The sequence below is a fragment of the Salvelinus namaycush genome, chromosome 38 (genome assembly GCF_016432855.1).
Source record: "Salvelinus namaycush isolate Seneca chromosome 38, SaNama_1.0, whole genome shotgun sequence".
Classification (NCBI taxonomy): domain Eukaryota; kingdom Metazoa; phylum Chordata; class Actinopteri; order Salmoniformes; family Salmonidae; genus Salvelinus; species Salvelinus namaycush.
In genome coordinates this window covers 6,089,186-6,233,364 of record NC_052344.1, presented here as the reverse complement: position 1 = coordinate 6,233,364, position 144,179 = coordinate 6,089,186, and the positions used below count along the sequence as shown (strand labels likewise).

The following is a 144,179-nucleotide window of genomic DNA, read 5'->3' as shown; positions in this document are numbered from 1 at the left end:
CGCTCACTGAATCAGCGTATAAATCAATATTATTCTCTGAGGCTACACGGAACATGTCCCAGTCCACGTGAACAAAACAATCTTGAAGCGTGGATTCCAATTGGTCAGACCAGCGTTGAATAGTCCTTGTCACGGGTACATCCTGTTTGAGTTTCTGCCTGTAGGAAGGGAGGAGTAAAATGGAGTCGAGGTCAGATTTGCCAAAAGGAGGGCGGGGGAAGGCATTTTAGGCATTATTGAAGTTAGAGTAGCAGTGATCCAGTGTATTGCCAGCGCGAGTGCTACAATCAATGGGCTGACAGAATTTAGGCAGTCTTGTTCTCAAATTTGCTTTGTTAAAATCCCCTGCTACAATAAATGCAGCCTCAGGATATATGGTTTCCAGTTTGCATAAAGTCCAGTGAAGGTCCTTGAGGGCCGTAGTGGTATCGGCGTGAGTGGAGATATACACAGCTGTGACAATAACCAACGAGAATTCTCTTGGGAGATAATACGGTCGGCATTTGATTGTGAGTAATTCTAGGTCAGGTGAACAAAAGGACTTGAGTTATTGTATGTTGGTACAATTACACCATGAGTCGTTAATCATGAAACATACATTCTTCTTCCTGGAGAGATGTTTATTTATGTCGGCGCGACGCACAAAGAATCCCGTTGGCTGTATCGCCTCCAACAGCATATCCCGAGAGAGCCATGTTTCCATGAAACAGAGTACGTTACAATCCCTGATGTCTCTCTGGAAAATATTTTTGTCTACCTTGTTATCTCGAGACTGGACATTTGCGAGTAATATACTCGGAAGTGGTGGGTGGTGTGCGTGCCTCCAAAGTCTGACCAGAAGGACGCTCTGTCTTCCTCTCCTGCGGCGACGTCAGCCTCTGGAATCAGTTCAAATGCCTTGGGTGGTTCGGGAAAGTCGTATTCCCGGTCGAAGTGCTGGTAAGATGACATCGCTCTGATATCCAATAGTTCTTCCCGGCTGTATGTAATAACACTTAAGATTTTCTGGGCTAACAACGTAAGAAATGATACATAGAAAAACGAAATACTGCAAAGTTTCCTAAGGACTAGAAGCGAGGCGACCCTCTCTGTCGGCGCCATCTGCATGGGCTGACTGCCTCAGACTAGGAGTAACTCACAATGTCATTTAAGTGGTATACATCTGGCCTTACATTCTTATATATGACTGAATTCTAAATGTCCTAAATGTCCTTCTCTTCCTAAGAAGTATTCGGACTCTCCTTTACAATGCTAATACTCCCCCAACATGCATTTTGTGAGGCATCACTCCCTAGCTATTTTTAGAAAACAACAGAGCCTGCTATCCTTCTTAGAGGGAGAAAACATTTTGTTAATGGAAAGGTCCTTGAGGGGGCGAGAGGGAGGGAAGAAGAGAGAGAGAATGAGGTAGAGAGAGCACTGAGATGCATTCATCTCCACTGTCTGAGAAAAGACATTTAGAAGTTCATTATGTACATATATTAGGAATCACGTAATATGGAGAGAACAGAGAGAGAGAGATAGAGAGAGAGAGAGAGAAAGAGAGAGAGAGAGAGGGAGAGAGATAGAGAGAGCTCTCTGTGGGTGCCTGTGGGCGAACGGCAGGACGAGATATACTTCCACACACATCTGCATAGCACACATACCCCCCCCCCCCCCCCCCACCACACACACACACACACACACAAAACACACACAAACTCTGCATCACAACAGAGCGGCAAAAATGTGAAAATAGCGTTGCATCTCTTTTTCTCTCTCCGGATATAGACACTTACATCTGAGTGAGTGTCTCCAGACCCATAGTACCGTGTCCCGAGAGAGAGCCATAGCCCCAGAATGTCCTCCTGATAATCTCACTATAAGAGCCTCTCACACCTCGCAAAGGGAGAAGTTGCACAGTGACACGACAGCAAGCAGCCCATCTCCTCATAGACAGGCTACACACTACACTCAGTGACAATGTGGTTCACTTCAAGGAAGCAGCATCCCTGTTCTCCCATCCCATCCCTGCTGTTATCTTGTCAGGATCCAGGATCCACTGTGTGGGGCAGAGAAAGGAGAGAGGCGATGTACAACAAAGGAGCCTGGAGAGACGGGAGATGACTAGTAGTTTACATGGTGAGAGGGGAGAGAGGACAGAAAGAGAGAGAGATGGAAAGAGAAGCGAGGTCTGAGGTTATAGTGGCAGGCTGCAGGCTGCAGACAGAGAGAAGGAGAGGGTTTGGTGTTACACCATCCTCCAAGTTGCCTCGGAGACCCTCAGTCCTGTCAGACCCCATTACTTCAGCATGCGTGGAGTACAACACCACACAACAACACAAATCCCTGAGACAAAATGCACCAACACACAAATGCAACCATGCAGCACCCCTGGGAATGAAGTAAAACACCTTTTAAAATACCAAACAACAATCGTACAGATACATCACAGAGACTGCTCTGTGGGTTTCCGTTTTTACCTGACACAATCCTGAGTAAAAGGATGAGGGCCTGAGGGCGAGGGGGGATGAGAGGGGTTCTGTAACCCCTTATGACCAAAACTCCTGGATCGATATACTACTAGATGGAAGTGTTGTGTTCAACCACACTGCAGTCTGGAGAAGACGGGTGTGGTCATTAATGTGAGGAATGAGGAGGTGGTTGACGGTCGAACATGCTCAGAACAGAAATATGAGAGGGGGGAAAGAGAGAGAGCGCGAGAAAGAGAGCGCGAGAAAGAGAGCGTGCGCGCGCGCGCGCGAGAGAGAGAGAGAGAGAGAGAGAGAGAGAGAGAGAGAGAGAGAGAGAGAGAGAGAGAGAGAGAGAGAGAGAGAGAGAGAGAGAGAGAGAGAGAGAGAGAGAGAGAGAGAGAGAGAGAGAGAGAGAGAGAGACGGTAAAGAATGATAGGGAGAGTGAAACATAGCTTTTAACTTAGAGGTAGATAAGTAGTAGAGAGGCTTTCATTGATATATTGTGTAACACTCCAGGATCCCCACAGAGATGGAAACGTGTGGTATTTACTTCTTAGATTCTTGAATTGGAATGTCAATTTCCTCCCCGAAAGGGTTGAATGACTGAAATGGAATCGACCTCAACACAACAAACTACAAAACACGGTCATTACCACAACATAAGTGGTTTTGATAGCTTAGTTTGTCAAATAATGTTGCTGGTAACACCAGGGTCTGATGTTATGTTATAAACACATAACACATGAATCTGAGTTGATACTGCTGGTAATAGAAGCCATAATACTCTCTGCTAACAAAGATGTTAACAGAAGAAGAGGGGCTAAGAGGGCAAATCCCAAGTGGCCTTAATCACTATGCAGTACACTATTTTTGACTTGAGTCATATGCTCTTTTGAGAAGAGCTCGTGGCTGATTTGAGACGTAGGCAGAGGAGTCTGTTGTTCCGGTCAGGGGTCGGCGACAAGTGTAGGAGATAGATGGTGGTCCCCCTGTTTCATGGCTGAGAGTTTAAGTTCTCCTAGAGACACAAACACGCCTCAGTCCTTCACACCCACACAGTCCAGGCTCGTACACTGAAGCTTGCCGCATGCGTCCCGGTCGAAACAGATTGCGCATATATTATGACGACATTGTGTTCGTTTTAATGAGCGTCCGTCACGTTTATGTCCCGGCACACGTTGCTTTTCTTGAGGCTTGCCGAAGTTCGGTAGCCGGACGTCTTAGTTAAATGTAATATTACACGACTAAGAAAGAAAAAAACGTCAAAATGAATAACAGTTATCTTAGACTAATTCTGACTATTTTGGGGAAGTGTGCTGGCTACAGCGTATGAAGAGGGACTAACAGCAATATTGTAAGGGGATGCTCGAGCACAGACGTTTAGTTCGCCGTGTTCTGCTAGGAGCAAACCAAACCTACCTATGGGGGCGCCTTAACTCACTCATCCCCAGCTGTGGCATGTGCTGATGCTGGCGGTGCGTACCAGAAAAGCACATTCTCTATCTTACTGCTGCCGTGTCAGGGATATTAGGAGGCGCACCAGCCACTGTCTGCTCCAAGGGTACCTTCATCATCAGATTCCATTTCCTGTAGACAGACTGAGCGCCCAGGCAGACATACACACACAGAGTGATTTGTGTCCAAGGTGGGCATTATGGCTCCCAGAGCTCGCTTTATTTCTTTGTTTTTCTCCACCACTCAACCGATTCCCTTTTTACAACGAAAGCACTTCGCATTTAAAACCCATAGGGTGGCTGTGTGTGTGTTGTGTGTGTGTGTGTGTGTGTGTGTGTGTGTGTGTGTGTGTGTGTGTGTGTGTGTGTGTGTGTGGGTGTGTGTGTGTGTGTGTGTGTGTGTGTGTGTGTGTGTGTGTGTGTGTGTGTGTGTGTGTGTGTGTGTGTGTGTGTGTGTGTGTGTGTTCAGAGGACATTATGTAGGCGGATGTGAGTGATTCGAAGCAGATAGCCTGGTTGTTCAGTCTGTCAGCCCATCATACGCTCTCATTATGGAACAGGACTGACGAGCCAACCTACAAAAGACACAGACACACAAACACACAGTGCCAGATACCTGTGTCACACAGAGTGGAGGCCTGCTGTTGCCTGCCTGTCAAGGTACAGTATACATACGGCAGAGACAGACTGCAGGCAGCTGCTGGAGGAGGATGGATGAGGAGGGCCTGTATGAGCGTCGTACGGTGCCCTGGGCACGTTCATCACTTAGATCTGTGTTTGAACAGATTAAGGTGATAAAGGTACTGTAGCAGCACGCACACACACACACACGCACACACACACACACACACACACACACACACACACACACACACACACACACACACACACACACACACACACACACACACACACACACACACACACACACACACACACACACACACAGCCTTCTAACAGCAGGCCTGATAAAGGCATTAGTGCCTTGTAATGAACCAACCAAGGATGATTAATCCCTCTCTCTCCGCTCTCTCTCTAGCTCTTCTCTCTCTCTCTCCCCCTCTTTCCTGTGATGGGATGAGAGCCTGGTGTTAACACTTAATCAAGCTGGACAAAGGCTGCCATTACACAGAGACACGGAAGGCGGCGGTCAAACGACGGGGCTCTGTATCAAAGCTTAAGAAACAAGACTCTTTCTCTGAGAGACATTCAACAAGATTGTCTATCTGATCAGAGGCACACAGTGGTGAGTCTGTGATCGAACCACTCTGTAGTTCCACTCTGAGAGAATAGGGCTAGGCCCTGCCTGAGAAAGACAGTAGCTGACAGTAGCAGACAGGAAGTCCGATGTTGGGGAGGGTCTCTATAACACTTTGTAGTAGAATGGATCTGAGCAGCTTTCTGAGAGGCTAGGACCAATCACAGACAGAGAAAGTAGCAGACTGTCTTGGGATGAGATGGTGATCAGGTCACTCTGCAGCAGTATGGATCTCTAGCTTCTGATGTGGAGGGTATCTATGCAGTAGTATGGATCTGTGTGTGTGTGTGTGTGTGTGTGTGTGTGTGTGTGTGTGTGTGTGTGTGTGTGTGTGTGTGTGTGTGTGTGTGTGTGTGTGTGTGTGTGTGTGTGTGTGTGTGTGTGTGTGTGTGCGTGCCTGCCTGCCTGCCTGCCTGCCTGCCTGCCTGCCTGCATCCGAGTGTGTGTTTGTGCAGTCCTTCCTGTGTGTGGCTGGAAAGAGAGCTCTCCTATCACGTAACGGTATTAAGATGCCAATATTGGTTGGAGGACCTCCCTCTCTGGCCTATCAGGAGCTAATTGAAGTGAAGCCATTGATTGGCTGGTTATCTGAGATGGTTGAGGAGGGATCCATAGCGTGTGTCTGCAGAAATGGAAGCCAGGCTGATTGTGGAGTGGGCAGAGAGCGATTGACCGGACCACCAGCAGCAGCACATAGATTAAAGCCTTGTATTGGTAATAACCACCTGGCTGCGATACGGACAGACAATCATTCCTGTTTGCCGGTGTGGAACAATGCTCCTAACAATGGCTTTTTTTACTGTCCAGTTACATGGCCTTTAGATCCTATGTTCACTGCTGCACTCTCTACTTTTGTTAAATAGAATAGTGTGTGTGTGTGTGTGTGTGTGTGTGTGTGTGTGTGTGTGTGTGTGTGTGTGTGTGTGTGTGTGTGTGTGTGTGTGTGTGTGTGTGTGTGTGTGTGTGTGTGTGTGTGTGTATGTGTGTATAGAATAGCTCATCAGGGATCAACGCCTGCCTGTCGCCATTAAAACACCCACCACTGCATAAAGAGAATGAAGGAATTCACAGCAGCCAGATCAATGGTTGCTCCTCTTTCTTTCTTTCTGGTTCCTTTCTCCTTGTTGTCGCTCTGACGTCAAGCCAAGAGCCCACCGAGGGGACTTCCTGCTTACTGACTGCTATTAAAGATTCACGGCAGGAGACACACACACTTCCTGCCCCGACAGAACACAGCATTCACACACACATACACACTTCCCTGCCTGCCGGGACTAAACACAGCATCACATCCCCCCAGAAGACGACAGGAGACAGACAGAGACGGACAGAAAGAGAAATGAGCATCTCTTTGGCCAACAGCGTTGACCGAGACGGACTACTGCTGATGGGAACACTTGAGACCAGTTGGTGGGAAAGGAACTGCTCTGCGAGAGGGTTCTATGGCGTTCTGTAGTTGTTCCATTATGAAAGAACATTCCCCTCTTTCAGACGGACTCTCCCTGGGATACAGAATCAGTGTCTCTGTGAGGGTCTACACGGGGAATGGAGGCAGTCTGAAAGAAGTGTGACACAGAGGGCCCCAGTGGCCCCATAGGGAGATGACTAGGAGCCTCCATAGATAGATGGGAAATAGAGAGGAAAGCAACGCTCCACACCAACACAGACAGGGTTGGTCTTTGAGAGTTTACGTCCAGGACACTGTTACATATTTTATGACAAACATAATTTGATTGATTGATTTAATAAACCAAGCTTCCACTGGCTATTATTGCATACTGCTGTTGCGTTGGAGTGTGTCGTTTGTCTAATAAATTAAATCAATCAATCAATTGAGAATGGCGTGGTTATAAATGGCCCTAGTCTCACTCATATCATATCTTTCACGCATATCCTGGCTGCTCATATTACACATACACATACAGGGTTGGGGAGTAATGGATTACATGTAACTGATTACCAAAAAAACTGTAACTGTAATCCGTTACCAGCAAAAATATTGTAATCAGATTACAGATACTTTTGAAAAAGTTGATGATTACTTCTAGGATTACTTTTAAATGGAGAAAAAAATTACCAAAAAATTACACCTTTTCTGTTTTCTCAATGACTTTCAAATCAGCATTGAAAAAATATGCAAGTTTAAGTTCGTTCCACTATTATGACACACCAAATGTGTTTGATGGATCGCGGGAACAGAGCAGGAATAGGCTTTTGAAGGCTACAGTCCAAGATATGTCTTCCAATGGTGCGGCTGCTGTCGGCATCCAAAGATAATCCAATTTGAATAAATGCTTGGAGGTCAACGAAAGCAGTGGTGTAGCCTACAGGCGATAGAGATATCACTTATTACTGATATCTACATAGTGCATTGATGTGAATCACACTGCTGCTCTCTCATTTAGCTATTTGTGCCTTACGGATTGTGGTTGTTGTGGATGGCTGTTAACAAATGTATATGTATATCTTAAGCTGCCTATCGATCATTGTTTTTGTGACTAGTGGACAGCGATTGAAAAATGAGCTCTTGCAACAGCTGCATAGTGCGGATCCCAGCCTATGGAATAAAAGTCCCTTCTAAACTCCTCCATGCTATTGTGCTCCGTAATGTCAAAAACAAGTTGAATTTAAGAAGGCCACGAGTAGGGCTTTTATTGCTCAATGGAAAACATGCTGATTCCCAAAATATCATAGGCCTATTGAACACATGCTCAAACTTGTGCAGTTTTGATAGACTTAAACAGCTGCAAATGATCAAGATATCAAAGTGTCACCAACAGAAACATAAACAATAGGCCTATAGCAAATGCAGCATATGGCATACATTTTTCACATGCAAATAGCATTTTTCAGTATTGTACACAGCATGCCATTCCATGAGAGCAGGATTTATTTTTCAACTAGAAGCAATGAGTCCAATCAGTCCTCCATGACAACAAAATCCTAAACAGAGTAGGCTAATAAATCCTTCGCTTTGGGGTTATGCTCAGGGAAAACAATTTGGCCCGCATCTACACTTCCATACTTCCAAGTCCCATTCTTGAAGATCAAGAGGTATTAAATTAATTAAAATGAATCAGACAGGTTTTTAATGTAAATACATAGCCTAATCGTGTTATCTGTATTAAATTAGAAAGCAATGGGTTAGAAGAATCCTACATAACCAACCCATAAATTGAAATGCAATATCCATTTAAGGCCAGCTATGTAAACTCTAACATTGATTTATCCTGCAATAGATGTCGTTCAATTGGTAATATTCATTTTTGTCTTCTTCTAATGACTCTCAAAGGGAAAGTAATCTAAAGTAACTGAAAGTAATCCGATTACATAACTGAGTTTGGGTACTCAAAATGTACTGATTGCACATTTTGGACAGGTAACTAGTAACTGTAATGGATTACATTTACAAAGTAAGCTACCCAACCCTGTACACATATCATGCTATCAAACATCTCCATATCCCTCCCCGGATAGAGACAGACCAACAGCATCTAACCATCTCTGGCCCTGCCATATGTTCTCTAGGGGCCCTGCATTCATTGGCTCCTTGGCTTAGTATTCAGGAAGTGATCCTGAGCGTTAATCTATGCGGTGGTCTTGGAGTCTTTGATTATAGTCTCTGTTTACAGGGATGTGCTGAGGGTCACCGATACATGATCACCTGTCTAGAGGCCTGGGGGCAGGAGAGGGAGGGGGGAGTGTTGGTGATCAATGACGGAGACGAGGGGAGTGTTGCTGTGTGCGTGTGCAGTGGGACATGTGGCAGTGCTAAGCGCCAGGGGATCAGTGTGAGGCATGCTAACCCTCCTTAGAGGGGAGTCATGTACGCACACTCACAAACACACACACTCTGCCCGAGGAAGCCCAGCATCAGACTTTTACTTCCTGTGTTAGTGAGTGATGCCAGGAGAGGCACACACACACACCAGGGCCAGCCAGGGCATGGTGCCAGGGAAAGAGCCAGTTTGTGCCAGCTTCAGTGACCAGTGCCCTCCACAGGGCTGTCCTGATAAACCACAATAGAACATACACACTTACACATATAGACACACACACACACACACACTAAGTATAGGAGTCAACAGGTGCGCAACATATTAAACCACACACACACAGTAGCACAGTATAACTCGACAGGGACACAGAAAAAAGAGGTGATATGTCAGCATTAGCGACTTTACCACTGTATTACAGTATTTAGGAAAAAGGATCCTCTCCATTAACACAGAGCTCCAAATGTGTGGCAACAGCCACCTTTAAATCTGTCATTTCTCACGTGCTTCCATCCAAGCATCATCCATCGTCACATTAAAAATAACTTCTCCATCTACCAGCTGCTTCTCTCCCGACTGATGCGTCCAATTAGAGCCCTGGGAAACGTAACGGGATTCAAAGCCAACGCGTTATTTATAACTTCAATGCTACAATGCTATTACTGACTGGCTGGCTAGCTCTGTCTACTACACCGTTCCTATTCTGAGGATGGAGAAAGGGACTGGGCATATTCACAGAGATATATACACTATATACACTATAGATATTTATGTATTTTATATACAGTACCAGTCAAAATATTTGGACACACCTACTTATTCAATGTTTTTTCTTTCTTTTTACTATTTTCTACATTGTAGAATAATAGTGAAGACATCAAAACTATAAAATAACACATATGGAATCATGTAGTAACCAAATGTTATATTTGAGACTTTTCAAAGCAGCCACCCTTTGCCTTGATGACAGTTTAGCAGAGTCTTGGCATTCTCTCAACCAGCTTCATGAATAATGCTTTTCCAACAGTCTTGAAGGAGGTCGCACATATGCTGAGCACCTCACTCTGCAATCCTTCACCTTGCGGTCCAACTCATCCCAAACCATCTTAATTGGGTTGATGTCGGGTGATTGTGGAAACCAGGTCATCTGATGCAACTCCATCACTTCCCTTCTTAGTCAAATAGCCCTTACACAGCCTGGAGGTGTGTTTTGGGTCATTGTCCTGTTGAAAAACTAATCATAGTCCCACTAAGCGCAAACCAGATGGGATGGAGTATCGCTGCAGAATGCTGTGGTAGCCATGCTGGTTAAGTGTGCCTTGAAATCTAAATAAATCCTTGACAGTGTCACCAGAAAAGCACCCCCACACCATCACACCTCCTCCTCCATGCTTCACGGTAGGAACCACACATGCAGAGATCATCCGTTCACCCACTCTGTGTCTCACAAAGACATGACAGTTGGAACCAAAAATCTCAAATTTGAATTCAGACCAAAGGACAGATTTCCACCGGTCTAATGTTGCTCAAGTTTCTTGGCCCAAGCAGCCTCTTATTATTATTGGTGTCCTTTAGTAGTGGTTTCTTTGCAGCAATTCGACCATGAAGGCCTGATTCACGCAGTCTCCTCTGAACAGTTGATGTTGAGATGTGTCTGTTACTTGAACTCTGTGAAGCATTTATTTGGGCTGCAATTTCTGAGGCTGGCAACTCTAATGAACGTATCCTCTGCAGCAGAGGTAACTCTGGGTCTTCCTTTCCTGTGGCGTTCCTCATGAGAGCCAGTTTCATCATAACACTTGATGGTTTTTGCGACTGCACTTGAAGAAACTTTCAAAGTTCTTGACATTTCCGGATTGACTGACCTTCATGTCTTAAAGTAATGATGGACTGTCGTTTCTCTTTACTTATTTGCGCTGTACTGCCATAATATGGACTTGGTCTTTTACTAAATAGGGCTGTCTTCTGTATACCACCCCTACCTTGTCACAACACAACTGATTAACGCATTAATTAACTTTTAACAAGGCACATTAATTGAAATGCATTCCAGGTGACTACCTCCTGAAGCTGGTTGAGAGAATGCCAAGAGTGTGGAACGCTGTAATCAAGGCAAAGGGTGGTGTTATTTCATAGTTTTGATGTCTTTATTATTATTCTACAATGTAGAAAATAGTAAAAAATAAAGAAAACCTCTTGAGTGAGTAGGTGTGTCCAAACTTTTGACTGGTACTGTATATACAGCTCTGGAGAAAAATAAGAGACCACTGCAAAATGATCAGTTTCTCTGGGTTTCTCTGTTTCTCTCTGTCTCTCTGTTTCACCTGTCATTGTGCTTGTCTCCACCCCCCTCCAGGTGTCGCCCATCTTCCCATCCCCTGTGTTTTCTGTCTGTCTGTGGCCAGTTTACTCAAGCCTACCAGTGGTTTGGTTCAGCGCCTGGTTGTCCCTAGTCACACTTTTCCTCGTCCTCCTGGTTTTTGCCTGTCCTGACCCTGTACCTGCCCGCCTGTCCCTGAGCCTGCCTGCCGTCCTGTACCTTTGCGCCACCTCTGGATTACTGACCCCTGACCCTGAGCCTGCCTGCCGTCCTGTACCTTGGCCTCTGCTCTGGATAATCAACCCCTGCCTGCCTTGACCTGTCATTTGCCTGCCCCTGTGGTTACAATAAACATTGTTACTTCACACAGTCTGCACTTGGGTCTTACCTTGGTTCCTGATAGGTGTCTTCATTTTTTCCAGATTTCTGGCTCTCACAGACCTGTAACTTCTTCTTTAAGAAGGCTCCTCTGTCCTCCACTCGTTACCTGTATTAATGGCACCTGTTTGAACTTGTTATCAGTATAAAAGACACCTGTCCACAACCTCAAACAGTCACACTCCAAACTCCACTATGGCCAAGACCAAAGAGCTGTCAAAGGACACCAGAAACAAAATTGTAGACCTGCACCAGGCTGGGAAGACTGAATCTGCAATAGGTAAGCAGCTTGGTTTGAAGAAATCAACTGTGGGAGCAATTGTTAGGAAATGGAAGACATACAAGACCACTGATAATCTCCCTCAATCTGGGGCTCCACGCACGATCTCACCCCGTGGGGTCAAAATGATCACAAGAACGGTGAGCAAAAATCCCAGAACCACACGGGGGGACCTAGTGAATGACCTGCAGAGAGCTGGGACCAAAGTAACAAAGCCTACCATCAGTAACACACTACGCCGCCAGGGACTCAAATCCTGCAGTGCCAGACGTGTCCCCCTGCTTAAGCCAGTACATGTCCAGGCCCGTCTGAAGTTTACTAGAGAGCATTTGGATGATCCAGAAGAAGATTGGGAGAATGTCATATGGTCAGATGAAACCAAAATATAACGTTTTGGTAAAAACTCAACTCGTCGTGTTTGGAGGACAAAGAATGCTGAGTTGCAAAGAACACCATACCTACTGTGAAGCATGGGGGTGGAAACATCATGCTTTGGGGCTGTTTTTCTGCAAAGGGACCAGGACGACTGATCCGTGTAAAGAAAAGAATGAATGGGGCCATGTATCGTGAGATTTTGAGTGAAAACCTCCTTCCATCAGCAAGGGCATTGAAGATGAAACGTGGCTGGGTCTTTCAGCATGACAATGATCCCAAACACACCGCCCGGGCAACGAAGGAGTGGCTTCGTAAGAAGTATTTCAAGGTCCTGGAGTGGCCTAGCCAGTCTCCAGATCTCAACCCCATAGAAAATCTTTGGAGGGAGTTGAAAGTCCGTGTTGCCCAGCAACAGCCCCAAAACATCACTGCTCTAGAGGACATCTGCATGGAGGAATGGGCCAAAATACCAGCAACAGTGTGTGAAAACCTTGTGAAGACAACAAAGGGTATATAACAAAGTATTGAGATAAACTTTTGTTATTGACCAAATACTTATTTTCCACCATCATTTGCAAATAAATTCATTAAAAATCCTACAATGTGATTTTCTGGAAAAAAAATTCTCATTTTGTCTGTCATAGTTGAAGTGTACCTATGATGCAAATTACAGGCCTCTCTCATATTTTTAAGTGGGAGAACTTGCACAATTGGTGGCTGACTAAATACATTTTTGCCCCACTGTATAGTGAGCTCCAAAAGTATTGGAAAGTGACACATGTTTTGTTATTTAGGCTCTGTGCACCAACACTTCGGATTTGAGATGATACAATGACAAGGATATTAAAGTGCAGACTGTCAGCTTTAATTTGAGAGTATTTTCATCCATATCGGGTGAACTGTTTAGAAATTGCAGCGCTTCTTGTACATAGTCCCCCATTTTAAGGGACCAATTGTATTGGGACAGATTCACTTTTATGTGTATTAAAGTAGTCAAAAGTTTAATATTTGGTGCCATATTCCTTACACACAATGATTACATCAAGCTTGTTGGATGCATTTGCTATTTGTTTTGGTTGTTTCAGATTATTTGGTGCCCAATAGAAATGTATGGTAAATAATATATTGTGTCATTTTGGAGTCACTTTTATTGTAAATAAGAATATGTTTCTAAACACTTCTACAATCACTAATTTCATTTTTCAAAACTCTAGACCCAAAACTCAAAACGGTCATCACTTGTAACACAGGCTGTCCCATGTTTAAAACATTGCATTGTGCATTCAGATCTTTAAAGAATCCTTCCAGTTGCAGAATCATTGGTTCAAATAACTAATTTATCATGATATACCAATGGAACATTCATTTAGATCACACAAGATACCGATAGTGTCACTGTGTAGTTGTTCGTACAATCATTAAATATTGTCGTACAAAATATGTGATACATGTTTCATTATGGTACTACACGTAAATATATCACCGTAAAAGGACTAGTAGAGAGAATACTACAGACACAGTTGGATCATTGAACAGAATCTGAAATTTATAGATGAAATACAATAAAATCACAACATTGGTTTCTTTGAAACAAATCAAAAAGAATTAGCTACACAAAAAAAAAAAAACTGCAGTGTTCCTCACCTGGCTTACTGTAAAAAGCAAAACAAAGGATTGATTACTGTACTTCTATATTTCCCTTAACCCTGTCTTGTGGATTTGGCCACAGGTTCTCATCCACATCACACTGGATGTTTTCATTAGCCAAACATCTTGGGAAGAATCTTCAGGCAGGGCGAATCCAGGCCTGACACTGGTCTGCCGTGATGTCATTGCATGCGTCGTCCATGGCCTGGAGAAGGGTGGCTTGTTCGTGAGGGCGCCTATCATATACCTTCCACCTCCATGTGGAGAAGAAATCCTCAATTGGGTTAAGGAAAGGAGAGTACGGGGGTAAGTAGAGCGGTGGTAAATTGTGGATGGGCCTGAAACCATGCTTGCACCATTTGAGCATGGTGGAACCTGACATTATCCCGCACAATGACATAGGTCACGCCATCAGCTCTACAGATCTGATTTAGCTCGTCAAGGAAGGTTACAAGGAGAGCTGCATTATATGATCCAATACGAGGTCTGCGTCCCACCACACCGTCTTCCGATATAGCCACACACGGTGATGTTTCCCGCTGGCCAATGAAATTCCGACCTCTCCTAATTGTCTTGGCAAGGTTGAAGGCTGCCTCATCCAAAAAGAGGAATTTGTGATGGTTTTTTTCAGCATCTGGCTCCATCACCCTCTGAAAATACATTTTGGAAAGAGAATTACTGATTACAATGATGTAGAATTTTGGGGGAATTTTTCACAACAGGCATCTTGAAACTGAACATACCTGAACATACTCAGTCCTCAGTTGCTTCACTCTGTCTGCATTTCTTTCAAAAGGCACACGGTATAGCTGTTTTAGAGACACCTGGTGCCTTTTCAGCGTGCGTGCAATAGTTGGCAAACTTATGGCTTCCACATTGTTGAACGTGTCCTCATTGTCCAAGATGTGCTGCAGAATTTCTATATGTCGAATATTATTTCTGGCCCGAACCAAATTGACCACGGCCCGCTTTTGTTGGTCAGTCAGAATTTTGCCTCTGCCTCCCCTATTTGGCCTTGTCTCAATTCTGCAGAGAAAATTACAGTAAGAACACATTTAGTCACCCAGACACAGACCCAGACCCAGACCCAGACACAGACACAGAGTGTGTGTGTGTGTGTGTGTGTGTGTGTGTGTGTGTGTGTGTGTGTGTGTGTGTGTGTGTGTGTGTGTGTGTGTGTGTGTGTGTGTGTGTGTGTGTGTGTGTGTGCGTGTATGTGCATATGTGTATGTGTGTGTGCCCCATTAGTTGAGAGCAGTGGGAGTAGGAGGGTGCAGTGCCCTCAGGCGGAAGGAGAGAGTTCCTATGATGAGTCTGACAGTACTGCTCTACGCTGCCTAAATCCTCTATTCTCCCTCTTCTCTCTTCTTCTCAATCCCTCTCTCTTTCTTCAACCTTTTAAGCCAGGAGTGCTTTTAGAACATCCCCCCTCTCTCTCGCTCAACATCAAAATCCTTTCCTCTCTTTCCCCCTCTCCATCGCTCTCTCTTTCACTCTCTTCATCCCTCTCTCTCTCTGAGCTGGTGATTAGCAGTGTAGAGGTCAGAGCGTGTGAACTCTGGGTGAGCGCTCTGAAATGGAGCTACTTTGGCTCTCTCCCAGCCTTGTAAAACACACAAACACACTTCCATCAGCCTGAAAGCACTGCAGCAACGGAGTTTCTGACATGCTTCTTTCAAGAGGTTCGAAATTCGTTCTCAAGCAAACGACTTCAGCGTAAACTAAAGCTTCCTTGAAGGGTTTGTCTCCAATCTCCAAGCCACTCTACATTTACACTCTCTCTCCCATTATCTAGAATTACAGCTAGGCTGAGACCACGCTCTCTCACACACACACACAGAGAGAGAGAGAGAGAGAGAGAGAGAGACGGAGAGAGAGAGACGGAGAGAGACGGACAGAGAGAGAGAGAGAGAGAGAGAGAGAGAGAGAGAGAGAGAGAGAGAGAGACGGAGAGAGAGAGACGGAGAGAGAGAGACGGAGAGAGAGACGGAGAGAGACGGAGAGAGACGGAGAGAGAGACAGAGAGAGAGACGGAGAGAGAGACGGAGAGAGACAGAGAGAGAGACGGAGAGAGACAGAGAGAGAGACGGAGAGAGACAGAGAGAGAGACGGAGAGAGACAGAGAGAAAGACAGGGAGAGAGACAGAGAGAGAGACGGAGAGAGAGACAGAGAGAGACAGAGAGAGACAGAGAGAGAGACAGGGAGAGAGAAAGGGGGAGAGAGAAAGGGGGAGAGGGAGAGAGAGAGAGAAAGGGGGAGAGAGAAAGGGGGAGAGGGAGAGAGATAAATGTCCTGATAGTTAGCCACCCACACAAACATATGTTTCATGCTCTCAGGAAACTAGTCTTGCAGACACTCCCGCACACGCACGCACACACACAGCACTGACGATCTGTGAACAGCTGTCAGTCAGCAGTAGGTCCTTGCAGTGCAGCTGTGGCTCCTCTCCTCCAACTAGAAGGACTAGGAACGTGCTGACTTGCACAGCTAATTCTCCAGTGATAAATCAACATTGAGTGTTCATTTTAGCAGTGGTTCAGTGTCTATACTGGTCCACACTTTTCAGTGTTAAACTAACACACTACTTAGTGTACAGCTTATTTGCATATTTCTCAGAGTGCCTTGCGTTTCGATTGAATTGTAGAGTTACCACCCATGACTGTATTTGTTAGTGACAGAGACATGGTTGTTGCATTCATCCATTTTCTGTTTGGTGGCTTTCACCAAGTGTGATCCCAAGCAAATGTTATAATAAAAATGTATTATTTACGGCATTACAACACACATCCCCAACCATCATCCAAAAACAATAAGCCACGAAACCACCACTTTTTGCCTAAAATTGTAAGGATTACAAATGAGAGAGAAGTTAATGGATTTATATAGAAATTAAGGACCAATGTGCCAGCAGGCCTGTTGCAGCTTTGAACACAGCAGTTGTTTTCTTGTGGGTGAAATATTTTGTGTGATATGATTTGCACGGGCAACACGCAGTTACTCCCGCTACTACTGAGCACTTCTACTTACACCAGCTATGCCCCGTGCGGCCCATGAACTCTCTGGTCTCGGCGTTCCATAGATATGTCTTCACATCGAACGCTTTCTCGTGGAGCGTCCTCACACACACACACACACACACACACACACACACACACACACACACACACACACACACACACACACACACACACACACACACACACACACACACACACACACACACACACACACACACACACACACACACACACACACACACAGCATCTCATTACATAAGATTAGATGACAGAGACACGACATCTCCCCTTTAGGAATAGACCAGGTGCCAAACACATCTGAGACACATACTCAGACCAAGAAAGATGCAAATGGCACAGACAGACTCAATGTGTCCACTATCACAGAGTTATGGTTCCAGTCTCATTCGCTCTCTCTCCCAGCCCCCCTCCCACCTCTCTCCCTCTCAGCAGGTTGGAGGATTACGTGGACCAGCATTCCTCTGTGTGATGGACCCATTCATCATGTGACCCACCTGCTGGCTGCACCTGTCTTGTTGCGGGCTTTGGTTGCAGTGCAGCGTGGTTAATCTATCAGGGCCTGAGGGCGCACGTCAATTGCGCATCCATTTCTCTCTCTTCCTCACTCCCACTCCATCCCTCCATCCCTCCCTCCCTGCACCCTTTCTTTCTTTCTTTCTCTCTCCCTCTCTCCCTCCACCCTCTCTCTCCTTCCCTCTTTCTATCTCCGTCTATCTGATTTATTAGCCGTAGCGCCTGGGGAGCAGGAGGTAGCTGTTTCTGTCACAGGATTTCATGCTTGCAGGAACACAAGTGTCATTTAACCAGGCATGGGGGGAAAACTTTCCTTGTTGTTCAAAAATGAATTTCAAGCCTCATCTGCTCTTCCTGAATTCCCCCGTTCACGGGCTAACACCCCTGAGAAAACACTTTCACACAAACAGCACCCTGTCTGGCCATATGAGGGTTGGGTGTCGTGATCATCATTGAGACAGAGGCCGGGGGGGGGGGGGGGGGGGGGGGGGGGGGTAAGAGATAGACAGAGAGAGAGAGAGAGAGAGAGAGAGGGAGAGAGGGAGAGAGGGAGAGAGAGGGAGAGAGATAGAGAGAGGGCGAGAGAGAGAGAGAGAGAGAGAGTGAGAGTGAGAGAGATAGAGTGAGAGATGGAGAGAGGAATCAGGAGGTTCCCCATCAGTGCACCCCAATGTCCTCGTCTCTCCCTGATCACCTCGTAAAGGCAGACATTACTGTGCCAACGGCCCCAAACTGAGACACAACTTAAGCTTTATCACTCAATCTACTGACTCCCCTCAAGCTTTACTACTGTGGCTGGAACATGATAAACACCATAGAGAATGAATGAGCTTCAGCTACAACTCATCCATCTAGTCTGGTGAGACAGTGCCAGAGTACCGCAATCAGTGACAATCCAACTCCGCACACAGGTGTGTCCGTGTTTGTGTGTGTATGTGCGTGTGTGTGTGTGTGTGTGTATGAGCGTGTGTTTGTTTGAGTGTGTGTTTGTGTGTGTTTGGGTGTGTGTTTGGGTGTGTGTGTGTGTGTGTGTGTGTGTGTGTGTGTGTGTGTGTGTGTGTGTGTGTGTGTGTGTGTGTGTGTGTGTGTGTGTGTGTGTGTGTGTGTGTGTGTGCGCGCGTGTGCACGTGTGCGTGCATATGTGTGTGTGTGTGTGTGTGTGTGTGTGTGTGCGTGCGTGCGTGCGTGCGTGTGTGTGCGCGCGTATGCGTGCATGTGCGTGTGTGTGTGTGTGTGTGTGTGTGTGTGTGTGTGTGTGTGTGTGTGTGTGTGTGTGTGTGTGTGTGTGTGTGTGTGTGCGTGACCTGCGTGCTAGGTGATAAAGTGAGGTTTGGGGGGACCTAGGGCTGTTTAAAACATCATCAAACCATGACTCATCCCATAGTTTTTTCACAACCCCACCTCTTGAGGGCTGCTCCACGCTCCATGACTTTACTACGGTCACCATCATTGAATGGTCATAAATGAAGGGCAAGTGAAGGCCAGACATGTGAGTTTTTGCTCTGCTTCCAGAGTGCTTTTCAAGAGGCTCAAAGTACTTTGTAATGGGTAAACTCACCTCATCCACCACCGATGTGGAGACTGAGTCGTGCTCTCTGTGTCTGTCCATGGAGGACGGGGAGAGTTTTGTATGCACTCCCAGACATGGGTGTAGAGATGTAAAGTAGAGCAGGCCTGGAAAGCTACAGTAGGATGAATATTTTAGTGGATTAAAGGCTAAAGGAGCATCGCTTCCATATCTTCCTCTTTCCCTCTCTTTCTCTCACTACCTGATTAATATTACATGAGAAGCCTGGCATCTTTCTGAGTGGAGATTTGTGCCGTTTATTGTACACTAACACTCTCTGGTTCTCGGACACACCACCAAAGACACACACACACACACCATTGAACCAATTAGCGATTCGTAATTACTGGCACATGGGAAATGTTTGGGGGAAAATAAAGATTCCGTGACTAATTCCCCAGGAGCCACTTTGAACCAGAAACCACATCTTTCATAACTCTGCCTGCCATCCACAGGGAGGAGAGGTGCTGTGTGCCATTCTGACGGCTGGTAATGGTTGTGGCTCACGCTCTGAGGAACACCGCAGAAAGAAGGAGGGAGGGAAGAGAGGAGAAAGACGACAGGAGAACCGCACCGTACTACTCAAGGATAGAGGGAGCAGTTGCACTTTGGGATAGCGGGATGGAGGGATAGAGAGAAGGAGAGAACCGTGACGCATTTAGGGAGAGATGAAGGGAGGAAAGGAGGAGTGCAGACAGCGGAGGAGGAGAGAACCGTGACACGCAGTGGGATGGAGAGGACAGTTACACTCAGGGAGGAAGGAAGGTGGATGGGTTTGTGGTGAGCAGCGGAGGATGTAAACTTGACGTTGACGTCGCCAAGAAGCACTTCCTGTGAAGAGATAGAAGGATGCACCCAAGAAGATGTGTGTGTGTGTGTGTGTGTGTGTGTGTGTGTGTGTGTGTGTGTGTGTGTGTGTGTGTGTGTGTGTGTGTGTGTGTGTGTGTGTGTGTGTGTGTGTGTGTGTGTGTGTGTGTGTGTGTGTGTGTGTGTGTGTGTGCAGTGCTGGTTTGTGGTGAAAAGTACAGTACTATATATAAAGAATTCATCCACCCATTCTCTTAATGTGTACGGGTAGCAATATGGGAATACTACACATCTCTGAAAGTGACACAGCTGATGGCTGACACAGATTACCACAACTACAGGCCATACCAGCTATGACACTGACACAGATTACCACAACTACAGGCCATACCAGCTATGACACTGACACAGATTACCACAACTACAGGCCATATCAACTATGACACTGACACAGATTACCACAACTACAGGCCATATCAGCTATGACACTGACACAGATTACCACAACTACAGGCCATACCAGCTATGACACTGACACAGATTACCACAACTACAGGCCATACCAGCTATGACACTGACACAGATTACCACAACTACAGGCCATACCAGCTATGACACTGACACAGATTACAACAACTACAGGCCATACCAGCTATGACACTGACACAGATTACCACAACTACAGGCCATACCAGCTATGACACTGACACAGCAGTGATAAGATCAGAGCAGCACCATTCTATCCACTGTCGGCTACTACTGAGTGATCTGATGGCTGCAGGCACCCTTCAAAAGGCTGCGGCGCAATACCACTATCACCACTACTACCACCACCACTATTATAACCAGTACCACTACCACCACCACTACTACCACCACCACTATTATAACCAGTACCACTACCACCACCACTACTACCACCACCACTATTATAACCAGTACCACTACCACCACCACTACTACCACCACCACTATTATAACCAGTACCACTACCACTATCACCACTACTACCACCACCACTATTATAACCAGTACCACTACCACCACCACTACTACCACCACCACTATTATAACCAGTACCACTACCACTATCACCACAACTACCACCACCACTATTATAACCAGTACCACTACCACCACCACTACTACCACCACCACTATTATAACCAGTACCACTACCACCACCACTACTACCACCACCACTATTATAACCAGTACCACTACCACCACCACTACTACCACCACCACTATTATAACCAGTACCACTACCACCACCACTATTATAACCAGTACCACTAACACTATCACCACTACTACCACCACCACTATTATAACCAGTACCACTACCACCACCACTACTACCACCACCACTATTATAACCAGTACCACTACCACTATCACCACTACTACCACCACCACTATTATAACCAGTACCACTACCACCACCACTACTACCACCACCACTATTATAACCAGTACCACTACCACCACCACTATTATAACCACTACCACTACCACTACCACCACCACCACCACCACTATTATAACCAGTACCCCTACCACCACCACTACTACCACCACCACTATTATAACCAGTACCACTACCACCACCACTACTACCACCACCACTATTATAACCACTACCACTACCAACACCACCACTACTACTACCACCACCACTATTATAACCACTACCACTACCAACACCACCACCACCACTAACACTACCACCACCACCACTACTACCACCACCACTATTATAACCACTACCACTACCAACACCACCACTACTACTACCACCACCACTATTATAACCAGTACCACTACCAACACCACCAACACCACCACTACCACTACCACCACTACTACCACCACCACTATTATAACCACTACCACTACCACAACCAACACCACCAACACCACCACCACCACCACCACTACTACCACCACCACTATTATAACCAGTACCTCTACCACTACTACCACCACCACCACCACCACTACCACCACTACTACCACCACCACTATTTTAACCACTACCCCTACCACTACCACTACCAACACCACCAACACCACTACCACTACTACCACCACCACTATTATAACCACTACCCCTCCCACTACCACAACCAACACCACCAACACCACCACCACCACTACCACCACCACTACTACCACCACCACTATTATAACCAGTACCTCTACCACTACTACCACCACCACCACCACCACTACCAATACCACCACCACTACCACTATTATAACCAGTACCACTACCACTACCACTACCAACACCACCACTACCACCAACACCACCACCACCACCACCACCACTATTATAACCAGTACCACTACCACTACCAACACCACCACCACCACCACTACCATTACCACCACCACCACTACCACTACCACCACTACTACCACTACCACCACCACTATTATAACCAGTACCCCTACCACTACCACCACTACTACCACCACCACTATTATAACCAGTACCACTACCACTATCACCACTACTACCACTACCATTATTATAACCAGTACAACTACCACTATCACCACTACTACCACCACCACTATTATAACCAGTACCACTACCACTATCACCACTACTACCACCACCACTATTATAACCAGTACCCCTACCACTATCACCACTACTACCACTACCACCACCACTATTATAACCAGTACCCCTACCAGTACCACCACTACTACCACTACCACCACCACTATTATAACCAGTACCCCTACCACTATCACCACTACTACCACTATCACCACCACTATTATAACCAGTACCCCTACCAGTACCACCACTACTACCACTACCACCACCACTATTATAACCAGTACCCCTACCACTATCACCACTACTACCACTACCACCACCACTATTATAACCAGTACCACTACCACTATCACCACTACTACCACCACCACTATTATAACCAGTACCCCTACCACTATCACCACTACTACCACTACCACCACCACTATTATAACCAGTACCCCTACCAGTACCACCACTACTACCACTACCACCACCACTATTATAACCAGTACCCCTACCACTATCACCACTACTACCACTACCACCACCACTATTATAACCAGTACCCCTACCAGTACCACCACTACTACCACTACCACCACCACTATTATAACCAGTACCCCTACCACTATCACCACTACTACCACTACCACCACCACTATTATAACCAGTACCACTACCACTATCACCACTACTACCACCACCACTATTATAACCAGTACCCCTACCACTATCACCACTACTACCACTACCACCACCACTATTATAACCAGTACCCCTACCAGTACCACCACTACTACCACTACCACCACCACTATTATAACCAGTACCCCTACCACTACCACCACTACTACCACCACCACTATTATAACCAGTACCACTACCACCACCACTACTACCACCACCACTATTATAACCAGTACCACTACCACTATCACCACTACTATCACCACTACTACCACCACTACTACCACTACCACCACTTCCAACACCACCTCGCGGCAAAACAGTTCACTGGCCCCCCTCTTGACAGTAAAGAGGAAAATGTTCAGTTCATTTCTTCCAATTCTACACGTTGCCATGGGGTATAGACAAGATGTTTCCGTTTTAAAGATCATTTGATGCAATTCGACACATTTCGTAATGACTTCTTATGCCATGTTAATATGATATCTGAGTGAGAATGACTATCAAAATCCATGGGAGCCCCTTAGAGGTCAGGGCCCCTGGGCACGTGCTCTGCGTGCCAGTTGGTGTTCGGCCATGATTACTACAAGTTTAGATAGCTGGCTAGACTAAGTACCAATCAAAAAATTGTTAGCTGACATGGCTAATTGAGTGACTGTCAGTAACTGACATAATAAGGAGAAAACCTGCCAATTCACAACCAAATTTCAAAACTGCATCTGGTGTATTCTACTATTCTTACTCTCCAGGGTAATTTGAGACCCCGACTGAGTTCCAAATAAAATATGACCGCTTATGCCCGGAACCGGCCCTGCATCCACTGTCCATATAGTGCACTACTTTTGTCCAAACCCCAACCTCATGAGACTGTGTTGCAACCACCCTATTTGTTTGAAAAGCTAATATCCATCCCAATAACTCTGAGGGAACAGTCACTGATGAGATGACGTTTTTCCTTCCCTCAGACTAAGTCTACTCCTCCAGCTTTACATATATGAACAGGATGAAAGAGGCTTTCTGTAGGACTGGTTCTCTACACCCTGCAGTGTCAACAGAGCAGAGCAGAGACAGCAGTACGGATCTCAGATCAGCCGTCCGTGTCTGCTCTGCTCTAATTAGAGCTCTGACAGCAGTTGGTCACTGATCCAGAGACATTTGTTAAACCCCTGAAGAGCTGAATCACATTGACAGTAGCTGTATGTAATAACATGTGTAATAACAAGTATTACCATGTAATAACGGAACAGAACATAGACGTGAGCTCTGACGTGGTCTACACCTCATTCTACCACCTCTGAGTGGAGGAGAGGGAGAAAATGAAAGTGGCAGACAGAGAGAGAGAGAGAGACAGAGAGATATATAGCCTAATCGTGTTATCTGTATTAAAGTAGAAAGCAATGGGTTAGAAGAAGCCTACATAACCAACCCATAAATTAAAATGCAATATCCATTTAAGGCCAGCTATGTAAACTCTAACATTGATTTATCCTGCAATAGATGTCGTTCAATTGGTAAAATTAATTTTAATCTAATCAAGGGGAAAGTAATCTCTCAAGTGGAAAGTAATCTAAAAGTAACTGAAAGTAATCCTATTACATAACTGAGTTTGGGTACTCAAAGGGTACTGATTGCACATTTTGGACAGGTAACTAGTAACTGTAATTTATCCTGCAATAGATGTCGTTCAATTGGTAAAATTAATTTTAATCTAATCAAGGGGAAAGTAATCTCTCAAGTGGAAAGTAATCTAAAAGTAACTGAAAGTAATCCTATTACATAACTGAGTTTGGGTACTCAACGGGTACTGATTGCACATTTTGGACAGGTAACTAGTAACTGTAATAGATTACATTTACAAAGTAAGCTACCCAACCCTGTACACATATCATGCTATCAAACATCTCCATATCCCTCCCCGGATAGAGACCGGCCAACAGAACCTAACCATCTCTGGCCCTGCCCACTATATGTTCTTGGAGTCTTTGATTATAGTCTCTGTTTACAGGGATGTGCTGAGGGTCACCGATACATGATCACCTGCCTAGAGGCCTGGGGGCAGGAGAGGGAGGGGGGAGTGTTGGTGATCAATGACGGAGACGAGGGGAGTGTTGCTGTGTGCGTGTGCAGTGGGACATGTGGCAGTGCTAAGCGCCAGGGGATCAGTGTGAGGCATGCTAACCCTCCTTAGAGGGGAGTCATGTACGCACACTCACAAACACACACACTCTGCCCGAGGAAGCCCAGCATCAGACTTTTACTCCCTGTGTTAGTGAGAAATGCCAGAAGAAACAAACACACACACACACACACAGGGCCAGCCAGGGCATGGTGCCAGGGAAAGAGCCAGTCTGTGATGATGGGCCAATTTTGGTTATTTGGTGACCCAGCGTTGGTTAAATAGTGGACAGAACACATGTTGGATTATTTTGACCTAGCCAGTTGGGTTGATTTTTGGGATTACCCAAACATAGGTTAATTTAACCATAAATTGGGTATTTGTTATTCTCATGCTGGGTTGTCCTAGCAATTGGGTCTTTTTTTATGCAATCCTTAGGTTATTTTCAGGAGGTGTGGCTAATTAGGGGCGTGTCTTTCAACTACATCTTATTGGCTACCCATGAGAGTAAATCTCATTCCTGTTCATGATGTTCAATTTACATACTTTAAGCTAGTGAAAACATCATTTTTTGGGGGGGCAGATTCTTCTGTAATATTAAGACTATATATTATAGTAAAATATTCCAACAACTGGATTAGGGAATTAGGGAATTCATACACTTATGTAAGTGTATTGAATCAACAAAAATAGCAATGTTAAATCTTAACATGTCATAACACTGCAACATAACAGTTTAATACATTTTACAGGGATTTTTTTGTAGACATTTGGAAAGAAAATAGGTAAATAGTGGACAGAACAGCGGGTCAGATCAGAAGACTAGAGGCATGGCTTAGCATGGGTGTGGCTTTTAGATAGTTTGTTGTGGCCACCTGTGAGAGTTGCATTGTCAACACATGTTGAGACTTACACAAGTTCCGTTCCTGAAGTGCCTATGTGTATCCTAATGTTGAGATAGTTACCACTTTACAGTATTTTAACTAATAATAATATGAATTGTGTGTTTAAATATGTACGGTGCCAAAATATTGAAGAAATGTTCAACCGTTTAGTGTACAAACATAATAGAATTACTCTCATGGGCAGCCAAAAATACAGAACTGAAAGCCACGGACCCAACATGCCATGCCTCCTGAAAATAACCTATGGATTACATTAAAAAAACATCTTCTGGGTCAACCCAGTACGAAAGTGAATAAAAACCCAACTGATGGTTAAATTGACCACTGTTTGGGTAATCAAAAGGTGTGGCCTATTAGGGGCATGGCTTTCAGATAGTTACATGTTTTCACATAAAATTAATAACATGATTATTTAAAAAATTATTAAAAAGTGCTAACTAGCTCAACATTGGGATATGCATAGGCACTTTAGGAACTCATACAGTTGTGTAAACCTTATTAACGCTACAAAAGTATCAGTGTTCAACCTTAACTGTGCTGACAACACGACAGAACAGATTAACTGGAATGACATGTACTCTCGGGTGGCCAAAAATAACTATCTGAAAGCCACGCCCCTACTAAGCCACACTTAAATGCATGATGACTTCGGATCCGCAATGCGATTGGTCAATAATCTAACACGTCTAGGGTGTGTTGTATGGTTTTCAGCTTTTTGTCACGGCAGTCTACGTCGTCCTCCTCCTCAGACGAGGAGAGGCGAGAAGGATCAGAGGACCAATGTGCAGCGTGGTAATTAGACATAATGAATTTAATCAAACAAAACAAGACACTATACAAACTGACAAAACACACTAACTGTCACAGTCCCGTGTAGCACCAACACTGACACAGGAACAATCACCCACAAACAAACAGTGAGAACAGCCTACCTTAATATGGTTCTCAATCAGAGGAAACGTCAAACACCTGCCTCTAATTGAGAACCATATCAGGCAACACATTAACCCAACATAGAAACACATCACATAGACTACCCACCCCAACTCACGCCCTGACCAACTAAACACATACAAAAACAACAGAAAACAGGTCAGGAACGTGACACTTTTAACACATTAATTGCAGGAAATGACACAACATGTGTTAAAATATTTATACAAATCATGTTGTTCCAACACAGTGATTGTGTTAAAAGTAACACACATGTGTTCTCTTAACTAGACACACGGATGTGTTAAAAAAATAACACATTTTCTAAGAGTGTGTATGCCCTCCCACTTATCTGTTTCATGTCTCAGGTATCCTGTGAAGGCCAGCATGGATAGAATGCAAGAATGTACTAATATTTGCAATATTCTGACAATTCTCATGTGCCAACGTATCGCACGTATCCGTGCCATGGTGATACTTGCACTCCTGTATATCTGAAATAATTGGATGGTGAAACTTGCATCCAGCCAGACAGAAAAGCAAAGTGGTAAGTCAAACATTCTTGAAAGTCAGCGAAATTGTTGTCCTTTATAATAGTTGAACAAAAATGTATTTAGAATTATTCGTCATCTATCATTTTCGAATAAACGCAGTTTCCATCATAATTTGTCGCAATAAAGAAAGTTAAAATAAAAATCCTCCCTGTCGAAGAAATACAAATGTTCTCGATCTTTAGAACATTTCTCCTATATCTGCCATGTCCAATACATGTCACAATGTTTTCTTTTGTTGCAACATTGCTTTTGTCGAATAAACCTGTGTCAATGGAAACCTGCCTATGGAGCGGTTGAGAGCGATGTTTTTCTGCTGGGGCAGCAGGATTTTTGCAGAGATGTGTGTGAACAGTGTGAGAGAGCAGGAGAGGTGCGTCGGTAGATGGGTAGCAGACATATACACATCAATTATAATTTGTTTTTCATTTCTCCACAAGCTACCACTTCAGCTGAGACCCCAGTCAGAGACATCAGCATATCTAACCTAGCAGTATGAGAATTTTCATATCCACAGAACAACTCGTCTCTCTCGCTTTCTCTCTCTCTCTCGGTTTCTCTCGGTCTCGGTTTCTCTCGCTCTGTTTCTCTTTCTCTCTCCATTTCTCTCCCTCCCTCTCGCTCCCTCCCACCACTCTCTCTTTTTCTCTGTCTCTCTCTTTCTATCCTCCTCTAGTGGGGACTGCACACACACATAGCCAGAGACACTGGGATTCCTGTTGACATATGTATGCCTTTGCTCAGTCCCATCCAGGTGCCATGGAGCAGAGAGAAATGATGCGTGGGGCATGATAGGCATGCGTGGCCTATCTGGAGGTCTACACAGCCGTGTGTGTATGCACTAAATCCCAGTCATGATCTGTGTAGCAGCACTCAGGAGACTGCTGAGGGGAGGAACGGAGTGAACGGAACGGCATCAAACACCTGGAAACCATGTGTTTGATACCATTCCACTAATACTGCCCCAGCCATTACCACAAGCCCGTCCTCCCCAATTAAGGTGCCACCAACCCCCTGCGGTGTAGCGATATGGAGTCAACACTCCAATCATTACCACACAGTAGGGTCGACAAAACATCACCCCATGGAGAAATACTGAAAGAGGGAGGGAGGGCGGGAGTGTGTGTGATCATAACCCCAGAAAAACAACACAGGGAGGTCACACTAGACGCCACTCACCCAGAGCTACAATCATCACACACCCAGACACCACTGACCTATGGTGTGCGTGCATGTGTGAGAGAGGACAGTTTCTCAGCAGGGAGGTGCCATTATGGAAATGGGGAAGATTTACACCGCTGCGGCATCTCGCCGAATCACCCGCGCGACCAGACACACACAAAGAGACCGCCCTCTCTCACACAGACACACTGCTCACACTGCTCACACACACACAGTGCTCACTGGTGGTTGACATTAGTCCCTGCAACGTCTCAATGTGCATAATTACCATGTGCATCAAACTATTCCAACTATTCAAGCGAAGGCACTCAGAGTAATGTGTGTCCATTAGCACCAGGTGGTTGCATACGGCACCAGGTGGTTGCATACGGCACCAGGTGGTTGCATACGGCACCAGGTGGTTGCATACGGCACCAGGTGGTTGCATACGGCACCAGGTGGTTGCATACGGCACCAGGTGGGTGCATACGGCACCAGGTGGTTGCATACGGCACCAGGTGGTTGCTTACAGCCCTGAGACTGGCATAGCTTCTCTTAACAGTTACAGCAGTTATACACATATTAGTTACACACACACAGCAACATGCTGAAGCATCAGTGGAATGGTATCAAATCCATCAAACACATGGTTTCCATGTGTTTGATGCCATTCCATTTCATCCTTTCCGGCCATTATTATGAGCCGTTCTCCCTTCAGCAGTCTCCCCTGGCAGACTCCTTGTGACCTACTATGACCTTCAGCAGCCAGTCATCAGACAACAGTAAGTGACAGTAAAACATTTTACACCTGCCCAAAGAGCTGTAGAGTTAGACGCAACTCATTAGACCTAACTCTCTCCTAATAACTATTTAACCACATCATCAAAAGTTCTGAATATTGTTTTAATGGTGTTTAATTCAATTACAAGCTAGCTAGCACAACAAATAAAGTCAATCTGTAAGGAAATAAGGAAATAGGCTCTGCCCTTGGGAGTGTGACAGGGCGCCGGGGAACCAACCACCGGAGAAGCAGAAAAAATAGGAAGATGGCGGAGGGGAAATGCAGCTAGCTAATGTAGCTAACGTGGGTCTGTTGGCTAAGAGAAGGATACGGTCGATTCAAGAAGAACACAGAAAGTTCCAAGAGAAATGGACGGGGCAAGTATTTTTTTTGTACTGCATGAAGGGACTAACTCACTTTGTCTTATTTGCCAGAAGGCAGTCAATTGTTTTAAACCAGCAAATTTAGAGCGACATGTCCAGCCACACCATGTCCACTATTGACAAAACATATCCACCTCAAAGCAACCTCAGAAACAACTAAATAGCTCAACTCAAAGGACAACAACAAATGATGGACAGATCTAGCAGTGTTGCAGAGAAAACCACAGAGGCAACATATGAGATTGCTTGGATACTCGCGAGAAACAAGAAGGCCTTCACAGACGTGGAGATTGTCAAATAATGTTTTTTGGCCTCAGCCGAAATATTGTATGCCGATTTCACAAACAAGGAAGGTATTTTAAAGCAAATGAAGGAACTGCAACTCTCAGACTCAACCATAACAAGACGCATAGAAGACATTGGCGAGGACATCGGTAAGCAACAGATTACTGACATATCCGTGACACCGTGTTTTAGTATTGCGCTTTGACGAAAGCACTGATGTAAGTGACATTGCCCAATTATGTGTTTGGGTCCGCTTCCCTCAAAACGTTTCGTTCAGAGAGGAACGTTAATGTTTTCTGCCCCTTCAGGGACAAACACGAAGAGAATAAATCCTGAAAGCCCTTGTTAAATGTTTTGCTGATGATAATACTGACTGGTCAAACCTGGCACCTGTGTGCACTGACTGACGGTGCCCCAAACATACGAGGGAAGGAGAAGGGACTCATAGGCCTGATTAGAAAGAGAGAGGATATTCCCAAATTTGTTGAGCTTCATTGTATCATTCATCAGGAAGCACTTGTGGCTAAACTCAAAGACTGTGACTAACAGAATGTGATGCAGCAAGTCGTGCGCCTGGTGAACATTATTATTGTGAGGGCACTGAATCACCGGCAATTCCGCGAGTTGCTGGAGGAATACCAGACAGAATACGACGACGTGATTGTCTCGTGGCAGAGTTTTGGAAAGTTTTCTCTCTCTCCTCCCTCAAATTCGTGAATTTGTTGCAAGCAAGGGGAGAGAGGAGCCAGAGCTGGATGATCCACAGTGGATATTAAAGCTGGCTTTTTTAACTGGCATCATCAGCCACCTGAACATGCTGAATCTCCAGCTCCAAGGGAAAGCTAAAACTCTGGGCAAAATGCTGTGTGTGGTCACAGCATTTCAAAATAAAATCACCACATACCTCACGGACAGTTTGTACATTTCCCAAAACTCAGAGCAGCCGCCACATCCAACCCAGACATACTGCAACATTTTAGCTATGATGCAAACTGGGAGTTTGAGTCAAGATTCAAGGAGTACAAGGAGTTTTTCAACTTCATTGAGAACCCCTTTCATGTGCCAGTGTCATCTCTGACCCCAGTCATCACAGCCCTCTACTTACCGTGCTGGAATAGAGAGTGAGATAGTGGAGCTGCAGGCAAATGACACATTGCAAGGTGAACTAAGATCAGGTGTTACCCATTTCTGGAGCCTTGTGTCAGACACAGAGTATCCACTTCTGAATCAGTGTGTGCAAAAGGTGACATCATTTTTTGTCAGCACTTATTCATGTGAAGCAACGTTTTCAACAATGACCATTGTGAAACAAAAACAGAGAAACAGACTGACCAATGCACACCTGGATTGCCTCACAAGGATAGCAACAACAGACTATACATTTAGAATGAATTCAGTCAAGGAGCAGAAGGGACATTTTCGCTCATCCAACTACTGAGGTAACCCTTAATATGGGTCTTATACATGTGATGCAGCCTATTTGATGTGTGTATGTATATATTTGTGATGTGCTGTACAGTCGTGGCCAAAAGTTTTGAGAATGACACAAATATAAATTTTCACAAAGTCTGCTGCCTCAGTTTGTATGATGGCAATTTGCATATACTTCCAGAATGTTATGAAGAGTGATCAGATGAATTGCAATTAATTGCAAAGACCCTCTTTGCCATGCAAATGAACTGAATGCCCCAAAAACTTTTCCACTGCATTTCAGCCCTGCCAGAAAAGGACCAGCTGACATCATGTCAGTGATTCTCTCGTTAACACAGGTGTGAGTGTTGACAAGAACAAGGCTGGAGATCACTCTGTCATGCTGATTGAGTTCGAGTAACAGACTGGAAGCTTCAAAAGGAGGGTGGTGCACGGAATCATTGTTCTTCCTCTGTTAATCATGGTTACCTGCAATGAAACATGTGCCATCATCATTGCTTTGCACAAAAAGGGCTTCACAGGCAAGGATATTGCTGCCAGTAAGATTGCACATAAATCAACCATTTATTGGATCATCAAGAACTTCAAGGAGAGCGGTTCAATTGTTGTGAAGAAGGCTTCAGGGCGCCCAAGAAAGTCCAGCAAGCGCCAGGACCGTCTCCTAAAGTTGATTCAGCTGCGGGATCGGGGCACCACCAGTACAGAGCTTGCTCAGGAATGGCAGCAGGCAGGTGTGAGTGCATCTGCACGCACAGTGAGGCGAAGACTTTTGGAGGATGGCCTGGTGTCATTTTTAAATTAAATATACCTTCCGGCAACCCGCCTCACCCAATGTGATACGGCTCTGCTATTTTTTAGACCTTATAGCTAGAACCTCCATCAGAAGCTAGCCATCAGATGCTAACCAGCTAATTAGCTACTAGCTATTTAGTCATTGTTAGCCACTGCTAGCGGCCTTTACCTCTAGCTTAGACACCAGCTGCTTTTATCCTGGACAAGACCCGCCAGTCTGCACAGCGCGAAATCAACTCTGAGAATATCGGTCAATATGGTCAATGTCAATATGCCTTGTATAATGTTGTTTAGAGTAGGTATCATTGTTTTATTTTACTGCAGATCCCCTAGCCCCGCTCAACATGCCTCAGAAACCTCTTTTGTCCCACCTCCCACACATGAGGTGACCTCACCTAGCATAACCAGTGCCTCCAGAGATGCAACCTCTCTTATCATCACTCAATGCCTAGGTTTACCTCCACTGTACCCACACACGACCATACCCCCTGTCTGTACATTATGCCCTAAATCTATTCGACCACGCCCAGAAATCTGCTCCTTTTATAATCTGTCCCCAACGCACTAGACGACCAGTTTTGATAGCCTTTAGCCGTACCCTACTCCTCCTCTGTTCCTCGGGTCATGTGGAGGTTAACCCCTGTGTGTCCCCAGGCGCTCTCATTTGTTGACTTCTGTAACCGTAAAACCCTTGGTATCATGCATGTTAACATCAGAAGCCTCCTCCCTAAGTTTGTTTTACTCACTGCTTTAGCACACTCCGCCAACCCTGAAGTCCTTGCCGTGTCTGAATCCTGGCTTAGGAAGGCCACCAAAAATTCTTAGATTTCCATTCCCAACAACAACATTTTCTGACAAGATAGAACTGCCAAAAGGGGAGGAGTTGCAATCTACTGCACAGATAGCCTGCAAAGTTGTGTCATAATTTCCAGGTCTATGCCCAAACAGTTCGAGCTTCTAATTTTAAACATTAATCTCTCCAGAAATAAGTCTCTCACTGTTGTCGCCTGTTGTAGACCCCCCTCAGCTCCCAGCTGTGCCCTGGACACCATATCTGAAATGATTGCCCCCCATCTATCTTCAGAGTTCGTTCTGTTAGGTGACCTAAACTGGGATATGCTTAACACCCCAGCTGTCCTACAATCTAAGCTAGATGCCCTCAATCTCACACAAATCATCAAGAAACCCACCAGGTACAACCCTAAAATCCGTAAACATGGGCACCCTCAAAGATATTATCCTGACCAACTTGCCCTCCAAATACACCTCTGCTGTTTTCAATCAGGATCTCAGCGATCACTGCCTCATTGCCTGCATCCGTCATGGGTTCGCGGTCAAACGACCACCCCTCATCACTGTCAAACACTCCCTAAAACACTTCTGCGAGCAGGCCTTTCTAATCGACCTGGCCCGGGGATCCTGGGAGGATATTGACCTCATCCCGTCAGTAGAGGATGCCTGGTTGCTCTTTAAAATGAATTTCCTCACCATCTTAAATAAGCATGCCCCTTTCACAAAATGTAGAGCTAAGAACAGATATAGCCCTTGGTTCACTCCAGACCTGACTGCCCTCGACCAGCACAAAAACATCCTGTGGCGTACTGCACTAGCATCGAATAGTCCCCGCGATATGCAACTTTTCAGGGAAGTCAGGAACCAATACACATAGTCAGTCAGGAAAGCAAAGGCTAGCTTTTTCAAACAGAAATTTGCATCCTGTAGCTCTAACTCCAAAAAGTTCTGGGACACTGTAAAGTCCATGGAGAATAAGAGCACCTCCTCCCAGCTGCCCGCTGCACTGAGGCTAGGTAACACTGTCAACACCGATAAATCCACTATAATCGAGAATTTCACTAAGCATTTCTCTACGGCTGGCCATGCTTTCCTCCTGGCTACTCCAACCCCGGCCAACAGCTCCGCACCCCCCGCAGCTACTTGCCCAAGCCTCCCCAGCTTTTCCAGATAGCAGGCGTTCTGAAAGAGCTGCAAAACCTGGACCCGTACAAATCAGCTGGGCTAGATAATCTGGACCCTCTCTTTATAAAGTTATCTGCTGCCATTGTTGCAACCCCTATTACTAGTCTGTTCAACCTCTCTTTCGTATCGTCTGTCGTATTGTCCGAGATTCCTAAAGATTGGAAAGCGGCCGCGGTCATCCACCTCTTCAAAGGGGGTGACACTCTAGACTGAAACTGTTACAGACCTATGTCATCCTGCCCTGCCTTTCTAAAGTCTTCAAAAGCCAAGTTAACAAACAGATCACTGACCATTTCGAATCCCACCGTACCTTCTCCACTGTGCAATCCGGTTTCCGAGCTGGTCACGGGTGCACCTCAGCCACGCTCAAGGTACTAAATGATATCATAACCGCCATCGATAAAAGACAGTACTGTGCAGCCGTCTTCATCGACCTGGCCAAGGCTTTCAACTCTGTCAATCACCATATTCTTATCGGCAGACTCAACAGCCTTGGTTTCTCAAATGACTGCCTCGCCTGGTTCAGCAACTACTTCTCTGACAGAGTTCAGTGTTTCAAATCGGAGGGCCTGTTGTCTGGACCTCTGGCAGTCTCTATGGGGGTACCACAGGGTTCAATTCTTGGGCCGACTCTTTTCTCTGTATATATCAATGATGTCGCTCTTGCTGCGGGTGATTCCTTGATCCACCTCTACGCAGACGACACCATTCTGTATACATCTGGCCCTTCTTTGGACACTGTGTTAACAAACCTCAAAACGAGCTTCAATACCATACAACACTCCTTCCGTGGCCTCCAATTTCTCTTAAACGCTAGTTAAACTAAATTCATGCTCTTCAACAGATCGCTGCCCGCACCCGCCCGCCCGACCAGCATCACTACTCTGGACGGTTCTGACTTAGAATATGTGGACAACTACAAATACCTAGGTGTCTGGTTAGACTGTAAACTCTCCTTCCAGACTCACATTAAGCATCTCCAATCCAAAATTAAACCTAGAATCCGCTTCCTATTTCGCAACAAAGCCTCCTTCACTCATGCTGCCAAACATACCCTCGCAAAACCGACTATCCTACCGATCCTCGACTTCGGCAATGTCATTTACAAAATAGCCTCCAACACTCTACTCAGCAAACTGGATGTAGTCTATCACAGTGCCATCCATTTTGTCACCAAAGCCCCATATACCACCCACCACTGCAACCTGTATGCTGTTGTTGTCTGGCCCTCGCTGCTATTCGTCGCCAGACCCACCGGTCTCCAGGTCATCTACAAGTCTCTGCTAGGTAAAGCGCCGCCTTATCTCAGCTCACTGGTCACCATAACAACACCCATCCGTAGCACGCGCTCCAGCAGGTATATCTCACTGGTCATCCCCAAAGCCAACACCTACTTTGGCCGCCTTTCCTTCCAGTTCTCTGCTGCCAATGACTGGAACGAATTGCAAAAAAATCACTGAAGTTGGAGACTTATATCTCCCTCACTAACTTTAAGCATCAGCTATCTGAGCAGCTAACCGATCGCTGCAGCTTTATATAGCCCATCTGTAAATAGCCCATCCAACTACCTACCTCATCCCCATATAGTTTTTATTAACTTTTTTGCTCTTTTGCACACCAGTATTTCTACTTGCACATCATCATCTGCACATCTATCACTCCAGTGTTAATTTGATAAATTGTAATTACTTCGCCACTATGGCCTATTTAATGCCTTACCATTTGCACACACTGTATATATATTTTTCTATTGTGTTATTGACTGTACTTTTGTTTATCCCATGTGTTGTTGTTTTTTGTTGCACTGCTTTGCTTTATCTTGGCCAGGTCGCAGTTGTAAATGAGAACTTGTTCTCAACTGGCCTGCCTGGTTAAATAAAGGTGAAATTTAAAAAAATGGAATGCACAGGTATTATGGTCACTGTCCTTTCAGCACCATGAGCCTGTCACCTTTGATGTGACACTGTTGTTGTCGCTATTGGTGATAGTGGTGTTAGGCTATCATAGGTTGTGGTAACAGGGTGCTTTTTGTTTTGCTGGTCGCATTATTTGATGCTGTATGTCCATGCCGGTTCTGTCTCTGTGTGCTGCAGCCCAAAGCACAGCCAGGCTTGTTTGATTCATTCTTGATGACATCAAAAAGCATTGCTCCTCCTTCACTACAACTACAACGGTCCGACTACAGAGGATATAATGTCGGGCGCATTAAGTGATGCTATATGTTCTGTTATTTTCTGGATTTTTACAATACAATCTATTGGAAGATTTTTGGTCCCTCTGAAGGCCTAGATCCTATAGTCACGGTTCACCACTGATCATTGTCATGTTTGGCTTAACAATGAGCAATAGAGTTGGCAAGAGCAGAAACAGATCTGGGACCAGGCTAACAGTATGTAGCTAATGAGATGGCGATTTGGTGGTGGTATGTACATTAGTTAATTACATGGGCGAGGTTTGTCTGTCTCTCCGCTGTGTGTGTGTTTAATTGAGCGTGTTTAATATTGTTATGGTTCTCAGTCTTTCCATTTACCCAGGATTAACAGCTAGATTCCCTCTCCGCTCAGAGTGAATGGCACCCTATTCCCTACATAGTGAACTACTTTTGACCACGGCCCACAGGGTTCTGTGTAGGGGATACGGTGCCATTTGGGATACAACAAAATTAATAATAGGAAAGAAAATCATTTACAGCCACAAGTGACAGGCACAAACAGAAAACCCAAAATCTATATTTATATATTTACCCCCTGGCTTGAAATGATGTAGTTTTAGTGCCGGCTTGATTTGTGAACGGTTTACTTTTTCAACTAACTAAATTGCTACTGCAGTGGCAGGTGCTGTAGAAATGGCCTGCGGGTAATTATATATGACACCTAAAGTAGCCTATTAAAAATAATTCCATCGTTGAAGTGGCACTTGGCAGAGGCAGGGGGGCTAGGATAGGATGCAGAAAGGGAGCTTTCTGCCCTCTGATGAGTGTGTGAGTGTGTATGTGTGCATGTGTGTGTGTGCAGATTTGGTTCAATTAAGGGCACACAGATCATAATGAATGAGTTTTAGCTCTCCTCCGTACATACCTGTTTGTGTGTGTGTGGGGGGACGTGTTTAACTATTCTTGTGGGGACCAGAAGTCCCCACAAGAACAGTAAACAAACAAAAATTTGACCAACTGGGGACATTTTGTTAGTCTCCCACAAGGTCAAATGTTATTTCTAGGGGGTTTAGGGTTAAAGTTAGAATTAGTGTTAGAATTAGGTTTAGGGTTAGGGTTAGGAGCTAGGGTTAGGATTAGCTTAGGTTTTGGGGTTAGGGTTAGGGTTAAGGTAAGGGTTAGGTTTAGGGAAAATAGGATTTTGAATGGGACTGAATTGTGTGTGCCCACAAGGTTAGCTGTACAAGACTGTGTGTGTGTGTGTGTGTGGCTAGCAGCGTGAAACTGATCATTCATTAGATTAGTTCCTTATGGAAGGGCTAAGTGGTCTCCTGGTGGTTCATTTTTCAATCAAATTTGCAGCCGGTGCTGTTCTGAGACGAAGTGAGGATGTTTGACACATAGGAGAGGTGTCACAACAGGAACAGAAATATAACCATCTGGTTATATTTATAACCACTATTTGATTACTTGACATTGATATGGTACTGGTAGTCCCTGCATATAGCTTCATTCTTGTGTATTTTTTTTTTTTACTCTGCATCATTGGGAAGGGCTCAGAAGGAAACATTTCACAGTAAAGTATATACCCGTTGTTTTCGGGTGTATGTGACAAACACAATTTGATTTGATTTGCCATGATTCACACTTAATAACTTTCACAAAAACGTAAATAATGCTGCTATACTGATAATGCTGCTATACTGATAATGCTGCTAACCAAACTACCAGTATGCATTTTAACACTCAATCAAATCAACTTAAATCATTCACAACAGGAAGACCAGGGTATGACCCAGATATTTAACTAGTTTCTGAAAGCCATAGGGAATAGTGTTCCATTTCTGGCACAATGAATGAAATGATTGGAAACAGTTGACTCCCATGTGTGGCCTAACTCCTGAGAGGTGCTGTTGAATTTTAGGGTTTGTGCCCACAGCTCCTCTCTCCTGCTCTCCTCCATGACATGAGAGAGATGAAGGGATGGAGATAAGAGAGAGAACGGAGAGGAGAGACGTCGCCTCTCTGCTACCCATCAGGCCCTCTGCTGGAGAGATCAAAGGGCCATGATGTCTCACCTCTGGGCCCCTGTTGGGGGGGGGGGGGGTTGTACAGGGGAAATTCAATTCATTCAATTTGAGATGTGAATGTTATAATAGCACAGTACTGTTTTTGGCTAAAAACGCATGAAAATGGTCCCACATGCAGACCAAGTGTTCTGTATTTCATCAGCTAACAAGTTAAGATCTAGGCCTTGATGTGAGAGCAGTTTCTACCTGGAGTCTTATTAGTCTGTGAAAAAGTGGGAAACTTCAGGGGCTGAAGAGGCACAGCAGCAATTATTCAGGCAAATACACACCTTCCCCACGGGGGAGAGGGGAGGAGAGGAGAGAGAGGGAGGGCTGAGAGCAGCTATTGATTAGCACTGCAGTGCCACACACATTTTCTTATACGCACATACACTCTCTCTCTCTCTCTCTCTCTCTCTCTCTCGCTCCTCTCTCACTTCATAATGAAAATCAGAAGGTGGTCGTCACGCTACAAGACAAATTATAGAGATTTGAGACCAGTAAACTCCCTCCTTTCCTCACTCTCTACCCTCCCCCTCTCCCTCCATCCATCTCTCCCTCCCTTTCTGAGGGTGCCCTGGTCTTTGGTGATGTCACACACAGGTCCCAAGGCCAATGCAGTTTAAAGGCTTTCTTACCTTTACTATTCTGCTCTCTGAGTCTCACCAGTCTCTCTCTATAGCTACGCACACGCACAGCCCTGCTTTTTAAGATACGGTTCTTTGCAACTATATTTTGCCTCAAAGTGGGTTGAGTAGAAAAGGAGGTCAGAGTTCTTATAGTAGATACACCTGTCTGTTACACACTCCCTCAGTCTCTACACACAGTGCCTTGCAAAATAATTCATCCCCCTTGGCGTTTTTCCTATTTTGTTGCATTACAACCTGTAATTTAAATGGATTTTTATTTGGATATCATGTAATGGACAAACACAAAATAGTTCAAATTGGTGAAGTGAAATTTAAAAAATAGCTTGTTTAAAAATACAAAATAAAAAACGGAAAAGTGGTGTGTGCATATGTATTCACCCTCTTTGCTATGAAGCCCCTAAATAAGATCTGGTGCAACCAATTACCTTCAGAAGTCACATAATTAGTTAAATAAAGTCCACCTGTGTGCAATCTAAGTGTCACATGATCTGTCACATGATCTCAGTACATATAAACCTGTTCTGAAAGGCCCCAGAGTCTGCAACACCACTAAGCAAGCAGCACCACCAAGCAAGCGGCACCATGAAGACCAAGGAGCTCTCCAAACAGGTCAGGGACAAAGTTGTGGAGAAGTACACATCAGGGTTGGGTTCTAAAAAAATATCAGAAACTTTGAACATCCCACGGAGCACCATTAAATCCATTATTAAAAAATGGAAAGAATATGGCACCACAACAAACCTGCCAAGAGAGGGCCACCCACCAAAACTCACGGACCAGGCAAGGAGGGCATTAAATCAGAGGCAACAGAGACCAAAGATAAACCTGAAGGAGCTGCAAAGCTCCACAGCGGAGATTGGAGTATCTGTCCATAGGACCACTTTAAGCTGTACACTTCACAGAACTGGGCTTTACGGAAGTGTGGCCAGAAAAATAAGAAAACACATTTGGTGTTCGCCAAAAGGCATGTGGGAGGCTCCCCAAACATATGGAAGAAGGTACTCTGGTCAGATGAGACTAACATTGAGCTTTTTGGCCATCAAGGAAAATGCTATGTCTGGCGCATACCCAACACTTCTCATCACCCGAGAATTCATCCCCACAGTGAAGCATGGTGGTGACAGCATCATGCTGTGGGGATGTTTTTCATCAGCAGGGACTGGGATACTGGTCAGAATGGAAAGAATGATGGATGGCGCTAAATACAGGGAAATTCTTGAGGGAAACTTGTTTCAGTCTTCCAGAGATTTGAGACTGGGACGGAGGTTCACCTTCCAGCAGGATAATGAACCTAAGCATACTGCTAAAGCAACACTCTAGTGGTTTAAGGGGAAACATTTAAATGTCTTGGAATGGCCTAGTCAAAGCCCAGACCTCAATCCAATTGAGAATCTGTGGTATGACTTAAAGACACCAGTGGAACCCATCGAACTTCAAGGATCTGGAGCAGTTCTGCCTTGAAGAATGGGAAAAATCCCAATGGCTAGATGTGCCAAGCTTATAGAGACATACCTCAAGTGACTTGCAGCTGTAATTGCTGCAAAAAGGTGATTCTACAAAGTATTGACTTAGGGGGGTGAATAGTTATGCACGCTCAAGTTTTCAGTTTTTTTGTATTATTTCTTGTTTGCTTCACACCCAAAAATATTTTGCATCTTCAAAGTGGTATGGATTGACAGTAAACTGTCTTCAGCAACCTCACCTTGTCAGCTGAGTTTGGCTGTTCCTCACCCAGTTGTATTCCTCCTACACAGCAGTTTCTGTTTCAGTTAATGATTGTGTTCCAACCTCATATTGAATTGATGATCATTAGCACCTGTTTGGTATAATTGTTTAATCATACACCTGACTATATGCACACAAAATCCCTGACTTTGTGCAAGTGTACCTACAAGAAGTGATGCTGTTTTGAAGGCAAAGTATGGTCACACCAAATATTGATTTGATGTAGATTTTTCTTCTGTTCACTCACTTTGCATTTTGTTAATTGATAAATATAATCTATTAACATGTCTATTTCTGAAAGCATTCTTACTTTACAGCATTTTTTCCACACCTGCCTAAAACTTTTGCACAGTACTGTACATGCAAAAACAGAGATATTGAAACAAACAATTGAAAGAAAATCGACCTGCAATACAGCACGCTATATTGATAATGATGGGCGTGGTTTTGGGTTAACACTGGTTATTAACACCAACACGGGGGTTCTTTTTCACCAATGAGTGTTATTTTAACACTCACAGAGTTCATTTAACTCCTGAATCAACACTAGAAATGTTACACTGAAGAATCAACACTAGGTAACACTGGCCAATTTACAGTGAACGCACATACACAAACTCTCCCTCTCTCTGTCACATTATTATAGAAATCAGAGGGTGGCCGTCACGCTACAAGACAAATTATAGAGATCTGAGACCAGTAAACTCCTTCCTTTCCTCTCGCTCTACCTCTTCCACCCCTCTCCCTCCATCCCTCCTTCCCCCTGTCTCTCCATCCCGACCTGATGGTACCCTGGTCTTTGATGATGTCATCCTTAAGGCGTCCACATGCTTCCCAGCCGAAACAGTTTGGAAGAGTTTGTGCATACATCATGACAACACTACGTGACGTTTCTGTTTGTTTTGGACTTCGGTGAGGGATTTTTTCAGCTGATCGGGCTCACATAAATGTTTCTGGAGGCAAGCCGAAGTCTACGCTAGGGCTGTGGCAGTCATGAAATTTTGTCAGCCGATTATTGTCATGCAAAATCACTTGTCAAGTGATTATATTTTCACATGTTAGACTATAATCAATTTAATCTTGTCTTTACTAATATGTAACATTCGTTTTGATTTAGAATGGTCCATTATCAAATGGGCAGGAACAGGGGCAGAGTTAAAACACATGTCATCCATATGCACTCGAATAGCGAATGGAGGCCACTTTCCTGCCGGTTCGTTTCACTCATGTCAGATAGGCTACTCCGTGCAACATGTGATATTCCGCACAAACTCTGTATGGCAAGGGGCTGTCCAACCCTGCTCTTGCAGCTACCCAGTGCTTAATTTTGGAAACCAAGTGAAATCTGTTCGGGAACATCTATAGTAAGGTTTTCACAACAAAACATATTTCATTAAACGGTTGACAGCCCCTCTCTCTGCACGCTGGAGAAAGGAATATTGTATAATGGCACAATCATTATTTGAATTCAGTTTTTTTGGGGGGTTCATATATAGACCTATGCACAAGCTTGTTGTGTTTGGCTTTGAAACAACATCCACAATGACCATGTTTTCCACTCAGTTTCAACCTGTTGTTGAACTTCTTTCGTCAAATTGATCACCACAGTGAGGTGAGTTTTAAAAGTGCATACTGTTGGCATTGATGTCAGAGTGTTTAGAAAGACAAAAATACAGAAATCATCCCCCCGTATGACGCATTTTTCATCCTATGACGCAAAACGCAGCATCATATGATTTCTGTATTTTGAAAGTGAAATACCTTGAAAACCTGATTGGTGACAAGCAAAACATTTTGGGACTATGTCAACAATGGACTAATGAAATAAATGCCAAAATATCATTTTTTGGGGGGTGGAGTGTTCCTTCGGTTCACCTAGTCGACTTCAGCTAGCCGCAAGCCGAACTGAGAATTGCTGGCGCCTTTAGTCACACACAGGTTACTCGGTAGCCTGTGGAGGAGGGAGGGATGGAGAGATGGATGAAAGAGGGGCCCCTGAGGCGCAGTGGGGCCCTGCCCTGCAACAAAGGCTATTCAACTCAAACACTTATTGGTTCTTCCTTCTCTCCCTCTATTCATTATTCACACAGATCCAAAACGGACAGCCAGTTAAAAATACATGGACAAGGCCAACACAGTTTAAAGGCTTTCTTACCTTTTACTATTCTGCTCTCTGGGTTTCACCAGTCTCTCTCTATAGCTACGCACACGCACAGGTATGCACACACACACACACACACACACACACACACACACACACACACACACACACACACACACACACACACACACACACACACACACACACACACACACAGCCCTGCTCTTAAAGATAAGGTTCTTCAAACCTATCTTTTGTCTCAAAGTGAGTTGAGGAAAAAAGGAGGACAGATATCTCGTAATAGATACATCTGTCTGTTACATATTCCCTCAGTCTGCATATACAGTGCCTTCAGAAGTATTCAGACCCCTTGACTTTTTCCACGTTTTGTTCGGTTACAGCCTTATTCTACAATTTATTAAATCGTTTTTTCCCCCTCATCAATCTACACACAATGCCCCATCATGACGAAGCAAAAACAGTTTTTTAGACATTTTTGATAATTCACTAAAAATAAAATGACGTATCACATTTACATAAGTATTCAGACCCTTTACTCAGTACTTTGTTAAAGCACCTTTGCCAGAGATAACAGCCTCGAGTCTTCTTTGGCATGTCGCTACAAGCTTGACACACCTTTATTTGGGGAGTTTCTCCCATTCTTCTCTGCAGATCCTCTCAAGCTCTGTCAGATTGGATGAGGAGCGATGCTGCACAGCTATTTTCAGATCTCTTCAGAGATGTTCGATCGGGTTCAAGTCCAGGCTCTGGCTGGGCCTCTCAAGGACATTCAGAGACTTGTCCTGAAGCCACTCCTGCGTTGTCTTGGCTGTGTGCTTAGGGTCGTTGTCCTGTTGGAAGGTGAACCTTCGCCCCAGTCTGAGGTCCTGAGCGCTCTGGAGCAGGTTTTCATCAAGGATCTCTCTGTACTTTGCGTAGTTCATCTTTCCCTTGATCCTGACTAGTCTCCCAGTCCCTGCCGCTGAAAAACAACCCCACAGCATTATGCTGCTACCACCATGCTTCACCATAGGGATGGTGCCAGGTTTCCTCCAGACGTGACGCTTGGCATTCAGGCCAAAGAGTTCAATCTTGGTTTCATCAGAACAGAGAATCTTGTTTTTCATGGTCTGAGAGTCTTTAGGTGCCTTTTGGCAAACTGCAAGTGGGCTGTCATGTGCCTTTTACTGAAGAATGGCTTCCATCTGGCTACTCTACCATAAAGGCCTGATTGGTGGAGTGTTGCAGAGATGGTTGTCCTTCTGGAAGGTTCTTCCATCTCCACAGAGGAACTTTAGAGCTCTGTCAGAGTGACCATCGGGTTCTTGGTCACCTCCCTGACCAAGGCCCTTCTCCGCTGTGCTCTTGGGGACCTTCAATGCGGAAGAAATGTTTTGGTACCCCTCCCCAGATCTGTGCCTCGACACAATCCTGTCTCTGAGCTCTACAGACAATTCCTTCGACCTCATGGCTTGGTTTTTGCTCTGACATGCACTGTCAACTGTGGGACCATATTCAGATAGGTGTGTGCCTTTCCAAATCATGTCCAATCAATTGAATTTACCACAGGTGGAATCCAATCAAGTTGTAGAAACAAAGGGTCTGAATTCTTATGTAAATAAGGTATTTCTGTTTTTTATTTTTAATACATTTGCAAAAAAATAATCTGTTTTCGCTTTGTCATTATGTGGTATTCTGTGTAGATTGCATTTGATGCATTTTGGAATAAGGCTGTAACGTAACAAAATGTGAAAAAAGTCAAGGGGTCTGAATACTTTCCGAAGGCCCTGTAAAATCAGTAAATCCACCCATTGACAGAGGGATATGTGATAAGGGGATAGTAGAGAGGAAGAAAATACACAGAGGCATCCTGATCACATGTTTCCTGTATGAATCCGGAAATGGGTTCTGAGAGAACAGGAGACGACATTTTGTGACGTTTCTGTTCATTTTGGACTGTTTCTGGAGACAATCCTAAGTCTACGCTAGGGCTGTGGCGGTGATGACCTTTTGTCAGCCGGTTATTGTCATGCAAAAGACTGCCGGTCTCACAGTCGTTGACCGTTTATTAACATAAACACGTTTAGCATCTGCAGGCCTCCACACACACACACACACACACACACACACACACACACACACACACACACACACACACACACACACACACACACACACACACACACACACACACACACACACACACGCTGCTGATGGGCACATTTGGAACATCTACATTTTAAAAAGTCTAATAAATTAACTGAATATACACCATCACAATAAATCCATTGTTTATTTTCGGCAGGTCTAAAGAAACATGATGATATGTAGAAAAGGTATTTCAGAAGAACAGAATATGAGTTAGCCAGATAACATACAGTAGGCCATGTGCCATGCTATAGGCTGTAGGCTTGTTCCTTTAGCCGACAAGATATGCTTAAGTCCCCTGACATTATTTTATATTTTAGGATTTTATAGTAAGAAGATTATAATTGAACTTAGCTGAATAAAATAGAAGAGATATTTTTCCCATTCCTGAGCAAGTGTGAATATGAAGTGACTATGTTGAGCGTAAAACGGATCATTTGAAACAGGTTCTATACACTAGATTTAGAGTAATTTGGCACCTTTAGTTGTGAATGATGCACACCATAGTGCCGTGCTGCCGACCACCATTTAACCTCTATTTAAGTATTCAAAGCCTACAGAAAATACGTTTTTCACAGTTTTTGCATCCTATTTTCAGCTCTCTCTCCTCCACTAATGTTGTTTCCATGTTTTCCCCCAACCCTTTTATAAATAATGCTGATGTGCTAATAAAACAAAGAAACAGCTCCCTCTGGGCAGGAGGCTGAGCAAAGAGAGGAGAGTTCATCTTTCTTCCCTTCTTTTCCCCTCGTTCTCTTCCCTCTCGTTCCCTATCTTCTAACCGAGCCCTAGGAGCCAGTAGGAGCCAGTAGGAGCCAGTAGTGGCCCGTAGGAGCCAGTAGGAGCCAGTAAGAGCCAGTAGGAGCCAGTAGGAGCCAGTCAGAGCCAGTAGGAGCCAGTAGGAGCCAGTAAGAGCCAGTAGGAGCCAGTAAGAGCCAGTAAGAGCCAGTAGGAGCCAGTAAGAGCCAGTAGGAGCCAGTAGGAGCCAGTAAGAGCCAGTAAGAGCCAGTAGGAGCCAGTAAGAGCCAGTAGGAGCCAGTAAGAGCCAGTAGGAGCCAGTAGGAGCCAGTAAGAGCCAGTAGGAGCCAGTAGGAGCCAGTAGGAGCCAGTAGGAGCCAGTAGGAGTACAGAATTTGAATATTTTCTAATTACTTGTAAAGTACAGAGGTGTGGGTGATTTAGCATGGGGTTTGCCCTTTGGGACTATTCCATCACTCATCACAACCAAGACAACCAACCACTGAGCATCAAACTCCCATTAGTCTCCTTATGTTGTTCAACAACAAAAACAAAGCTCTTGTTCATGCCATGGAACCATCTCCAGCCATAGAGATATACCTCCTAATGATAACCAGCCAGTCTCTCTCTCAGGCACAAGCCATGCATGGGGAGCTGTTTTGCAGTGTGTCACTCTGACAGGCGGTTTATAAGAGGCAGCCTACGGAGTCATTTTCAGTCAGGCACTAGAGTTCACACATCTCCTGCTCAACCCTGGGGGCCTCCTTAGAGGCAGGTGACAAGTCTCAGAGAACAGCGCCGCAAACACGCTTCTAACACACACAGACCAAGCACAATGCTAACACACACACTTATAACACACACACACACTTCTAACACAAGCAGTCTAAGAACACTGTTAACACACACTTCTAACACACACAGACCAAGAACACGGTTGACACACACTTCTAACACAAACAGACCAAGAACACTCCTCACAGAGACTTTTGAAACTCACCACATCTTACACATTCAGCCCAAGTACAATCCTCAAACACACGTCCTACATCCACATACACACAAACACAGACAAACTCACATGCACCCCAAATACACTCCTGACAATCACACACATATTACATTCCCACCCACATCCATTACACAATCTCCTCACACAGACGCGTTACACACACTTGTGAGTCGTGACACACATACAGTAGCCCAAGCACACTACTCTCACCCCTTACACAACTTCCTTACAGACTTGACCCAAAAACACGTGTTACCCCCATTCTCTTAAAGGGATAGTTGCCCCAAACACACATTCTACAACCAGGCTTTCCAGAATCAGATTTATTATAAAAACAAACTCTGGTGACCTCGACTCACTCCCAAAGAGCTTGAGGAGAAACTGGTAGACAAGTAAACAAACTTCACTCAAAAACCTGTGTGTGTGTGTGTGTGTGTGTGTGTGTGTGTGTGTGTGTGTGTGTGTGTGTGTGTGTGTGTGTGTGTGTGTGTGTGTGTGTGTGTGTGTGTGTGTGTGTGTGTGTGTGTGTTGCCAGTGGAGCTCGTTTGATGAATCATCAGTAGGTCGTCCTGGCTGAAAATAAATCATTTGAGACGGACAATTAGCGCTCTCCTCGTTAGTGAGGGCCTGGCCGTCACTCTCTGGGGTGTGGCGGCCATCTTGTTTGAGACAGGCAGAGAGAGTCAAAAGTAGTGCACTACACAGGGAATAGGGTGCCATTTGGGAAGCAGTCAGTTTCTCCTCTCTAATGAGATCTCCTGGTTGTTGTTGTTGTGATGTGAAGAACTCCTGGCTTCATTATCAGCTACTTAATTCTCTCATCATTAACGAGATCAACGGCACAATCATCAGACTCCTGAGACGCTCTCTCGATTTCTCTCTGTTGATCTCAATCGCTCTCTTCTCTCAGTCTCTAAATCTCTCTCTCGTCCTCCCTAACACAGTTCACAGTAAAACAGACACATATTAGCACACTTCCTGTCTGGACCTGTCCAATCACATCCTCAGAAGTCTTGCCTTCTGGCCATCAGTAACTCTGTCCTTTAAACTCTTCAATGCAGAGGGCGAAATCATTACGATGACTTCTATGTGCCATGTATGATTCATGAGCATGTATTTGTTAATTCCGTTCCAATCTAGTTGTTGTCTTCGGAGTGTAACGGAGCACCGCGATTGGTTAATAATTCGCTGAGCAGAATTTGAAATGATCCTCTTTTATCAGCGCGTTCTTAGTTCAACTACAGCATCACGTTCCGGGGGGCCTGGAAATATTTGCCCTTGCCAATTTGATCCTCAGCAAGACTCTGAAATAATTGTTCCTTTACACCCCCTCAATCCTCCTCCCTCTTGTCTCGTTGGGAGCAGAGAGATTCATGGATAGACTAGGAGCAATGATCTTCTCCTCATCCTATCAGACAATAATAACACAGTAATACAGAGACTATGGGTAATATGACACATCGCAGCAGATAATACTGCTCCAGACGCTGCATTGTTGGAGTGTCGCGTTATCTACTAAACCTTCACACACACATGCACTCGCGCACAAACGCACACGTGCACACACAGGCACCCCTTATTCCTCCCCAACACAAATGGATTTTGAATAGCAAGGTCAATTATGGGAAAGACATCACTAACGTTCCTTTTCTATCTGACCTTTTGTTCAATTGAAATGGTTGAAAGAGAATGGACCCCGAAACTGTCTACACAGTGATCCAGTATAATTACCAACCTGGCACCTCTGGAGCTTCTCAATCAATACCCAACCAGCCAGGCAGGCCGGACAGGTGTAGGCCTGGTTAACCTGCCTTACAGGGGCCAACGAAGGGAGGAGATACCCACAGTCTGTGTCCACTACCAGCCCTGCTCTATAGAGAGACAGGGGGTGAAACATGGACCAGCAAAGAGGAAGGGTTACTGGGGTGAAACGGTTGTGTCTGGTTGGGGTATCCAGGGCTGGAACGTCCACACATCCATCCTCCATCTCATTTCTCCCAGTTTCCGCCAGCAGCATGCTCAATCTTATTTGAGACAGGCCGAGAGAGTCTACGTCTGTGTCCCCCCTATTCCCTAAGCAGTCCACTCCTTATGGCCAGAGCCCTATGGGCCCTGCTCAAAAGTAGTGCACTACATAGGGAATAGGGTGCCATTTGGGAAGCAGTCAGTCTCTCCTCTCGAATAAGATCTCCTGGTTGTTGTTGGGATGTGAAGAACTCCGGGCTGAGTGGGAGATGTATGTATGTTGTATGTTGTGTTTGAAATATCCGGGGCAGGAACCTCTATCCATCCGACCTCCATCTTGGATCTAATTCCTCACAGTTTCCACCATCGCTGGGCTTCCCCATTTGGGTTTACCATGCTGCTCAATGCATCTGGGTTCTCCTCTGTGCTGACTAAGGGAGTCTGGGGGCTCCAGTGGGGAGATTAGCTGGCCCATGCCACCCAGTATGACATCTTCTCCAACATGCTATTTCCAGACGTCAACACACTCTGCATCATTCATGAGACATGAAGCTGCAGATAAAGCATCTACATAGTAATGTGATACGGAGCACAATCCATCCTTCCAGACACACACACACACACACACACACACACACACACACACACAGACACACACAAACACACACACACACACACACACAGACACAGACACACACAATCACAAACACACACACAGACACACACCCACACACACACACACACAGAGACACACACACACAATCACAGATATGTCACAATGCACACACACACACACACACACACACACACACACACACACACACACACACACACACACACACACACACACACACACACACACACACACACAGAGAGAGAGAGAGAGACACACATTAACACACACACAAACATTAAGAACACCTGCTCTTTCCATGACAGGTTGACCAGGGGAATTCAGGTGAAAGCACTTCAACCAGAGTCGATGATGGATTGTGTATGTGCGCCATTCAGAGGGTGAACGGGCAAGACAAAAGATCTAAATGCATTTGAACGGGGTATGGTAGAAGGTGACAGGCGCACCAGTTTGTGTCAAGAACTGCAACGCTGCTGGGTTTTTCACGCTCAACTGTTCCCCGTATGTATCAAGAATGGTCCACCACCCAAAGACATCCAGTCAACTTGACACAAATGTGGGAGGCATTGGAGTCAGCATTCCTGTGGGGGGCGGGGGGGCGGTGTAACTCAATCTTAGGATGGTGTTTTTAAAGTTTTGTACACTCAGTGTATACATATACACAAACACACACACAGAAATGCTACAATGCAAACACACACGCCTACCAATCCCCTGCTCTAAATCCTATTAGTAAAATGAGAACGAGGCAATGCGACCCAAAATCAAGGCCCTGTGTGTGCTGTGTCCATGACAGAATCCTCCCTAAATCATGTTTAGTATTATTATGCACAGGTTTAGAATACAGCACTGCCACTCACACAGAACCAGGGCAGTGATGTGGGAGAAAGGGAGAAATAAAAGAGAGAGAGAGAGAAATAAAAAGAGAGAGAGAAAAAAAAAGAGAGAGAAGAGAGAGAGAGAGAGAGAGAGAGAGAGAGAGAGAGAGAGAGAGAGAGAGAGAAATAAAAACAGAGAAAGGAGAGAGAGAGAAATAAAAAGAGAGAAATAAGAGAAAGAGAGAAATAAAAAAGAGAGAAATAAAAAACGAGAGAGAAGAGAGAGAGAAATAAAAAAAGAGAGAGATGAGAGAGAGAGAGAAATAAAAAGAGAGAGAAAGAGAGAGAGAAGAGAGAGAGAGATAGAGAAATAAAAAAAGAGAGAGAAATAAAAAAGAGAGAATAGAGAGAGAGAGAGAAAGAAGACAAAGGTGCATGGCTGAGAATGTCACATGGATCATTAGGAGACACATATTTCCACATTGCGCTCGCATCAATCAACCTTGTTCGACTAATGACGGCGGGAACACACACACTCTTGTGCTCATATACACACACTCCTCTGTTACAACCACTCCACTCTACCATTAATTGCCTTTTGTACCCTAGACAGTAATTGATTTCATTGTTTCTCCATGTTCTAGAAAGCCCAGTCTAGACCAGTCTAGCATAGATCAAATTTTAACAGCATACTCCCACGCCCAAAACCTCATACACACACACACACACAGTCTCCGGGTCAGAGTGAAGTGGAGTATTCTTTAATAATAAGATTGACAGTATTTTAATTGGTTGTCACAATTGAACTGTATCTGCCTGCAGTAGTGAGTGAGCACGGCTGGCTGAAGTGGCGTCTCTGTGTGTAATACCAGAGAATCTATGTCAGGAGCCAGGCTGCTTCTAGAACACAATAATGGCTCTGACTGACAGACACAGGCCAGGGTAATATCCTGCTGGAACAATATGCATCCATCTGACGAGGAGGAGGAGGAGGAGGGGAGATCGACATGATGAAGCCCCGGCCCTGGCAGCCAGTAATATACTCCATTTCACTGTAAAGAGACCCCCTACATCCAACACACAGTGGCTGGTGTTCAACACCTACACACACACTGCCATAGTATCCACACAAACACAACACAAAGATCCATGCATGGCTCCAACACCAACGTAAACACAAACCATGACATCACCCACACTGAAACCGGCAGGGTTCTTAACCCAGACCCGGCCTGACTAACCCAACCAAACTCAGGTCAAACTAAGCCAGACCCAGCCTGACTAACCCAACCAAACTCAGGTCAAACTAAGCCAGACCCAGCCTGACTAACCCAACCAAACTCAAGTCAATCTAAACCAGACCCAGCCTGACTAACTCAACCAAACTCAAGTCAAACTAAACTAGACCCAGCCTGACTAACTCAACCAAACTCAAGTCAAACTAAACTAGACCCAGCCTGACTAACTCAACCAAACTCAAGTCAAACTAAACCAGACCCAGCCTGACTAACTCAACCAAACTCAAGTCAAACTAAACTAGACCCAGCCTGACTAACTCAACCAAACTCAAGTCAAACTAAACCAGACCCAGCCTGACTAACCCAACCAAACTCAAGTCAAACTAAACCATACCCACCAGAAACCAACCCAGACCCGTTCCAGTGTCCTTACCTTGAACAGCCTCAGTATATTGGCAACCATGATGGACACGGAGCTGGCCGCCGCCCCGATCACACCCACGATCTTATCAGGCTTGGCGAAGATGGGCAGGTCGCCGTTGGCACAGCGTACATCCGAGCCGTCCTTCTCGATGAGGGCCTGGACAAAGGTCAGCGACTGCTCCAGGGCGTAGGTGTCTCTGGAGCAGGTGTCCAGGATCCGGGCCCCCAGGGTGATGTTGGGGAGCAGCTCCGTGTCCTTGTTGATCAGGTCGATGGCGAACATCATGGCCTCAAGACGGTGGATCCCTTTCTCCTTCTTTAGTTCCCCGCAGGGCACTCCGCCGCCCCCCCGGGAGTGCACCGGGAACAGGCCGCCCAGGATGATGTCGCCTTCCAGTCGGATGGAGTGGGCGTACTCCTGATTGGGCGCAGTACCGATGGCGGGGTCCGTGATTCGCTGAGGAGAGGCCAGAGGGAGGAACCAGGAACATGAGGCAAGGAAGTGGAAAAGGAAGTGGCGTGTGGCGAGGAAGGAAGGAAGGCGTTGGGATTCCGACAACGCCATGGTAACAGTTGGGTGGCGGTTGTGGGAGGAGTTACTGAGGAGTTACTGTGGAGTTTGTGGCCGGGATCATGGGTGAAAGGGTGTCAGTGCCCCGGGGGAGGAGTTAGCAGGCAGCTCTAAGATGTCCCAGGCCCATGAGGCATGCATGTCCCAGTAGAGGAGAGAGAGGAGAGAGAGAGGCGGCGGTGGCGGCGGTGGCGGTGAGTGCAGCTGCAGCGATTGTAATCCTGAACTCACATCTTCAGCAGACCCTGCAAGATACACACACAGAGAACACGAAGCAGTCAGTGCCTCAGTCATCTAGCACACACAGTCTCTCCCTACCTCCCTCCCTCCCTCCCTCACACACACACACACAGTCTCTCCCTCCCTCCCTCACACACACACACACAGTCTCTCCCTCCCTCCCTCACACACACACACACAAATCACTGTTCATGCTGCAACGCCTGTCTTCCAGATTCAAGAGCAAGAGAGATGAGCATTGGCCACACACACAGTACAGCCCTCTCCCCCTTCACACACACACACACACACACACACACACACACACACACACACACACACACACACACACACACACACACACACACACACACACACACACACACACACACACACACACACACACACACACACACACACACACACACACACACACACATAACCGCCAATCCTATCCCACTGACAAGTCCATCCTATCCGTCAGTGCCAAGCCTGTCAAACACAAAGTGCCAAGCCTGTCAAACACATCAACAAAGGTCCAGAATGCATTATTCACGTGGACAGAGTGAAGGTTACTCAGTGTGTAATCATTCAGTATAAACATCTACTGGTTCTACACCTGTTTGACAGACAGCTGCATGGGAATCAACACCTGGAAGGTGTCACCTCAGCTACCTAATCATTATCATCAGAAACAGTACAGTAATGATGTAGCAAGCCATCCTAGTATGTGAGTCAGTGAGAAGAGGCAAGGCTTTCGTGGAGCAGGTTTGGTTTAACTCTCTTAGTTTTCTTGCTGGTCTCATTCCCGCTTTGAATGTCCTTCACGAATGGAAGTGATGTCATTGCTGGCCAATCAGATTAGGCTACTGGGTGCCCTCTTTACCTCAAAATATAATATCCACTGGCGGCCTGTTTTCTCTGTAGCCCGCTAATAAACTTTCATCATTCATATCATATCATCGCTCAATAATCCTCAGACAAAAGAAAGGCATGAGGGAAAGACCATCCTTGAGACGAAGAGGGCCTTCCTAATAGTGTGTTTGATCTGTTATGGTTTGACCACACGCGCTTCCCCAAAATAGTCAAATGTGTGGATATTCTTCTGAGATAGATAGAAGAGCATATTAATATAACACTAGAATGTGAAAATATCAGAGAAATTCACATTCGTAGCTATAATGTACATACGGCAGTGTTGGCTCAATGAGTCTAGACTTCCCGCTGAGCGCCATGACCACTTTTGCGCGCGTCCGTGTGCGTTCCAAAAGGCACAGATGCCGCGCAGTATGCTTGTGTGGGCTGAACCGGCTGCACAATTCTAGGATGCTGAGATGCTAGGGGACTGCTGCATCATTGCATATAAATATCCTAATGTATATTCGGACATCGTGGCAATATTTCTCCCTCCCTCCCCGTCTATGTACCCATATTTCACCTTTCCACACAAACAGCACTTTCAGATACACTGAGTGTACTATAAAATTAAGAAGCCCACCCACCCCACCCCACCACCACCTTTTACCCTCAGAACAGCCTCAATTCATCGGGGCATGGACTCTACAAGATGTTGAAAGTGTTCTACAGGGATGCTGGCCCATGTTGACTCCAATGCTTCCCACAGTTGTGTCAAGTTGGCTGGATGTCCTTTGGGTGGTGGGCCATTCTTGATACACACAGGAAACTGTTGAACATGAAAAACCCAGCAGCATTGCGGTTCTTAACACAAACTGGTGCGCCTGGCACCTACTGCCATACCCCGTTCAAAGGCATTTAAATATTTTGTCTTGCCCATTCACCCTCTGAATGGCACACATACAGAATCCATGTCTCAATTGTCTCAAGGCCTAAAAATCCTTCGTTAACCTGTCTCCTCCCCTTCATCTACACTGATGGAAGTGGATTTAACAAGTGACATCAATAAGGGATCCTAGCTTTCACCTCGATTCACTTGGTCAGTCCGTCATGGAAAGAGCAGGTACTCATAATATTTTGTACAGCGTATAGTCCCTATGGTTGCTAATTATACACCTATGAAATAAATGAATAATTTACCTTGAAAGGATAACGTTACTATAGCACTTTACCAAGCACTTTAACTAATGCAATTGGGTGAGGCACACGCATTTTAATATAAAACAGTGCACCTTTATGCTTTGGTTATATTCCTAATTGGCTATTCAGGCTGTATTCATGCATACACTGTAAACCCCAATGTGCTGTCATTACTCAAAACTTTTGAGGAAATCCGTTGCACTTAATATACATGAGTACAGTTACTTAAAGTGATTCTGTAGTCTTTACTCAAAAACTCTAGTCACTGTGAGTCGTATGAGCTTGAACACTTTGAGTAACGCCCCCACTAAGCCACGCATCCCAATATAGTTTCCCAGTGTGCCTTGCCTTTTCCAGTGAATTGTAGAGTTACCACCCATGACTATATTTGTTAGTGACAGAGACATGGTTGTTGAATTGATTCTGGTTGAAGTATTTCCAGGATTCTTCCAACAGCAAATTCTGGAAAACCTGGAATATTTACAAGAACTTTGTGTCCCTAATTTAAAGTCACATTATGCTGGCTTGCAAAGTGATGTGTAATTCCTATTGGAATCCAGACAGAATTAGGACATCTAACAGTTGGAATTCACATTCACCTACAATCTGCATTCACAATGACTGCGAGATTTTGGGGAAATTATGAGGACTGAATTGAAACTGGAGCAATAATTTCAGTAAGGGGTTGCAAAAATCCAAATAAAGTGTAACGACCCTGGGTTTATAAGCGCGGAAATCGACTCTGCCGCTTGAGCATGCTTTTGCGGCACAGTCGATAGCGCGCCGGACCTCGGGCTAGAAGGTCGAGGGTTCGAGACCTGCTCCCTGCCTGTTTCATTACATTGGTGTCAGAAGTGGGATCGGACCTCGCATCCACGACAGTGCGTGTGCTTGGCCGGTGAGCGCGTTCCTGTAAAACGTAAAGTCGCAAGCTAGCGCGAGGACGCGCTCTTTGAAAGGAGGGAGTAGAAAGCATGCTCAAGCGGCAGAGTCGATTTCCGCGCTTATATTAGATTAGTTCAGAAAAAAAATGTTATTTATCTTTGTGTTGCATAAGATTTATCAATCCTTCCCTCAATGTACATGCAAAAACACAGATATTAAAAACAATTCCACAAAAAAATGACCTGCAGTAGAGCATGCTGGTGTAACGAATGTGAAATGGCTAGCTAGTTAGCGGGTACGCGCTAATAGCATTTCAATCGGTTACGTCACTTGCTCTGAGACCTGAAGTAGGGTTTCCCCTTGCTCTGCAAGGGACGCGGCCTTTGTGGCGTGATGGGTAACGATGCTTCGTGGGCGACCGTTGTTGATGTGTGCAGAGGGTCCCTGGTTCGCGCCCGTGTCAAGGCGTTACACTGGGAAAAAAGTTAATTTGCTATTTTTTATAATAGCTTTTAAAAAATAAAGTTGATGTGAATTCTCATTTAGTTTTGAGTCAGTACCACAAACATTTTAAGTAATGATGACTTTTCATTGACTTTGAGTTCAATTTACAATAAGTTTTTGAGTTCATAATGCCTTGGGTTTTACAGTGCAAGAATGGATCTTTCAACGTATTGTTTTCTTTTACACAATTGTATTTCACTTCTGCAATAAAACCTTATCACAAGCATTTCGCTACACCCGCAATAACATCTGCTAATCACGTGTATTTGGCCAATAAAATTTGATTTGATTTGATTCCTATTCGGGTTGGAACTTTTGACTCACTAATAAGAGATAATTGACAGAATGGTAGACATTCCAGCAGTGTTATCATTATTGTTGGCAGTAAGAAGAAGGGAGAATTACCCTGCGAGGCAGAGGCTGGCCCATTTAACTTTTTAATTTACACCAATCGCTAGGTGTCAGGCTGCACCATCCGGTCTACCGGTCATTCTATTAGGTTTCCTCGTGTACAGAGACGTTCTCTGGGGAGCGCACTGCTCTTTCCACAAAGTGATAGCTTTTCTCTCTTTTTCGCCTCTCTCTCTCTCTCTCACTCTCTCTCTCTCTCTCTCCCTCCCTCTGCTATTTTATCCCCCTCCCTCTGCTCGTTTCTCTCTCCCATCTCCCCGCCCGTTCCTCTCCCTCCTCCTCCTCCTCCGTTTCCCCCTCTCACCGCACCCGTTGAATATGACATTTGTTTTTTTTGCATTCAGATCACAGGCAGGTAAAGACACCAACCAACGGCAACGAATCAAACACATCCCAAATCCCTCCAACGGTTCCCCCCTAAATTGAATTGTGATCCTCACAATTCCCTTGACCCGTTCTTGTAGATGAGAGAAGCAACGGAACTCCTCACAGAAGACGTGGTGGAAGTGGTGCGTTAGTTTGATTGCGTGGGTTTGTTGCGGGGATCGATAGGGATCAATGTGGGATACACCACCACCACCCTCTGATACATACGACTGATTAAAGCAGTGTCATGAAGCAGGGAGCTGCGGTATACAAATCGTGTTTGTGCTCCAAAGAGAAATAACGACCTAATGACGTCTTCATGGTAGGCTACATATAATTAGATAAAAACATTATCAAGCCGTAATGTTTTTAATTCAAGTTCAATATAACATTTGGTGTCTATAGATTGAGACAGCATCCTTCATGTGTGTGAAATAATGCGTCCCTTTTCAGTGAGCTCTGAAAATCACACTATTGATATCCCAATTATTTTTTATCTAATTTTCCCATATTAATTATAATGAATTATATCACAAAATAAGACGTTTGTGCTACGGATAAGATCAGGTGTATGGATCATTCCTAAATTGCATCAGAGGGGATGCTGTTTCTTGGCGCGCGGAACGGAGCAGAGAGCGCATTCCTTTGGGTCAATATCGGAACTTCATTGCGGAGCTCAGCAGTGTCCTTTCCCAAACCTGAACCCTTCTCATTTAGCTACAGGTCACGACTCTGATTAACGATACCGTGGACTGTCAACATCAACTATGCATGTCGATAATGAAAGAATAAATAGTTATTTAAGGGATGATTTGCAGAACCATCGAGGGTAATTAATTTAACAATGAGGGAGAGAAAAAAAGACAGATCGACGAAGAGCGATTGATTCTTCAGATAGAGGGAGTGAGAGGGAGGAGAAATTATGTTTGATGGGACCTTCTCAGACATACGAAAACTATTGAACTAAATATGTAATTTTCAAAAATGCCTACCTGCTTTTCCGTGACTTGATTGAGTGATCCTCGCTCCTTCGCATCCCACTCATAGATGCACGCGCCTCGGGTTTTCGGTGCTGAAAGGGACAGCGCATGCAGCCGTCCAGCCAAGCAGCCAGCGCGCGTCTCCGCCAAATGAATCACAAAAAAAACACCCACCCAACAGCGATTGGTCTCCCAACTCTCTCTTTTTCTCTCTCACTCTCTCTCCGCATATCCCCTTCTCTCTTTATCAGCACCGACACCTTTTATATGTAGCATAAATGACACAGAAACTGTTTGGAATGCAACATTTAAGCAGTCATATTCTGATGCATCTGCCCAGACAGTTCCATTAAATTGATCCGTTATGATTGAGATCAATGTCTTAAAACAAGACGACAACAATAGGCCTACATCTACTTTAAGCATAATAGCCAACAAAAAATGCAAGCATTGATTCCTCTCTGAAGCTCACACCAACATACATGTGTTGCTGCATATAGATAGGTTATTTCTTATCAATAGGCATATTGGTTGCAATGATCAATCTATAACTTGACTTGTGCAGATATATTGCAGATAAGCCGATGCAATATATTGGTGATTAACAACCAAAATTAATACGGACGGGGGTACGATCAAATGTCAGACAACTGATTCATCAAGAAAAAAGGCTTTCCCGTTCAATGACGGTGGTGTGCGAGACGTGATAAAATGGTGTCATGACTTTAGGAGCGAGCGCCTCACTAGACAGAGCACTACCGCCATCTAGAGTAACGTAGCCTACAGTAGGTCTATAAGCGAAACACCGGTCATGTCAATTTATGGAAACTATTGATTTTGGCTCTTCTGTTAAAAAAAACAAAGCCTACTTGTTCAGGGATAGACTATCAATCCGCAAAAACACTTCAAATCCACCAATAATAGGCCGACTTAAATCCGAGCCTCAAGATCCACAGTAGCCTAGCTCAGTGGTTCTTAATAAAATAGGGTTCGGGGACGCCTGTGGGTCAGGGGAGGTACTGCAAGGGATCCGCGGACTGATCGCAAAATACTGTATAACATACACACCGCCTGTCTGGCTGCTTTGTATAGTAAGCCATGGCCACGTGACTCACTATCTGTACGAGCGAACCATTTTCCTGATCGGGGTGATGTACCTAATAAACTAAAAGGCTAAATAAAAGCCTTTAAATTCCTTCGTCAAATCCACTTCAATCATTGTAGATGAATTTATTTTTTATTTTTCCGTTATTTTACCAGGTAAGTTGACTGAGAACACGTTCTCATTTACAGCAACGACCTGAGGAATAGTTACAGGGGAGAGGAGGGGGATGAATGAGCCAATTGTAAACTGAAGAGGAGGAGGAGACAGGTTAAAAAGTGACATCAATAAGGGATCATAGCTTTCACCTGGATTCACCAAGTCAGTCTATGTCATGGAAAAAAGCAGGTGTTCCTAATTTCTTGTACACTCAGTGTGTATAAAACGTTCACGTTTAAATTTTTTATGAATATGACTAGAAACAACAAGTTGAATGAATTTTGGGCAAGGAATCAAAAGGAACATTTTTTGAGGGCGCAACACAACGTAATGTAATATTATTCAACCAAATTAAATCTTTACCCTTAGATGCATGCACAGCATCGGCCTGGTTCACACAGATATTGGTAGCCACATTAAACAGAGGCTGCTGGGAGGAGCTATAGGAGGACGGGTCACTGTAATGGCTGGAATGGAAACAACATGTTTGACTCCAATGAGCCCATCCTCCTATAGCTCTTCCCACCAGTCTCCTCTGACACCAATGATCAACTCAATTTGTGTATTACCTAAGAATGTTGTTTTGAACATAAATGCACTGTACTTTATGCTGTACACTGCAAAATGCTCTCTGCCCCATGGACAAATGTGTAGAATTGCTAGAAATGAGCGTTGAATGGCAAAAATGTCTCTCTGATGCCAAGTGGGGAGGCCTTCAAAATGTTTCTTTCTTTCCTCAGGGCTCTAGACTTGAATAATCTGGCCATACACTGCAGAAGTCATAGTAAAACTGCTTGTATGCTATTTTTATTGCACTCTAAAGCAGGGGTTGGAACCACAATTATTTTCCTATCGTTCCAGAAACTGCGTGATGCCATCGCGTCAGCATGGACAACAACCCTGTGGAACATTTCCGACTTGTAGAGTCCATTCCCCTGAGAATTCAGGCTGTTCTGGAGGCAAAGGTGTACTAAATGAGTGTACCTAATAAACTGAGTGAAAACTGACTAAAGGACATACTGTATCACAGCATACTAGGTCTACAGGTCGTGGATGTACCTAAACGTTTTGGGGGGAGAATGACTGTGAAAAGGTCCGTTCTGGTGACTTTTTAAAAGGACATTCAACTCCAAAATGAATGAAAATAAAATAATTTTCCCCTCCAGAAATTAGCCCAATAACATATTGGTCCATATCATCAGGGAGGTGTGCTATTCAGCAAGAAGCATGATCACCTGCTGTAGGCCAGCTGATACAGCATCGTTTCTGTAAATAACCATGCTTGTCACTTATGAACATTATGAACATCTTGGCCATGTTCTGTTATAATCTCCACCCGGCACAGCCAGAAGAGGTCTGGCCACCCCTCATAGCCTGGTTCCTCTCTAGGTTTCTTCCTAGGTTTTGGCCTTTCTAGGGAGTTTTTCCTAGCCACCGTGCTTCTACACCTGCATTGCTTGCTGTTTGGGGTTTTAGGCTGGGTTTCTGTACAAAACTTCGAGATATTAGCTGATGTACAAAGGGCTATATAAAATAAACTTGATTTGATTTGATTTGATAGTCTGATGGTTTCCAATCTACATTTACCCCAATGGGCTAATCATCAGCTATATCACAAACTCTAAACATTAGGCTATCTTGTTGCTAGCAACATATTGATGACTGGATATGATGTAGGCCTACCTGTTGCACCTGACCCATTTTGCCCTGGTCTCCACTATGCCTCCATGCAATAGGGGATCCTTGGTATGTCCCTACCCTAAACCCTAACCCCTACCCTTACCTAACGCTAACCCTAAACCTTAACCCCTACCTAACGCTAACCCTAAACCCTACCCTTACCTAACGCTAACCCTAAACCCTACCCTTACCTAACGCTAAACCCTACCCTTACCTAACGCTAACCCTGAACCCTAACCCCTACCTAACGCTAACCCTAAACCCTACCTAACGCTAACCCTAAACCCTAACCCCTACCTAACGCTAACCCTAAACCCTACCCTTACCTAACGCTAACGCTAACCCTAACCCCTACTCTTACCTAACGCTAACCCCTACCTAACGCTAACCCTAAAGCCTACCCTTACCTAACACTGAACCCCACCCTTACCTAACACGAACCCTAAACCCTACCCTTACCTAACGCTAACCCTAACCCCTACCTAACGCTAACCCTAAACCCTACCCTTACCTAACGCTAACCCTAAACTCTAACCCCTACCCTTACCTAACGCTAACCTTAAACCCCACCCTTACCTAAAGCTAACCCTAAACTCTAACCCCTACCCTTACCTAACGCTAATCCTAAACCCCTACCCTTACCTAACGCTAACCTTAAACCCTTACCTAACGCTAACACTAACCCTAAACTCTAACCCCTACCCTTACCTAACGCTAACGCTAACCCTAAACTCTAACCCCTACCCTTACCTAACGCTAACCCTAACCCCTACCTAACGCTAACCCTAAATCCTACCCTTACCTAACGCTAACCCTAACCCTACCTAACACGAACCCTAACGCTAACCCCTAACCTTACCTAACGCTAACCCCTACCCAAAGCTAACCCCTAACCTTACCTAACGCTAACCCCTACCCTACCCTTACCTAACACTAACCCTAACCTGAAGCTAACCCCTACCCATACCTAATGTTAACCCTACCCTAACCTAACGCTAACCCTAAACCCTAACCTAACGCTAACCCCTACCCTTACCGAACACTAACCCTAAACCTTAATACCCAAAGCTAACCCTAAACCCTAACCCCTACCCTTACCTAAGGCTAGCCCTAAACCATAACCCATACACTTACCTAATGTTAACTCTAAACCATAACCCATACATGTACCTAACCCTAACCCTTAACTCCTACCCATACCTAATGCTAACCCTAAACCATAACCCATACACTTACCTAACCCTGACCCTTAACTCCTACCCATACCTAACGCTAACCCTAAACCATAACCCATACACTTACCTAACCCTTAACTCCTACCCTTACCTAATGCTAACCCTAAACCATAACCCATACACTTACTTAACCCTAACCCTTAACTCCTACCCATACTTAACCCTAAACCCAAATCCCTACCCTTACCTAATGCTAACCCTAACCTAAAGCTAACCCCTAACCTTACCTAACGCTAACCCTAAGTCTTAACCCCTACCCTACCCTTACCTAACACTAACCCTAACCTAAAGCTAACCCCTACCCTTACCTAATGTTAACCCTAAACCCTACCCTACACTTACCTAACGCTAACCCTAAGTCTTAACTCCCTACCCTACCCTTACACTAACCCTAACCTAAAGCTAACCCCTACCCTTACCTAACGCTAACCCTTACCCTTACCTAATGTTAACCCTTACCCTTACCTAATGTTAACCCTAAACCCTAACCTACCCTTACCTAACGCTAACCCTAAACCCTACCCTTACCTAACGCTAACCCTAAACCCTACCTCTACCTAACGCTAACCCTAACATTACGCTAACCCTAACCCAATGCTAACCCTAACCCAACGCTAACCCTAAACCCTACCCTTACCTACCGCTAACCCCTACCCTTACCTAATGCTAACCCCTACCCTTACCTAACGCTAACCCTAACTCCTACCCTTACCTAACACTAACCCTAATCCCTACCTTTAGCTAACGCTAACCCTAAACCCTACCCTTACCACCGCTAACCCCTACCCTTACCTAATGCTAACCCTAACCCCTACCCAACACTAACCATAACACTAACACAATGCTAACCCTAACCCCTACCCTTTACCTAACGCTAACCCTCACCCCTAACCTTACCTAACGCTAACCCCTACCTAACGCTAACGCTAACCCAACGCTAACCCTAACCCATATACAGTGCATTCAGAAAATATTCAGACCTCTTGACTTATTCCACATTTTGTTATGTTAGACTTATGACAAAATGTATGATTTTTTTCCCTCATCAATCTACACACGACAAAGCCACAAAGCCCTACCCATGACAAAGCAAAAACAGTTTTTTAGAAATGTTAGCAAATTTGTTAAAAATAAAACGTATATATTACATTTACATAAGTATTCAGACCTTTTACTCATAACCTGCTACATTAGTTCTCCTAACCTGCTGTGTTAGTTCTCCTAACCTGCTACATTAGTTCTCCTAACCTACGTTAAGTCCATAGCTGAACTCCATCTAGCCACAATCGTAGAAGCCACCAATTCCAGAGACAGTAGGCTATCACCACCAGGGGTTAAATTGGTTCAGGTTCTGCCAGGACCTATGTTCCAAATGAGAGCCAGGCGGAGCTGAGACACAGTACCTTTGGTTCTGGGAATTTTTTATTAGTATTTATTACTTTTTATTTATTATCTATGTCATTTTCCTCAGCCAGCGACACGAGTAAGCAACAGCAAAATCATACAACTCCATATTAGAATAGTTTTCTATTCAATTGGTCAGCTTTTCGTATTCTATGTGAGAAAATGATATTCCCCTCGAGGTGCTTTCATATTGCAGGTGGCGCACAGGGAGAGAAACATGCATTCCCAGTCATTGTAGCCTTCAACATTCTTAATACAGTCGTGGAAAAACACCTTTGAGAATTAGGTCAAGGTTAGGAAAAGGGTTAGGCTTAGCTAAAATTCTACACTTGTCCCTGACGCGACAACTAGATGGAGCTGTGCTAGCCACAACCGTAGAAGCCATCAATTCTGAAAAACCATCAGTATCGTAACACCGGCATAATGAATTAATGAGGTGTGTGTGTGTGTGTAAGCCCCATGACAAGCAACGCTGCATAATATGGCCTGGGTTTGAGACGGGGGGGGCCTATAACTAGCTCAGATGGAATAACCATGAGCTGAATAGTTCATTCACAGCTTTCCTGACAAATGTTGAAGGTTTGATTATCTCAATTGATTCTAGCTGAAATACTGGAGGAAATGTCCATTTCACAACTACAAAATAAAAACACAAGAACACATTTTCCTTTTGGGCTGTTTATTATTGGGGTAACAGTTGATTTCTTCAGGATGGATTTATGGGTTACATTATTTTCAACAGAAAACCTAACTGATCTACTCTTCTCCTTATCCTACGGAGGTGCTTTAGGTTAGTTAGTAGGCCTGGAAAAATGTCTCCACTCTTTTATATCTGAATGTAGATGACAAATAAGGAAAATCAGTCTTGAAAAGGAAAATCACTTCGTTTCCCTTCTGCTCGGTCACAGATGTGCCGCTAAAACACACATCTTCTCCTTTAAAGAAAGAAAGAAAACTCTCTACGTCATTTCACCATCTGGTTTTGACACAGTCATATGAGTGAGAGTCTGAACGTAACAGATTCTTCAGTGCTTTGAACAAATAGAGGAAAACAAAATCTCTCACTATTCAGAGTTACTGGAGCATATGTAACCAACAGTAGGCTATACAATATATCTACTTTTCAGGGAGATTCAAACAAAGACTATACATCGCCTATACATCTGCCAATAAATCTATTGTTTATACCATCCATATGATAGTTTAACAAGCTTTTCCGTTAGAAAAATACAATTTGGTCTGTTTCTTTTCTATTGTGCCATAGCTTTCTGACTGAACAAGACATTGTACATTTGGTCTGTTACTATGGCTATGTTTACACAGGCAGCCAAATTCAGATTTTTTCCCTCTCACCAATTGTTTTTTTGACCAATGGGATCTTTTCACGTCATGATTTTCATGAAACCATTTTTTTTAAAGTCTGTAGCAAATTGAGTTACAAAACCATGATGCATCTGCAAAAATTAACTATCATTCTGAGGACTAAGATATCTAGTTATTGGGAAAGTAAATGTAACATTTTCCCTGAATTTTGTACATTTTCACCCCAAATTCTAATTTCCCGAAACGTGTCCGGAGTAAATTCTCAGGTCATTATAAATGTTTTCTTTAGAAAACCTAACACAAACTATGTTGCTGTACATATATCATACATTTGTCCATAAATCATAAAAATTGATTACTAGTTTAAGTTTACATTAAACTATAATATTTATTACATACAAACACAGTGTCTGAGGACGTGTTTCATTACTGTAATTACCAAATCAGCTAAAGAACTCAAATTGGGTTGTCGGATTTCATTTTATAATAACTGTACAATTTCATTTGAAATATAAAAATTCTCAGTGTTATGTTTAACTCAGGCCTTGTCATTAGGGGAGCAATATTAACAAATATTAGAAATATATATATATAACTTTTTGGGACTTCGAAAACTGTTACGGTAATGAGAGTTTTGTGAAAAGGTTGGTCAAATGCATAATATCTGATTAAAAAAGTATAATAATGATGAAATAGATAAGCACAGATCCTAATCTCAGTGATTCAAGAGGAAATTCCAGGGAAAATTACGCCCAAATTCATTTTTTATTTTTTAGTTTCATTAGAATTGCCTATCGGAGCTTTTTCAGAGCCGATCTGATTGGTCAAAAGTCCAATTAGTGAAAAAAAAGTCAGCCATAGCCACTCATCAATCAATCAATGGTCACCATCTCTTCAATGTGCCAGAGCATCGCTGGTCAGCTACCTACTTGTCTTTCTCTGTCAGTTAATCACCCAAACCATATCTCTTGGAATGACAGAAAAACTAAATCCTATCTGGATGAACTGAGTTAGTATGGAGTCCTTCCCAGTGGATGGATAGCTTACTATGATCTGGGGAAATAAACCACTAACATTACTACCGCTGGCTCGGGCTGGGACAACTTCACAACATACACAGGGGAGGTCTCTCCAACCCTGTCCCTAGAGAGCCACCGTCCTGTAGCTTCACTCCAACCCTAATCTAGCACACCTGATTCTAATAATTAGCTAGTTGATAAGATGAATCAGGTAAGATACTACTGGGGTTGAAGTGAAAACATACAGGAGGGTAGCTTTCCGGGAACAGGGTTGGAGAGCCCTACCTTAAAAGTCTAATCCTATAAAGCAGAACAGGAGCACCCTCTACTGGTCAGATATGGGATATCTATGGTGTGCTAAGAGCACTCCCAGCCCTGCCCTCTTCTCTCCCCGCCCCTAAGGTTTATACAGGCACAGGTCTAGACCAGGTTCAGGTGTGTGTATATATATGGATCTACATGTACATACAGTGATGGTAACCTACACACAGCAGTGTGATAGCATCAGTGCCTCCACAGATGGCTCCTTGAGTGTCCACTGACTCCACTCCTCTGGCATCGCGTTGGCTCCCATCCCTCCTTCTAGTGCGGGATTCCAACAATACTTTTGGTCCCTTAGATGTGAAGTCTCCCCTTCTTTCACCCCTTCCCCTCTCTCTCCCTGTTTCGCTTCCACCACTTTTCCAGTCCAGCTACTTGCTTCATCATCGTTAGCGGTGCTCCTTCATCCGTTAAGTCTCTCCTCTCAGGATGGAGGCTCCCAAGAACCAGGAGTGAGACGAGACTGGGGATCTGAGAGAGAGAGAGACTGGGGATCTGAGAGAGAGAGAGACTGGGGATCTGAGAGAGAGAGAGACTGGGGATCTGAGAGAGAGAGAGACTGGGGATCTGAGAGAGAGAGAGACTGGGGATCTGAGAGAGAGAGAGAGAGAGAGAGAGAGAGAGAGAGAGAGAGAGAGAGAGAGAGAGAGACAGAGAGACAGAGAGACAGAGAGACAGAGAGAGAGAGAGAGAGAGAGAGAGAGACAACAGCAGCTGTTAGAAGGCGCTCGGCAGTCAATTAGAGCCGGTTTAAACACTGTTTTCTCTCCTCTCCTCTGCTATAACATCACTACCCCAAGGACTAGCCTCCTCCCAGACATAAACACTAACACACTAATCAACTGTCTGTCTGGACACTCTCACACACACACTTTAATCAGGTGTCTGTGCTCGCTCCCTTTGATTGAAACCTACAGTCGTCCAGAGGGGAGAAAACAAGTTCAACTCTCTGGAGGAGAAGCGACACCTGAATCAGCCTCTGTGTGTGTGTGTGTGTGTGTGTGTGTGTGTGTGTGTGTGTGTGTGTGTGTGTGTGTGTGTGTGTGTGTGTGTGTGTGTGTGTGTGTGTGTGTGTGTGTGTGTGTCGTAGCAGACTGACCAATAGGGTTTCAATGATGTCTAATGTGTTAAAAGAGAACGTTCTTCCCCTCTCTGTGGTCTCCTGACACCCCACCGTGACTAACACTGAGCTACAGACACACACACACAGTGGTGGGGTTAGTTTAATCACAGCTAAAGAGGCTCGCCCTCAGACAGACCACACAGAGCCCGGGGGAGTAAACCCGGAGGAGGACGGATTCGGCCATATTTCCGGGCCTGGCTACAGGATCCATATTTTACTAGACAGAGTGAGTGAAGAGAGGAGAACGCTTGAGGACATCTGTACTCATAAAACATCGTGATATACGATGGTATCGCCCCCTATTGGACAACCCCCCCACCCCCCTAAAGAATGCTAAAATCCCCCGTTGGACTATAGCGTGAAATCACATGCTACAACTGGACGAAAGAGGCTAAGTGCAGGCAAATATTTTCAGATATAATTTTCTGGTGGAACTTTTGGCATGGAACAGGTTTGCGCGCGTCTGTGTGTCGGGCACATGATGGAGCACAGTGACAGTGGACTGATGAGGAACTGGCTGTCTTGACGTAGTTAGGTTCTACATCAGGGGCTGGATAGAAGCAAAGTCTATCGTTCTCAGACCTGGATAACATTTCTTTATTTGTCACATCCTCCTCTCTTTATATTGTTGGTTCAATCTCTCATAAAGCTGTGATTGAGAATAGCCCTTGCCTAAGGACTCATTCTTTTTGAAAGCGGAACCTTTAACTAACCTTCTTAGGCTGTTTGAATATTTGTGATATCGGTCAAGGTTCATAACTTTAACTAGCAGGAGGATTGGCCACTTGGCATCGAGGGATTTCTCTGTATCACACACATTATTTAAACTTGAGACTTGTCATTCAATTTTCCTACAGGCTATTGATTTTTGTTCTCCCTCATTATTACCCTGGCTACTTACGTCTTTAGGCTATTCAAACAGCTTTTTGAGATGAAAGCGTAGCCTAGCCCAAAGTAATATGCCTATCGAAATGGAGAGAGAAGGGAATACAGCCCAAAGAAATTGAAAACAGCAAGTTAGATAAGGATTAGCTGTCATATCATGTGTACAAAGCATTACGAACACCTGCTCTTTCCATGACATACTGACCAGTTGAATCTAGGTGACATCAATCAGTGTAGATGAAGGGGAGGAGACAGGTTAAAGAAGGATTTATAAGCCTTGAGACAATTGAGACATGGATTGTGTGTGTGTGTACCATTCAGAGGGTGAATGGGCAAGACACAATATTTAAATGCCTTCGAACGGGGTATGGCAGTAGGTGCCAAAGGACATCCAGCCAACTTGACACAACTGTGGAGTCGAGATGGGCCAGCATCCCTGTAGAATGCTTACGACACATTGTCGAGCCCATACCCTGACGAATTGAGGCTGTTCTGAGGGCAAAAGAGACAGAGAGAGAGAGAGAGAGACAGAGAGATAGAGAGAGACAGAGAGAGACAGAGAGAGAGAGACAGAGAGCGAGAGAGAGAGAGAGACAGAGAGAGACAGAGAGAGAGAGACAAAGAGAGAGAGAGAGAGAGACAGAGAGAGAGAGAGAGAGAGAGAGAGAGACAGAGAGAGAGAGAGAGAGAGAGAGAAAGAGAGACAGAGAGCGAGAGAGAGACAGAGAGAGAGAGAGAGAGAGAGAGAGAGAGAGACATAGACATAGATAGACATAGACATAGATAGACATAGAGAGAGAGAGACATAGACATAGACATAGATAGACATAGACATAGATAGACATAGAGAGAGAGAGACATAGACATAGACATAGACATAGAGAGAAAGAGAGACAGAGAGAGAGAGACAGAGAGCGAGAGAGAGAGAGAGACAGAGAGAGAGAGAGAGAGACATAGACATAGACATAGATAGACATAGACATAGATAGACATAGAGAGAGAGAGACATAGACATAGACATAGAGAGAAAGAGAGAGACATAGACATAGAGAGAGACATAGACATAGATAGACATAGACATAGAGAGAGAGAGACATAGACATAGACATAGAGAGACATAGACATAGAGAGAGAGACATAGATAGACATAGACATAGAGAGACATAGACATAGACATAGATAGACATAGACATAGAGAGAGAGAGACATAGACATAGATAGACATAGACATAGAGAGAGAGACATAGACATAGATAGACATAGACATAGACATAGATAGACATAGAGAGAGAGAGACATAGACATAGACATAGATAGACATAGACATAGAGAGAGAGAGAGACATAGACATAGAGAGAGAGAGACATAGACATAGAGAGACATAGACAAAGACATAGATAGACATAGAGAGAGAGAGACATAGACATAGATAGACATAGACATAGAGAGACATAGACATAGACATAGAGAGAGACATAGACATAGACATAGAGAGAGAGAGACATAGACATAGATAGACATAGACATAGAGAGAGAGAGACATAGACATAGATAGACATAGACATAGAGAGAGAGAGACATAGACATAGACATAGATAGACATAGACATAGAGAGACATAGACAAAGACATAGATAGACATAGAGAGAGAGAGACATAGACATAGATAGACATAGACATAGAGAGAGAGAGACATAGACAAAGACATAGATAGACATAGAGAGAGAGAGACATAGACATAGATAGACATAGACATAGAGAGAGACATAGACATAGACATAGACATAGAGAGAGAGAGACATAGACATAGATAGACAGAGACATAGACATAGATAGACATAGGCATAGAGAGAGAGAGACATAGACATAGATAGACATAGACATAGAGAGAGAGAGACATAGACATAGATAGACATAGACATAGACATAGACATAGATAGACATAGATAGACATAGAGAGAGAGAGACATAGACATAGACATAGATAGACATAGACATAGAGAGAGAGAGACATAGACATAGACATAGAGAGAGAGAGACATAGACATAGAGAGACATAGACATAGACATAGATAGACATAGACATAGAGAGAGAGAGACATAGACATAGATAGACATAGACATAGAGAGAGAGAGACATAGACAAAGACATAGATATACATAGAGAGAGAGAGACATAGACATAGATAGACATAGACAGAGAGAGAGAGACATAGACATAGAGAGAGAGAGACATAGACATAGAGAGACATAGACATAGACATAGATAGACATAGAGAGAGAGAGACATAGACATAGATAGACATAGACATAGAGAGAGAGAGACATAGACATAGATATACATAGAGAGAGATAGACATAGACATAGAGAGAGAGAGACATAGACAAAGACATAGATAGACATAGAGAGAGAGAGACATAGACATAGACATAGATAGACATAGACATAGAGAGAGACATAGACATAGACATAGACATAGAGAGAGAGAGACATAGACATAGATAGACAGAGACATAGACAGACATAGGCATAGAGAGAGAGAGACATAGACATAGATAGACATAGACATAGAGAGAGAGAGACATAGACATAGATAGACATAGACATAGACATAGACATAGATAGACATAGATAGACATAGAGAGAGAGAGACATAGACATAGACATAGATAGACATAGACATAGAGAGAGAGAGACATAGACATAGAGAGAGAGAGACATAGACATAGAGAGACATAGACATAGACATAGATAGACATAGAGAGAGAGAGACATAGACATAGATAGACATAGACATAGAGAGAGAGAGACATAGACAAAGACATAGATATACATAGAGAGAGAGAGACATAGATAGACACACCACCTAGTCAAGTTCAAATAGGCTAAACCAAGTTCAAATAGGCTGTCTATCATCGTCAATAGATGTAATATCGCCCCAACCCCACTCTCCTGGCTCCATCTCTATCAGTCCCCCCCCACCCCTCCCTCTCTCTCTTTCATAACAACCCATTTCACACATCACTTCCTCTTTCTCTCGACAACAAGATATCGACAAAGACAACCATATGTGTAGTGAGGCTCACCAGAGCATTGCCTTGGACCGAGTGCTGACCCCCTTAGCCCTGGCACCGCCGGGCGGCGTGGCGTTCCGGTGGCTCCTCTTATGGGACTCCAGGTAGAGTTTCTTGGCGAAGGCCCGGCCGCACACGTCACACGCGTGGAGCGAGAAGTTCTTGGTGACACGCACCTCTGAGCTACTGCTGCTGCTCTCCTGGTGGGCGTCATGGCGACGCGTGTGGAGGGGCGTCGGGGCGGGGGTGTCGGGGTGTTGTTTGTCGTTCTTACGGGTGACAGGTGACCCGGTTTGGGCCTCCTGCTGCCTCTCCTGTCTCTCCTGGTTACGAGTGACCGGAGTGGAGGAGGAGGTGGAGGAGAGGAGGTCCTGTTTGCGTGTGACTGGGTAGGAGGAGGAGTTGTTGAGGAGCTCCTGTTTGCGTGTGACTGGGGGCGTAGGGGGAGAGGGGGCCGAGTGGCACCCGTTCACCTCCTCCTTGACCGTTGTTCCTCCTCTCTTGTTGTTGTTGGCATTGGGGGGAGAGTTGAGGACCACCTCAGCCGGCCGCTTGACCGCACGCGACTCCAGCTTGGGCACGATCTTGGCCAGGTAGCCCGTCGACTTCTTGTGCACCACCGTCACGTGGCGCAGGACGTCGCGCTTGCGGCGGGACTCGTATCGGCAGAGCGGGCAGCGGTAGAACTTGATGAAGATGTCCGTGCCGTCCGTGTGCAGCTCGATGTGCTTGGTGAGGTTCTGGCGCGAGCTGAACTGACGTTTGCACAGCTTGCAGAACAGCTGCTTGAAGTCGAACCCCACCGAGAGCTTTTGAGGGGGTCTCCCAAGAGTCCCACTACTAGTACCACCGGTGCTGTTGATGGACGTGGAACGAGTCCATGTCTTGGGGCTGCCGCCACCCTCTTCCTCTTTGATCTTTTGACCTGCCTTGGTTGCCACGGCGACGCCCTTCCTATCCGTGTCGCCAGGCGACGAGGCGGGGCTGGAGTCAGGGTCGTCCCAGGGTTCCGGCGCCTCCTCTTTCACGCTCAGGCTGTTGCTAGGGGTGCTGTTGCTAGGGGTGCTGTCAGTGTTGGTCGTTGTTTTGCTGCTGTTGTTTTTGTTGCTCGCCGTGGATGTGGTTGCGGCCGTGGTCATGGAGGCGGAGCTAACGTTCTTGAGGTTCTTGAGATTGTAGATCTTGTGGACGATGCGCATGTGTCTCTTTAACATGACCTGGGAGCTGTACTTCCTCTTGCAGAGCAGACAGCGGCAGGAGGCCAGGTTGTACAGGGCCGATGTCAGGAGAGAAGGGGCGGGGGGCACCGCGATGGAGGCTTTGGGGGGCTGAGGGGTGGTAACACCCGCGGCTCCTCCGCTATTTGGGGTGTGACCTCTCGTGGGGGAGGAGTTGGCGCTCTTGCCGGGAGGCGTGGCCTCCAGGGACAGCGGTTGGCCGGGGCGCGTGGCGATGTCCGGCGTGATGGTGTCCCGGCGCAGGCCTCGGTGCACCTCGTCAAAATGGCGCCGCACGTTGGCCTTGGTGGCGAAGGACTTGAAGCAGACGGGGCAGGACTTGCCGCTGGGCGTGTGCAAGGGGCGGGACCGACCTTTGACCATGGAGAGGAGGCTGATGGGAACGGTGCGCATCTCAGTGAACTTCCGGAGCTCCTCCAGCTTGGTCTGGTGCATCTTGCGACAGTGGCGGCGGATGCTGCGGCGAGAGTTGAAGTCCTTACCACACAGGCAGCACGAGATGGTAACATCCTCCACCTAGGGAGAGAGAGACAGAGAGAGAGTATTACAGTGAGCGTCGGTGTGTGTGTGTGTGTGCGAGCGAGCGTGTGTCTGCTTGCACGCTTTCTCCTGTATGTACCCACCCCGCTCGTAGACCCCTCCTCCTCGGGCTGCGCCGCCTCCTCTCCTCCCTCCTCCTCCTCCTGGTCACTCCTCTCCTCCCCCTCTCCCGTCTGCCCATTCTCCGGCGTCCCTCCCTGCTCCTCCCAGGGCTCAGGGCTGTGTGTGCGGGTCCCTCCAGGGCTGTGTGTGCGGGTCCCTCCAGGGGTGTGTGGAGCCCGGGGGAAGTGGGCCAGCTCCTCGGAGGAGGACAGGAACTGGAACACAGCGTTATTGGAGGTCTGGATTGGCTCCAGGCGCATCACGTAGTCCGGACGGTCCTTCCTGGGGTAGATGGTCTCCAGGAGGTCCTTCATGGCCACGCTCTGCTTGTCACCCTCGCCCGCTGGATCTAAGGGGCCAGGGAGGAGGAAGAGAAAGGCGTGAGGAAGAGAACGTTCTCAATCAGACACCAATATTTGCTCCCAAATGTGATGTGTTTTGAGCCTAGAGACGTCACAACACTAAGGAACATTCCGAGAGAAGGAACATTTTCAAACTTGCCAAAGGGAGAAACAAAAACACACTCTTTTTTTCTGTTTCCAAATAAGATATGTAATGAGCACACTGGCAACAGCAAACACGTTTCAACCACATCATTAAATACCAATTGAACATATCTTTGTGTTTTCACAGACATGGTCTTTTTTGTCGTTATATGATCACTAGTTCAGTACACAGATGAGATAACAGAGGATTTCCTAGATGACTTGTATTTCTAGATATAGACAGATGTCATAGAGAATGGAAGAGTAGTGGATATTGAGGCTGGATCAAAGACAGAGGCTGGAGCATGAAAGAGAATTCAGTTAGAGTATAGGAGGAGAGGAGAGAAAGGGACCAACTACATTAGGAGAGAGAGAGACATGGAGAGAGAGAGAGAGAGACAGAGAGAGAGAGACAGAGACATGGAGAGACAGACAGAGACAGAGACATGGAGAGAGGCAGAGACAGAGAGACAGACATGGAGAGACAAAGACAAAGACATGGAGAGACATGGAGAGAGAGACAGAGACATGGAGAGAGAGCCAGAGACATAGAGAGAGAGACAGAGACATGGAGAGAGAGACAGAGACATGGAGAGAGAGACAGAGACATGGAGAGAGAGACAGAGACATGGAGAGAGAGACAGAGACATGGAGAGAGAGACAGAGACATGGAGAGAGAGACAGAGACATGGAGAGAGAGACAGAGACATGGAGAGAGAGACAGAGACATGGAGAGAGAAACAGAGACATGGAGAGAGAAACAGAGACATGGAGAGACAGAGAGAGAGAGACAGAGACATGAGAGACAGAGACATGGAGAGAGACAGAGACAGACATGGAGAGAGAGAGAGATATGGAGAGACAGTGAGAGAGACAGAGACAGACATGGAGAGAGACAGAGACATGGAGAGAGAGACAGACAGAGACATGGAGAGAGAGACAGACAGAGACATGGAGAGAGAGACAGAGACATGGAGAGAGAGACAGAGACATGGAGAGAGACAAAGACATGGCGAGACAGAGACATGGAGAGAGAGACAGAGACATGGAGAGAGAGACAGAGACATGGAGAGAGACAGAGACATGGAGAGAGACAAAGACATGGAGAGACAGAGACAAAGACATGGAGAGACAGAGACATGGAGAGAGAGACAGAGACATGGAGAGACAGAGACATGGAGAGAGAGACAGAGACATGGAGAGAGACAGAGACATGGAGAGAGACAGAGACAGAGACATGGAGAGAGAGACAGAGACATGGAGAGAGACATGGAGAGACAGAGCGCATGGAGAGACAGAGACAAAGACATGGAGAGACAAAGACAGAGACAGAGACATGGAGAGAGAGACAGAGACATGGAGAGAGAGACAGAGACATGGAGAGAGAGACAGAGACATGGAGAGAGACAGAGACATGGAGAGAGACAGAGACATGGAGAGAGACAGAGACATGGAGAGAGACAGAGACATGGAGAGAGACAGAGACAGAGACATGGAGAGAGACAGAGACAGAGACATGGAGAGAGACAGAGACAGAGACATGGAGAGAGAGACAGAAACATGGAGAGAGAGACAGAAACATGGAGAGAGAGACAGAGACATGGAGAGAGAGACAGAGACATGGAGAGAGAGACAGAGACATGGAGAGACAGAGACATGGAGAGAGAGACAGAGACATGGAGAGAGAGACAGAGACATGGAGAGAGAAACAGAGACATGGAGAGACAGAGAGAGAGAGAGACAGAGACATGAGAGACAGAGACATGGAGAGACATAGAGAGAGACAGAGACATAGAGAGAGACAGAGACATGGAGAGAGACAGAGACAGACATGGAGAGAGAGAGAGATATGGAGAGACAGTGAGAGAGACAGAGACAGACATGGAGAGAGACAGAGACAGAGACATGGAGAGAGAGACAGACAGAGACATGGAGAGAGAGACAGACAGAGACATGGAGAGAGAGACAGAGACATGGAGAGAGAGACAGAGACATGGAGAGAGAGACAGAGACATGGAGAGAGAGACAGAGACATGGAGAGAGACAGAGACATGGCGAGAGAGACAGAGACATGGAGAGAGACAGAGACATGGAGAGAGACAAAGACATGGAGAGACAGAGACAAAGACATGGAGAGACAGAGACATGGAGAGAGAGAGAGAGACAGAGACATGGAGAGAGAGAGAGACATGGAGAGAGAGAGAGACAGAGACATGGAGAGAGAGACATGGAGAGACAGAGCGCATGGAGAGACAGAGACAGAGACATGGAGACAGAGACATGGAGAGAGAGACAGAGACATGGAGAGAGACAGAGACAGACATGGTGAGAGAGAGAGATATGGAGAGACAGTGAGAGAGAAAGAGACAGACATGGAGAGAGACAGAGACAGAGACATGGAGAGAGAGACAGACAGAGACATGGAGAGAGAGACAGAGACATGGAGAGAGAGACAGACAGAGACATGGAGAGAGAGACAGAGACATGGAGAGAGAGACAGACAGAGACATGGAGAGAGAGACAGAGACATGGAGAGAGAGACAGAGACATGGAGAGAGAGACATACATGGAGAGAGAGACAGAGACATGGAGAGACAGAGACATAGAGAGACAGAGACATGGAGAGGGAGGGAGACAGAGACATGGAGAGAGAGAAAGAGAGACATGGAGAGGGACAGAGACATGGAGAGGGAGAGAGAGACATGGAGAGACAGAGACATGGAGAGAGAGAGAGACAGAGACATGGAGAGAGAAATAGACAGAGACAGACATGGAGAGAGAGACAGAGAGAGACAGAGAGAGAGAGACATGGAGAGACAGAGAGAGAGACAAAGACATGGAGAGAGACAGAGAGAGAGAGTGAGTGTAGACCAACGAAGACCATGAGTGAGTGAGTGAGTGAGTAAAGTGGGTGAGTGAATGAGTAAAGTGAGTGAGTGAGAAAAGTGGGTGAGTAAAGTGGGTGAGTGAGTGAGTAAAGTGGGTGAGTGAGTGAATAAAGTGGGTGAGTGAGTAAAGTGGGTGAGTGAGTAAAGTGGGTGAGTGAGTGAGTAAAGTGGGTGAGTGAGTGAGTAAAGTGGGTGAGTGAGTGAATAAAGTGGGTGAGTGAGTGAATAAAGTGAGTGAGTGAGTAAAGTGGGTGAGTGAGTGAGTAAAGTGGGTGAGTGAGTGAGTAAAGTGGGTGAGTGAGTGAATAAAGTGGGTGAGTGAGTGAGTAAAGTGAGTGAGTGAGTAAAGTGGGTGAGTGAGTGAGTAAAATGGGTGAGTGAGTGAGTAAAGTGGGTGAGTGAGTGAGTAAGGTGAGTGACAGAAAAAAAAGAGACAAGCATTAAGCGGGAGACAAGCATTGACAAAGAGGGAGAGAGACAGACAGAGAGAACAAGAGAGAGTCTTAGAGAGGTGTAGCCACGTACCGTCGGGCTTGGACAGTCTGGTGAGGCAGTAGTACTCTTTGTGGGTGATGAGGTTGGGCAGGCCCCGGAACAAGCTGCGACATGTCTTACACTCAAAGATGGTGTCCACCTCATTCAGCAGCATGTGCTTCAGCTGGGCAGTACCTACACATACACAACACCAGGGGGCAGTGTTAGAGAGCGCTGGCGGATACAGACAGACAGGACAAATAGGACTGGTCGATCATCAACTCCTAGAGCCTACAACCCTTCGGTGTTTGCATACCTGAGGGAATATGAGAGGTGTAATTAAATACATATGGTTTGGTGGAGGAGCGATCACTATTTTTCATTCAGATGTGCAAACATTGAAGGAGCAGAAGCCAGCTGTTGCACTTGAATCATGTTTCATAACAAAACGTATGACCGTGGTTCCTAATTAAAAAGACCTGCGTGCTCTCCGAGTAGCATGACTAGATGTTACCTGAGCGGAAGACCTCTATGATCTGCTGGATGCCTGACTTGGAGGTCTGGAGCTGCTGCTGCAACAGAGGAGGGTCGCCTGGCTCCACGCAGTACCCTGCAAAGGTCACACACTTCAATACAACACTTCACTCTGCCCCCAGCCACGGAGTGTGTGTGTGTGTGTGTGTGTGTGTGTGTGTGTGTGTGTGTGTGTGTGTGTGTGTGTGTGTGTGTGTGTGTGTGTCAATGAGAGTGTGTGTCCATGAGAGTGTGTGTGTGTGTGTGTGTGTGTGTGTGTGTGTGTGTGTGTGTGTGTGTGTGTGTGTGTGTGTGTGTGTGTGTGTGTGTGTGTGTGTCAATGAGAGTGTGTGTGTGTAGGCCCCTCCCTAGCCCCTCAGGGGGTGCTGGTTTAATCTGACCCCCCCTTCAGGGTCAGATGGTGACCAATCAGACGCGCCGACACAGCCAGCACCAAACACGGGAGTAATCATTACGCCCATTCTGTCGCAAAACGTTTCGTCTGTTGCGTTTACTCCAAACGGAAACCGCAAACGAGTTCCTATTGGAATAATTCAGTTAGGTCCCTCCCAGTTTTGCTCCGTTTGCTCTGTTTGCATCCGTTTGGTTCTTAACGGTTTCCGTAATGAATACACCCCAGTTCACCCCTTCCGCCCCGCTAGAGCCGGACAAACAGGAAATATGTGTGTGTGTGTGAATTTTATGCCACAGACAGAGTTGATGCAACAGATACTTCACATGTTCGCTACAGTTATTGGGGGCTATATTTACAGAGTAGGGCCCAATCCCAAATGGACCCCTAAGAAATATGGTGAAACATCCACCTAGAATATCCGAGGGCAAGGTGGAAGCTATTGCCATATTGCTTACACCTGTCAAATCCTCTCAGATCTCCACAAGTGCATAGGGGTCCATTTGGGATTGGGCCCTTGACTGAGGCCCTCTGTCTCCAGCTGCACGTCAATACTCCAGCATATCTTCCTTTCCTCTTCTCCTCCCCTTCATCTGACGTGAAAGATCTGGACAGGCTTCAGCTATATTGCTTTCTGGCATTTCCATGTAAAAGGAGCCACGACTACCAACATGAGAGATCAATAGGAGCATGTTCAATCGGGTGTCGAATGAAAGCTAAGAGTCTATTTTTGTTTTTCCCCCCCCCAACCATTTTCTAACCTAAATACTAGGAATAAGAAAGGCTTTGATTTCTGGTCAAACAGATGGGAAATGGGTCTTAGAGAACATCTATGATCAAAAGTTTTTTTTTTTAAACATCAAGTCCCTGCCAACTAATATCAAACACTTATATTTAGTTTCCCCTTGTACCTTCAACTGTTACCAAAACTCCACATATCTGGAAGATATTTTCTCCCTCGTGACCAGAAGGATAATGAACGTTACCAAAAGTAATAAGTAAAGGTAGACATATTAGTGAGTCCCGACCAGCCTTCATTCGGCCCAATAGACGTCCATGATTATTCAGATTTGGTCGAGTCTGGACCAGACCAAATCTGAACTAATCATTGACGTCCATGTTTCACAAGTTAGGAGAGCACAGTATAGCACAGTTGAGTAAAGTTTTTAAAAGTTGAGTATAGTTAAGAACAGTAGAGTCCAGTACTGTACAGTAGAATTCAGTACAGTACACAGTAGACCACACCAGAGTTGAGCACACTAATGTACTGTACTGAATAAACTGTACTCTATGGTACTGAACTCTATTGTACTGAACTATACTCTACTGTTCTGTTCTGTGTTGTACTTTGACGTCCAAACTTGTGAAACATAGATGTCTGTTGTTTCATAATTGGTCCGGTCCAACCTAATTTTATATTTGTTTGGGGTCTGAGCGCATTAAAATAATAGCCAGTGTACCCAAATATGAAAAGGAAGATATTGCATATTTCTACCTTTGTGTACCTAGGATACATCACCATGAAGATAATTCAATGTATATGTAAAATTATGTGTTTCTGTGTAGTACAAATCCACTTCATTTACTGTAGTTCACAAACCAAAAAATACTTATTTTGTCACTCTCCTCTCCTCTCCCCGGCCTCGGTCCCTCTCCTCTCCCCGGTCCCTCTCCTCTCCCCGGTCCCTCTCCTCTCCCCGGCCTCGGTCCCTCTCCTCTCCCCGGTCCCTCTCCTCTCCCCGGCCTCGGTCCCTCTCCTCTGTCCCTCTCTTCTACCCGGTCCCTCTCCTCTCCCCGGCCTCGGTCCCTCTCCTCTCCCCGGTCCCTCTCCTCTGTCCCTCTCTTCTACCCGGTCCCTCTCCTCGTTCCCTCTCCTCTGTCCCTCTCTTCTCCCCGGTCCCTCTCCTCTCCCCGGCCTCGGTCCCTCTCCTCGGTCCCTCTCCTCTGTCCCTCTCTTCTACCCGGTCCCTCTCCTCTCCCCGGCCTCGGTCCCTCTCCTCTCCCCGGCCTCGGTCCCTCTCCTCGTTCCCTCTCCTCTGTCCCTCTCTTCTCCCCGGCCTCAGTCCCTCTCCTCTCCCCGGTCCCTCTCCTCTCCCCGGCCTCGGTCCCTCTCCTCTCCCAGTCTCCCCGGTCCCTTTCCTCTCCCAGTCTCCTCTGTCACTCTCCTCTCCCAGTCTCCTCAGCCACTCTCCTCTCCTCAGTCAGGACAGACTGGCCAACAATGACTGAATAAATATATTGTATCTAGTGCTCCACAGTATATTTGAAGGACTTCAATCAAACTAACGGTAGGTTGGTGTAGACAAGTGGGCAGTCTTACCTGGTGTCCTGGGGGCTGCGTCAGGGCCAGGGTTAAGGTCAGTCATTGGGTTAGGGCTGCTGGGCTGTGGCTCGTCTGTCTGGCAGCACTGGTCTCTGGTAACATGGCTCTCAGGTTCAGGTTGGGGCTCGTCCTGGAGGATCTCCTCCATCTCCACTTCCATCCTGCTGGAACTCTGATACGTAGACAGACAGACAGAGACAGAGACAGAGAGAGAGAGAGAGAGAGAGAGAGACAGAGAGAGAGAGAGACAGAGAGAGAGAGAGACAGAGAGAGAGACAGAGAGAGAGAGAGACAGAGAGAGAGAGACAGAGAGAGAGAGACAGAGAGAGACAGAGAGACAGAGAGACAGACAGAGAGAGAGACAGAGAGAGAGACAGACAGAGAGAGAGAGACAGAGAGAGAGACAGAGAGAGAGAGACAGAGAGAGACAGAGAGAGAGACAGAGAGAGAGACAGAGAGAGAGACAGAGAGAGAGAGACAGAGAGAGAGAGACAGAGAGAGAGAGACAGAGAGAGAGAGACAGAGAGAAGGGTGAAGTTGACCTTTTAAACCTCGCAGACATTCCGGGGCTATACAATGGTCAGGGAAACACTGGGACAGAGGGTGTGGGGTGCGGAGTTGGAAAAAGAGGTACAGGTAACTGCCAAAATAAAGGAAACACGAGTAAATGAGGGATACAAAGTATATTGAAAGCGGGTGATTCAACACAGGTGTGGTTCCTGACTTAATTAAGCAACTAACATCCCATCTTGCCTACGGGCGATATATAAAAATGACCAGTTGCCCATTATTTGGACTACCATGGCTAGAAGAGATCTCGGTTACTTTGAAAGAGAGGTCTCAGAGGAGCACAGAGGGTTTAAAGCTGTTCTGGTTGCGCTCGTGGTGTCCCAATGCCCCAATAGGACACTCTATGTTGGTGTTTCCTTTATTTTGGCGGTTACCTGTACATCTACAGACACTCTACTACTAGCCTGTGTAACACCAGCGCTATACGTGTTATAGGAGAACCATACCGATATAGGAGAGACAGAAATACTTTACACGGCGCTACGGAACCGCTTCTATCGCTGCATAATTGGTCTGAGTAAAGATACCTAATGACTCATTATGCCAAGCGCTATTTGATCAGCGGTGTTGTTGCTGATCTCGACACAGCATTGTTTGGTTGGGTCTGATAAGGGTGGGTGGTGGTTCCACTACTGGCTGGGTGAGACTCTCGCCTGTCTGTCTCTCGGTTTCTCTCTCCGGGGTGATGGAGATGTTTCCCTGCACACCCAGCTAACACACACACACTAGGCTGTCAGAGATAAGGGACTCTACACTGGCCTTTGGCTTCTCTCTCTCTCTCTCCCCTCCCCTCTGAATACTTTCTGAAGGCCCTGTAAGTCTGATGAGAGAGAGAGAGAACTTGTCATCTCTCTAACTGAGTGATGAGTAAACAGTGAGGAAGACTGTCTGTATTTAACTACTGTATGACAGACGCTGTGAAAAGGAAAAGGGGAAGACAGAGTGGGCTGGAAACAGGAAGGAGTGCAGGGATGGTACCTGAACCACTGAGAGGACTCTCCTGTTGTGTGTAGATTGGGAGTCAGGATATAAACATAGTACACTGGGGGTGAGTGGCTATTGTTTAGGAGAGGAGGGGATAGTATATATTTGGGGTTCTATTGGGACTGTGTACTGGTAGGATATATACTGAGGTTGAGGGGGAAACTGTCTTGTCTCTACCTTCGTGTGTTGCTGAGAGGTCTTCCTCGGAGCGGATTTGGCCTTCACCATGCTGCTCTCTCTCTACCCAAACACCTGCAACAACACTGGAATGAGCCCATGTTTCAGTGTGTGTGTGTGTGTGTTTTCCATCATCACCAAACCATGTTTAGATGCCGTCACAGAGGTGAAAATAGAGGTAAAGCCCCCCTCTAGTGGTGGTCCCAGGCTAGTGCAGTTCCATCCATCACATCCACCTGCCTGACTGTCAGCACACGTCCAAGTCTTCATGTATTATTCCAAGAAAAGAGTCTGTTTGTGTGTGTGCCTCTATCAGAGGCTGCCCAAACCATATACCCCCCCCCCCCCCCATACACACACACACACACATTATATTTTCAATGCACTGTGAAGTTGATTAACGGTACCGTCTCTGACTGTAGCACGTATTGACCACAAGGTGGTGACAAAGTCCATGTTTTGGAAGTCATGTCAAAGAAGACGCCACAGTAACTATTTGATTCTAGCACTACCGCCTGAAGAGTCTGAGTCTGGTTCCTCTCAAACTAACTTCCTTCCAGGTAGTTTTTCCTGGTCACTGTGCTAGTGCTTGCTGACTCACTTTAGGTTACTGTAAGGCACTTTGCAAATGTTTTGGTTTAAGTCGGTGTACCGTCCTCAATTTGCACAAATATGATCAAAACTAGTTTTCAGATTTCTATTCTTCCAAAACTAGCCTAACGCATTGGGAGGAAGATAGTCATCGCCGTTTCAGAGCGGGGAGAAATAGAAGAACATGTTCAGTGAAGAGTTCAGCCGTAATGCTCTCTGACAGCATCAGACAGAACGGCCGGGTATCACTGGAGTCAATCCAAAGTCGTGAGGCTCAATCAGAAAACATGCAGCCATCATCAGAGAGGTGACCTGATGATGAAGACTTGGTAACACGCTCAGGCGTTTCCATGGAGACAGAGCCAGAAGTAGTTGTTCCTACTCAGGTAATATGATGAAGTGTGTATTTATCAGTGGGCCTGTAGAGACAGACACTGCTACCAGAACAAACTCACCAGAGAGTCATTTAAAGGGGAAATCTGTGATTGCTACGTCATTTATTTAGTTTTGCGTTTAAATTCAGGACATACAAATGTCCCATTGATTCTTGAAGAATATAACTCAAATACATCATGACCTTAGTTAGCTGAATTGTCTTACCCCATCAGAAACCAAAATATAAGCTTGTTTTACTCCTTTGCTAGTTAATAATGTTTTGTAGACAAACACTGTATAGCTTCAAAACTATTATTTTATTTTTTTATGTTGTTCTCATGGATGGTCAGTCCTTGCACCCATAGCTCTGTTTATTATTTTAAGAGTGGGTACATTTCTCCAGCCTCATCCCTAAGCTATTTACCGAATCCGTGGCGGGGGTCATTGATGTGTTATTTATTTTTGAACTGCAGATTGCCCCTTTAACGTCGCCTGATAAGATGTACAAAGTACTGAAAGTACTGAACCCACACCTGCGCAAGACTGCTGCAGCTAGGCAGTAGGCAGTGAAAATAATTTAATGAAGAAATGACGGGAAAGTTCGAAGCAATTATTTCTGTGTGAAAGGGATGAGTGACCTCCCGGGTGGCGCAGTGGTCTAGGGCACTGCATCGCAGTGCTAGCTGCGCCACCAGAGTCTCTGGGTTCGCGCCCAGGCTGGGCTGGGTTCGCGCCCAGGCTCTGTCGCAGCCGGCCGCAACTGGGAGGTCCGTGGGGCGACGCACAATTGGCATAGCGTCGTCCGGGTTAGGGAGGGTTTGGCCGGTAGGGATATCCTTGTCTCAGTATGTAAAATGTAATGAAATATAAAAAATGTAATAAAATGTATGCACTCTACTGTAAGTCGCTCTGGATAAGAGCGTCTGCTAAATGACTAAAATGTAAATGTAATGAGTGTATAAGTGCTGGAATAAAGAACGGATGCCTCTGTTCACGTTGTAACCCGTGTGAGACACTATAACCTCACGTGGAGACTGGCTGCTGTCCTCATAGTCACACCCACTAGACAGACCACCAGCACACCATAACGCAGGTCTGCCCTTATAGTGAGTGATTCTCAACTTAATCAATCTAAACCCTATCTAACCATAACAATAGGCTGGCCTTGGATGTTTACATTCTGTTGTTAGGCAACCCTCTCCTGGTGATTTTAATTAATCTGAAGAAGAATTTGACCAAAAATATACATCATAATCGCATTATATAGGCATACTTTATCTTGCCCTCGGCTAGTCTTCTTAAAATGGGCTAGAAATCCGTTTCTAAAGTGGGCACTGTTTAGGCCTATACTTTAAAATCATAACCCAACATTACCAAAATATGTCACTCATCTCCACAATACGGTCAAATTCAAATGCATTCAGATGATTTTCATTTTAAAGTCAATGAGAAAATAAAATACAACTTTTTGTTTGAAAGCAGAACATCACCCGAGACAAGTGTAACTAACATGCGCAGTGCCCAACGGGGCGCAATAACAAAACCAAGCGTTCAGTTGGATAATACGCCCCACTCGGGACGAAACCAGAAATGGCACTGCGTTTCCCCCGCTTTAATCAAAAACGATGCCTTATTTTTATGATTCCTTATCTACAATTTAATGTGTGCGCTATTCGTAAGGGCTTTACGGTCGAACAAAATGTATTGGTACGAATACCATACAGTGGAAAAAATATATCCATATTTTGAGAAGTCGCGAGATATCGACACCAGCGACTCCACAATGGTTCTCGTCAAACATGAAGGACGAAGTGAACTGCCCTCGCTGACTAACAAAAGTCCCTGTGAGCCTGCCAGCCACCATCCCCTTACGCATTCCACGCAAGGGGGAAGAAATTTTGCCAATCCTGTAAAATAAAATACCATAAAACGATGCCTACACTGTTCCATTACATCTCCAATTTGCAACTCGTCTCCACTAGCGAGCGCGCATTGATTGTTGGCGTTTGGTTTATAGTTATCTTTCAGCGGGTAGCAGTCTCCATTAGCAACTCCATATCCCATGGGCGTGCGAGGGCCGCGGGCTGTGACGCAAATGCCACTTGTGAATTGCAAATTTGACATATCTAATTCAGTGTGGCTGGATGACTATTCAACCCGCATTTAAAACTATAACACCCCCCCCCCCCCCCCCCCCCCCCCCCCGTGCTGGGAGATGTGGCGATGCCAATAGCCAGCATGTTATGTTAGGATTCGTTGCATAACTCGCCAGCCCAATTTAATAAATTGTGCACCGAGAGCGAACGGGTGCAGTAGCCAGTCTGGATATTGTTACGTTTTGAATATGATGGCCCAATCAACACAATACATTCCAATCGGCGCGAAATGACACAGCGGACTTATACGATGTGTACACAAGACGTGGAAAGCGAGTGACCTCGCTAAACATGGATCTATGGTAGCCAGTACTTGGCTACGTTCTGCTAGGACGCATGCAGCTGACGATAGAGAGGAGTGGAACTTGGGACTGCATTCATACATAGACCATACGGGCGCCCGGATAAAGGGCTGCATGAATACTGTATTGTGTGCTCTTTTCTCCAAAAGTCCCCAAGTATTTACAAAAGGTTCGCCAAAAAATATTGTGGCGAAACACAGGTGGTTTCCGCAGCTGCCGATATATATGGAAGCCCATTCCCGCCACCAATAATTTTTTTTAAAGTCTACCATCTCAGCATTTTGAGAGATACCTACATCAACATTTTGAGATGGATCATACATATATAGGAAATGTTTCTTTATTTGTAGTATTGTGTGGCGATTTCCATCTATCCACGTTGCAGAGATCGGCACAGCAGGGCCACCAGCAAACGAAAGGTCAGCTGGCATTTGCCTTATCACTTTTGATTTGGTTTAATAACAAATATTGAACAAAAAGCATTGAAAAGATGGGACAGAGTAGCCTACTGTCGTTTAGACTGATTTGTCAACCCGTGCACAATCCCTCGGGTGCTTCAGTCTGATCAACTGTAGCCTACCCACTGTGCACACACTGGTTGAATCAACGTTGTTGAAATGACGTTAAACCAACATGGAATAGAAGTTGAATTGACGTCTGTGCCCAGTGGGTACTGATAACAACCGCAGCTAACAACCACCACTACAGCACACATTTGGTTTATATGCTAACTTTAGCTGGCTAGGCTACCTAGACATGTTCAATTCAAAATGATTGATTGGAATGATTCAATCAACACAACAGTGATGACATGCTGTGTGATTAACTCTTCATTTACACATGAAAAGGTCTACGTGATGCAACCCTGTTAGTTTTATTGTCCAATTGCAGTTGTCTCTGTCTGTGTAAAGGACTTCCCATTAGTTCATTTAAAAATCTATAATTCATATGAACAAGTACAAGGTTGCTGCAGTTTGACAGCGTTTTGTATGTTTCAAACCTCAACTGAGGCCCATAGAAAAAATGTAATAAAAAATATGACCTGATTAGAAAAAATGTTGATCCCATCATAGTCCATATAAAACTGTTTCACAGTTGATTTATTACCAGATCATACCCTACAACTAGGGTCAGGAGTTTTACCTAGTTAGGTTTGCCTACCAGATCAGGGGAAACTGTGGTCCTCACTCTGGGGCAGCACATAGGCTAGCTGTTAGAGCTTTGGACCAGTAACTGAAAGGTCGCTGGTTTGAACACCCAAGCAGACAAGGTGAAAAATATGTGCCCTTGAGCAAGGCATTTAACCCTAATTTGCTCCAGGGGTGCTGTACTACTATGGCTGACCCTGTAAAACATTTCACTGCACCTATCCGGTGTATGTGACAATACAACTTTTTTTTCTAAGAATCATCCTATATAGGCTATATCTCGAAATGTCAACGTAGTATCTCAAAATGTTGATTTATGTAGGCCTATCTCAATATTTCGAATTAGTATCTGAACATATTGAGATAGTATCTAAACAATTGGACTTAGGTATCTAATTGTTTTGGCGTAGTATCTCGACATTTTGAGATAGTAGGCCGTCTGTTGACATTGCGGGAATGGACATGTGCAAAGCAGCATATCGTTGCGCAGCACTGAACTTCCCCAGTTTTGTGCTAACTACGTGACGTTCCAAAGGACCATTTTATTCAGGCTGTCCTCACTGGCAATCTGGAAGCCAGAGCGCAGGACATTTTACCGTTCTCATGGCACGATTTGCATTGCTCCATTATCCCCGAAAATCTCCTTTACACGGTTATATTGTCAGCCTCAAAACGCCAGTATTTTGAGCAACAAAAGACCAGCTTAACTTGATCAAAGCAGGAGCCAAGTACAAAATGCACCTTTCAAGCCGTAAAAGAGAGGCCCCTTCTACATTTTGCAGCATGGCAGGGGAGTGCGGCGTAAAAACGGGCTAACCCATACAAAATAAATACAAAGAGAACGTACAACACTCACATAAACACATCCATCACCATTTTAGGGAAATCCCTAAACCACTCTCAGATATTTGGCTTTGTAAAGACTCTCCCGAATGGACGATATTACGAAAGTAAAACGCTGCGCTTTGCGGCTCTGTGCCACCTTTTCCAAGAAGCAGCTTGGCGCACAGACCGGTGACCCTTCCGGCTTTGCGCGTCTTTATAACGACTAGATTTTACCAACAAATCTAATTTTAGCAATGAAATATGACTAAATACATCTAGTTGTAACTATCATCGTATTTGAGGCCCTGGAAATATTATTTAAGGGCGAGTTTGAGTCGCCGAAACCAATTCCTCTCCCCTCCATGGACAGGCAGAACAAGAGAAGGATGACGCCATTTTCTGCAAAAACAACCACGTTCGGGGAGCCAAGGCGAGGGCTTTTACGCTTCCATAACGCGTTCCAGGTCTTCGATCAGACATTTAGGGCGAATATAAATGTGTTAAGAATAGTTCTTACCTGTAGAAGTCTTAACCTGACGATGGAATCCGGTTTCACTGAGTAAAGCTACGGGCTTGGGCCGGGGAGCTACTTCGAGTCCGCGTCCCTGTCTGTAGCTAGCCGGAGGTTGTTTATTACGCCTCTCAGCGCTCGTCTCTCGCGCTGAACAGTTCCTCCAGCAGCTGCCTTTGTGCACTCAGAGGGGACCGTTCAGCTAAAGGCGGCCGCTGCGCAAAGGTGCAGCACTTCTACTTTTCTTTATAAATGCCAGTCTCGTTGGCACTTTGTGGGGTAGGAGAGGAATAGTTGACCCCCCCGTGATCGAGGAACACTGTTGCCAAATTCAGGCCGTTTAGTGCTCCATTTACTAAGCGCGCGCACAGGCTTTCCAGAATCCAGGACACACAAATTAAACCGAAACGTTAGTTCGTTTTGTTCTCTTCCGCGCATTCTTATCGTTGATAAAAGTGCATTATTCCTTGGGAAAAGTCGTAAAACGCTAAAGCAGAATGTAAAGAATAAACTGGCGATTTGGAACTGTTGGAAATGTTGCACCATGGCCATTTATAATTTCTGTGTTTGGAGTTTATTTAATGGTAGGGCAAACAGAACAATGCCACAATTTTGAGAAAAAATACATTTATTTCAATAAATTTAAGTTATTTATCTTGCCACCAAAACGCAACCTGCAATTCTTCACCTGCGGGTTGAAGTGAACGAGTAGTCTATCCAGTGATTCATTTGTTTCATTAAGGATCAAATAAATGACTTTCATATGTGATAAGATAGGCCTATGTTATAATAATGATACATTTATATATTTCAACATTTCCCTTGATACACAGGAAGACAGGATTTCCCCTAAAGAACGCATCATCTACAGCCCTTTTGATAATCTTATCTTATTTTTTTTTAAAGTTTAGTCTAGAACATTCCAGTAGCCTATTAGATAAGCCTATATTTTCATATTGCATAACTAGTCCTACAGCATAGCTACAATTAGTCAATGCAGATTATGAATTGTAGTGATATGTTAATATTTGTTGCAATAACGCATGTCCAGCATTGGCACCAGCCTGGTCTCATAGACTAGACATAACATAGTAAATCCTAAATCCGGGACACTCAAATTAGTGTGATATGTTATGTTTGGTACTTTTACATAAAACAGAAGGTTACTTAAGGCAAAAAATAATGGGCTGGTTGGTCGGGGTGGATGGGTGCGCATATAACTGGAGAATCTAGCAACCCAAAGGTTGCGTGTTTGAATCTCATCAAGGACAACTTTAGCATTTGACCTAATTAGCAACTTTGCAACTACTTGCTACTTTTAATCTACTTTTCTACTACTTAGCTTGTTAGCTAACCCTTCCCCTAAGCTTAACCCTTTAACCTAACTCCTAACCTTAACCCTAACCCCTAGCCTAGCTAACATTAGTCACCTAGCTAACATTAGTATTAGCCACCTAGCTAACATTAGCATTAGCCACCTAGCTAACGTTAGCTACAACTAATTGGTATTCGTACCATCATCATACATCAACATCATACATTTAGCAAATTCGTAACATAATGTATGAATTGAAAATGTGTAATATGTTGTAAGAAAGGGATGATGGACATCCACAAATTAATACATTCTATATAAAACTCAGTGGAGGCTGGTGGGAGGAGCTATAGGAGGACGGGATCATTGCAATGGCCACGTTTGACTCCGTACCATTAATTCCATTCCAGCCATTACAATGAGCCCCTCCTCCTATAGCTCCTCCCACTAACCTCCACTGATGAAAAGTAACATATCATACTAATTGGAGTGTTTCAGATGTACTTTTACTATGTTACGTCTACCCCTGTGTCCAGGTTGCCGGCACAGTCTGAATTTTTGTTTTTATGGATAGCCAAGATTAATTTTGGCATACAAGCAACCTTGCCAAATAGCTTACCCATATGGATTGATAAAATGTTGATAAAATGTAATAAAGTTTCTACAACAGTTGTGAATTAATTTAGGAAAATATGATTTTCAGCATTAAATGTTCTAGTGTGCTTAATTAATAGTGAAGAGCTAGGATAGGTGGAGAGACGGGGCTACTCACAGGTTCCATGGAATGCCATCTCGCAGGTGCTGCAGCATTTTGTTGCTATGTTACCGCAATCTGTCGTGAACGCCGAAAGTGTCGCTTAGCTAATCACGTGCTGAATAAAAATGTGGACATGGCAAACAGTGCACTCTAGGCCTAATGCCACGAAGATTTGCGCAAAGATTTTCTATTATTCACTATAAACTGGGTGGTTCGAGCCCTGAATGCTGATTGGCTGACAGCCATGGTATATTTGAGCAATAATGCATGAGGGGGTGTGGTATAAGGCCAATATACCAGGCTAAGGGCTGTTCTTAAGCGCGACGCAATTTGGAGTGCCTGGATACAACCCTTAGCCATGGTATATTGGCCATCTACCACAAACTCCAGAGGTGCCTTATTGCTATTATAAACTGGTTACCAACATAATTAGAGAAGTAAAAATAAATGTGGCCAATATACCACAGCTAAGGGCTGTGTCCAGGCACTCCGCACTGCATCGTGGTATATTGGCCACATTTATTTTTACTTCTCTAATTATGTTGGTAACCACACCTCCTCATGCTTTATTGCTTAATTAACTCATAAATATCAATAATATTACGCTAATCATTCAAACATAGGTCTACAAGTTATGGCTGTAGGCCTGCAATATCTCACCATGTGATGTGTGTTTTAGACATTATTTTAGATTCAGTAGAACAGGTATTATAGGCCTTCATATTATTTAGCCTATGTCCACATAATACAGTATTAATAACCAGTCTAAAAGTAGTTGGAGCCAACTCCTAGCGTAGGCTACAAATTGGGACTTCTGAAAAATATAGTTGTTGTGGTATTTGAGTAGACCTCTTGAGTTATAATCCCCGAGACCAGACCCTGTCCTTTAGGCCCAGTGAGAAATACAACAAAAGGTGGCCACCGCTATCGGCCAGACAATTAACCAAAGGACCAGCATTAAACTATTATCATAAGAATGCTGTTTGCGATGGGGGGGAAAGCCCTCTGAATTCATTGACATGCTGCATAGTGTTGGAAACCTTTTATGTCATCACTTACATGCAAGCTGCCTTTGCCATTTTACCTACCGACATCTTTTTGACGCATTTTGTAGCGCTAGTTTCTCTTTGTGTTGCTATACTAACCACTTTACAACACACAAATAGGCCTACTTGTGAATAGCTAGGAACTATTCCCTTTTGTTTTTAAAAGTGAACAGAAAAGGCTCTTATGAGGCCTTCCAGCAAGCCTACCAATTCTTGCGATGAGGCGGCACCTGTTGCTACACAGACAGTCTATAAACGCAGAACTTTTTACAGGTGGATGGATAGGCTACTGTGAAGAATAGGATGAACACAGCTCTGTAGTAGCCATCCCTACACACCAGGACTTGTTGTTCACTCAATATATTACGAACGGAAGGATGCTCCCTGCTCAACACAGCTCAGATGCCAGTGTTTGTTCACCGACATAATGATCAGGTCTGGTTCCAAAACGGATTCTGGCTCACCTACTAGACTGTATACCAAGTGATAGTTTGTGGTCATGTGTACAAGGGGACTCAAAGATATCCTAAACATCAGTACTACACCCACTTTTGGTCTTTACTCACTGCTCCAGTCCATGTGGCACAATCCATACATTTTATATTAGTTGGGCCTTGAAAGTGCCGCCCTTGCAGGAATGAGGGGAATGGACTTTGCAAGTGTACAGAGGACTAATTCAAGTAAATGGAAATGTATGGGTGTCTGTCCTTTCAGGCATAATTCATTGTGTACATCTTTCACCCAAGGGAAACAAAGACATCAATTACATCCTCCTCGCGTCCTCTCCTTTCCTCCTTCTAAAAACCCATTGGAGGAGAAGGTCAGAGGGGTGGGACCTCTGACTTCTTATCCAATGGGTATTGAGGAGGCAAGGAGAGAGGACGCTAGGAGTACGCAATTGAGATTCTCCCATGGAATTACTATCCTGCTATGCTGAATCATGCACCTGGGTGGAGTTATTCCATCAAGAAGGGACAGGACAAAACAGCAGGTCAAAAAATGATTTTATATATAATTTTTTAATCTAAAACATAGTCAAACCTAAAAATACCCATCTAAACGTGTTGAAAACACCACGGGGACAACAGGATAAAAGAGTCACCCAGGAGTAGAAAGCACATGATGGACGCCACCGCGGACTGATACGGTGAACCAGTGACTATTTCATAGTAAGATCTTGACAAGAACCTGGTTCTGCTTTATTTACAGTGAATACAAAAACAAGGCCTTACTTACAGAGAGACATCCATGTCCTGGGTGAGTAGTAAGGAGGAGACTGCACTGAACCACTAGTCTACTCAAGTCTGCGTCATTCCCTATAGTGCACTACGTAGGCACTGTATTCCCAATGCAGTGCCCTTGTTTTGCCCAGGGCACTTATATTAGGGCATTGGTCAGAAGTAGTGCACTACAGCGAACAGCGTGCCATTTCAGACCAACACGTAGGGAAGACATCAATTGCATTCTACTCGTGTCCCCTCTCCTGCCGTCATTCTCACAACCCATTGGAGGAGAAGGTCAGGTGGGCGGGAACTTCTGGCTTTCTTATCCAATGGGTTTTGAGAAGGAGACGAGGAGCGAGGACGCGAGCAGTATGCAATTGAGCTCTTCCCATAGTGTACTGCTACTCCCCATACACTTGATTCGGCCTCTGAGGCAGTTGAATTAGATGGCATATTTGCTGTTCCACACGCAGTAAAAATAGCGAGGGGAGGAGAAGCAAAGTTAACATTCAGGAATAATACCGAGTCAGTCACGTGCCGTTTGTTTACCTAAATGACTGGAGAGGGGCATTGGTGCCTCCTGACCTGACTAACCATTAGAGCAGTGCACACATTTTCAGTGATCGAACAGTAACTGGTAATTGATGGAGTTATAAACTGATATTATGTAGGCCTAATACTATGTTGGGAAAAGTTACATGTCGACATTGACCACTTGCAGAAGGCAAGCATATTTGACCGAGATGGTGAAGAGAGACAATAGTTTCACCTATGAGCACTTATAGAAATATGGAGTGCTGCAGGCGAGGGCCTAAGGACCTGGAAGAGTGTGCACCGCTGCAGAGGCAGGGTCTGAAGACAAACGGCAGGCATAGAAACATTCCCCACTGTACCTCCCCCTGGACCAGGCAGACCCACAGTGTTTGTGATTTCCCTTAGCCATGGTGACAGACACATTCTGTCTGAGATTCAGATAGCCTACCTTTCAAACTCAACTCTGGACCTCAAAGCCAGTTTCCAATGCATTTTTTTTCTTCTCCATTGTTCCCATCTAAATCAGGGACTGATTTAGACCTGGGACACCAGCTGGGTGCAATTAATGATCAGGTAGAACAGAAAACCAGCAGGCTCCGGACCTCGTAGGGTAAGAGTTGAATACCCCTGCCTACACTGTGGCCTACACTACACTGGTTTACAGAGGGGATTGACGTCACAAGGAATACAGGCCTAGTCTTCATATTTACTGTTGTTGACAAATCACCTTTACAAATATACACAGTGCCTGGTGAAAGTCTACACACCCCTTGCACAGTCTTCGCATTTTGCAGCCTTACAATTCCCTCTAAGAAAGGAATACATTGGATTTTTTTCCTGCCGATCTACAAAACCGTCAACATTTTCAAAGTGAAAGAAAACGAAAGAGCATTTTCAAAATTCATTACAAATACAAAACAAAAAAACGAAATTGTGTTGATTGTGCGTGTCTTCACACCCCAGAGTTCATACTTGGTGGGGAGCACATATCTATAGAAATAGAAGTAGATTTAACGACCTGGGCATATGAGGAAAAAGTGCAAAAGAGAGGATGGGGAAAAAGCATTATTCTACCTTCAGGCAACCACTGAACAGACTTCCCCACCTACAGTATGCAACAGTAGGGACACTGCCACCGTTCTGAAATACGCATCCAAGTCATCTAAAGTAACTTCCTATCACAAGAACTCGCTAGACGGAAGTCAAATTCCTGTCTGGCGACCACCACATTTGCTCCAAACGCCACCGTCGTTTTCAGATCAGGAAAGACGAAGGAGGAGACGAGGAGAAGATACCACTTAAGACTATTGAGATGCAGCCCATGTCAGTGACGTCCCTGTAGCGTGTCCATCACTGACAGGACAGAAGAACACACCGCAGTGGAAGCAGCAATATTAAAAGAAGATGGCTGGTGCCATATGTACATTTCTGTAATGTACATATCATATAGAAACATTGGAAGAAGTGTGAAAAGGGAGAACCACCGGCAGAGCAGCCTTAAAAATAGTAACCATCGTATTAAGAGCGCACTGTCGGTGCACATGTCACCTGGCGGGTAAAATACTATAGCTGCAGGTCTTTTAGTAAGGGGAGAATATTAATAAATACAAAAATAATAAAATATATGTACACATTTTCAAACAATAACTATGATTATAATAATACTTTTTAAATTGACATACAAATATAATTTTGCTCAACGTTTGTAGCTCTACTCTGGTCAGTAAGAAAATTAAGAAATTATAAATTATTATACATTTAAAAAAAAAAAAATCCAACACCATCGTTTTTCCATTTAGGGTGTAGGTCCTGACACTCTGTGTCGCAACATTTGAGACGAATAGTAAAAACAATTCTCGATAACCTGAATTCTTCCTATTTTGCAAGACATTTCATGAAAAAGTGTCGGTATAAAGTCTTCCCTTGTGTGACAGACAGGTTGTTGTGTCGCCTCCGGAGTCCAGGAGGAGGAGAGCAAGTGCACTTTGAACTCTGGCATGCTGGAGAGAAGGGTGTGTGTGTGTGGTGAGGAAGGGAGGTCTGCTGGGGCTGTCAAGACAGGTCTGTCTGAGGAAGTTTTTGGACATGGGAATTCCTTCCTGGTCACCTGACCACACAGGAACAGGAAGCTACAACAACAAATGTCTAAATGCATGTAGAGCGGTAATGAAGATGCCAAACTAAAGCAGGTTCCCTTTTCAGAGGGCAGTTTGTGATGAGTGTCTTGATTTGAGTGTTCCACCCTGTATCCATGGAGACTACCGCTGCAAAACCGCCCATTGGCTGATCAATGTGTGGGCGGGGTGACATCACTGTTAAGAGGGCAGGACCCTGTGTTACTGACATTGGGTCAAAGGTCACAGATTCTAGTCCATGCAGCTGCTCAGCATTCTGTCCATGTCTCCTGTTATTGTCAAGGATGTAACTTGGACTGCAAGAGGAAAAAAAGAAACAGGGGGAGAGGAAGAGCAGAGGGAAGGCAAGAAATGGAGAAAGTTTCAAGTTGACAGTCAAGCTCAACCCATATCCAAAAATGACATCAATCTGTATAATCCATGACAGCAAAAATAAACATGAGGCAAGCTATTTTTATTTGAGCCAAGCTAACTTGAAGCTGTCAAGTGAGGTGAATTACCATGCGAGTAACCAGGTGAGTTAGGTGTGTTTACCTGTCGAGGTGACTCGGGGCCTGAGGCCAGAAGTTCAGTGCTGTTCCTCCTGAAGATGCCGTCCAGCCCTGCTGCTTTGGTCACCTTACTGGGCTTCCCTCCTCCTCCGTACGCACTGGGGCTCCTCCTCTTTCTCCCATCCACCCCTCCTCCGTAGGCCAGGGGGCTGGGAGGAGGCAGGGGGCTGGGTGGAGGCAGGGGGCTGGGGTGGTCCGTAGTGAGGGGATAGGGTGTGGTGGTGGTTGGGTCAGGGTTGGAGTACCAGTCCTCGGCCCTGACCCCCACCTCACTGGCACTGTGTCCTAAGGTCTTTCTCCTACCACTAAGGGGGGGCACGCCAGAGCTGAGCATGGGGGTGGGAGTCAGAGTGTGGTAGCTGCTGTTGTTCCCCATGAGAGTGTCAGAACTAGGTGGAAGGGTGGTCCTCCTCTTCTTGGCCGCGCCACCAGTGGCCCCTGGGGGCCTGATGGGTTTGGTGGAAGTGCCGTTACGAGGTTTCCCTAGGGCGGAGACAGGGGCCAGGCGCTGGGAGGGGTCCCTGATGCCAAACAACCCTGCTGCTGATGCATTCTGGGGGAAGGCTGTGGAGTAGGATCCAAGGGGGAAGGCTCCGTTGGTGGAGGGAGGGAAGGAGGGGGAGGAAAGGGGGGGAGGAGGGGTGAGAGAGCTGGGGGAGAGAGGGCTCTCAGCAGCCAGGGGCACCTTTCTGTAACACAGCAGAGGACAGAGACAGGCAGAGGCAGCGCGTTAGGAAAACCAGAGCCATAATGAAATACTGACCTGTAGATTTACAGGGGTTCAGAGACATTTCTGTCTAGAATATGAGCTCGCTGCTGATGTCCTATTCCAGAGCCTCAGCAGATCCAGGTCATACTAACATCTGCCATTCCACACCTATTAATAGTGTCTATGAGTCTCTGTGTGTCTTCCCTAGACAGCTGAACCCACTTTCTCCATAGAGCATCACAGAAGCCTAAAGCTGGATGTAAATACACTGGAGTGGCGCCGAGAGCCCCAGAACACGGGCCGACAAATCATTTATACTGGTACAACAATAGATGCACACTTTCCTCACCTCCACATCTGAGCGTTGACATGCTTCTCCACCATGCAGTGTAACGCCAGCCTCATCCTGTCCCACCGCCGGTCAAACACATAGTGACCACGCCCCATCAGCCTGCTGCTGAACGCGCAGCCCTGAAACACGGAGGGAGGGGTTAACACAGTCAGAGAAAAGAGATCAAATCAGCCTGTATGGATGGCTTCAAGCTAGGGGTGTAACGGTTCACCAAACCCATGGTTCGGTACGCATTGAGGTTTTGGGGTCATGGTTCGGTTCGGTTTCGGGACAGCGGCAAGATTAAATGCCATTCACAATGTTCAGCATTCACAATGTTTCTGGCATTGTCTGTCGTGACAGGATTGTTATGTCGGGCTTCAAGTTTCCACTCTGATGCTGCGTTTGTAACCATGTGGGAGGTGGGAATTTACCAGTTGGATGCATTCGTGTGATTTGAACTCATTGAGAAATGCAGATTGGCTAATGGCTAAACTAAAAGTACAGCTATTATACAGTCAGACAGTTCCAAATCCACATTAATAGATTATTTATAAAAAAGCAATGTTTCGTTGTTGCATTGAACTGCTGAAAATGCTGTTAGTGGTCATTTCCTTAGTAGGTGACGTCAAAGGTCAGTATGTGGGAGAAGTGGGAGCTCAGGAGTTCCCCACTAGTAATTACCAGTTGGAGGGCCGTTCGAGTGGCAAACTCCCACTTCCATCTTGGTAAAGAATGACACTGCATTCTTCAGTGCAAGATGTGCAATTGTGACACTCATAAAGTGAGCTTTTCTGTAGCATGGTACATCTCCCACTCCGGGGTAATGTGATGACACTTAAGTAAGTGCCAATTCATTGAAAACTTTGGCTTTTGTATGCTTATATAGAGCGGATACTATCTGTTTGCTGAAATGGGTGCAAGAGGGAAGTTTGTAACGTGGCTCGAGCACTTTCACAAAGTGCTGAAACCCTCTGTTCTCAACCACAGAGAATAGGCACATATCCTATAAACCAAAGACTGTAAAAAATATAAACATAGCCTACCTATCTCTTGTAATTTGTTTGGTCAGGTCAGAATCTGCTGCCAAGGGCTGCTTGCATGCGGTATACTGAGGTGATGTCAACATAGTTGAGGTGTTGGCAGCTGCATAGGCTATTCTCGTTGAGCATGGCGACATACTGTTAACGTTTTATCCACACCTCTATGTCCATCGCTGTTCTAATCTACTAGGAAGCCAACATGTTCCCAAACGGGGGATTTAAACGATGAAGTATCCTCCAATTCTGGTTTATCGACCCCACCATAGAACTAGTTCCCGGCTGCGCCTCAGAAAAGAGCACTTTCAAATGCCACAATGAAGATTTTAATTTTGATTAACGTGCGCATAGCTTGTTTGAACGGAATAGCCTGAAATGTTGTTTTTTTCAGTTAAGATTTACTCAAGACGTGTAGGCAAGTAAACGCAGCGTACGTATCATATCTTCCGGCGCCGACAGAGATAGTCGGCTCGCTTCGCGTTCTTAGAAAACTATGCAGTATTTAGTTTTTTTAATGTATTATTTCTTACACTGTTACCCCAGGAAATCTTAACTTCTACTTGCACACAATCCCGGATCCGGGAGCACCCCCATCAGTAAAAAAGCTGACTAGCATAGCCTAGCATAGCGTCACAAGTAAATACTAGCATCTAAATATCATTAAATCACAAGTCCAAGACACCAGATGAAAGATACACATCTTGTGAATCCAGCCATTATTTCTGATTTTTAAAATGTTTTACAGGGAAGACACAATATGTAAATCTATTAGCTAACCACGATAGCAAGACACAACTTTTTTTTCCCACCATTTTTTTCCTGCAAAGGTAGCTATCACAATTTTGACCAAATAAAGATATAAATAGCCACTAACCAAGAAACAACTTCATCAGATGACAGTCTGATAACATATTTATTGTATAGCATATGTTTTGTTAGAAAAATTTGCATATTTCAGGTATAAATCATAGTTTACCATTCCAGCCACCATCACAACTCTCACCAAAGCAACTAGAATAACTACAGAGACCAACGTGAATTACCTAAATACTCATCATAAAACATTTCTGAAAAATACACAGCGTACAGCAAATGAAAGACAAAGATCTTGTGAATCCAGCCAATATTTCAGATTTTTTAAGTGTTTTACAGCGAAAACACAATATAGCATTATATTAGCTTACTACAATAGCCAACCACACAACAGCATTGATTCAGGCCAACAATAGCGATAACGAATAAACCAGCAAAAGATATGATTTTTTTCACTAACCTTCTCAAACTTCTTCAGATGACAGTCCTATAACATCATATTACACAATACATATAGAGTTTGTTCGAAAATGTGCATATTTAGCGGCACAAATCGTGGTTATACAATGAGAATACTAGCCAAGCTGCCAACAATATGTCGGGAGAAATCTTGGGAGAGGCACCTAATCTAATCAGTAACTAATCCTAAACTTGACTAAAAAATACAGGTTGGACAGCAAATGAAAGATACATTAGTTCTTAATGCAATCGCTGTGTTTGATTTTTAAAATTAACGTTACTACGACATACAGCGTGCGTTAAAGCGAGACCGCACCGAAATTAATGGCGGAATATGAGTTTTACATTTTTCAACAGAACAACGAATTAACATCATAAATAGTTCTTACTTTTTGATGAGCTCCCATCAGAATCTTGGGCAAGTTGTCCTTTTCCCAAAAGAATTGTTGCTCGGTTGTAGATTGTCGCCTTCAACGTTGGAATTAGCAGTAAACATTAGCCATGTGGGCCAGACGTGCCCAAGTCCCTAGAACGCAGCACAAATAAATACCCGAAAATCGCAATATACTGATATAAACTGATATAACTCGGTTTAAAATAACAACATTATGATGTCTTTAACACCTATATCGAATAAAAACAGAGCCGGATATATCTAAGGGCTATAACGTGAGCTTTCTAGAACGACATCCGGAGGTCCTTTTTGCGTCATGGCGAAGAGAAGAAAGGGAGAACCCCACGTTGCCAGCCCATTTATAAGGCCTCAGATCTGCCTAGCAACTCCATTTCAATTCTCACTATTCGCTGACATCCAGGGGAAGGCGTATGCAGTGCATCTCAACCAATAGAAGACAGGCAAATTAATAAACCGACCTCAGAACAGCCTGCAGAATTCAGCATTCTCACATCCTCATAGGAAAATTGCTCCAACTCGAGTTCTGTTTTACTCACAGATATAATTCAAACGGTTTTAGAAACTAGAGAGTGTTTTCTATCCAATAGTAATAATAATATGCATATTGTACGAGCAAGAATTGAGTACGAGGCAGTTTAATTTGGGAACGAAATTATTACAAAGTGCAAACAGCACCCCCTATTGAGAAAAGGTTAAGTCTTATTGCATAGAGCCGGGAGGAACTATTGGATATAAGAGCAACGTCAACTCACCAACATTACGACCAGGAATACGACATTCCCGAAGCGGATCCTCTGCTTGGTCCACCACCCAGGACAATGGATCGGATCCCAGCCGGCGACCCAAAACAACGGACAGGCACATCGCGCACCGCTCCCGAGTTTACTACTCGCCAACGTCCAGTCTCTTAACAAGGTAGACGAAATCCGAGCAAGGGTTGCCTTCCAGAGAGACATCAGAGATTGTCACGTTCTTTGTTTCACGGAAACATGGCTCACTCCGGATACGTTATCAGAGTCGGTACAGCCACATGGTTTCTTCACGCATCGCGCCAACAGAAACAAACATCTCTCTGGTAAGAAGAAGGGCGGGGGGGGGGGGGTATGCCTTATGATTAACGAGACATGGTGTGATCATAACAACATACAGGAACTCAAGTCCTTTTGTTCACCTGACCTAGATTTCCTTACAATCAAATGCCAACTGCATTATCTACCAAGCGAATTCTCTTCGATTATAATCACAGCTGTGTATATTCCCCCGCAAGCAGACACCTCGATGGCCCTGAAAGAACTTCATTGGACTCTATGTAAACTGGAAACCACATATCCTAGGGATGCATTTATTGTAGCTGGGGATTTTAACAAAGCTAATCTGAAAACAAGACTCCCTAAATTTTATCAGCATATCGAATGCGCTACCCGGGTAGAAAGACTCCTGGACCATTGTTACTCTAACTTCCGCGATGCATACAAAGCCCTACCCCGCCCTCCTTTCGGAAAATCTGACCACGACTCCATTTTGTTGCTCCCAGCCTATAGACAGAAACTAAAACAGGAAATGCCCGTGCTCAGGTCTGTTCAAAGCTGGTCCGACCAATCTGATTCCACGCTTCAAGATTGCTTCGATCACGTGGACTGGGATATGTTCCGCATAGCGTCGGACAATAACATTGATGAATACGCTGATTCAGTGAGCGAGTTTATTAGCAAGTGCATCGGTGATGTTGTATCCACAGCAACTATTAAAACCTTCCCCAACCCATCTGGACAAGAGGAATACCTATGTAAGAATGCTGTTCATCGACTATAGCTCAGCATTTAACACCATAGTACCCTCCAAACTCGTCATTAAACTCGAGACCCTGGGTCTCGATCCCGCCCTGTGCAACTGGGTCCTGGACTGACGGGCCGCCCCAAGGTGGTGAGGGTAGGAAACAACATCTTTACCCCGCTGATCCTCAATACTGGGGCCCCACAAGGGTGCGTTCTCAGCCCTCTCCTGTACTCCCTGTTCACCCATGACTGCGTGGCTATGCACGCCTCCAACTCAATCATCAAGTTTGCAGACGACACTACAGTGGTAGGCTTGATTACCAACAACGACGAGACGGCCTACAGGGAGGAGGTGAGGGCCCTTGGAGTGTGGTGTCAGGAAAATAACCTCACACTCAACGTCAACAAAACAAAGGAGATGATCGTGGACTTCAGGAAACAGCAGAGGGAGCACACATCGACGGGACAGTAGTGGAGGAGGTGGAAAGTTTTAAGTTCCTCGGCATACACATCACGGACAAACTGAAATGGTCCACCCACACAGATAGCGTGGTGAAGAAGGCGCAACAGCACCTCTTCAACTTCAGGAGGCTGAAAAAAATGTGGCTTGTCACCTAAAACACTCAAACTTTTACAGATGCACAATCGAGAGCATCCTGTCGGGCTGTATCACCGCCTGGTACGGCAACTGCTCCGCCCACAACCGTAAGGCTCTCCAGATGCTAGTGAGGTCTGCACAACACATCACCGGGGGCAAACTACCTGCTCTCCAGGACACCTACACCACCCGATGTCACAGGAAGGCCATAAAGATCATCAAGGACAACATCCACCCGAGCCACTGCCTGTTCACCCCGCTATCATCCAGAAGGCGAGGTCAGTACAGGTGCATCAAAGCGGGGACAGAGAGACTGAAAAACAGCTTCTATCTCAAGGCCATCAGACTGTTAAACAGCCACCACTAACATTGAGTGGCTGCTGCCAACATACTGACTCAATCTCTAGCCACTTTAATAATTAAAAATTGGATGTAATAAATGTATCACTAGTCACTTTAAACAATGACACTTTATATAATGTTTTCATACCCTACATTACTCATCTCATATGTATATACTGTACTCTATACCATCTACTGCATCTTGCCTATGACGTTAGGCCATCGCTCATCCATATATATTTTTATGTACATATTCTTATTCATTCCTTTACACTTGTGTGTATAAGGTAGTTGTTGGGGAATTGTTAGATTACTTGTTAGATATTACTGCACTGTCGGAACTAGAAGCACAAGCAGTTCGCTACACTCGCATTAACATCTGCTAACCATGTGTATGTGACCAATAAAATTTGATTTGATAGCCTATAGGTTTAGTGTTTATATTTTGTATGTATTATTTGTAGTATTTGTACGGTTCAGTACGAATATGTGTATCGTTACACCCCTACCTTTTTTACATTTTTAAATGTAACCTTTATTTAACTAGGCAAGTCGGATAAGAACTAATTCTTATTTACAATGACGGCCTACCCCGGCCAAACCCAGACGACGCTGGGCCAATTTTGCGCCGCCCTATGGGACTCCCAATCATGGCCTGTTGTGATACAGCCTGGATTGGAACCAGGGACTGTAGTGACATAGCCATATCACAATAAACCGACCCATTTTGCTCGATAACGATAAATACACAGTCACTTTCCATTAGCAGCAGGGATCTCGACTGGCTTTGCCAGGGCCAGGACACACATGAAAGTTAGCTACAATGTTTCATCTAACATGTTCAGGGAACGCATGAGGGATATTTTGATGTGCAACCTGTCAAAATAGGATCCAGAATGATCAGATTTCTTCTTGGCTTTTTATAGATTCATTTGCCTGCATCTTTTTTTTGGTGCATATTGGCCTAGGCAATATGATACATAATTCACCACCTGAGGAAGTAGTAACTCAAAACACATATTGCTAACCCTAAATATATGACATTGTTGCTAGATAGCCATGTAATTGATGTAACAGTAAATGTAATGCCTCAACAAAAACTTTCCATTGGCAGGCATCAATACTTGATGTATTGACTGCAAATGGCACGTTCCGTCAGCACATCATCTCAATTAGATACTGTAAAGTGGTGTTATTTCCTCAATATTGAGAGCTGAGGAACAAATATGCTCACATAAAGCTGAGAATGTCCTATTTTTTAACAACAGAAAAATACGTTTTAAAAACTTTGTTTTTCCCCAAAATTACATTTTGAAATGTTGATCAGTGGTTGTATGCCTGTGCTTATCAGAATGCATCTGTCCATTCACTTGGTGCGCAAAGTGGGGAAAGGGAGTGAGACCGGGTAGCGAAACAGGGACTAGGAAGACACTGTACTTTCATTGCAGAAAGCACATTAACGGACATTACTGTTGACAAAATAATGTTTTTTAGAACAAAAACATCCAAAGGAACGTTGTGTAGCATATTCACCGAAAATTACAGATGTAACCAAAATGCGTCTGTAAGAGGACAATGTCCGTGTCGGTAGTTTTCGGTTCATCTTCCTAGCTCTAGGGAAGGGGCGTAGGGTTGATTTCAGTCTGGGTGTTAGACAGATAAGGGAACATTTTATAAAGGATTTACAAGTCCTTTATTAGTTTACAGATATTTTAGAAGCAGCTGAAATTTAGCAATTACTTACACACCCTTCTTACAAATTATACATATTTTTGCACCTTAAATGTTAAATATTGTGTAGACAAGGCACTTAACCTAAATGTCTCCTGTAAGTGACCCTGGATAAGAGCGTCTGTTAAATGACTAAAGGTACATACCCCCAGCGGTCGAGGGTGGTGAGGGGAGTAGTGGCAGGATGGTCGGTCTCCGTCTATGTCTCTGTCAGGGTCCTCCGGTGTTCCTGGGTCGCCCTCATAACTGGACAAACGACCGTCCCTGTCCTCTCTTGCCCTCTGCCAGACAGGGGCTGGGGGGTCCTGGGTTGAGGCTGGGGGGACGGGGGTGGAGGATAGGACAGCAGCGCCCCCACCACCTGGTACCCTGCACACAGAGGGGGAGAGAGAGAGCGAAAAAGAGAGAAAGAAAGAGGAGAAAAAGTGAAAGGTAGAAAATGTTTAGAACTTGACACTAACATGACCTACAAAACGAACAAGCGTCAAAATCGCCTTGTTTCACTTGGATTCTGATTCTGCTATCAACAGTAGTTTACATCACCCCCTAGTGGTGTGAGTTTGAACTGAGTGATTTAAAAAATAATCAAATCAAAGTTAATTGGTTGCGTACACAGATTTGCAGGTGTTATAGCAGGTGCAGCAAAATGCTTATGTTACTAGCTCCAACAGTGCAGTACAATGTCTTGCAAATATTCAACTTTGGTCTAATATTCCTGAGAAGCCAACACAGCATCTTTATTGAACAAATATCCATAACAAGTATACGATTCCATTGAATGAATAGAAGCTATACATTGACTTTTGGCCTCAGTGCTGCCCCCTACCTGGGTATGTGTGCATTAGCCAGCCGCAGTTTGAGAGTAGAGACGGTTCTGCCATTGTGGCAGTGGGGGGGCAGGGTGGAGGGGGTAGTGTCATTGGCAGGGCTGCTCTGACTGCCCCCCTGTGACTCCCTCCTCTGCCCTCCCGCCTTATCTTTCTCCTTCGCTCTGCCCTTGTGTTCCGCCAGGAGGATATCAAACTCTTTCTGCCTGCCTGGGACGGCCCGTCGGTGGATCAGGGAGTGAGTCTGGAACAAACACAATATAATAACAAAGAGAAGTGGGCATAAGAGGGCAATAAAAACACATTTAAATGAGACTTAGAATTGAGTTTTCCCTGGTATCAAGGAAAATAAAGCACACAAGGCAAAATAAAGTAACGTGTACTGATGGCCAGAATAAGCTGTGTAGCCAATGAGAAGTGAGGTTAGAGGTCAGAGGTTAGAGGTCAGTGTGTCTCACCTTGCAGGTGAGTGATCGCGTGCAGGATCGTTTGCTCTCCGGGTCCTGGACTCCACAGTGCTTGTTCGGGTCAAACACCCTCCCTGTAAACACCAGACAGAAAAAAGAAAAAAAATCAAACCAGGTCATCATGGCTGATTTCAGAATTTTGCCTTCCGGAGTACCACGAAGTCATCTTTTGCCAAGAGATCTTGAATGACAGGAGAGAAGTGTCTTACAAAGTTGTCTTATAAGACCTACAGTAGACTTCAAATTCTCCTGAGAAGTTTCCCCTGAGTTAAACACTTCAATTGTCCCTATAATCTTCCACATGTAATCTCTATAATCTAGCTAGGTAGTCTGAGTTATGGGAGTGGTTGGGTGTGTGTGTGTGTGTGTGTGTGTGTGTGTGTGTGAGATGAGAGTGTATGTTCATGTGTCTGAGTGCGTGTATGCGGGAGATGAAAAGTGTCTGTCTGTGTGTGTGTGTGTGTGTGTGTTACTGCGTGTGTGTTACCGCTTGTGTGGGAGATGAGAAGTGTGTGTCTCTCTCTCAGGAGGATGTGTTTAGGAGATGAGAGTAGATGAGGCCAGTTGGGAGTCCCAAGCGGTGGGAAGGTTTTTAAGGAGCAGATGCCTTGGCAGCAGTAGCTCATGAATTACACTTACTTCTAAATCATAGAGTTGGAGGGACGCACAGAACAGCGACAACAACATACGGAGAGAGAGGAGAGACTGGGGAAAAGAGACGGGAAAGAGGAGTAAAGGAAGAGAGGAGAGACTGGGGAAAAGAGACGGGAAAGAGGAGTAAAGGAAGAGAGGAGAGAAAGGAGAAAGGCAAGAGAGACGAGAGGAAGAGAAAGAGGGAAAAAGAGAGAGAGGCGGAAGAACAAAGAGATAGGAGAGTTGGAGAGAGAGGTACGAGGGAAGTCTCCTCCACAGTAGAATCAGTCTCTCTTCTTTCAAAACAACCCCCACCCATGCCAAGTTCCTAACCCATCATATGAATCTGTTCATGCCCCATCACTCCTATCACTGGGCAGCTTTTAAAGGTTAAGGGAGATAAGGAATATGGAGGGCTTTTACACTTATAAACATAGGCTATATACTTATACCATGACCTTTATGGTGCTAGATAGATATGCACGTTACTGGTGGAAGAATTTAAGTTGATACACATTGCATACCAGATAAAAGGTACATTAATACATCGTACGTTCTCACCTAGGAGGATGAAGTTGGCTGATCTCTGGTCAGTTTTGATCCCTGATTATAATACCGTAGATATAATATATGCTATTTAGCAGACGCGTTTATCCAAAAGCGACTAACATCATGCATTAATACATTTCCCCTGTGGGTGGCCCCAGCGGGAATCGAACCCATGATCATTGGCGTTGCAAGCACCACTCCACCAACTGAGCCACACAGGACCATGATAATGATTAAAAGGTAGGATTGGGAGTAGGGTAAACTGATCCTAGATCTGTGGTTAGACTGTGTTCTCACCTGACAGTCTCCTGTGAGGCCTGGGGGTCTTGGTTCCATTCTGCTGTTTCCAGTCCAGGGGGGAGGGGGTTGCAGGGGTCCGAAGGGAGGGAGAGTGGGAGGCAGAGGGTCTGCGGTGGTCCAGGGGCGATAGGGTAGAGGAGGGCCGTTTGTCCACGGGAGAGCGGGCCGGGCTGGGCCGGCGGTCCACCGAGGAGGGGGGGGTGGTGGGGCCGCGACCGGTCACCAGCTTTTCCTGAGACCCCCTGAGGGGAGCTGGGGGGGTCAGGGAGGGGAGGAGGGAGGAGGGAGAGGAGCAGGAGGGGGTGGAAGAAAAGCAGTGGACTCTGACGTGTGTTCCTCCCTCTGCCCGGCCCAGACATGGCATCTTCTCCAGACTCACTACCGGCAACGACACACTGGAGAGAGAAAGAGGGATGGAGCGACAGATAAACCAAGAGAGAGGGATGAGAGAGAGGGGGGGGGGTGCTAATTGATTGAGTGGAAAGTTCTGGATTTTTACAAATTAAAATAAATGTATAATAATTCATAATAATAATAACCATGACAGGGTTCAATGCAGGAAATCTCTGCATGTTCACAAGATTTGGCCAGTGTGTGTACTCACCATGTCTTGCTGCGGACACCCTTGGGAGGGTAGACAGCGAGCGGGGCCTTGTTGAAGCGGGAGTGGGGGTAGTCTCTGGGGACCCTGAAGGGCAGAGGGGGAGTAGGACCCGGGGTGGGGGACACTGCCACATTGGGCTTCACAGAGGCCACTGGACCCCTGGAGGGACACGGGGAGCCGTGCCGACGCTCTGAGACACACACACACACACACACACACAGAGGGTCAGGAGAAACACAGACTGAACATACACAGCGTGAACACAACTGGTAAAACCCCCAGCATCATGAGAATGTCTTAACGCTGTAGATCTAGACTAGTCAGTTATTCGCACAATGGATCTGTGATGTTTGCAAGGATTAAATGGCTCCAGACGGCAACCATTTGACTTGGCTGTACGAGTTGAGTTTTATTAGTCGTCGAATCGGTGCGAGCCGCACATTCTACATTGTCACTGACTCAAACGTTCCTCTTTTTTGGGCAGCTAAAAGTGCGATTTGGTCAAACAGTGAAGTACATTACACTCATGATTCCTATAACGTAAGTGTCTGCCCTGCTCCTGTTTCACTGGGACCTAATGATGCGATGAGCAAGCCACTTTCCTCTCCAGGAGATATAAATGTGTTCCGATTGTAAAACATTTCAAAATCCAATTGCAGGAACAACACAGCTTTAGAAGCAACTACTGTCGTCCATGTTGAAGAGAGGAGTCTCAGCTTTTTATAGATATCATTTTGTTGTGTTACAGCCTGAATTTAACATGGATTAAATGTAACAAAAATTGACACTGGCCTACACACAATACCCCATAATGTCAAAGCGGAATAACATTTTTCAAAATATTTACAAATGAATTAAAAGTGAAAAGCTGAAATGTCTTGAGTCAATAAGTATTTAACCCTTTGTTATGGCAAGCCTAAATAAATACAGGAGTAAACATAATAATAAGTTGCATGGAATCACTCTGTGTGCAATAACAGTGTTTAACATGATTTTTGAATGACTACCTCATCTCTGTACCCTACGCATACAATTATCTGCAAGGTCCCGCAGTCGAGCAGTGAATTTCAAACACAGATTCAACCACAAAGACAAGGGAGATTTTCCAATGCCTCGCAAGAAAAAGGGCACCTATTGTTAGATGGGCAAAATTTTAAAAAGCAGACATTAAATATCCCTTTGACTATGGTGAAGTTATTAATTACACTTTGGATGGTGTATCAATACACCCAGTCACTACAAAGATACAGGTGTTTTTCCTAACTCAGTTGCCGGAGAGGAAGGAAACCACTCAGGGATTTCACCATGAGGCCAATGGCGACTTGAAAACAGTTACAGAGTCGAATAGCTGTGATAGAACAAAGCTGAGGATGGATCAACAACATTGTAGTTACTCCACAATACTAACCTAAATGACAGAGTGAAAATAAGGAAACCTGTACAGAATACAAGGCACTAAAGTAATAATGCAAAAAATATGGCAAAGCGATTCACTTTTTGTCCTGAATACAAAGTTGTTTGGGGCAAATCCAATATAACACATTACTCACCATTTTTTCAAGCATAGTGGTGGCTGCATAATGTTATGGTTATGCTTGTAATCATTAAGGAGTGAGACGTTTTTCATGATAAAAAAAGAAACGGAATGGTGCTAAGCACAGGCAAAATCCTAGAGGACAACCTGGTTCAGTCTGCTTTCCACCAGACACTGGGAGACGATTGAACCTGTCAGCAGGACAATAACCTAAATCACAAGGCCAAATCTTCACTGGAGTTACTTACCAAGAAGACAGTGAATGGTCCTGAGTAGCCGAGTTACAGTTTTGACTTAAATATGCGTGAAAATCTATGGCAAGACCTGAATGGTTGTCAAAGTGACACCACTTGAAGACTTTTTCAAGAAATATTTGCAAATGTTGCGCAATCCAAAGCTCTTAGAGACTTACCCAGAAAGACTCGCAGCTGTAATCACTGCCAAAGGTGATTCTAACATGTATTGACTCTGGGGGTTGAATTCTTATCTAATCAAGATAGCGTTTTATTTTTCATATTTTTTTTAAAAAACATTCGAATTTTTCTTCCACGTTGACAGGCTATTTGTTGTAGACTACTTGTTGTAGACAATTAAATCCATTTTAATTCCACTTTGTAACAACAAAATGTGGAAAAAGTCAAGGGGTGTGAATACTTTCTGAAGGCACTGTATCCCTCTCAATATTACCTTAGGCCTACCATATTTGTAGGTTATTAAAAAAAAAAAACGTAAAATTTTGAGAACTCCGTTAGATATATTAATTGTCTGAACATGAAATAGCACGGTGGGAGAAATCATCCACTATTGGAGAGAGAGTTTTCTGACTGGACATTTAGTGCCGCTTTGTTGAAACTAGGCCATGTCTACATTGTTCTCTTGCATTCTGTAAATATAAGGTATTCATTGAAATAGGCTACAGCAAATAGGAATATAGACAGTTTCCTCGGAATGTCACCTATGCACTGGCCTGCTGTGCACCACCTGACTCCGCTTATCTCTTTAATACGGCCAGTCAAGTTGAAATAGGTTAGATATCGTCTGTCACATTATGATGTCGTCACCATCGACAATGGCTGTCAATCATCCTCGATAGACGATACTACCAGAATATCGACCAACCCTAGTTACAAGTGCATCCTTAAAAGCTGCCTGGGTTTAAACTCCTCTTTTACAGAAAGTGAATAGCTCAATTGATAGCAACAGAGTTACACATTGTAGGCCTACTAGATTACTTCCCTAGCAAAGTACATTTTTGGACTTTGAGGCTAAAGAAATTCGCAGCTCAGCCTCTGAATATCAGAGGCAAACCGAAGATATTCCCATACGCAAGAGACTCGTCTTTCTCGTACCATTTTGTGGCTCGTTTCTAGCATCAGAGAAAAGCGCTGTTAAAAGATCAGTTTTGACTTCTTCAAAATCTTAAACTAACAAGGCTTTTTGCAATTTTCTTTAACAAAAAGTAGGCTATGGTATACCCTCACATAGACCTGCCCCCTTAATGGTTTTAACTTAACATACAAAGCCCTTCACGGACACAGAGGTATTTAAGGAGTGGTGACACAATTGAAGGAATTGTCCGACAAATCTAAACATAGCGTATAATTGTCGGCCAAACAGGTAGGCCTACCTCTTATTTCTTAAATAGGAAGAAATAGGCTCCAACACAAAGCCTTCGTTGTTAGTTAATTAGTGAAATGTTTTCAACAACAAAAAAATTACTCAAATTAGCGTAACTTCAGCACCATGTGCTTTCCACCTCCTGATTGATTGCACAGCGGCTGCCGCTTCCCATTTCAGCACCACAAAGCTGTCATGGAAGTTACTCGACACTGGCTTATTGTGAGGTCAATTACACTGATAAAAAGCCTCATCATGGGCAAGGAAACATGTTGTTTCGCGGCCTTTGGAAAGGCAAATATCAAGTGTGACGAATAGGAGCCCAGAACAAAGCAAAGAAAGTTACCCCCACCCCCTAGTAATTTTCTAACTGTCCCTTAATGCATATAAAGATGAATTTGTCTACATCTCCATAAAATAAAATAAATAAAAAAGAACATCTGGAGCCCTATTTTGACAGTAAAATATATCAATATCCTAATTGTCAACCCAAAATCCATGACAATCACTGGATTAGGTTGCACATCAAAATATCTTGAATCATGCATTCCTGCTTGGACATGTTGGATGAAACAACTTATTTCTTGAATGGTAGGAGCCTATTACACGTATTAATAAAGCACTGGGAATTAGCACCAGTCAAAGGTTTAGACACCTACTCTTTACCATTTTCTACATTGCAGAATAATAGTAAAGGCATCAACACTATGAAATAACACATATGGAATCATGTACTAACCAACAACAAAAAAGTGTTAAACAATATATTTTATATTCTTCAAAGTAGTCAACCTTTGCCTTGACAGCTTTCCACACTCTTGGCACTCTCCAAACCAGCTTCACCTGGAATGCTTTTCCAACAGTCTTGAAGGAGTTCCCACATATGCTGAACACTTGTAGGCTGCCTTTCCTTCACTCTGCAGTCCAACTCATCCAAAACCATCTAAATTGGGTTGAGCTCGGGGGATTGTGGAGGCCAGGTCATCTGATGCAGCACTCCATTACTCTCCTTCTTGGTCAAATAGCCCTTACACAGCCTGGAGGTATGTTGGGTCATTGTGCTGTTGAAAAACAAATGATAGTCCCACTAAGCGTAAACCAGATGGGATGGCGTATCGCTGCAGAATACTGTGGTAGCCATGCTGGTTAAGTGTGCCTTGAATTCTAAATAAATCACGGACAGAGTCACCAGCAAAGCACCACCACACCTCCTCCATGCTTCACGGTGGGAACCACACATGCAGAGATCATCCGTTCACCTACTCTGCGTCTCATAAAGACATGGCGATTGGAACCCAAAATCTCAAATTTGGACTCATCAGAACAAAGGACAGATTTCCACCGGTCTAATGTCCATTGCTCAAGTTTCTTGGCCCAAGCAGCCTCTTCTTCTTATTGGTGTTCTTTAGTAATGGTTTCTTTGCAGCAATTCGACCATGAAGGCCTGATTCATGCAGTCTCCTCTGAACAGTTGATGTTGAGATGTGTCTGTTACTTGAACTCTGTGAAGCATTTATTTGGGCTGCAATTTCTGAGGCTGGTAAATCCAATGAACTTATCCTCTGCCGCAGAGGTAACTCTGGGGCTTCCTTTCCTGTGGAGGTCCTCATGAGAGCCAGTTTCATCATAGCGCTTGAGGGTTTTTGCGACTGCACTTGAAGAAACTTTGAAAGTTCTTGACATTTTTAGTATCGACTGACCTTCATGTCTTAAAATAATGATAGACTGTTGTTTCTCTTTGCTTATTTGAGGTGTTGTTGCCATAATATGGACCAGATCTTTTACCAAATAGGGTTATCTTCTGTATATCACCACTACCTTGTAAACACACACATTAAGGAAAGAAATTCCACAAATTAACTTTTAACATGGCACACCTGTTAAATGAAATGCATTCCAGGTGACTACCTCATGAAGCTGGTTGAGAGAATGCCAAGAGTGTGCAAAGCTGTCATCAAGGCAAAGGGTGGCTACTTGGAAGAATCTCAAATATAAAACATATGTGTTATTTCATAGTTTTGATGTCTTCACTATTATTCTAGAATGTAGAAAATAGTACAAATAAAGAAAAAACCTGGAATGAGTAGGTGTGTCCAAACTTTTGAACGGTACTGTACAGTCGTGGCCAAAAGTTTTCAGAATGACACAAATATTAATTTCCACAAAGTTTGCTGCTTCAGTGTCTTTAGATATTTTTGTCAGATGTTACTATGGAATACTGAAGTATAATTACAAGCATTTCATAGGTGTCAAAGGCTTTTATTGACAATTACAAGAAGTTGATGCAAAGAGTCAATATTTGCAGTGTTGACCCTTCTTTTTCAAGACCTCTGCAATCCTCCCTGGCATGCTGTCAATTAACTTCTGGGCCACATCCTGACGGATGGCAGCCCATTCTTGCATAATCAATGCTTGGAGTTTGTCAGAATTTGTGGGTTTTTGTTTGTCCACCTGCCTCTTGAGGATTGACCACAAGTTCTCAATGGGATTAAGGTCTGGGGAGTTTCCTGGCCATGGACCCAAAATATCGATGTTTTGTTCCCCGAGCCACTTAGTTATCACTTTTGCCTTATGGCAAGGTGCTCCGTCATGCTGGAAAAGGCATTGTTCTCCACCAAACTGTTCCTGGATGGTTGGGAGAAGTTGCTCTCGGAGGATGTGTTGGTACCATTCTTTATTCATGGCTGTGTTCTTAGGCAAAATTGTGAGTGAGCCCACTCCCTTGGCTGAGAAGCAACCCCACACATTAATGGTCTCAGGATGCTTTACTGTTGGCATGACACAGAACTGATGGTAGCGCTCACCTTGTCTTCTCCGGACAAGCTTTTTTCTGGATGCCCCAAACAATTGGAAAGGGGAATCATCAGAGAAAATGACTTTACCCCAGTCCTCAGCAGTCCAATCCCTGTACCTTTTGCAGAATATCAGTCTGTCCCTGATGTTTTTCCTGGAGAGAAGTGGCTTCTTTGCTGCCCCTCTTGACACCAGGCCATCCTCCAAAAGTCTTTACCTCACTGTGCATGCAGATGCACTCACACCTGTCTGCTGCCATTCCTGAGCAAGCTCTGTACTGGTGGTGCCCCGATCCCGCAGCTTGCTGGACTTTCTTGGGCGCCCTGAAGCCTTCTTCACAACAATTGAACCGCTCTCCTTGAAGTTCTTGATGATCCGATAAATGGTTGATTTAGGTGCAATCTTACTGGCAGCAATATTTGCAATAATCGCATGGCAAAGAGGGACTTCATCTGATCACTCTTCATCTGATTCTCATCTGATTGCAATTCATCTGATCACTCTTCATAACATTCTGGAGTTTATGCAAATTGCCATCATACAAACTGAGGCAGCAGACTTTGTGAAAATTTATATTTGTGTCATTCTCAAAACTTTTGGCCACGACTGTATATTGCGTGACAACGTTCTTTTTATGGGTGCGACCGAATCATGAGCTGGTGCCACCAAGTGAAAAAATTAGTCTGAAACACTGTGATCCATTTTGCAGTAGAGTGCATTGGAGAGAGACAGAGAGAGGAGAGGAGAGGATAGAGAAGGAAGGAAGGAAGGAGGACTGAAGGAGAGGAGACTTACGGTTCTGGCTATGCATGTCTTTGGGAGGGGGGGGGTGAGGAGGAGGAGGAGGAGGAGGTGGGGGGGTCCTTTACTCTCTCTGCCTCACTGGGACTCTACTCCCCAGACACCTAATCAGGACAGAGGGACATGTCAAAAACACAACACAGCCACACGGGCGCTCCCACGCGGTCTCGCACACCCACCCACACACAAACACGTCCTCCCACTCTCGCACACCCACATGTCACACGTGCTCTCGCACGCACACACCTCATTAAATGCTTATTGTAGATCTACTACTCATGCAGACTTTGCACTGAAATGTTTGTGGAAAGCCTGTGAACTGTGCAGTGGGGATAGAATAATGCATTATATCACTGTCAGCAAATAAAACACTTCACGATTATTCATTTTGCAATCAACATCTTTGTTCTGCCCTGGCAATTTCCTAAATAGACTTGGCCCCGGCACCACAGCCATCCTGCCAACTGTCCCCAGCCAATTACTGTCTGACAGGCTGTATCACCCACTCCACAGAATCTGTCTCGTTGGTCACAGTTTAGTGACTGACAGTGTGAGGAGCCAATAAGATGACAGTGTGTGGGAATGACAGGGAGATTGCCTGACCCTGCCAATGAGTGCTGAAATACCAACAGCTCGTTAGAACAATACGGATGAATGAGCACACAGATTAAGCAGGCGTCAAGGCCTCTGTGTGTGTGTGTGTGTGTGTGTGTGTGTGTGTGTGTGTGTGTGTGTGTGTGTGTGTGTACGCCAGGCGGCAGTCGTGTGTGTGCGTATGTTCGAGCGTGTAACTGCGTCCGGCAGGCAGGTGTGTGTGCAGGTGAGTAAATAGGCAAGGTAAAGCAGTGGGGCAGCTGTATTGGGAGCTAGGACCAAAGTCCACCTCATTCAGGTATGTAGTAGTAGTAGCAGCAGCAGTTACACAGCAGCCCATCCAGATTCACACACAGATTGGTTACTTACAACTGTAGTTTAGCGTACATCTAACAATGCACCCAAGTCTATGTCTTGTGCTTCTCCCCTTCCAAGGTAGAAGTTACCACCTTTCATTTTTTTATTTAACCTTTATTTAACTAGGCAACTCAGTTAAGAAACAAATTCTTATTTACAATGACGGCCTACCAACAGGCAAAAGGCCTCCTGCGGGGACAGGGATTAAAATAAATAAATACAATATAAATATAGGACAAAACACACATCACAACAAGAGAGACAATGCAACACTACATAAAGAGAGACCTAAGACAACAACATAGCAAGGCAAGGCACCTAACATAGATCTAGGGTCAAAATACCCTATCCTAACCTTAAAAACATGATTAAGGGGTTTTAAAACTACCTGACCCTGTATCAGTGGTTAGTGTTTATCAGTGGTTAGGGGCAACGACTACCTACTCCCTCAAGCCCGTTGCCATGACATTGCCAAGCGAGCGAAACGGTGGCTAGCGTGAGAGCCCTGTGAGGCTAGCAACCACAGGAAGTAGGAAACTCAGCGCCAGCTTCTCAGAGCTCAGCTGGGTTTGTTTACATCCGCACCGCCAGCGCTAGAGGAAGACACCCACCACATAGAGAGAGAGACAAAGAGAGAGGAGAGGAGAGAGTGTAGAGAGAGAGACAAAGAGAGAGGAGAGAGAGAGTGAAGAGCCAAACCCTTCTGCAACAGCCAATACATTTCATAACGTGACACACACAACGCAGCACAAATTAACACTACACGAAACCACACACACACAATCACTGCAGCTGCTCCAACACAACACACAACAACTGCCCACACTGGAACCAAAGCAAGCACACAAGCAACTAACTGCCTCGCCAACACACTGCACTGCAGTGAGTGCCAGCCCACACATCAAAGTCAGGAAACGAAACTAAGCTGAGAGGACAGAGCCGCCAAGGAGCTCCATTAATCCAGGACCATAAGGGCAGTCACCAGACAACAACACACACACACACTATGAATAACAATCTAGCACACAGACATTCTCAGAATGACACACACCCCACCTCTGAATAGCACACAAAAGCTTTTCCGTTAAACTGCTTAATCAGCCTCCGCCGCCAGCTACAGATGTGTCTGACTCCAGCAGCCTGGCTGGCAGAAATAGTATTTCTCCATACACACACACACACTAGAGCTGGAGGAGCATAGCTGAAAGGCATTGACCCCTGAGCAGACCTGACCTCCTCAGAGCCTGTCAGTGAGCAGCTGTTGTGAGAGGAAGCTTTCCTGTTTCCCCTAACCACAGATCTAAGGTCAGATTTACATGCGTTATAACCATTTAAGTGGTTAGGAAAAAGTCTAGGTCCTGTCTGAGAGGACTGCAGCTGGGCGCAGCAACCTGCAGGGGGCAGGAGAGAGCACTCAAGGGGGCGTGCGTGTGTGGGCATATGCATGTGTGTTTTGCCTGTCTCTTGGCACAGACAGACTCCTCGCTCTAGGACATGTGCAGCCAGCCAGCAGCAGATGTAAGCGCGCTCCGCTCACTGGGGATCAACGAGAACGTAAGCAAACGGACCGACAAGAGCTGGTTTTCAATTATTTATTATTTTAACTTTAACTCTGCATTGTTGGAAAAGGACCCGTAAGTAACCATTTCACTGTTAGTCTACACCTGTTGTCTATGAAGCATGTGACAAATAAAATGTGATTTGGATTTGGTCCAGCACTGACCAATGTTGGGGGGCTCTTACTGTGATGGGCTAGAGTTAGGGTTCTTACTGTAGTGTGTTTGGGTAGTGGGTAGTGTGTAGCGGTTAGGGTTCTTACCGTAGTGCGTGAGGATGCCCTGGGGTTTGACCACTTGGTTGCAGACATTGCAGACGACGAGACAGAAATCCTCCTGGTTGGGAAACTGTCCAAACACGTGCATCTCTGCAGGAGACAGAGACGGGAACAGGGACAGGGGTGAGCTAGGAGAAGGATCAGAAAGCTGCACTGACATTGATCTAAGGGCAGCTTGTTGTTTCCTCCCATGGTTAATGTTTGGGGGGGGGGGGGGGGGGGGGGGGGGTTGAGCTGATCCAATCAAAATGTATCTTCCTACTTCCAAACACGTTTTTCGTCGTGAATCTTGCTCTGGAGACAGCTCTGCAGAGTGCCACAAAGTCATCAAATCCCATTTTAAACTTAACCCTCACCTTACCCACAATGCATACAACTAACTAACGGGAAATCGCTCAGTGCTGCCTCCAGGACAAAACTCATGACGATAAACATCAACCTGTGAGAAAACTGAGGATTGGGTTCGTCTTCGCCTTGACCTGTCGACTGGAATAGATACGAGGCCAGTCATGCTTGGCGGGTATCTAACTGAGGCGGTACTCATGCTGTCCCGGACCGTCAGGAGATCTTTGGTTGCGTCCCAATTCTCCACAAGTGTACACTTTGGGGAGAAGGAGAATGCAGCCTCAGAGCCAGTCAAGGTCTCATGGAAGTGAGGACTGAAGCATCACTCTGGCTAGCACTAAACATACAATAATGCCTGCTGATCGATTGTATATCTTTGTATTTTAAGATGTGTGCGACTGTCCTTGTCCACCGGCCTATCAGTGTTTTGTTACTTGTCATGTTCTGTGTTTTGTGTGGACCCCAGGAAGAGGAGCTGCTGCTTCTGCAAAAACTAAATGGGGATCAACATAAACAAATATATATATATATATATATACATATACACATTAAAATACAAAAACACAGTCATTGGACATCACAAATCACTAAGAAAAACAGTTACATCCCTCCACAAATAAATCCCTGATCAATACTCTAAACTGTACCAGAACATCAAGATGAAATGGATTTTATCCAGCAATACGGTACATTAAAACCAAAAGCAGATTTACCTAGTTCGGTGGAGATCCTAGGAACCTCAAGAGTTAACCAATCCTGTGAACAGGTTAGGCAACTCGGGTGTCTATACTTCAACAGCAAAGTTAGATAAGATGGAAGTTTATGAAATGTAGAAATCTATGTCTTTAGTGAAGTCCAGCTGCCTTTCGATATAGGATGCAGTGATGAGTACCAAAAGTGTCACCTGTAACAAATCGAAGGTCACTACGGTAGATGGCGTCCAAAGGTTTAACAGTAGTAGCAGCTGCACAGGGCACAGACAGATTTTTCACCTGGCTCGGGGATTCGAACCAGCGACTTTTCGGTTACTGGCCCAACACTTTTAACTTCTAGGCTACTTGCCGCACTATTTATTAACAATTAACAATGAAAATGCTTTGTATGTACATTTAATTATCCATGTGACATTGTTAAATACAAGGATGACATTGGAAATGGTTTAATTTAATAAAACAACCAACTTTTAAAAAGTAGTGTTTATGACGTTCACCCCATTAAAAAAAAAGATTTTTAAAAAGACACCTGTAGCCGTCTATGACGGTAGCCTACACACGTTTCACGCTTGTTGATTTTGTCGGCCAATCAAAGCTGCTCTACAGTCAGAGGTTCCAAGTGTAGCAAGTGAAGTGAGATAATCAATGCAAAATGGAATTACAATGACAGAATTAAAAGTTAGCTAAATAAGAAGGAGTGGGCTACAACAAACAACCAAGAGGTAGGCTGTTGTTCAATCTGAATCATGGTGTTGCCATGTATTTACAAGGACGAGGAGTGCAGTAACTGTAGCCTCAGTTAGCTAGTTACCTAGTTGGCTAATTTAGCTAGCTAGCTTAGCTATCTTCTGTACATCGATATGATGCAGTCAAAACAAGCAGTCATGGCATGAGGAATAAGCAGCAGCTAACTGTTACAAGATTGTCTAACGCGCACGGGCCAGCGTGGCTACTTTTTAGTCTCTCTCGCAGTCTCTCTCTCACACACACACACACACAGGTCATTCCTCCTACTAAAAACATAAGTAAAAAAATAAATAATGTTTTAAACATGTATTCCGACTATCCAGATATCCGAGAGAAAAAAATCCTGATATTATTCTAATAGTGAAATTATTTCAAATGTCCATCCCTAAACCAAAAACAACGAGTATAGTACTTATAAAAGCAGCATTTTTTTTTCTCATCGGTCTCTGCCAAGACAAATGAGAACAGTGTGTAGCTTACTCCCGCGCTCGCCTGCCAAAACGACAGAAACTGCCAAAACACTGCTGCTAAAACAATCTGTCTTTCGTGAATGAGCGCTACCCAGGCAGAGAGAGAAACACACTGTCTGTCAGACACCCGCTGAGAAAATAGTTTAAAGCGGGGATAACATTTTTCTATATATTTGTGCATTGTCAAGTCTCACTTATCCTCTAAACAACATTGTCAGATAATGAATTGAATTATAGACTGCATCAGCTGTTGACCTATGTGGTGGAGAGGAGGCATAATGCTGAGTTTACCATATAACAATGGGCATAATCGCTATCTGGCACTAATCTCAGAGATGATTAGGTCATTGGACTGTAATGACATCACTCAGTCATCTTCAGCGCCAGTTAGCTATTACTGTCTGCTTGACACATGGTGTGACCTCATCAGCTGATGGTGTGACTGTGTGTGTGTGTGTGTGTGTGTGTGTGTGTGTGTGTGTGTGTGTGTGTGTGTGTGTGTGTGTGTGTGTGTGTGTGTGTCTCACAACCTGCCTGACTCTTGGCCGGGGAACAAAAACACTGGGAGACTCCATTCTGACTGAGTGAGTGGATCTCCTTACCTTATCCATTAGGGGGTCCAGGGCAAACACAACTGGCCTTAGATCAGTGTCTAAAGGGCAAGTCAATCTTACTCTGTCTCAGTGTGTTGGCCTGGGATCAGCAGTCAGAGCATGTTGGTGATTCCAGTCTGACTGGGACTGCGAGAGGCTGCTTTGGCACTCACAGTCTGACTGAACTGAAGACAGGGGAGTTAGTACTGAAGTGTACTGCACTTGAGTGTGGCTCCTGTCTGTCACTCTGGGTGGCCCACCAACCTCTAGTTATCAAATCCTCTCATTTGTACAGTGTAGGTGGAGCCAAGAGCCTCTAGGGTACAAACTCTAGGTAAGCAGGAAGGGAACATACTCATGCACGCGTGACATTTCTTGCTTGACCAATATCATGCCACTAGATATCAATTCATTTGTAATGAACAAACGCGTACATTCATGATCATACATAAAACACATGTTATCTTCATAATAAACAGTTTTAGGAAATATGTATTCTGCGATCATCGCTTAGCTTAGAAGTTGACAGGCTGTGCCTTGTTGTTTGGCCGTGGTGTTAAAATATGCAAGAACATTGGCAAGAATACTGGAGTGACAACTGGAGCATCATCAGTCCACACGAACAAGAACAAGGCTCAGGTGACAGTCACTACAGCACGTTCTGATCAACTTTACCTTCTTTACGGAGTTTAGTTCCGTCCCAGTTGTTGTACAGCTCTTTCAAGTGCTTTTCGACGAGTGAGTCTGTAAGAAAATAAGGTTCATATTAGAGTTAATGTACGAGAGGTTAGTTGGTGGTTGAAAAAAAAATAATAATCTCCCGCGCGCCACGCTGAAACGTGTCATTACGTCCAGCTAGATAAATAGCTGGCTCGCAGCTGTAACGTTAACTGACAAGGTGCCTTGATAAATCAAGCAAACTGTCACCAACAAGCAACGAAAGTTATCCTGGCCAGACAGCAGTAAACTAACCCATGTACATCACGAACATATTGAGAATGCATCAGAGAAATGAATACAGAGCATTCGTAAACATGAGAGTTGTATCGATTTGTTATGCATTTGGTAACTAACTTAATATTTGGTTGTTATCTTCCAGTTTTGACAGATGCATGGAGGACACGGCTGGCTAACTCAATCTCAGTTCAACAACACTGTTCGCACGTGACATTTTTATAGAAATGGATGACATAATTGACGTGCACTTACTGTCAGAATAGTGTAATTTTGCTGCGCTGATAAAAGTTGACCAAGGTTTGCACAGGAACGTATCCGGATTTGGTAGTTGGCGATCCAATGTCGCCATTGCACTTCCTTCTTGTTGCTTGCTTTTTTCCTCTCCTTCGCAGTAAGCTAAACGAGACTAGCGGAGCAACCTGACGTCATTTTCGTAATGTTCCGTCTTCGCTCGGCCTCTGGCGGTAAGGAGTTGAAAGGTTGCAAAGGGGTGTGTGCGCCTCTGAAGTTCATAAGTTCAAACGTTTGTTTTTCTGATACATAAATGACACGTGTGTTGTTTTTTCTCAAATTGCATTTCACCCATTGTTTATTTGCTGAAATATATTCCGATGTCTTACATATTCAATATGTTTTAGTTAATGTTTCAGTAACAGTGGGAGATTTTAGGCTGGCAATAGCCAAAGTACAGCACACTTGACCAATATATGAGCAATATTACAGTATAATACCGTACAACAACATGTGCAGTCGTTATGAAGCAGCAATATCCTAGTCGGTCAATAATACTTTTACTACAGACAAGAATATTGGACACTTTTGCACTACACAAAGAAAATACCCTTTGCTGCCCATACACATTTTTATATCAAATATCACTTTTGCTGATCACAAATTTGCCATAGGAATCATATACATTGTTACAAGAGCTCTTCAGCGCCATGGAGCAACAACAAAATATGACTCAGCATTGACCTCTTGTGGTTGGAATTGGAAATAGCGTCTCCACGAAATGATGGACAGACAAACAGCCTACGACATTGGCTCATTGGTATGGCGATGTCGATGTTTGTGGAAATATCCATACAGTCAGTACCCATACAACATTCAACAAGTGATTGTTGGAGAAATGTATGGAAAAATGTGTGGATGAGTGGTAAAACCTGTGTTATATTTACAGACTGTGTTATAACATTAGTTATAGATCAGTGATAGTCGGCTGGCGTGGAACAAGAACCAAAGCCAATAGGGCTCCATGCCTTCTGCACGTGTCAGTGTGGACAACCACAGACCACATGACTGAGCATGTAACAGTGGTTCTCTAGCTGCAGGACATCACTGGGAGGAAAACTTGAGCCATGTTCCAATAGGCTACTATAATATTGCATAATTTCATCCTTCTGTGAAGTAATTGTTGCCCTCAAAGACAGTCTGGTAGGTCTAAGCAATGATCACATAGATTTAAATGATCCAGTCATGTCAGATGAGCACTTTAAGGAAGAGAGGAATGATGCATTAAAGATGTCAGTGGTCAGCTCAGATACACTGGAGCAGCTTCACCAGATAATATCCTGTTTGTTCTCCAGACAAACAGTAAACAGTGAGGTCACAGGACAGACCATAAAACAAAAGCTGCATTATGTCTTCAGGAGTCTTTGGGTCAGAAATCTCCTGCAACCTCCCCAGTATGGCTTGTAAATGAAGTAAATATTACCAGAGAGAGAGAGACCATTCTACTTCTATACAAAAAAAAAGGAAACACAGAATGTAGGAAATGCATTGGTTTTTATTCAAAAAGAAAGAAGACATTCATAATTTGCATGTTGTGGAAAGGACAGCTCCGTCTCTCTCCACAACAGGGCAGATACATAAAAATCCTCCATCAAGCTCAAGTTGGTCTGATGATTACAAGAGGAAGACAGAGGCATAACCAGTATACCAGACATTACAAACACACACACACTCAGCGTTGGCCTTCCATACACAGGCACTTCAAGTTACTACACTTTTATTAGATCAAAGGTAATAACAGAAAATAGATCAGAAATGCAAAGGTAATGACAGGAAATAATAATTGATTAAGCAATCATAAAAAAACAGGGGATTTCAAAACATAAAGCCAGCACATGCACAGACAGTGCACAATTTCTTAGTGGCTGTGGTTCAACAAACAACATAATACAAAGTACAAAAAACATGGCGGACTAAAGAACATAATAAAAAAATGATGGATAATGATGCTTCGTGGGAGGCAGTTGTTGATGTGTTCAGAGTGTCCCTGGTTCGAGCCCAGGTTGGGGCAAGGAGAGGGACAAAAGCAAGACTGCCACACTTGGCAAAAAGAGGCAAGTGAGGACAGATCAGGATTCCTACTAGGCCATGAGGTGAAAGAACACATTGTTTAAGAATCTGAATCATCCCAGGTTAGGGTTTGGTAGAAATGCCCAGAACAAAGACAATGTAGTTGCAGGTCAAAGTGCACAAATGCTGTCAATGAGTCTGTACCACAGCTTAGGAGAACGTACCAGGGGTTTGTGAGGTTTACTGGTAAGAGAAGGCACCGGTTTAGAAGTTAGAGAAGGCACGAGGAGAGAAAGCATTAGCATGCTAAGGCACAGAAAGGCATGGCCCAATATTGGGACAGGTATTGAAGGCACAGATATATTTGACAAAGCATAGATATTGATAATTAAGGCACAGTAAAAATATGGCTGTTTCCACCCAGACAATCAGCAGGCAAGATGAAGCTGCCTATTACCATAAAACGTCGAGTGTGTCTATCCAATCCTCTCAGATCTACAGGAGTACTTAGGGTGTGTAGGGGCTATTTTGGGCATTGGAAGTGGAGTAGAGTATTAGATAGCAGCAGGGACTTGTTGTCCACGCCCGGCCCCAGCCCCGTGCTGGGCAGTGTACTTCTGAGAGTGGCAGCGGGTCTCCTTGTACACAATCCAGGCGTTGCCAGCCCACACGATCAGATTCAGGTACCCAAACACCTAGAGGAGATAGGCAGAGATTGCTTTGGTCAGAGTGAGACCATGTGGTCAAACAGAAGTGAGCATGGCAAACACAGTATTTCTGTTGGATGTGCAGAAAAACTAAAGGAAAATGTTACATTTCATCTCTTTTTTGTCTATGTAAGTATCATGTAATTCAAGTGAATGTGAACTTGATACATTCTGACTAACAAGTATCATCTATAAGAAGATAAGAAAGAACGGTTGAGTTACTCACCACCGAGACATTGAGGGTGCGCATGTTGGCAAAATCAGTGACCTCGCAGGCCACATCGCTCTCCTTGCAGAGTGCCAGTGTGGAGGTGATGCCCGCTGTCCCGGTGGCATCCTTCACGTTCTGCAGCCCCTTGGCCCATGCTGAGGAACACACTAGCCACAGGAAGGCAATCGCTGCCGTCAGACCAAAATCCTGGGGGGAGAGAGGGAAGAGGGAACCGAAGTCATCATCACTTACTTTGTCCCCGTTGGAACCACTTTGCTTCAACATGGTTTAAAATGGATAAGGAAGTACATTCAATTGTAGCCTGATCCCTGATCTGTTTGTGATGTCTTGCATGGCGTGACAATGACAAAAGGAGACATCAGCGTTTATTTTCAGCAAACTTAACGTGTAAATATTTGTATGAACGTAACAAGATTCAACAACTGAGACATAAACTGAAGTTCCACAGACATGTGACTAACAGAAATTGAATAATGTGTCCCTGAACAAAGGGGGGGGGTCAAAATCAAAAGTAACAGTCAGTATCTGGTGTGGCCACAAGCTGCATTAAGTACTGCAGTGCACCTCCTCCTCATGGACTGCACCAGATTTGCCAGTTCTTGCTGTGAGATGTTACCCCACTCTTACACCAAGGCACCTGCAAGTTCCTGGACATTTCTGGGGGGAAATGGCCCAAGCCCTCACCCTCAGATCCAACAGGTCCCAGGCGTGCTCAATGGGATTGAGATCTGGGCTCTTCGCTGGCCATGGCAGAACACTGACAAATCACGCACAGAATGAGCAGTATGGCTGGTGGCATTGTCATGCTGGAGGGTCATGTCAGGATGAGCCTGCAGGAAGGGTACCACATGAGGGAGGAGGATGTCTTCCCTGTAACGCACAGCGTTGAGACCGCCTGCAATGACAACAAGCCCAGTCCGATGATGCTGTGACACACCGCCCCAGACCTGGGGAGGTGTCTGGGGAGGACCTGCCTTACAACAGGCCTACAAGCCCTCAGTCCAGCCTCTCGCAGCCTATTGCGGACAGTCTGAGCACTGATGGAGGTTTTGTGCGTTCCTGGTGTAACTCGGGCAGTTGTTGTTGCCATCCTGTACTTGTCCCGCAGGTGTGATGTTCGGATGTACCGATCCTGTGCAGGTGTTGTTACACGTGGTCTGCCACTGCGAGGACGATCAGCTGTCCTTCCTGTCTCCCTGTAGCGCTGTCTTAGGCGTCTCACAGTACGGACATTGCAATTTATTGCCCTGGCCACATCTGCAGTCCTCATGTCTCCTTGCAGCATGCCTAAGGCACATTCACACAGATGAGCAGGGACCCTGGGCATCTTTCTTTTGGGGGTTTTCAGTGTCAGTAGAAAGTTCTCTTAAGTGTCCTAACTTTTCATAACAGTGACCTTAATTGCCTACCGTCTGTAAGCTGTTAGTGTCTTAACGACCGTTCCACTGGTGCATGTTCATTAATTGTTTATGGTTCATTGAACAAGCATGGTAAACAGTGTTTAAACCCTTTACAATGAAGATCTGTGAAGTTATTTGGATTTTTACGAATTATGTTTGAAAGACAGGGTCCTGAAAAAGGGACATTTCTTTTTTTGCTGAGTTTACATACATCAGACATTAAAAAAAAACAGAAGTCAGGACATACAGACACATTTCATTGCTGTCAATGGGAGACTTCAGCTATTCAAAACTGATTAGCAGTATATATTCAGGAACAAATTACCATGTCGAATCAACCAAATCAAGGACAAGCGTTTTCTGATACACTAGGAAAAATGGACAGCTGATATTTGGTTTAAACCTAAACTTAGAACCAGGGGTTGGAACCGGTTCAAGGAACAGAACACAAAATGGTAAAAGAATGACATTTTTCAAGGAACAGAACCAGAACCGAGAACGAAAGTCATCTAATACTGTTCCAGAACAGAACTGTTATTTTAAAAGCATGGGAACCAGTTAATAATGTTCTGGGCATTTTTTTTCAGTTCCACAAAAAACGTAACAAAGTGCCTATGCAAAGCCCTCATGCAAAGCCCTCACTCTGCCACTCAGAAATTCAGTTTCTGCCTCCCTGCCTGCCAGCTGAAAATCTTTGCGTGTGCGCTCACGTGTGTGTGTGTCTGTGTGTGTGTCTGTGTGTGTGTGTGTGTGTGTGTGTGTGTGTGTGTGTGTGTGTGTGTGTGTGTGTGTGTGTGTGTGTGTGTGTGTGTGTGTGTGTGTGTGTGTGTGTGTGTGTGTGTGTGTGTGTGTGTGTGTGTGTGTGTGTGTGTGTGTGTTTCTGACGTCACACGCGTGTTTCAGAAATTAGGGAGAGAGATTTTTAATTTTCAATGCTAGTTAAGGATACTATAGTTATCACGTTTCACATTGGATTTATTAACAACAATAAAAGGTAAGATCTGTTCTTGTGCCACTCTGCTACACAAACTTGTTGTCTAGCTCTCGAAAACTCTAGTCGGCATTATGTGTAATGTAATGGAACTGAGAGTCATGATCAAGGGCTAGCTCTAGTCCAACATTAGCTAGCTCTGGTCCAAAGTTAGTTAAGCCAACTCTCTGAAGTTCAAAGACATTCAAAGTCCCTTCATAGATGTCAGTCCTCCTAGGTATAATTCTGTGGGCCTAATTCAGATTATACATGTCATAACAACTTTATGGCCAGCGCTCTTCTCACGTGCAAAATTTCAGTCGCATATCACACCCTACACTACACTTGCCTGTCCAATGCATGTACATATTGTAGCTTGCCTGCTCCATAGCAAGCTGCTCTATCCATTGGTGAAGTAATTTAATGTCAAGCTAAATCTAAAAAATATATATTTCAGAGGTTTAAAAAGGAATGGGAAAAAACGATACAAACCCTAACTTTTTTGGGTGTTCAAACCGGTTCAGAACTTTATTTTGCTGGTTGGAACAGTGGAACGGAATGAAAAAAATTATGGTTCTGTTCAGAACGAAACGATTGGGGAAATAATTTTTGTTCCAACCCCTGCTTAGAATGTAAACTCTCATCAAAGAGAACTACACCCTTGAACGCTATGTCTACCTGAACCTAACAGAAAGCCAAAGGACAGTCTGTGCTCAAGTCAGATCCAGCACCCTCCCTCTGGCTATAGAGGTGGGTAGATCTAACAGATTGCCTGAAGAAAAGAGAACTTGCCTAATGTGTGATCTTGGGGAAATCTAAAACAAAATCCATGTGGTGTTTTATTGCCCTCTGTATATTAATCTCAGATGTTCATTGATGATCTGAGACATTCTTTTTTTTTGGTAACATTTTTGGTTATAACCGTGAAGTATTCTGGTTACGGGACAAGTAAAGGCTTACATTTTGTTTCAGACAGGATGTGAGATTGCAAAGTTTGTTCACAATGCCTAGAGGAGAAGGAGAAATGTACTGTTTGTGTAGTGTGGCGAGATGGTAGCTGTACTTGCCATGATTATTGTATGCGTATAATTTGTGAAATATTCTTTTGTTTTGAGTACAAGGAAAATGGTACTCTGTTTAGTAGTGTCTTGTATGCCCATGTGGGCTGGGCAACAGTAGGCATATGACACTTAAATAAATAACATCAATCAAAATCAAATCATATTAATTTCAAGTCACATATGAGAATCTCAATCTAGGTTTTGTCCCTTTACTTTCCCAGTACTCACAAACATAGGGCCGAAGTCAGAGTCCTTGTACACGTGCATGTAGCCCAGGTAGACGAGCAACGCCACTATAGAGTACAGGAAGCAGATGATGGCCACGCCCACAAAGAACTGGGCCGAGGAGGCGAAGTCTCCCACCAGGTGGGTGACGGGCACAGAGTGGTTACACAGAGTGGTGTTGCCCTCCACTAGAGCAACCAGGTTTAACCTGGGGACACAAAACAGCTTTACACTTCAGTGTACATCTATACGTGATATAGCAGAGTTATCCAGAGTATTTCTGTAAGAGATCAGTGTCACACTAAATATACTGAACAAAAATATAAACGCAACATGCAGCAATTTCAAAGATTTTACTGAGTTACAGTTCATAAGGAAATCAGTCAATTTAAATCAATGCATTAGGCCCTAATCTATGGATTTCACATGACTGAAAATACAGATATACAACTGTTGGTCACAGATACATTTGAAAAAAGGTAGGAGCGTGGATCAGAAAACCAGTCAGTATCTGGTGTGACTACCATTTGCCTCATGCAGCGCAACACATCTCCTTTGCAGGCTGTTGATTATGGAATGTTGTCCCAATATCCAGCGAAGTTGCTGGATATTGGCGGAAACTGGAACGCGCTGTCGTACACTTCGATCCAGAGCATCCCAAACATGCTCAATGGGTGACATGTCTGGTGAGTATGCAGGCCATGGAAGAACTGGGACATTTTCAGCTTGTGTACAGATGCTTGCGACATGGGGTGATGGCGGCGGATGAATGGCATGACAATGGGCCTCAGGGTCTTGTCACGGTATCTCTGTGCATTCAAATTGCCATCGATAAAATGCAATTTTGTTCATTGTCCGTAGCTTATGCCTGCCCATACAATAACCCCACCGCCACCATGGGGCACTCTGTTCACAATGTTGACATCAGCAAACCGCTCGCCCATACAACACCATGCATGTGGTCTGCGGTTGTGAGGCCGGATGGAAGCACAGCCAAATTCTATAAAACGACGTTGGAGACGGCTTATGGTAGAGAAATGAACATTCAATTCTCTGGCAACAGCTCTGGTGGACATTCCTGCAGTCAGTATACTAATTGCACGCTCCCTCAAAACTTGAGGCATCTGTGGCATTTTGTTGTGTGACAAAACTGCACATTTTAGAGTGGCCTTTTATTGTCCTTGGCACAAGGTGCACCTGTGTAATTATCATTATATTTAATCAGCTTCTTGATATGCAACACCTGTCAGGAGGATGGATTATCTTGGAAAAGGATAAATGCTCACTAACAAGGATGTAAACAAATTTGTGCACAACATTTTAGAGAAATAATATTTTTGTGCATATGGAACATTTCTGGGATCTTTTATTTCAGGTCATGAAACATGGGACCAATACTCCCCCCATGTTGCATTTATATTTGTGTTCAGTGTACTTATACCCAGGGGATATAGAATGACAATAACAAGAAGATAGAATGGAGACTTTATATTGTCAACATTTCAGCTGCTAATCTTCCTGATTGACAATTAAAAAGTATTCACTGTGTCATCTAGTTTAACCTGATACATCTTTACTGTACAGTACACTTCCTGTTTGTGTCATACTACACCTGGAATAAACCCCAGTCATTACACTGCACACGAAAACACTCATCCAGATTAATGGAGGAAATAATCAGTTGAGGTCATGGGGTCAAGTTGTTTCCTCCACCATGAACATCCTTCTACAGATGATATCTACACAACAACTTCCTTCACAGTTCCAGCAGGATATCTGATAACACATCAAGGCATTTCAAATATTTCAAAAAGGGGTCTTTTTGTGCAGTTGGGTCTAATAGTTGTATGGGTTATCAAATACAGTAACACACAGAGAGAGAACTGACTGACACCCACCTGAAAGGATAGCTAAAAGTAGCATTCAGTGTCTCGTTCCTTCCTTCTCTGCAGAAGAGTGACACGATATTCCTGCCAGAATACCCCCCACAGCTCCCAAACGCAAAGATGGCTGTCAGCTGTTTAAAACAGAGAAAGAAAGAGAGATTGAGAGAGAGAGAGATATCATGTAAACTGTTTTAACTGAGCAGGGAGAAGGGAGAAACATTGCTTACATTGGACATACTGTAAGATACTGTAGTAGACCAGCTCAGGGTGGTGTTTTGATAAATGGAATGAAAGAATTGAAGAGACTGCATGCAGCATCACACCCAACAGTAAGCTTGCCAAGAGAAAGAAGGATCTAACGGTCTACATAAAGATCTGTTATTGATCCTCTTTTCATGCTCTCGCTCTCTCTAGATGTAGGCTATTAGATCAGTGTCTAGGGGGAACTTAATCCTACTTTGTGACTGTGCCTCCATTTTGCTTCCAGAGAGGCCCTTCTTTCTCACCCTTCTCCAGATGTTTTCATTTCACAGTGTGGCAACTTCCTGTTGGCTGACTACGTCATTGTAGCAACTTGTGCCATTTCACAGCAATTAACATCTAGTGAGCACTGCAAATGCACAGACAGAGACAACAGTCTGCTATGGTCAGATGACTTGGGTGACTGGGGTGTTGCTGCCTGTCTGGTTGCTGCCTGTCTTGCCTGCAGCCTGTATCTTGAAGGATTTGCACAGTGAGAGAGAGGGAGAGAGAGAGAGAGAGAGAACAGCTGAATTGTTAACCAAATTTCCTCCTGCATAGCTACACAGGATTCCTTTGACCGAGTTATGCAGGCAAGTCGGTTAAACTTGATTAATGAATTCTCTCCAAAAGCATGGATTCTCAGGACAACATGGTTTCAAAAGTGGAAGGAATGTGACCCTGGCCTGAAAACTGTATCCCACCACTTCAGTTCTGGTTAACTCTCTAAAAGTCTAAGCCCATTACTACTATAGCCCATAGAAACGCATTGATAACACATGACAAACACAGACAGTCAAAAAATGTATCATAAGGAATAAGGTTTTGAAGTATCTGTCCTTTATCTAGGAGATACAGCCTAAGAAAGCACAGGAAATATGTGTTTTTTGGACACACATTTAACCCCAAAACGACATCCATAATTCCATTCATTTTTTAAACTGGTACAGGGTTTGGACGTTCAGACAACACATGTGAGAAGACCGATTTTCGGAATGTCTCATGGTCTCACAAACACAGGTGTAGCTCGGCCACCTCCCACCGCAGATGGGGAAGGCCGACATAGGCGGATGCAGTGGATTGAGACGGAGCCCAGATATCTCTATCTCTAGCTCTAGTTTAACAGATTTTGATGAGGATTTTTTAAAATTATGTTACTTAGATTGAATCAGTAGGGTGCGTCAATATGCACTTAAGGATTTTTAAATTCTGCAAAACCTGTCAGCTTGATTGGGTGCAATTGTAATTTCATTTTTCTTCTAGGTGTCAGATTATGTCAGGGGCACAGAGCTTTCTGACCCCAGAACTGCATGTTCCCTTCAAGATAATAATTATATATGCTGGGTAACATTTAAGTGAATTATTAATGAGACATGAATTAATGTATAACACCTCTTGCCTTTCATTTGAAAGGCAGGAACAGGGTTTTGCACAGGGACATTTCAAAGCCATGCCAGTACAAACTGATCCAGCTCCTAGCCCGCTACTGTAACAGACTTTGCTGAAATGGAGAGTTGAATGAATCATACTGTAGGCTATGATTATTTTGTCATTGCAGAATCAGGAGAAAAGAGACTGACCAAATAAAACAAAACTGTGACACATTCGTTTATGAATAACTGATGAAAGCTTGTGTGGGTTGCTCCAACATGCAATAGGATTGAAATGCAAAAAAAAAAGCATGATATACAGTACATGTCTTTTCTATTTGATTTTATCAGGCCACAGCCCCGAACTAGAGTGAAAAATCCCTCGGCTATTAGAACTGTTGAGCTGCAGATTTTCTCCAGTCGGATTCTGGACAGTGTAGCCTACTTACCCATTCTACAAATTTGATGAATCCCAGCGGTTCCTTGAGAGGCGCCAAGTTCAGTCGAAACCCTGTTATCATCTCCCCCGACTCCCCACCTATCTAAATATTATCTGAAAGAAAATTAAGTATATCTTGCTAGAAAGTAACAAAACAAGTTTCAATAAGTTTGACAGAATGACGTGGTACTGCGCGCAATGGCTTTGTGCGCTCCGTTTTGGTGATGCCTGTCCCTCCTACGCAAATACCGGAGGCTACAATAAAAACAAATGATGAAAAACGGTCAAAGTCTGCCTTTATAGATACATTTTTACTCTCTCGGTAGATAGTTGCAACTTGAATCAACTAGGATTAGGTCGATTTAAAAAATCCTAAATTGGCTATACAAATGATAGACTAATGATGGAAAGTAACGGTTCTCTCAACTGCGCGTCTCGAATTTCTTAACCCAAAGAACACTGTGTAAGCCTGCAGATGACTGTAAAAAATGATGTCTGTCTTGTATTCGCACTAAGCTGCAAAACCTTCAGTCTCTGTTTGGAAAAATCTTTCGGTCTCTTGTTGCAAGTTTCTGCTACTCTAGTCATATGACCTGAAAGCAAATCACGGCCGTCATTGTAAATAAGAATTTGTTCTTAAACTGACTTGCCTTGTTAAATAAAGTTTTTTTTTTTTAAATAAACATTTAAAATATTTAAAATATTACTACATATTGGATGACTCTCATTCACATTCCATTCACCCAGTTCAATGTAATATCGATAGGTTTAGGCTACTACATGATAGTCACAATTTCCCTATACCCATCATGGGTGGCTACAACCTAGCCTATGAATGAAAGTTTACAACGTACAGTTGAAGTCGGAAGTTTACATACACCTTAGCCAAATACATTTAAACTCAGTTTTTCACAATTCCTGACATTTAATCATAGTAAAAATTGCCTGTCTTAGGTCAGTTAGGATCACCACTTTATTTTAAGAATGTGAAATGTCAGATAATAGTAGAGAGAATGATTTATTTCAGATTTGATTTCTTTCATCAATTTCCCAGTGGGTCAGAAGTTTACATACACTCAATTAGTATTTGGTAGCATTGCCTTTAAATTGTTTAACTTGGGTCAAACGTTTCGGGTAGCCTTCCACAAGCTTCCCACAATAAGTTGGGTGAATTTTGGCCAATTATTCCTGACAGAGCTTGTGTAATGAGTCAGGTTTGTAGGCATCATTGCTCGCACACGCTTTTTCAGTTCTGCCCACACATTTTCTATAGGATTGAGGTCAGGGCTTTGTGATGGCCACTCCAATACCTTGACTTTGTTGTCCTTAAGCCATTTTGCCACAACTTTGGAAGTATGCTTGGGGTCATTGTCCATTTGGAAGACCCAAGCTTTAACTTCCTGACTGATGTATTGAGATGGTGCTTCAATATATCCACATAATTGTCCATCCTCATGATGCCATCTATTTTGTGAAGTGCACCAGTCCCTCCTGCAGAAAAGCACCCCCACAACATGATGCTGCCACCCCCGTGCTTCATGGGTGGGATGGTGTTCTTCGGCTTGCAAGTTTAACAGTATAGCTTCCGTCCCTCTCCTCGCCCCTACCTGGGCTCGAACCAGGGACCCTCTCCACACATCAACAACTGACACCCACGAAGCATCGTTACCCATCGCTCCACAAAAGCCACGGCCAATGCAGAGCAAGGGGAACACCTACTTCAAGGTCTCAGAGCGAGTGACGTCAACGATTGAAACGCTATTAGCGCGCACCACCGCTAACTAGCTAGCCATTTCACATCGGTAACACAAGCCTCCCCCTTTTTCCTCCAAACATAACGATGGTCATTATGGCCAAACAATTCAATTTTGTTTCATCAGACCAGAGGACATTTCTCCAAAAAGTACGATCTTTGTCTCCATGTGCAGTTGCAAACCATAGTCTGGCTTTTTTATGGCGGTTTTGGAGCAGTGGCTTCTTCCTTGCTGAGCGGCCTTTCAGGTAATGTCAATATAGGACTCGTTTTACTGTGGATATAGATACTTTAGTACCTGTTTCCTCCAGCACCTTCACAAGGTCCTTTGCTGTTGTTCTGGAATTGATTTGCACTTTTCGCACCAAAGTACGTTCATCTCTAGGAGACAGAACGCGTCACCTTCCTGAGCGGTATGACGGCTGCATGGTCCCATGGTGTTAATACTTGCGTACTATTGTTTGCACAGATGAACGTGGTACCTTCAGGCATTTGGAAATTGCTCCCAAGGATGAACCAGACTTGTGGAGGTCTACAATTTTTTTTTCTGAGGTCTTGGCTGATTTCTTTTGATTTTCCCATGAAGTCAAGCAAAGAGGCACTGAATTTGAAGGTAGGCCTTGAAATACATCCACAGGTACACCTCCAATTGACTCAAATGATTTAAATTAGCCTATCAGAAGCTTCTAAAGCCATGACATAATTTTCTGGAATTTTCCAAGCTGTTTAAAAGCACAGTCAACTTAGTGTATGTAAACTTCTGACCCACTGGAATTGTTGTACAGTGAGTTATAAGTGAAATAATCTGTCTGTAAACAATTGTTGGAAAAATGACTTGTGTCATGCACAAGTGGATGTCCTAACCGACTTGCCAAAACTATAGTTTGTTAACAAGACATTTGTGGAGTGGTTGAAAAACTAGTTGTAATGACTCCAACCTAAGTGTATGTAAACTTCCAACTTCAACTGTATGTTCACACAGGTCAGGTATGTTTATGCCTGTTTTGTTCCGTTTAAGAAACTTTTTCAACAGAATCGGCAGAATGAATATCCCCTGATCACCTGTAAACACAGTTCACTTTCATAGCAGCCACGTTGTATTCCTTCTCGCATCTATGCGTTCTCCTCCTCTCACCTCTTCCCTTCGCTTGTGGACTTCAATGCACAACACATCAGCTGTATGTGACCAGGCGAAAAAAACTTTCCAAACCAAACCGCTACACACAGCCTACATCGTTGTCATCATATTAGCTAAAGTAATATCATAGTCAGCATAGCTAATAGAACTAACTCGTTAGTAAACATGCTACAATTATGCAGTAAAGTAAGTGTACAATCAGTAAGCAGTTACACCGGCAGGCCCCGGTGGCAATAAATTAGTAATACCAAAAGCTTAGCTTGACTTGGAAGAGTTTAAGTATTGTGTTGGAAAGTCATATCAAGCTAGCTAAAATAGCATCCCTCTGTTTGATCAGGATGTTTCAGTAAGCTAAACTAGCTAGCTGCATTTGCTAGCTAAGTAAGTGAATATTCTCTCTCTCTTATACACTGCAGTGCTAGCTAGCTGTAGCATATGCTTCCAGTACTAGATTAATTCTCTGATCCTTTGATTGGGTGGACAACATGTCGGTTCATGCTGCAAGAGCTCTGATAGGCTGGAGAGGGTCCCCCGGAATTTGTCATAATTACTGTGTAAGTCTATAGAAGATGGTGAGAACCATGAGCCTCCTAGGTTTTGTATTCATGTCAATGTACCCAGAGGAGTGTTGTGGAAATTCTACACAGGGACACTCAAAGTCAATCTTAAATCAATCATTCTTTATTATCAGCACGCTAGAGAGGTTTTAAACAACTCAATGCATCAAGCACATAATATCTTTACCAAGCACAGGCAGGAACCAAGGATTATTTATGACACTAACACAAGATTAACATTTTCAAGGCTATCTTTTCACAAGATAAAAATGTCCATCACATTCCATCCTCTTATCACTTATCATTACATTTTAATAAAGATGGCGCTGAAGAACATTACATTCTCCCAACCAATTGTGCAATTTTGTGCGATTTATTTGCGTTTTGTGGAATTTATTTTAAACGTATTGTGTACATAATGTTGCTGCTACCGTCTCTTATAACCGAAAATATCTTCTGGACATCAGAACAGCGATTACTCATCGTGGACTGGAAAAATTTTTTTATTTTAACGAGTCCGACGAGAAGGATATCCTGCTTTCAATGGAACAGGCCCAGATCCCCGCCTTTTGCGTGAAAAAAAGACGCAGGAAAAGGGGCCTCAGATTGGGCAGCCTTCTGAGAATCCGTAGGCGAGCGAGTAAACTCCCACTGCCATCTGTTCTTCTTGCTAATGTGCAATCATTGGAAAATAAAATTGATGACCTACGATTAAGATTATCATACCAACGGGACATCAAAAACTGTACCATCTTATGTTTCACCGAGACGTGGCTGAACGACGATACGGACAATATAGAGCTAGCAGAATTTTCCATGCACCAGCAGAACAGAAACGCTACCCCAAATTTTTACCAGCATGTCACATGTGCAACCAGAGAAAATAAAATCCTAGACCACCTTTACTCCACACACAGAGATGCATACAAAGCTCTCCCCCGCCCTCCATTTGGCAAATCTGACCATAAATCTATCCTCCTGATTCCTGCTTACAAGCTAAAACTAAAGCAGGAAGTACCAGTGACTGCTCAATACGGAAGTGGTCAGATGACGCGGATGCTACACTACAGGACTGTTTGCTAGAACAGACTGGAATATGTTCCGGGATTCATCCATTGGCATTGAGGAGTACACCACATCAGTCATCGGCTTCATCAATATGTGCATCGACGACGTCGTCCCCACAGTGACTGTACGTACATTTCCCAATCAGAAGCCATGGATCACAGGCAACATCCGCATGGAGCTAAAGGCTAGAGCTGACTCTTTCAAGGAGCGGGAGACTAATCCAGACGCTTATAATAAATCCTGCTATGCCCTCAGACGAACCATCAAACAAGCAAAGCATCAATACAGAATTAAGATTGAATCCTACTACACCGGCTCTGACGCTCGTCGGTTGTGGCAGGGCTTGAAAACTATTACAAACTACAAAGGGAAACCCAGACGCGAGCTGCCCAGTGACGCGAGCCTACCAGACGAGCTAAATGCCTTTTATGCTCGCTTCGAGGCAAGCAACACTGAAGCATGCACAAGGGCACCAACTGTTCTGGATGACTGTGTGATAACTCTCTTGGTAGCCGATGTGAATAAAACCTTTAAACAGGTTAACATTCACAAAGCCGCTGGGCCAGATGGATTACCAGGACGTGTAGTCAAAGCATGCGCGGACCAACTGTCAAGTGTCTTCACTGACATTTCCAACCTCTCCCTGATCGAGTCTAATACCTACATGTTTCAAGCAGACCACCATAGTCCATGTGCCCAAGGAAGCGAAGGTAACCTTTCTAAATGATTTCCGCCCCTTGGCACTCACGTGGGTAGCCATGAAGTGCTTTGAAAGGCTGGTCATGGCTCACATCAACAGCATCGTCCCGGACACACTAGACCCACTCCAATTCGCATCCGCCCCAACAGATCCACAGATGACGCAATCTCAATCTCACTCCACACTGCCCTTTCTCACCTGGACAAAAGGAACACCTATGTGAGAATGCTGTTCATTGACTGCAGCTCAGCGTTCAACACCATAGAGCCCACAAAGCTCATCACTAAGCTAAGGACTCTGGGACTAAACACCTCCCTCTGCAACTGGATCCTGGACTTCCTGACGGGCCGCCCCCAGGTGGTAAGAGTAGGCAACAACACGTCTGCCACGCTGATCCTTAATACTGGGGCCCTTCAGGGGTGTGTACTTAGTCCCCTCCTGTATTCGCTGTTCACCCATGACTGCATGGCCAAACACGACTCCAACACCATCATTAAGTTTGCTGATCACAGACAACGATGAGACAGCCTATAGGGAGGAGGTCAGAGAACTGGCAGTGTGGTGCCAGGACAACAACCTCTCCCTTATGTGAGCAAGACAACGGAGCTGATCGTGGACTACAGGAAAAGGCGGGCCGAACAGGCCCCCATTAACATCGACGGGCTGTAGTGGAGCGGGTCGAGAGTTTCAAGTTCCTTGGTGTCCACATCACCAACGAACTATCATGGCCCAAACATACCAAGACAGTTGTGAAGAGGGCACGACAAAACCTTTTCCCCCTCAGGAGACAGAAGACTTGGTATGGCTACCCAGATCCTCAAAAAGTACATCACTGGGGCCAAGCTTCGTGCCGTCCAGGACCTATATAATAGGTGTGTCAGAGGAAAGCCCATAAAATTGACAGACTCCAGTCACCCAAGTTATAGACTGTTTTCTCTGCTACTGCACGGCAAGCGATACCGGAGCGTCAAGTCCAGGACCAAAAGGCTCCTCAACAGCTTCTACCCCCAAGCCATAAGACTGCTGAACAATTAATAAAATCGCCACCGGACAATTTACATTGACCCCCCTCTTTTGTACACTGCTGCTACTCGCTGTTATTTATCTATGCATAGTCACTTCACCCCCACCTATATGTACAAACTACCTCAACTAACTTGTACCCCCGCACACTGACTCGGTAACGGTGCCCCCTGAATATAGCCTCGTTATTTTTATTGTTATTGTGTTACTTTTTATTATTACTTTTTATTTTAGTCTACTTGGTAAATATTTTCTTAACTCTTCTTGAACTGCACTGTTGGTTAAGGGCTTGTAAGTAAGCATTTCACGGTAAAGTCTACACTTGTTGTATTCGGTGCATGTGACAAATAAAGTTTGATTTGATTTGAATCATTTAGATTTTAGCTTCTATATCAAAATATACCATTATAATAAGTCATAATAAAGGTTATACTTCTATTAATGGGAGTGAATCTAATTTCATTCATAATCATCATAAAGCTAAAATCTACAATCAAATTAGTAAATTTAAAAAAATCTACGCAAAAAACGGCTTTCAAACCCTTCATTCTGGGTTGTATAATCCAACTTGCAAAATCCTGGCTTAAGACATTCACTTCATAGATTTCCACATATGCTTCATTACACAATTTAATTTATGGATTCTGGCAATGACATTTCAGCTGGAGCTTTTGTCGCGAGTGGCATGTATATATGACAGATTGGTATCTCAATCCATTTCTAGTCTAAAGTACTATACATTTTGCAATGTGCAGACCTCCACAATCAACCTGATACCCCAAATAAACCATTTTGGATAAGCCTAAATTAATTACGGGCACATTGATCACCCACCCCCCTACCTCCCGGCACTCATTCTTCTGGCGTTTCAGTTTGTCCTCCCAATGGCACATGTTCAAAGTGGATAGCCCATGATAATGTCTCTCACCTGAGTCGCCACTGTCCTTTACAGTCCATTATGTCTTTGTCCATTTTCCTACCAGTACATGAGAGAAGTTCGGACGGGATCTCGTCCATGCTCACTCCACGTGGACTCATGTCGCACTCCTGAGAGAAAAGGCATGAGAGAAAAGGCTGTTGATAGCTTTGACTGGATGCTGTGTACAGGTTGCTGGCTCAGACTCAGGTTTCAGGTGGTGAAGGACGATAGTGAATCCCTGTTAGAGGGGGTGAGGTTCACACTGTTCTCGGCCGAATTATCCCTTCAATGCAACTAGATACCATCTGTGGTCACCTTCGCCATAACCTCGATAGAGGACAGACCAGAATAACAGTTTAGTTTAGGGCATTTCTGATTCAGGAAATCCAGACAAATTATTACAAATATTCTTAATACAAATGTCTCAGACAAATGTCAAAGAGAATAACATCACACAGTTGAAACCATTTTTCCCCCCAAATTGACTTATACTCCCCTATCATTTTGGCGATCTCACCGCAGAGTTACAGGGTCAGGGAGTCAGAGAGCTAACCCTTAGGGAGAAATCTCGACCACCCACCAGACCCAATCTGGTGAGATTTTTATTGAAACAAGACAAAACCAAACAAACAAAACAGCAACAGCAATACACTTCTTTAAATAAAAGGTGAGGAAAACTTCAATCCATTTGGAGTAAGTGTCAACCATTACCAACATACATTTTTTTCATTTTACAGACAGGCATGTGACATTTTTTGTTGTTGCTTAATTACCAAAGGGCCTCAGGGGACTGGTAAATTCCCCTTTGGACACACGACTCACACCGTGATTCATGCGTGATTCATTCATAACACTGCCTGTTAAATCAAAATAACAAATCAAATTAGAATTACAACCCTTGACTCCATCTTAACTTAATTGTATCCCATAAGGTAATTTAAGGAACAGTATAGAGACAAGTGTCCCTCATTCAGGGGCAGCGCACTCTCTCTCTCCTTCTCTTTTTCTGAATCACACAGAGGACCGTTGATAAATTATAAACTCCTTCCTAATTATCTTGTGTTTACATAGCCCATTTAAATCTCACCCAATGTCTCTAGTCTTTGTAGTGAGAGTGATCAGGCCTCACCAGGGAGTCAGAACAGAGGTCAGAGGTCATTCAACCCCATTAAGTGAGTGTTTGTTCCCCTGTACCTCAGACATTATTTAAAGATATTTGAAATATTACAACATATCTTATCAAGGTGGGTTGTGTGTTGGTGCTGGCGTGTGTGTGGTAAAAATCGTAGGGTAAAAATAAACAAAATGGCCAGGCCTTACTTAATTTGGGAGCTCCCTCAACAGCTGGATGCGGGCACCTTTACACTGCACAGTACACAGTCTCAATAACGTCTCTCCTAAGGCACCTGCTTCAGGAAGCCCCTCAAAGGGAAAGACACAGATCCATTGGCAAACATATGAAAACAACTTGGTAGTGGACATTCCATAAGTCCTGGAAGAAAGAAAATAAACATCTTTATCAGTCATAAAAAAATGATTAATCTTAATCGAGTTTACTGCATCTTGGGCAGGAATAGGCACCTTCCAAAGTCCCAGAACCCCTCTCTTGTAATCATTGTCATTTTGCATTGACATACAGTTCTGTACAAACTGTCCCTGGGACATAAACTAGTTAAAACCTTTTCTCAATAGGGGGTGCTGTTTGCACTTTGTAAAAATTTCGTTCCCAAATTAAACTGCCTCGTACTCAATTCTTGCTCGTACAATATGCATATTATTATTACTATTGGATAGAAAACACTCTCTAGTTTCTAAAACCGTTTGAATTATATCTGTGAGTAAAACAGAACTCGAGTTGGAGCAATTTTCCTATGAGGAAGTGAGAAATCTGAAATCTGCAGGCTGTTCTGAGGTCAGTTTATTAATTTGCATGTCTTCTATTGGTTGAGATGCACTGCATACGCCTTCCCATGGATGTCAGCAAATAGTGAGAATTAGAATGGAGTTGCTAGGCAGATCTGAGGCCTTATAAATGGGCTGGCAACGTGGGGTCCTCTCTTTCCTTCATTCGCCATGACGCAAGACAGACCTCAGGATGGCGTTCTAGAAAGCTCCCGTTATAGCCCTTAGATATATCCGGCTCTGATTTTATTCGATATAGGTGTTAAAGACATCATAATGTTGTTATTTTAAACCGAGTTATATCAGTTTATATCAGTATATTGCGATTTTCGGGTATTTATTTGTGCTGCGTTCTAGTGAGTTGGGCACGTCTGGGCCACATGGCTAATGTTTACTGCTAATTCCAAAGTTGAAGGCGACAATCTACAACCGAGCAATGATTCTTTTGGACAAAGGACAACTTGCCCAAGATTCTGATGGGAGCTCATCAAAAAGTAAGAACTATTTATGATGTTAATTCGTTGTTCTGTTGAAAAATGTAAAACTCATATTCCGCCATTAATTTCGGTGCGGTCTCGCTTTAACGCACGCTGTATGTCGTAGTAACGTTAATTTAAAAAATCTAACACAGCGATTGCATTAAGAACTAATGTATCTTTCATTTGCTGTCCAACCTGTATTTTTTAGTCAAGTTTATGATTAGTTACTGATTAGATTAGGTGCCTCTCCCAAGATTTCTCCCGACATATTGTTGGCAGCTTGGCTACTATTCTCATTGTATAACCACGATTTGTGCCGCTAAATATGCACATTTTCGAACAAACTCTATATGTATTGTGTAATATGATGTTATAGGACTGTCATCTGAAGAAGTTTGAGAAGGTTAGTGAAAAAATTCATATCTTTTGCTGGTTTATTCGTTATCGCTATTGTTGGCTTGAATCAATGCTGTTGTGTGGTTGGCTATTGTAGTAAGCTAATATAATGCTATATTGTGTTTTCGCTGTAAAACACTTAAAAAATCTGAAATATTGGCTGGATTCACAAGATGTTTGTCTTTCATTTGCTGTACGCTGTGTATTTTTCAGACATGTTTTATGATGAGTATTTAGGTAATTCACGTTGGTCTCTGTAGTTATTCTAGTTGCTTTGGTGAGAGTTGTGGTGGTGGCTGCAATGGTAAACTATGATTTATACCTGAAATATACACATTTTTCTAACAAAACATATGCTATACAATAAATATGTTATCAGACTGTCATCTGATGAAGTTGTTTCTTGGTTAGTGACTATTTATATCTTTATTTGGTCGAAATTGTGATAGCTACCTATGCAGGAAAAAAATGGTGGGAAAAAAAAGTTGTGTCTTTTGCTATCGTGGTTAGCTAATAGATTTACATATTGTGTCTTCCCTGTAAAACATTTTAAAAATCAGAAATGATGGCTGGATTCACAAGATGTGTATCTTTCATCTGGTGTCTTGGACTTGTGATTTAATGATATTTAGATGCTAGTATTTACTTGTGACGCTATGCTAGGCTATGCTAGTCAGCTTTTTTACTGATGGGGGTGCTCCCGGATCCGGGATTGTGATGAAGTAGAAGTTAAAATATGAAATCTGCTAGGACCTTCAAATAGTTGGTGCTGGCTTATCAGCTCAATATTCGGTACTAAAAACATTTACTTGGATCTTCTTATTCTGGACACAGTTTCACGTAATGTGAACAGATTATTGTTTTGGATGACATTACCTTCTTACTTAAATCACTGGTGCTTCCCAAACTATAGAATTGACTAATAATAATTGGAACCTGTCAAAAATGTATAATTTTAATTATTCATACCTCTGTCCCAAATTTCCCCACTGTGTCCCTTACACAGAGATTTGAGTTTTTTTGTTCAGTGAGTACTGGCGGCCATCTATTGTTCCACAGAAAACTTATCTCTAACCCAAACACCCGATGGTGGCCTCCAATTTAATATCAGTCCCCAATGCTCAATCCCTCTGCTCGTCATGTAACCTCATATTGAAAGATTTACTTCTTCAAATTACTAAAACATTGCATTATTAGAGTGCTAATCTGATATTACCATTCTCTTTGTTACTTTTACTAGTCTCCATATCTGTTTCCTTCAACTAAAACCATTCTACTCTTTCCAGTTGAAAAAAAAAACATTTTCAATCACTATGTCACGAATGTCGTCGGGAGAAGGAGAAGAGGACCAAGGTGCAGCGTGGTAAGTGTTCATATTTCCTTTAATAAGATATGAAACACTTGACGAAACAACAAAACGACAAACGAACAGTCCTGTAAGGTGAAAACACAAAACAGAAACACCAGACATAGAATGCCCACCCAAACTCACGCCCTGACCAACCAAAAAGAGACATAAAAAGGATCTCTACGGTCAGGGCGTGACAGTACCCCCCCCAAAGGTGCGGACTCCGGCCACAAAACCTGAACCTATAGGGAAGGGTCACGCTGCTTGGTCCTTTTTTGGTGGGTAGTTCTGTCACGAATGTCGTCGGGAGAAGGAGAAGAGTACCAAGGTGCAGCGTGGTAAGTGTTCATATTTCCTTTAATAAGATATGAAACACTTGACGAAACAACAAAACGAAAACAGAAAACCACCACCCACAAACACAGGTGGGAACAGGCTATCTAAGTATGATTCTGAATCAGAGACAACGATAGACAGCTGCCTCTGATTGAGAACAATACCAGCCCAAACACATAGAAATACAAAACAAGGACAACATAGAACACCAGACATAGAATGCCCACCCAAACTCACGCCCTGACCAACCAAAAAGAGACATAAAAAGGATCTCTACGGTCAGGGCGTGACAGTACCCCCCCCCCCAAAGGTGCGGACTCCGGCCACAAAACCTGAACCTATAGGGAAGGGTCACGCTGCTTGGTCCTTTTTTGGTGGGTAGTTCTGTCACGAATGTCGTCGGGAGAAGGAGAAGAGTACCAAGGTGCAGCGTGGTAAGTGTTCATATTTCCTTTAATAAGATATGAAACACTTGACGAAACAACAAAACGAAAACAGAAAACCACCACCCACAAACACAGGTGGGAACAGGCTATCTAAGTATGATTCTGAATCAGAGACAACGATAGACAGCTGCCTCTGATTGAGAACCATACCAGGCCAAACACATAGAAATACAAAACAAGGACAACATAGAACACCAGACATAGAATGCCCACCCAAACTCACGCCACCCCCCCCCCCCAAAGTTGCGGAATTCGGCCGCAAAACCTGAACCTATAGGGGAGGGTCTGGGTGGCATTTCACCGCGGTGGCGGCTCTGGTGCGGGACGTGGACCCCGCTCCAACTTAGTCTTGGACCACTTAGGTGGCGCCTCTGGAGCGGGGACTCTTACCGCCGACCCCGGACCGGGGACCCTCGCAGCGGGCCCCGGACAGGAGGGCGACTCTGGCTGCTCAGGACAGGAGGGCGACTCTGGCTGCTCAGGACAGGAGGGCGACTCTGGCTGCTCCGGACAGGAGGGAGACTCTGGCTGCTCCGGACAGGAGGGAGACTCTGGCTGCTCCGGACAGGAGGGAGACTCTGGCTGTTCCGGACAGGAGGGAGACTCTGGCTGCTCCTGACTGAAGCCCGTCGCTGGAGGCTCTGGACTAGAGGGCGTCGCCGGAGGCTCCGGACTAGAGGGCCATGGATCATCACTGGAGGCTTCGTGCCATGGATCATCACTGGAGGCTTCGTGCCATGG

The 144,179-nt window shown here is 44.5% G+C and overlaps 5 protein-coding genes across 7 annotated transcripts in view; all 5 read right to left on the bottom strand.

Moving 5' to 3' along the window:
* LOC120032326 (metabotropic glutamate receptor 8-like) overlaps positions 1-52,521 on the bottom strand; it is a 253,034-nt gene extending 200,513 nt beyond the window's left edge. The window contains exon 1 of the mRNA XM_038978369.1: positions 52,114-52,521. Coding sequence (XP_038834297.1) covers positions 52,114-52,389 — 276 coding nt within the window. The 5' untranslated portion in view covers positions 52,390-52,521. The remainder of the gene's footprint in view (positions 1-52,113) is intronic.
* Positions 52,522-64,345: 11,824 nt separating this feature from the next.
* LOC120032071 (zinc finger protein 800-like) lies at positions 64,346-88,386 on the bottom strand. Of its 3 annotated transcripts, none has more exons than XM_038978016.1 (8): positions 88,040-88,386; positions 82,126-82,200; positions 80,392-80,566; positions 77,661-77,756; positions 77,198-77,341; positions 73,281-73,648; positions 71,432-73,173; positions 64,346-66,808 (listed from the first exon to the last, which is right to left on the bottom strand). In XM_038978016.1, coding segments are annotated over exons 2-8 (2,577 nt in total). In that variant the 5' UTR covers positions 82,177-82,200; positions 88,040-88,386; the 3' UTR covers positions 64,346-66,807. The 3 variants fall into 3 exon arrangements, with proteins under 3 accessions (XP_038833944.1, XP_038833943.1, XP_038833945.1); XM_038978015.1 differs by lacking the exon at positions 64,346-66,808 and adding an exon at positions 66,889-66,928; XM_038978017.1 differs by lacking the exons at positions 64,346-66,808; positions 82,126-82,200 and adding an exon at positions 66,889-66,928 and having other exon boundaries at positions 88,040-88,385.
* Positions 88,387-92,161: 3,775 nt separating this feature from the next.
* Positions 92,162-113,942, bottom strand: LOC120031802 (ataxin-7-like protein 1). Its single transcript, XM_038977622.1, has 9 exons — positions 113,927-113,942; positions 107,188-107,377; positions 106,581-106,978; positions 105,093-105,175; positions 104,634-104,878; positions 103,954-104,176; positions 96,653-96,774; positions 95,578-96,283; positions 92,162-95,339 (listed from the first exon to the last, which is right to left on the bottom strand). Exons 1-9 carry the CDS (start codon positions 113,940-113,942, stop codon positions 95,322-95,324), a joined length of 2,001 nt encoding a protein of 666 aa, XP_038833550.1. The 3' UTR covers positions 92,162-95,321.
* Positions 113,936-121,485, bottom strand: LOC120031801 (ataxin-7-like protein 1). Its single transcript, XM_038977621.1, has 5 exons — positions 121,467-121,485; positions 120,795-120,938; positions 120,261-120,329; positions 116,703-116,807; positions 113,936-114,036 (listed from the first exon to the last, which is right to left on the bottom strand). Exons 1-5 carry the CDS (start codon positions 121,483-121,485, stop codon positions 114,011-114,013), a joined length of 363 nt encoding a protein of 120 aa, XP_038833549.1. The 3' UTR covers positions 113,936-114,010.
* An 831-nt stretch (positions 121,486-122,316) lies between these two features.
* On the bottom strand, positions 122,317-131,811 carry LOC120032050 (synaptophysin-like protein 1). The gene is made up of 5 exons (XM_038977982.1): positions 131,384-131,811; positions 129,337-129,455; positions 127,442-127,646; positions 123,777-123,968; positions 122,317-123,538 (listed from the first exon to the last, which is right to left on the bottom strand). Exons 1-5 carry the CDS (start codon positions 131,453-131,455, stop codon positions 123,398-123,400), a joined length of 729 nt encoding a protein of 242 aa, XP_038833910.1. The 5' UTR covers positions 131,456-131,811; the 3' UTR covers positions 122,317-123,397.
* Positions 131,812-144,179: the final 12,368 nt, after the last annotated feature.

Coding starts and splice junctions, on each gene's coding strand:
- LOC120032071 (XM_038978016.1), bottom strand. CDS start 82,176: ATGGTGAAGGCCAAATCCGCTCCGAGGAAGACCTCTCAGCAACACACG. Junction 77,757..80,391: donor CGCAGCCCCCAGGACACCAG/GTAAGACTGCCC, acceptor TGACCTTTGCAG/GGTACTGCGTGGAGCCAGGC. Junction 73,649..77,197: donor CAGACTGTCCAAGCCCGACG/GTACGTGGCTAC, acceptor CTGGCCCCTTAG/ATCCAGCGGGCGAGGGTGAC.
- LOC120031801 (XM_038977621.1), bottom strand. Junction 120,330..120,794: donor AAAATTACACTATTCTGACA/GTAAGTGCACGT, acceptor ATTTTCTTACAG/ACTCACTCGTCGAAAAGCAC. Junction 114,037..116,702: donor GGGCATCCTCACGCACTACG/GTAAGAACCCTA, acceptor TGTCCTGATTAG/GTGTCTGGGGAGTAGAGTCC.
- LOC120031802 (XM_038977622.1), bottom strand. Junction 105,176..106,580: donor GCCTCACAGGAGACTGTCAG/GTGAGAACACAG, acceptor TGGTGTTTACAG/GGAGGGTGTTTGACCCGAAC. Junction 104,177..104,633: donor GCTAATGCACACATACCCAG/GTAGGGGGCAGC, acceptor CTCTGTGTGCAG/GGTACCAGGTGGTGGGGGCG.
- LOC120032050 (XM_038977982.1), bottom strand. CDS start 131,455: ATGATAACAGGGTTTCGACTGAACTTGGCGCCTCTCAAGGAACCGCTG. Junction 129,456..131,383: donor TCATCAAATTTGTAGAATGG/GTAAGTAGGCTA, acceptor TGTTTTAAACAG/CTGACAGCCATCTTTGCGTT. Junction 127,647..129,336: donor ACTTTTAGCTATCCTTTCAG/GTGGGTGTCAGT, acceptor TTGTGTCCCCAG/GTTAAACCTGGTTGCTCTAG.